Here is a 132,095-nt window from a genome sequence, read left to right on the forward strand (position 1 = left end):
TCGTTACAGCAACGGTAGCCTAATTGATTTACCGGAGTACAAATATAATTCATAAACTAAGGATGAATCACGTCAAGCTTGCTTACATTAATCCCCATCCTGACAGTGGAGATTTAATTTTGAAAAAAAAGGGGGGGGGGAGAGGATATTTCCAATTGCTTGAAAAAAAAATCAAATTATGTAAATTATTCTTAATATTATTTTAGCAGTTGATGATAGTGTGGACTAGAGCTTTTACATTACTTTTAACATATCAAACGTCACAATATTACAGACTTTGATTTTATTGGTTGATGGGTGGTTGCTTACCGTCCAGACGCTTAAATAAGGACATATATTGCATGCAGTTTGTACACTTAAACCAATCCCCATACTAGTGTAATTTCCATTACGATCGCTTTTCAATAAAAGCCGTTATACTTATCTATAGTATTTTAATTTAAACAAAATATTTACAAGTACTAAGACTACCTTAACATCAGTTCAGGCGCAATTGGCCCCAATAGGTTATGTAACTTTTCTCATTGGTGGGATCCTCTAATAAAATGCTGAAGACCTTGAAATTTGAGTCGAATATTGGGGTTGAATTAGACCAATTTTATAAGGGGAAAACTAAAATTGTTAATTGTTAATAAGCAAAAACTATTTCGCAAAGTCATCTATAAAATGCCCCGACATGGCATTATGTTAAACGATTCAAACGAGAATTAAAGCCAACGACCTGATTTATGATAACACAATAGGAACAAAAGTGTGAATTTTAAAAGGTCAGCAAAAGTAGAAACCACTAGTCGCCGGTTTGTCTTTAATTGAAGTATTCCCGATATGCTTATAACCGTTTATTTATTCAAAATATAAAAAAATGAAGGTTCCAAGCAAGCTTGCTCCATAGGATCCCTTAACAAGTTGATTGTATTTCGTGAATATTTAATTTTCTCTATTATGACGACCACTGGAATAACAAAGGATTCACGATAAGAATTTTGTCAGATAAAAAAAAACCAATTTAATTTGTTCTCTAGTGGATAGTTGTGTCATCGGCATTCATACCAAATGTTCTTATTTTATATTGATAACATAGACAACCAAAAAAACCCTCCCCCAAAAAATTAAGAAAAAATCTACATGAAACACAATATCGTACATAATCTAGCTGTCTTAAACTCGCTTGAAATTTAAATACGATGGTCGGATGTATCCGAGAATATATCTTATACGATAATCATGCAAGGTATACAATTTATCAAAAAATCACAAAACACTTTTCAGATCATCTTAAATTGATAAGAATAATAGATAGTGCAAGCGGTCCTACTATAAGGCCTGTCCATCGTTGTATTATATTATAATTCCATCAACTCTTTTATTTGTGTGTATCTACATCCACAGATAGGCAAGTATAATGTTACTTCATTCCAAATTCTCATATTTATTTAGAGTTATTAGACCACTTACAAAGTAAAGGGTAATAGAATATGAGTAAAATCATGATACGGGTGTTGTTTGAAGAAGTGCGTATTAACTTACCGTGTCTCCTGTACAAGTCGTAAGGGCTCGGATGTCACATTGATTCTTTCTTTTATAGTAACATAACCCATGACAATTTCCTATCACAGATTTGACATGATGTTTGATGCGTAAAACATCATGTTTAAATGTGTAAGGTCATTTGTTCTGTGAGAATTGAAGAAAGCAATACGAATCATTATTTAAGTTGTCAATGATAATTACATAAGATGCATTGCCTATACGAATTAGATATTTTGTTTTAAATATTTATAAAAGCGGAATATAGAAATGATATTTCGCTATTAGCAGTCAGTTTGGTTCAATTTCGTCAAAAATTCAAATATCATCGCTACTGCATTATTGGCTTGCAAGTCAATATTTCAACCTCATTCGAATCCGTATTATTGCAACCTTTAATTGGATTGATTGATCGATCGATTGGTTGGTTGATTGGTTGGTTGGTTGGTTGATTGGTTGATTGATTGATTGATTGATTGATTGATTGATCCGTAATGCACATCCTTGTTTTACTTGAGCATGATTATAACAGTGGTTTGTATCCGCCAGTGTACCTTATCCGAAGGATGAAAATTCCAAGTGTTTTATATCTACCAACAAAAATGCACTAGGTTTTTTAATCCTGGTTTAGTGTAAAATATCCAACACGCGCCGTAAGAATCTGAAGAGGGTTTTCTTAAAGGGGAAATGAAAAAAATAGTGCTTGGTATTTTTTGGAGGTATTTGAAGTGACGAAAACTTGCATAGGTGATTTATGTAAAAAATAGACGCAAAAAACTAGTGTGTTTTTGTTGTTTTTTTTTTTTTATCTAAGGAATGTTTGATTCCGCCAGTGTACCTAAACCGAAGGATGAACATTCATAGTGTTTTTTATCCACCAACAAAAACGCTGGATTAATTCAGATGAATTAAACTGGTTCCCTGAAAATTATTTTCATTTTAACCCATTCATTTATGTAAAAAACATACCAATCAACCATAAACATAAACAACGGTTTTCACACTATTTACATACAAGTCTCTAGTAAATAATGGTTGGCCGGAATAAACACACGGCGGAATGAAAGAACGCTTACAATTATAAACTTTTCTTTATTGAATTTTTAAATCTTTCCTTAATCTTAATAAATTGCAATGTTACTAAAGTCTCTCTTACGCAGACCAAATTTCATTTAGCGCAAATTCGATTAAAGAAGATATGTGCCTAGGTCAGATCCGCGTACTTACCTTGTGCACATCTTGTTTTATCGGGTTTTATCATTTAGACGAAGAAAAAAATCCGAGGATTGTTTTGAAAATGTTTGTACAGTGATAACAAAAATTTCGGCTCGTTTTTGTACAATTTTAAATTCAAATGGAAGTTACTTGTGGACTTTTGTCGAATTTAGTACAAACAAAATCAATAGAACGAGTTTTAGCACCTATTGCGTCACAGGTGAGATGTAAAACCCCGCGTGATTTAGCTAACAAAAATGTTGTGATGTGGCAGACGATTTATTTTCCCAAATGAAATGCAAAATTATGGACATCAGTCACTTCTGTTTCTTCAACCCTTTTCTCTTCTTTATCATTATTTTACATTATTAAAACTATGTCTTTCACTTTTAAGGTTTATGACCCCTTCTGTAGCCATGTGTATTATGAAATTTTCAAAATGCAATCATCTGATGCATCATATCAACTGATCAAAACAACAATGCCATAGTGAATAATAGAGATGTGCCATTTTGTACATATACCAAAGGGAAACTTTGTTCAAAACATTATTATTTATTGTTTTATTGCAATTAAGAAAAATGAAAATGGAGATTTTGTAGCAAATAAAGCCAAGATTTTTGCAGAAAATCCACAGACTTTAATTATTAATTTACAGAGATTTTTGTTATAAAATTTTAACTGGTCAGGAATAAAGGATTAACCATTAATTAACGTCTCCTCGAAGACGTTATTAAGAATTGAACGATGGACAGTCTGCGGGCTGAATGCTTCTAACTACCAGATTGGAAGATATTACTGAGAGGTTAATAATTAAAGTTCGTTGATTGGTTGGGACAATCCAAACCTAGTAAATATCTGTCAATCCCGTAGAGTATCGGATTTGTACTCTCTATTTTAGCAATTAGATTTTGCCTGGTCACCAATCATGCATATCGGTACACAGGTAATCTATAAATAGCCAAATCTCCTGTAAACACACACAAAGGCCAGTCAAGGTCATTAAACACTTCCATCATCATCAACACACACATGATTGTTTCACATTCAATCCAGTCGCTCACTGTTACGCACATTTTATACACGAAAAGCATAAGATAACTTGAACATGGTTATAATATTTAATGACGACAGAATAAATTGTTTGACAAATATGTGAAGCATTTACAACCGTGATTTGAAGGATTATTCCGTTGGACCTTATTTGATACATAACATTAAACGATATACTGCTTCATAACGTGTGTGGTAAAATTTGTTGATTGACATGCAAGGCTTTTCTGAATGAATTAATCTACAAAGCGAGAACACTTTCCACTTTCATCAGCTAAGAGAAGGCTAGCTTTTTTTGAAAAGCTATTACTTGTTGGTGGATTCAGGTATAATCAACCATTTGACATATAATGGGATATCTTTGCTTTTGATTTGAGTTTTCTACATTTTCAACAAGGAATTGGCATACAAGACATACAAATCTATTTCCTATATAAGTTAAATTATACAATAAAAGTACAATTTAACTTCAGGAAATCGATTTGTTTGTCTTGTAACACTAAAACTAGGTACAAGAAAGGCAGAAGATACAAAATGGATATTAAAACTCTAAGGTTCATCATAACCTTAGGCTAATATGGCTGTATTTACACCACACATTGAACTCTGAGTACAGACAAAACTGCATGTGCACCTTGAAAAGTTTTAAGGCATGGCAGGAACTAGAGAATTAAATTAAATTAAATTCCCACAGAAGGTGCCAAAATAAATTAAGTTTGGAAAAAATGTTTTAGATGTTCCCCTATGTAAATAATTGTAGTGAGTTGTTTTGATTAACTGGACAAAAGATACCTGCACAACAATAGGTGATTTTGATTTAAACTGTATAAATGAGTAGACTATATCAAATGAAACTCGTGTGTTGTTAATTTTATTACCTTCTGCAGGCTTTATTTCTTATACTTATGTGTGCAGCAGCAGGAAATTATCTTTTGGATACTTTAATAATAATATACATGTACATGTATATCACTAAACATTTCCAAAATGTTTGCTTTTTCAGATTTCATTGTTGATCATACTTGACCATTCAGATGGCATACAAACTGATATGGGACCATGTGCTGAAGTGGTTATGCAGGCAGCTGAACGTCTTGTGACACTAGGAAAAGAAAGAGCTAACAAGACTGCAGATGATGTAGGCTTCAAATATTTTTTACAACTTATTGCTGAAATCTACTTAACATTCTAAAGATAAGCAAACCTGAGCAAATATCTGATACTGTAAATTAAGAAATTATTGCGATTTTTGAAGAATGGACAAAAATGTGAGATCAGTTGTGATTTCAGGAAAATCTGCATACAGATATATGTATCAGATATCAGAATGTGAGTTCTTATTATTGCGATAATCATTAAGTTGCATTTTTCTCATTAATAAAAAACTCACAATAATTTCTGAATTTACAGTATCTAATGATCTGTTTATATCTAATTCTTGGTTTAATATTATATTCAGCCTGTATTTAACTTTCTGCCTCCTTTAAGGCAGCCAGCTAAAATTCTGTTGCAAAATCAAATACTTTTAAAATAATTGTTCAGGTTAATATTTGCATGTATCAGTCATTGAATTGTTGAATGTAGAATTTTTAATACCATTATTTCAAAAACAAATTTCAATCATTTTCAAAAATTTCATCAAAACCCATTGAAAAAAGATGGATTAGATACCAAGATGGCAGTCAAATAAAAACAGACAACACCACAGCCGAAAAAAAACAACAAAAAGACAAACAAAAGTCCACAAAACTAAAGATTGATGATGAACCCGATTAAAACCAAGGGACCAACTCAGTTGCTCTAAAGGGTCAGCAAGGTTTAATTTAGCAATTTGAGCTTATAGTTGTTATACATGTTTTCAATACATTTACTTATATGTTACAACAGGAGCTGAAAAGACAAATGGAAAGTGCTTGTGAGATATTAGATTTATCAAGCAGTGATTTATATATAGCATCACAGAGAGTTACAGCATCAGCCAGTAAAGAAAATAAGAGTAGAGTTATAACTGCTTCAAAGAATGTTCTTCAGGGAACAATGAAAGTAAGGTGTACTCCATAAAATATTAGTTGGTTTCGTGGTCAATGATCTTGTGTGGTTAATGATCTTGCTGGGTCAGAACGAGTTCACTTATATATGTGCTCTGTTTACACTTGCTTTAATCATCAGCTTTTGACTAGTAATTCTTATCAAACAATTTGTGAAAAATTCCTACCGGCATACCTCCCTTAATTTTATCTTAAGAAGTAGATATGTATATACATGTAAATATGTTTATTAGTGGGGCAGATTTTTCTCCCCACCTTTGCTATTCTTTGTCATTTATTCAATATGATTTTAGTTGATGTAATTTCGTATTAATTATGTATTATAATTTCATATTAATTACGAACTTTTATGTCAAATGTTTTATTTGCAAAATGTATTTTTTGCATTTTCTGATTTTGAATAAATGACATTTTTTCGTCAATTTAGTTTTTATATCATATAGCAAAACAAGCTCAGACTCTGACCTGTGTATACATTAGTATGTTTATGGTATCTGTCTGTCTGTCTTAAAAAGTGTTTTGGTAGAGTGAGTGTCTTCGTGCAGGATGTTATTACCTTGTGAACTATTATAAGCAAATTATAAGATTACATTGTTATAAAAATAAGGAGATGTGGTATGATTGCCAATGAGACAACTATCCACCAAAGTTCAAATGAAGTGGAAGTAAGCAATTATAGGCAACTGTACGGCTTTAACAAACCCATAGCGTATAGTCGGCTATAAAAGGTCCCGACATGAAAAATATGAAACGATTCAATTGAGAAAACAAACGGCCTAATTTATAACAAAACAATTTATGAAAAAAAACAAATATGACAGACATGAACCAACGACAACTACAGAACTACTGGCTCCTGACTTGGGACAGGCACATAAAAAATGTTGCAGGGTTAAACATGTTTGTGAGCACTCAACCCTCCCCCTAACCTGGGACGGTGGTGTAACAGCACAACATAACTTATGTTAACTTATTAAAAAATTCACTCAACTTTCATAAACTGAGAAAGGAATTGTAAGTATTTCAGCAAATTCATTGGTTTTTAATTAGGAATGGAAATAACATGAAGAATATGAATTATCTAAAAAAAATTACACAAAATGCAAAATACAAAAATGGAATTGGAAGACAATTTAAAAAAAAGAATTCCAGTATAACATAAATATTTTTTGCCAGCTTCACAATTAATGGAAAATAAAAAGTTATTTTTTTGTATTTATTACTTTAATATTATATGAAAGCAAAAGGATAAAAAAAAAGAATAGCTCAAGAATATATTAGCTAACTGAAGCAAAAAAAAATGAACCCTCAATAGAAAACAATTGTTGTCACTGTTCTGTAGGTGTTACTAGAAATGTAAAATACAAATGTAAAAACAACAGTTGTCTTTATTTTGTAGGTGTTACAATAAATATGACATACACATGTAAAAACTATATGTGTTACTATTTTGTAGGTGTAACAGTAAATATGAAGTACACATCATGCACATGTACAATTAATATTTGACACTATTTTGTAGGTGTTATTGGTGTCTGATGATTATGAAGTTAGAAAGATTCTGGCTGCAGCCCATACTGTCACAGAAACTGTTGGACTTCTTAGTCATGTTGATAATATGACTGATTTGTTATCTAGATTTAAGGTAATGGTATTAATAAACCAGACATATGTAACATAAATGGTTATAACCACTGTGCAACATACTTACACTTAAAAAAAAAATGGGAGATGGGGGTGGGGGGTGTGGGTAATAAAAAAATTAATTACAAATGTACACCATTTCAATTATTTATGCATTTTAATTTTCAATGCTCATTATAATGCAAATGTATAACAGTAACTTGATGTCAATTTCTGTTAACTTATATGTATAAAATTCATTTTTTTTTCAATTTGTTTTAATACAAATGTATAACCAACATGACAGTATTCATGTTACATCATGTCACATTGTAAATGCTCTATATCAGGCACTTCCCACTGTGCTGCCAAAATTCCTAAGGAGAACACTGTGTTGAAAAGGATTTTATTGAAGGTCTTGTCATAATGCTTAAAGACCACAAGAAAGCAGAAAATAGGAATCAATAAACTTAGGAATTTTGTCAAATTTACTTTCCTTATTATCTTTTAATCCATATTGTAGATACCTTGGTTTTACTTTCAGAGTTTTAAAGATACTACTTACATTCAAACATCTCAAGCAAACAAACATCTTGGTATTTCTTTCAGAGTTTCACGAATACTCTTTCACTTCTAACATCTTAAGCAAACACTGGTTTCATTTTCAGAGTTTCACAGATACTACTTCAATTCTAACATCTTTAGCAAATAAGAGACAAAAAGATCTTTGTCAAGATAGACAAAGGGAGAGAATAATTACTGCACTCAATTTATTGAAGAAATCCATTCCATCAATTAGTGTAGCTTTACAAAGTTGTATAAAATATCCTAGCAATGCTCAGGCTCATGTAAGTAGTATTACAATCTTATGTTCAGTATATTTTCAGAAATAAGCAGACCCCTGGGTCACATACTGTCAAAAAAAACTTTTATTCTAGAAATTCAGAAAATATTACGTGCATTTATTATTCACCTTATCGCTATTTGGAAATCTGCGCCGGTTGAACTTTTGACGTCATACAACAATCACTTTTCCATTGTGGCATCAGATATTTTCAATTGTGACGTCAAAATTTTACGGGAACCTTTGTGATGTCCAGTAATGGCTGACAAATAGCGATAAGGTGTATTGCGATTGTTGAACAACGGACAAAAATGTTCAATTAATTATGCGATTTCAGGAAATGGGGCGTACAAAAAATGCTATATAAATTTGAAAGGCAAATTTTTTATTTTTGCGAAACTTATCCCCTTTGGAATAATAAAAACGTGACAATAATTTCTGAATTAACAGTATTAAGAAGGTTAAATTGAAAAAATCGATCTGAATAAATATCTCTAATGAAAGATGGACAACTGGATGAATCTCTAATGAAAGATGGACAACTGGATGAATCTCTAATGAAAGAAGGACAACTGAATGAATGAATGCAAATTTCTCTCTGTTCTCACAGAAACATACAGTTATACAATTTTATTTAAATCTATATAATGGAATTATATACTCGTGACAAAAAATGAAGCATTACTTGAAAGGCTTATTAAACATATATTTTCTCTCTTTACCAACTAGTTTTCAACATTAGGTAGGTAGATAGAAAAATGTTTTGTTTTATTATTTTACCAAGAGTGAATTGAGGTTTCTATTTAAGAACTGGCTGAACAGAAAAAAGTCCTTGACCTTAAATGCTGACAAAATCTTTTGAGTAAATCCTAATTTCATGAGTCTGTCAACAAATGGCAAACCAATCTTTATATTTTAGAATTTTGTTCTTTATATTAATTTGATATCCTGAATAAGGTTCCTTTTTACTATTTTAACATTTTAACATTTGATTATAATTAAATGCTTACTTCTTGACAGGTGAGCAAGTCATATGTGATAAACCAAGTTCTGTCTGCAGTAAGAGATATTGTTGAGGCCATTGAAAACAAATTTACTGAAGAAGATTATTTAGATGTAGAGCAACCTGGCTACTTTGTTTCTAAAATTGATCAGGTATGTTTTATAAAGACATTTGATTTTCAAAATTGTCGTTGGTACCAATTTTCTTGGATAGAAGAAGAATTGTATTTTTCGTAGATACTTGATTTCGTGGAGTTGCAAAGGTTCCATACCAGCCTATAGGAAATTTATACTTCATTGAACATTTGAATTCGTTGTAAGCTTCAACCCACAAAATCCATGAAAACTGGTACCCAACAATTAATAATGAATCCACAGTAGGACACATTTGTTATCTTTCATTATTGCTATTTTACGAAATTTTTTTTTGATCTTGCTGACTGATAATTTCCTTTCTCAGCGGAGTCGAGTGATATGAAAAATTATCGCTAGAAACTAAGGGGGCACGTGGTGTTGTTAATGAAATTGACATGAAATTGACAAGTCATCATAGGTAAAATAGCAATAAACAGATTATCATTGGTCATCTCAACTTGATTGCTTTTCTCACTTTCGCCGTACCGGCTCAAGCGAGAAAATCAATCTCATTGAGATGATCAACGATAATCTATAATTATAAAAATTATATTACTGATGTAAACAAATTTCAGATATTAGAAGCACTGTCTACAGAAAACCGAGAAGATTTAGATATAGATGTAGAGAGTTGGACAGAAGGAATTATCAGACATAGTATGTTGGTGGCACATCTCTGTACAGACACATATAGAAATCTTATTATCATTAATTGTCAAAGGGTGAGTACACCTTATAATTATTAATAATGCACTGATTTTATGTTATAATATTACACATTACACGTGTGTGGCATACAAAATTATAAGCCAGGTATCTTTGATAGAGTTTTTACAACCACTGGGTTGATGCTTCTGCTGGTAGACGTTTCGTCCCTGGGGGTATCACCAGCCCAGTAGTCAGCACTTTTGTGTTGATATGTTAATCTTAATGGTATTTGGCATAACTTTTGGGAATTTTGGGTTTTAAAAGCTCTACAACTTTGTATTTGATTTGGCCTCCAAACTTTTTTTATCGGAGCTCCACTGATGAGTCTAATTTAGACGTTGTGTACACCTGCATACAAAATTATAAGCATAGTAGAATGATGAGTTTATGATTTGATATGAAATCTGAATTCTCAGTTGATGGTGAAAATGTCATGTTTATCCCAATTGAATTTTTTTTACAATAACTGAGTTTGATATTTCATAAATAGATAAAAAGGTGTTATTGTATCGACTTCATGTTTCTAATTTAAATTTTTGATTTCTTTTGAATAATCGATCATTTAATCTTAATGGGACCCCACTGCAAGGGTTAGAGTCTTTCTTATTCCTTTACACTGGACGTTAAGCAACCAACAATCAATCAATCAATCTTATTCCTTTACTGTTTCAACAAAATAAATTCATTCTTAAATTTGCATTTCTGAATAAATATGTATAGTTTTCTTTTATGTATTTTATAGATCAGTTGATATAAAAGCTAAACAATCATAATGAATATATGTTTAGTTTTCTTTTATGTAATAAGTAGATCTGTTGATATAAAAGTTAAAAAAAATTCAAAATGAATATTGTTCCTTCATAAACATATTTTCTAATTTTTTTTATGACCGGAAGAATACATGTATTTCAATATGGTATTGTAAATCAGAGACAAAATTAAACTTAAGTAAATCTTCTGTAGAAGAATATCCATGTTTTTTTCATTTATATTTGATTATAAGAAATGCCCTTGAAATCAGATTTTGATATGATAAGTATAATTATTTGTAGATTTTACAACTGAAAGGTCGTGTTTTAGCCTTGTCGCTTGCCATCAAAGAGAAAACAGATATACAGAGAATGAGGTCAGTTTATATATACATTTATAATAGAAAAACAAAGGATATGGGGTATCTATTCATGACACAAAATCAGTAAATACACAGCAAACAACACACAAAAAGCAAAGGAACAGCGCTTTTATTGCTGTTCCTCATCTCAAAGTCACTGAGGCCTTCAGCACGGAGCAAAAAAACTCTCACCTCACTGCAAGTTTTAGATGGTCCCTAGCATGGGTTTGAGCAGAATTCTTTGCAAAATAATTTGAATAAACTCTGTAAGATGTAACACCACCAAATCAGGCCTGGTCAAAAAAAGAACATACTGGAAAGTAGTACATATTTAAAACATTTGTATGTATATAATGAAATTAAAAGAAGTATCAAAAATACATTTAAAAGATATTAGCCACAGAAAGGAGAAATTAAATACAACCAAAAGATGTTTAAAGATGTTTTTGAATATTTACTGTTTTATTTGTTACTGTCTTACAACAATGCAATGAGGTTTTGCATTTCTTTTGATATAAATAGTTTAATAATTTGCAAGATGAATTGGTCCCCTGAAATGTTTCAGAAGTGATAGAGATAAGAAATGTTATGTTTCGAAGTTTCTGTCTATCATATGTCTATTGTCCTTGAAATCATTTTCAAAGTTCATTGATAAATGGTTTTTGTGGTATGGTCAGTTTATCAGATACTATATATGCAAAAAGTCAAACTATATTTGGTCTGAGGAATGATTGTAAGGTGTACATGTCTGTCTGGCAGGGTTTATCTGACCTTGATCTCATTTTCATGAATCTGTGATACCTATAGTACAATTTTTTATTTTTAAGACTTTCAAAATAAAATTCCATCATGATCCATAAAGCAGACAAGACATTTCAACATGTCCACTCTTGAATATATTATATTAATGCTAAAAATCGGCTTGCCTTATTGTGAAGGGTAATTGAATACTCTTTTACTGTCTTTCTTTAACATTATCTTTAATATAGATTACTAAATGTGCTATCAAATTTCATTATATACAGAGATGATTATGATAAGGGTTGTGAATCTTTCTTTAATATTAACTTTTAATATAGATTACTAAATGTATTATAATTTATTATCAAATTTCATTTTCTACAGAGAGGATTATGATGAGTGTTGTGAATCATTGATTGATGAGTTTTGTGAATTAGAGAAGAATGTCAACATGAGTTTACTTCACTTGATCGTTGATATATTCAAAGAAACAACAGAACCTATAGAAAGATTGATAAAGGCAGCAATGTATCCTAAACAGGTACAAAAAACAATCTGATATGTGTCCAAAATTTGTTTACAAGGATCTGAAAATGCTTCTTTCTACTTTCTGTTATAAAGAACTTTCGAGTTCATCTGGTTTTTATTGCAATGATACGCACCTTCCAAAGTTTAGAGGCAAGAATTTTTATTTGGCTGATGTAATTATGACCAGAACAGAAAGTAGAAATAGCCATTGTCAGATCCTTGTAAGCGAAGTGTGGACACAGGATCCGTATTTCACTCAGATTGGTACAAAATCATCTTACCTTTACTTTTACTTTTCTACTACATGTACGTTATGACATTTACAACTTGATTATTAATAGTGTAATGAAAAGAAATGATAGGCAAATGAAGAGTAGAAGATAACTTTTTTTTGTAATTCAATAACCTTTAAAGTGTGTGGTTTTATGGAATCTCCTTTGCTTATCTGTCCATCAGGGAAGGAAAATATTATGTTAACTTTTGAAATATTTATATATGGAATGTTGTAAAAAAATTTAGTGATTTATAGTCCTTATTTTACCTGATAAGTTAAAGATTATGTTACCATAGAATATAAATTTTTCTAATTAAAATGACTGACAGAGTTTTTAGTAACATTAACCCAAGGTGAAAAATAATCAAATCTCATCATATTAAAGAGAATTCAGATCTTTTGAGTGCAAACAGAAATTGATAAATGTCTTATTTGACAATTTCTAGTTGTTTATAATAGTATTTTAATATTGATTTAATTTAATATTTTTTGTACAACAGGATCAGTCTATAGAAGAAAATGACATTTTGATAACAGAGTTTGAAGAACATGCAGATAAAATGTGTCAAGTTGCCAGCTTTGCAGCAGCTAGCTCAACTGATGCCACACGTAAGATTAATTACTGTGGATTCATTATTATTCATGGGATACCAAATTTCGTGGAATTCATGGGTAAAAGTGAACCAGCAATTTACTGTTCAACAAAGTACAAATATTCTATAGTCTTATATACAAACTTTTGGCAAAACTTTGAATTCAAATATCCATGGTAATTAAATTTTTCCTCATTCCACAAAAATTTGTATCCATGAAAATTAATGAATTTACAATAGTTTAGTGGAAGCCATATTGAAGAATATATAAATATATTATCTATACAGAGTGGTCAACTTTTCTGTATTAATCAATTCATCATTTAAGGCAACACCACCTGCAATAAGCACATATGTATATGTTATCTTGATCGACATGGTTTACCACTAAGAGTGGCATCTTCAGGACAATTTTCTGTATTTAATATAATTACAGATTTCATTTTGCATTACAATTTCTTGTACAATCTTAATATTGTATCCATACACACTCAAATAGTTATTTTAAGAATTTTAAATTATGTATTTAGAAAGTTTACTGTTGAGTCTTAGTAATAATTGCATTTTGGAATGAGGGGCCTTGGTGGCGTTGTGGTCTAAGTAGTCAAACTACTGTATCACTAGCCAGTCAACACTGAGATTGTGAGTTTGAATCCTGCATGGGGCAGGTGTACTCGACTCCAATCTTAATTGACTAGGATTGTCAGTTTTCCTACCTAGTGTTGAAAGTGGCGATAAACACCAATCAATCAATCAATCAATCATTTTGGAATGTTCCATTTCTCCATAGGAGTATGTAACAACAAGTCTTATGTTTAAATGTTACCTACTGAGTATATGTGACCTTCTATGGGTAATTTGAATATCAATCACTTGTTCAAAAATATTTTTCAGATTCTTAACTAAAACTTTTTATATCATCTGTTTTCGTTTATGTTATTAAAAAAATTAAAGAAAATTATTAGAAATGACATTGAAATAAAAAGTTTTTTATTGTTGCAACATTGCTTCTTGGATATTTTTCACAGGAAAGTGTACATTTAAATCAACATGTGTATATTTCATGCAGTCCCTATTTTTGGTTAGACACCTATTTGATATTCTAAATTGGACAATCACATTTTGACCTTTCCATACATGGTTTTGTTTTGTTCAAATGTGTGTGAATATCTTACAGGTGTCAGAGTAATAAGAACATGTGTATGTCATCTGGAAAGATTGGATCCTGATATTGTACCAGCAGCTCTATGTATGGCCAGGGACCAGTTGGACAAGATGGCTGTCCGTCATGTCAAGCTTCTAATGAAAGAATGGTCTTTTGAGTTGAATACGTTGATGCAAATCTTGGATGAAATGACAGATCCTCAGATATTTATGGCTGTTTCTGGTCAGTAGTTTTCTTATTTATCATAAAATGGTGTAAATTTAGCTGACTATACAGTATGGGGTTTTCTCATTGTTAAAGGCTGTACAGTGACCTATAACTGCTTATATCCATGTCATTTAATTCTAGTGAATAGTTGTCTCATTGGCAATCATACCACATGTCCTTATTTATATATATATGATTTTTCAGCAACAAAACATTAACCTCTGCATACTTTTAAAATGCAAGTTTCTATTTTTGCTCTTATTGCAATAATACAACAAAAATGTGAATATTTCTGAATTTACAGTATTTGAATATCATTAGGTGTTTAAAACAATTCTTGAAAGATTGGTATTCTTGTCATTATTTTTTAAGGCCTTGTTTGTCAAGCAGTCTAGGTAGTTTGTCAGCATAGCACTTCCAAAAATACTCTTATCAGTATAGACTTTGCCACTTGTTTCAAACTTTTACAAAAAAAGGTAAGATGAACTCCAGCAACATATAAATAGTAGTTGTCAGTTAATTTTTAACAATCCAAGAACTCCAGTTTCCTATGCACATAAAATTGGCAACATGCCAAAACCTGGCATTGCACCCAAATAAAGATATATGTATATCATCTTCATTTATAAAAGCTTGCAAACTGATGTTTTTACAGCAATGGATAATTGTATACACATATATATATATATATTATCAGTAAACATTTGTTAATTCAGAGAAAAGAATAGAAGAAGACATAGGTGTATGTAGAGGATATGTAATGACCTGTGATGTAGAAGGTATTAATAGTGCAATTAAATCTCTGGTGGGTAGATCACGGCGAGTATGTCAGGTTGGAGAGAGAATTGTGGATAGCCATGATGATCCACTGTATCGTAACGGATTATTAGTTTATGTTAAAAGCCTCCATAAAGGTATGTTCATATTTGTTAAGTTATTTTTCCTTAAATAATAGAAAATTATTCTAAAGAGATACTGTAAATTAACGTATTTTCAAGGATACCTCATTTCTCGTTTAGCTCTTTCTGGCTGACTTGGACACACATTTACATATTCGGAACGATTCGTATTCACATAAATTTTCTACTGGCCAAAATAAATCACAAAAGAAAAAGTATTAAGAAATATTGACTAGTTATTACAAAAATCAATCCCCTCTGCTCTTCTGCTTTCACCCTACCTCATGATCAGTTTACTTTTACCTTGGGACAAATTTTGCAATTATTAAACTATTAAATACTTTTTTACTGTTCCTCCATTTTTCTTACTTTCTTTGCATAAGCCCTTTGGACAAGAACAATAATGCCACACAAGTATTTTAGGATGTAAGTTTTTATGAAAGCCATTTTTTATCATTTATATATTAAAGTTTTGTATTTTTTTACTTTTAATTTAATTACAGCAATAACTGGAATAAGAGCAGGATCAACCCATGTATACTCTGATGTAACCAGTAATTCTGCAGTAGAATCATTACTTAGAAGATTATCACATTTGTTAGAATGTGTAAGAAAAGTCAAAAATGGTTTGAATGCAGAGAATCAGCCAAACATACTTAGTCCAGAGAGGCGGAATCTCAGATTTGCAGGTTTTTATACTTTTGAACTTTTAAGCTCTGTGTATTTCTGATGAATAGTTTTAAATTTCACATTTTATGATAAAAAAAATTGTAGATAAGTAATCGAGAAATTTTTATACCCCCGCTTTAAAAAAGTGGGGGTATACTGTTTTACCTCTGTCTGTCCATCCGTCCATCCATCAGTCCTTCAGTCCGTCCTTCCGTCCCATGAATATTTTTCGTCGCATCTTTCTCAGGAACTACATTACAAGGATTTCTGAAATTTGGTTTCAGGGTTTATATAAGTCAGCTATACCGTGTGATGCATTTTCAGATTCATCACTCAACAACTTCCTGTTTACTGAACACTTACATATTATTACACTATTAAAATTATCCACTTGCGGCGGAAGTATCATCAGTGAGTAGTAGCTTGCAGTTTCACTTGTTTTATTTGTCAAAAGTTTGAAAATTACAATCTAGAATATTCAAAAGTTTTTGTTTGTATATAGATTTTATATATATTAATCAGGTGCAGATTCAGACAGGGGATTACCTGGTGTGGACCCTCCATAAAAAGAGGGAGAAAAAATGTATTAAATGAAAAGCTATTGCATATTTTGTGTCAAAATAAGGTCCACTTATTCCTCAAATCCTGGATCTTGGCCTGTTTTTAGAGACTATTACAAGTAATAAATGAAAAAGATGTCTTTAAACTGGACAATGATAGCAGATAGAATTATTATTTCAAAAAAATATGTTTTTAATTTAAATTTTTTTGTTAACATTACAGAAGCTGAGAAAAGAAGGAAAACCTCAAGTTCTAGTCATATTAAATTTTCATCAACTGGTGCTTTGAAATCTCTGCCACTCGACAACAGATTCCTACAGGAGGATATCTGTAGTAAAGATGACTTTCTCACACACTCATCTGTCTCTACTCTACAAAAAATAGTCCCATTACAACGAAGTGCATTACAGAAAAGTACTGAATCATTGCAATCTGTCTCATCTCAGGAATCATTTCATCAAACAAACGTCAATCCGCAGGAATCATATCAGCAGAACAGAGAGAAGTCTCTCAAATCGTATCAACACACATCAAGGTTAAAATCTAGTCAAGGTAAGGAGAAAAATGGTGGTAGAATATATTGGTACTGGAGATTTAGAAACTATTTCCATATTTGAAGAATGGAAAATAATGCGAGATTAATTATTGCGATTCCGAGTTCTTATTATTGCGATACTCACCTAGTTGCATTATTCACATTAATAAAATCATCGCAATAATTTCTGAATTTATAGTATAAGGAATCTCTACTCTTTGAGCCAAGTATTTTTATTCAATTGCAACAAATTTTACTGAAAGCAAAATATAATAGGTATGATAACTGCATGTCATTGATTGTGAAGGCATAAACTAATTGTACAAAGGAGTAGGCCCAGTAAGACCCCTTTTTGGCCCCAAAATATAGCCATACTTGCCAACCTCTGACAATGAGAAATCATGTCATGACATGACATGACATGTCAAAAAGCGTGTGAAAACGTGCGACGTAGATGCAGACTTTTTCACACTATATAAATTTGTTAATATAAAAAACAATATTCTACTGTAAACTTTTATTGGTTTCAACAGTGGTCTGTTTTACTGCTTTTAAAGCAACACCACAAGGCACATATTCTAAACAATTGCCAGTTTGGTTACATTTACTTGATAACAAGGCACACAATATATCATTGTCAAGTTCTGATCAGAATTCAGTGTACATTTCTTTATATTTGAAAATGCTCTCTCAAAGTCAGGATTGATATTTGGTTGAACTATATGTATATATAATAGCTTTATTAAGCTTTGAAAGAGTGTCATAACGATTTTTTACATCTAAAATGTCATCTTTTATCTCTGCCATTGCTCCCAACAAAATATATATGTTGCCATTGCCTGGTCAAAACCTGGAAGTTCATCAGAAGACAGCTGGTACTATGAGAACTGATCCAACAGTTCCGTGATATTTCCAACCCCTATGGCCTGTGGAAATCTGTTGGCCAGATTTGAAACTGAAAAAGAAAAATATTTTATAATTTGATTACCATTCAACATTAAATGCTTAATCAAATAGCTACATTGTAGTTCTCCTCTCACATGTATTGTTATGATTGCAGCATAGGGTTCACATAATGCATTACTCGTCCGTCGCTCATTTAAACTCTAAAACCCAAATATAATTTATAAATCTTGAAATTATCTTGGTACGTATATATACACATCGTTTTCGCTTAGCAATCAACTCTTTAGACGACAGTAGTCCTGAAAGCGACCTCTTTCTGTGGACACTTCCCCTAAGCGAATTTGAAAGAAAGAAAATCTTTCAAAATCTTAAAAACTTATTACAAACTACTTACCTTAAGGGCTTTTTCTGTTCGTCCATAAGAAAAATAATCAATGGCGTCCAAACAATTGTTTCGAAATTTTCAGTATTTATCATCAAGTAATAAAAAAAACCGAGAATCACGATATCACTAACGACCAAAAAATCAAAACAACGAAAAAGCGTGTGATTGCGTGTCAAGTGGTGAAAAGCGTGTACACCACATGTGACAAAATCCTTGCATGTAAACCATTGAAAAAGCGTGTATTACACGCGAATATCATGTCACTTGGCAACTATGAATATACATGTAGCAGTTTTACAAAATTGTTAAAATGTAAATTTTTAGCAATTTATTGGAAAGAAGAATACTTCTGTTACATAAATATGGGCTGTTTTTGACAATACAATGCACATGTATCAGGTACTAGCATCATTAAGTCATGCTAAATTCCTGAAATCTTCGAAATTTTAGCATTTTGGTTAATTTTTAGACGGTTTCCGTCTGAAATGGAAGTGGCCGCATTTGTCTTCATTCTTAATAATTATTAAATGTAAGTTGTATTTGATGATAATACATAACATATATAAAGGTTGAGAATGAACACGGATGTGGCCACTTTCATTTTTGACAAAAAACACCTGAAAAGTGACATATTATGGCATATTTGATAGACTTTCATATTTAAGCTTGAATTTGAGCGTCTTTAGTGACTAAATCAGTTCAAATCTTTCACATAAACTAATCGAATCGACTGAAGTAGACACTTTAGTGTTTAAAAAGTGTCCAAAATCTTTCATCAGATGAACCTGAATTTTGAGGCCAAAATCAGACCTTACCAGACATACTCCTTTAACATTGTTAACTAGTAGATCGATACAATCCATGTTTGTTCCTATATGTTTTATGGTCTGAAGCTTCTATTTGGCATATGCACTTTACCTCATTTTTGTCGAGCCTGCGACTTTTGTCGCAGAAAGCTCGACATAGGGATAGCGATCCGGCGGCGGCGGTGGCGGCTGGCGGCGGCGGCGTTAGCTAACTTCTTAAAAGCTTTATATTTTAGAAGATGGAAGACCTGGAGGCTTCATACTTTGTATATGGATGCCTCATGTTACGAAGTTTCCGTCAGTCAAATGTCCAATGTCCTTGACCTCATTTTCATGGTTCAGTGACTACTTGAAAAAAAAGTTCAGATTTTTTGTAATGTTAAATTCTCTCTTATTATAAGTAATAGGATAACTATATTTGGTATGTGCGCACCTTGCAAGGTCCTCATGCCCGTCAGACAGTTTTCACTTGACCTCGACCTCATTTCATGGATCATTCAACAAGGTTAAGTTTTCGTGGTCAAGTCCATATTTCAGATACTATAAGCAATAGGTCAAGTATATTCGGTGTATGGAAGGACTGTAAGGTGTACATGTCCAACTGGCAGGTGTCATCTGACCTTGACCTCATTTTCATGGTTCAGTGGTTATAGTTAAGTTTTTGTGTTTTGGTCTGTTTTTCTTATACTGTATGCAATAGGTCTACTATATTTGGTGTATGGAATGATTGTAAGGTGTACATGTCTAGCTGGCAGGTGTCATCTGACCTTGACCTCATTTTCATGGTTCAGTGGTCAAAGTTAAGTTTTTGAGTTTTGGTCTTTCTTTCTAATACTGCATGCAATAGGTCAGCTATATTTGGTGTATGGAATGATTGTAAGGTGTACATGTCTAGCTGGCAGGTGTCATCTTACCTTGACCTCATTTTCATGGTTCAGTGGTCAAAGTTAAGTTTTTGAGTTTTGGTCTTTTTTTCTAATACTATATGCAATAGTTCAACTATATTTGGTGTATGGAAATATTTTATGATCTATATGTCAGTCACGCAGGTTTTATTTGACCTTGACCTCATTTTCAAGGTTCATTGCTCAGTGTTAAGTTTTTGTGTTTTCGTCTGTTTTTCTTAAACTATAAGCAATAGGTCAACTATATTTGTTGTATGGAAGAATTGTTAGCTGTACATGCCTGCCTAGCATGGTTCATCTGACCTTGACCTCATTTTCATGGTTCATTGGTCAATGTTTAGTTTACTTGGTTAATGTTAAGTTTATGTGACAGTTGTAATAAAGCTTTATATTTAGGACTATCAACATAATATCAATGATTAGTAAAGAAGGCGAGACATTTCAGCTTGTGCACTCTTGTTAATGTTAAAAATTTTGAATCAACTTTTGTAATCAGTTGATTTCTTCTTTTACAATTTTCCTGTAGTCTTTCAAATGAATGCAATGTCCTCTTTTCATTTTATTTCTGTAGATCTGACCACTACCTCTCATATAAAAGAAAAGATAACTGATGCTGTAAATAAGGGAGATAAGCATGTTATAAAGTCTGTGAGTGGAGATTTGTTAGGATGGAGTAATCACATAGTAGATAGTGCTGAATGTCTTTTGGTACACTCTGATACTGCCAAACGAAGGTGAGTGTTTGCTTTGCCTTTTAGTCTTGTTTATGAACGATTCTGTGTTTATTTATGTGAATTGATTCCATTTAGATTTTTATTCATTGTGCCTAAGTTAGAAAGAAAATATAATGAAATATTTTACACTGGACACTAAAAGTTGCTGAAAAATACATAATTTAGATGAAATTAAACAAAAATACCAAGAAATATAAGAAAAGTCTATTTTGGAGTTTAGATTTAACATTTATCTCATTAGCCAAAATAACTGAAATTCTTACTTAAATTGTGAAGCTTCAGAATTTAAGTGATATTTATATAAAAATAAGGAGATGTGGTATAATTGCCAATGAAACAACTATACACCAAAGTTCAAATGAAGTGGATGTAAGCAGTTATAGGCAACCGTACGACCTAAATGATATTTAAAGTTTTATTTTGTTAACAGAAGTATACATTCCCTGTGTAGTGAAGTAGATGAATTAGTTGCAGACCTGACAGAGAAATTAAAATATATAGCAATGGGTGATCAAGATGATATTTCTGATATTTGTTCTTTAAGTCAACTATGGGAAGTCAAGGTAGGTCCTTAAAGATAGATAGTTTTGGTGTTCTGTGAGTAATCAATCAACCATATTAAGGACTAGGACATGTTAAAGTTATATCAATATGAACATTGCTATGTACTAGAGTGACACCCTTAGCCAACATTCTTTTAAAGGCTAGTTGACAAGATTATAGTTTTTAGGAAGACATATAATCCTTCACAAAAGCATTATTCATACTCTGAGCTGACTTCTTTTTTATTTTGCTCCCAAGTTATTAGAGAAGCAGCAAATACCAGTACCAATTTAAAAAGACTTTGGTGATTTGTAGGCCTCAGATCTAACATATGATGTCTCATAGGTGCGACAAACAGGTTACCTGGAGGTCAATAGAAAAACGATGGACAGAGTTAAGAAATGACCACATCTTAATATGGCCCTTATTTAATTTTAAAATATGTTCGAAATATTTGTAACCTTCTACCACTGCAAAATTGTCTCAAATTTTTTTGTTGATTCTGTGTAGGAAAATACCTACATGTATATAAACAGTGAACTACAGTAAATTTAATACAGAAGTAAAATGTGGACCTTATAAACATTAAGCCAATATAAGGTATAAAAAGGGAAATGTATATTTTCCATTGACTTTTGATATGTGAGTCTGAAATTATGATTTAAAACACCCAATGACCTAGGATTTTCCCAAATTTCTGAAAATTGGAATCTACAAATCATATTGTCCTCATTGCCATAGATAAAGAGATCTAAGATACAAATCCAAAATCTTTCTTATTTGTTTCTGATAGTTCACATTTGAAAGATGCAATACACAGGTTTTTCAATTAGGATTTATTGTAAAACATATGATTTCATGAAAATTTGTGTGTTTGATTATTAAAAGATATGAGACAGATAAAACACGTCAACCACTTTTGAAGGCAACATCGGTTTTATGTAACTCTCACAGTAAGGAGAAAATCAACAAAGATAGGTTTACCGACTTAAAAATCAAGCCGTCTAATCATATCGTAAATTTTATATTTATTAAGTATACAAATTGTAATAGTTCAATATTACTGCTTTACATTGAAGATTGAGAAGATAAGAGTATTTATAGATGTTACAGTGGACCAGTGGAAAGACGTTTCTGACCCTGTTTATCAGTCAACCATGTCTTCTGATCAGCGGCTAATGAAACAACAGGTAAGAACTTGTATTCATGAACAAGTTATATACTATCATGCATAGATATCAGATGCCTCAAAAAAAAATCTTAGTGGAACATTTAGGTGGGCTTCATTCCTTTAACCATCTGACCCCAATTTGTTTCCTTATATGTTCTTAAATACTATGTGCTATTTATTTGAATAACTGTAAGTTGTAATATACATATATATTTATACATATTTCAACTCTGCATAGTGTGCATGCAATATTTCTCTAAGCAAAGGTAGATAAAATGTTTATGAATTTTTAAGATTGAACTTTTTGAGAGTAGAGAAATATCATATGCACAAGACTCAGAGGTTCAGTCTAATCTCTAATGATTTTTAGAAGATAAAAATGCAAACTATGGTCTTTTCTGGTAATCTGAATAAAAATGTGTTTTAATCTGATCTAATTTTGTAGATTGATTCATTAAAACATCACACCACAAGTATATCAGAACTAATGAATCTAACAGAATGTATCGATGATAAAGATATCAGGGAAGAAAGGTGTCATCGTCTACAAGAGAATAGTAACGAGTTAGATAACATAACAGTTACCATAGTAACAACATCAGGTGTAATAAATAAATCATGTAAGTCCTAAATATTGTCGCTGCCATAGAGTTAACATTAGATAATATTACTATGGCTTGTATGTTTACCATTTTTGTTACCATAGTAACTTTATGAGTTGGAAATATTTAATCATTTAGACAATTTGCTTTATTGTTACCATAGTAACAACACTTATTGTCAGTTTTTAGTCATATACTTGTTAGTTACCAGTCATGAAATGAAAATATCAACCGCTGACATTGTACTTAAATCTTAAAAGTTGCAGTTAGAATCAGTAACATAGTATTGTTCCATTCTAAAAGCAGGAGAAAGAATATTTTCAAATATGCTATAACTCTCTAATTATAAAACTGGATGCTGCCAAAGTTTTAAAATTTTCAGCAGAGACTGAAAATGATTTTTTCAAATAGAAAGGACATGGTTTGGTTGTAATAGTTTATGAAATGAAACTTATAGATAGAGGTGCCTGCTGCACTGGAAGGTTTCAAAACAGAGCTGATAAATATAGGTGTCTGCTGCACAGAAGTTAAATCTCTTGTGACTGATCAAATCAATAAAGGTGACCTAAGTTTGGTAGATACAGGATTAGTTTTTGCCTGAAATTCAGAAATTGTAGGAAAAAACTAAAGTATTGATATTTATTGCAGTACTTTATCATGGAAGCTTAAGGTAGACGACCTTTTGATTAGAGTAAAAGGTATTATATATTCTCTTTTGGGTTAAACTTTGTAAAGTCATGAAACTACTTTACATATGTGTTAATTTAGCTTTCTTTATTGCAGCTACTCATCAAGATAAATGTCAACTGGAACAACTTTGCAGAGAATGGGCAGTGAGAATATATTGTGTTCTTGATGACCTTGAAGAATTGACCTCTAACCTTTACACTAAAGGTTGTGAAAGAAATGTGTGGCCAAATGACAGCATTCCGTTAAAAGACTCACAACTTTTTGAACATATACAACATCAGAATAGCCAGATAAGAAATCTCTTACACAGTGCATGTCTTGGGTAAGAAATGATTGATTTATGATTTAATCATGATTAATGTAAAGTTTTAAGAAGAAAAATAAAATATATAAATGTATTTTAAAATATTTGTTGAACCGATAATCTTTTCATCTGAAACTAATCTACTTTTTGTCTTTTTTGTTTATTTGAATTATAGATAATTGGTGTAATTAAATGTGGGGAAACCAGGAGAAGACCTCTATTGTAACATTGACATATGTGTAGAATTTGATGGTTATTTCCCTGATCATACCAGGAATGTCTTAACTCTTTTTAATATGCACCTTTTATTTTAAGATAATCTATTACAATGGAATAAGTTGTAAATTCATATTTCCATCTGATCAATATATCTGTATAATTAACAGATCCATGGATATTATTTTATTGTTTCAGAAATGACAATGTATCTGAGTTAGCAACATCTCTATGTTTAGATCTAGATGGATTGTATGACAGTATAAAATCCACTTCATCCAAAAAGAAAAGAGAAGGGAATAAAATAACAGTGACATACATATGTTGTAGACTTGGTCTACTTTCTTCACAATGGATTGTTAAGGTTAGTCCAAAGCATATTGATTCAGGACACCTTCAACAATGAGTAAAACCCATACCGCATAGCAAGCACAGTTTGTCAGAATACACGGTGTAAAGGGAAGCTACTCTAAAATGAATACCAATAATGGTTGCAATGGTAAAATTTACAGTAATTTTAGATAGATGTTTGAATATTTGTATGATGAGAATGTATTTAAGAAATGTTTAATAAATGAATGTAGTTAGCTGAATTTGTACTTATGAATTATAGATTCATTTTAGTTTTCAAATTTTTTCCACTAAAGAAATGTAAAGATGAAATTGAAATAATTGTTTGTATTTTCAGAGTATAAAATGTATGGATATATTACAAGAGCAAACATTAATATATACTGCTTTATTAAATAAACTGTCAGATAGTGCTATGGAAGTCAGAACAGCTAAAACAGGTATTTATCAGTATTTTGTATAGATCTCGTTTTGTTTTAAATCTCCCTGTGATGAAAACTTATATGATGGAGAGATTAAACATACCATTATTGCTATATTTATAGAAAACAACATTATTGGAAGCTACATTTTGTATATTGATCACAGGCCTTTTCAAAATTGTGTGTTGACTTTGTTTTTTTACATGAAAACCGAGCAATCTCACTATCATGAAACATTTTTGTGAATATTTCTGAGAACATATCTGTAACTGTAAGTGGCATATTAAATGTGTTCAGTGACAGAAAAAAAAAAATATGGCAAACCATAATAGGTCGAAGACCCATAGCTCTTAAATGATAGAAAGCTTTGATCATTCTGAATATTATTTCATTTTTTCGGAAATTAGTTGTTCATATTTTTCTCTGGTCATGAAATCAGATGAACAAAATACTGTAAAATAAATGGAAAAAAACATTGATAAAGAAAAGACGATTTGATGAGGTCACTTTTTGGTCCGTAGCATTTGAAAATCACAAAAAAGAAAAATGAAATAAAAGGTATCAGTCTTACAAAACACAACACTGCTTATAATTGATAATAAATTATCAGAAATAAGCAATTACAGCTGTCTTTTTTTGGTCATTTTACAATAAACAAATTATAATTTGAAAGAATTTTATATTTTTTCATATTCATAAATGTTCTTTTCATCACACTTCCTTTGAACATTATTTGCAGACGCAGAAAAACAAATGTGCATGTCAGAGTTTCAGTTGTCTCTAAGTAAATTCAGTGAAAGTTTGATGAGTTTAAGACAGAAAACTTTACAAGGTATCCAGCTGTCTACAGAACTTGACAAGCGATCAGCTGTTAGAAAGTGTTTAGATGAAGTGACTGGAATCTCTCCTCAGCTTATTGATATTGTCAAAAAATTAACTGGTAGGTGAATAACAGGAACTTTACTCGAATAAAACACATCTCTGATAAGACATATATATGTAGGTTAAAAAAGCTAAATTATTTTGATTAGTGCTATTTTCTTAAATTTAAATAGATTTTTTTGGTGATGATTTTCAATATCAAGCTACTCAACTGAGAATGGTTTTTCTCAGTTGAGTAGAGTAAGAACATTATAACATCATAAATCTATGTCATTGAAATTGCCTAAGAAAAGAGCGATACACAGATTGTTATGAGATTGTAACAGATGAAACTCCCTCTTGTTTTCTAAACCATAGATAATCTGTAGTTAATTGGCTTCAATCATATTCACTTAAGCATTTCTGTTTTTGTATCTGCAGGGTGCATCATTAAGTTTTTAAAACTTTTCCCTTTAAGCGACCATGATATTTTACTAGTCTGGTAGAGAAAACCACTTGTTTTTGGAATGACTATTGACATCATTTAGATAAAATCTTGAAAGGTTTGGGAAAAATTGAATTGTAAAAATTAGATTGAATAATGAAATTACAAGATTTTAGAACTAAGCTATTGGTTGATAGGCTGTACTTAACTGTATGTCTTTGGTTTTCAGATACAAACTACAGTATTCTAGAAGTTATGATCTGAACATTCATCCTAGTACAATCTTATGCTAACAGATAACCTACATTAGCACAAAGATAGTACTTAGATAGTGACAGACTGTCAAAACTTTCAATTTAATGTCTGCTTGTCTGATGACAGGGTATTTTATAGTCTTGGGGAGGGAAACCAACAATATATATTTTAATGTAGACATGTCAATTCATCCAAAGGGTAGTCTTCTGATACTAAATATTACTGATTTTCCTTATAAACTTGACTACAGTTATTGTTGGGACCATATAATTTTCACTTAAACACACAAAAATAAAACAAAAAAAGACAGTAGAATGTTTCATAGGAAAAAAAAAGAATTTTGTCCAAAAATTTTCTTTTTTTCTTATATCTGTAAGGCAAATTATTTTGAAAATTTTGTAAATTTCAAATGGTCAGATTCAATAAAAGTTTGAGATTTTCAAGGTTAATAAACAATAATTTTTCTGCAATTTTATGTAGGAATCAAACAATAATTTTTATTCTGGCAAAGTTTGAAAAATAAAAATGTTGTCTGAACTGTTCAGAATTTTCAACTTATTCAATAGTTTTAAACCATTTATTGACAATCAGGCTACAAATATTACCATGACATTTCAGATTAACTTCAAAATATGTTTCTACTAAACATTTTAATAGTCATGGGTATTCCTAATGAGAAAATGTGCAAAAACACACAATAGTATATGCCTACTAGTGTTTTTGACAATTTTTTATGGTACATTATGTACCCCAAAATTGGTCATATTCTATATACCATAAACTTAAAAAGCAATGGTGAATTTCAACAAGACTTGGGCAGATGATTCATGGACCACCCATACCCTTTCAATGGTGTAAATTAATATAAGAAAAATTAAAGGAGAGGAAGATTTTGTGGTTACCAAGGCCAACCCCTTTAAGAAATTTCTAAACTACAATTATGGACACAAAATCATTTCATCCTGTGCAGGTTTTCATTTCTCTGAAATATCGCCAAAAATTTTCCCCATCGTATGCTGCCATGCCCCTGTCGAGTCTGGGATCAATACTGATTCAGTTTAGAGGTCCATAATTGCTTAAGAATACAGAATATAAACATATTTTTACCCCAAAATACCTCTCTAAATAAATTTGTGTCTGATACCTTAATAGTTTTCCTTAAATAGCTAGGTCTCATATGTATGGTCCATCAAAATTTGATCATCAACCGAATCGAACTCTGTTTTGCCATTATTCTTTTAGTTGGCTGTACATGTAGAAATGAAAAAATACAAAAAATAGTGAATTTGAAGATATTGTCAGGGCTAATTGTGATGATGGTTTATAGATTAAAAGATAAATGATTGAAGCTAGATTTGGTTTCTTTCCATGTTTTCTTCTTTTATTTTTTACTTGCCCATTCAAAAGGTAACATGAGGTAACGATACCCAAATTGCCCATATTTTGACAGTTATTTCACCTACGTTTATTTAAGAGACTCAAAAGTTTTCATTCTGTGTTTATTTTGTAGATGAATCCTTATGGCGGGTCTGTTCTGGGCCATAGAACAACCTTTTATCGTGGAACCCTGATATAAAGAAATAGAATATATTTGTTAAAACAAGTAGTCAAAATATTTCAAATACTGTGTTTTACTTGTTCTTATATTTGTTGCAGAAGATGGTGATTTATCAACTACAATGGAGGAATTCACTAAGCAAAAGTTTTCATGGGCAGCTAAAGTTCGTCAGCTTCTTGTGTGTATACAACAGATGAAAGATTTAAAGCCTGGATTAGTTCAAAGTAATAATCATAATCTAAATTAGCTCTAGCGCCTTGTATGGTAGTCGCAAATTCAGACATGAAGTTCTTTATGTTCAAATAACAATTTTCTTATAAAAAAATAAAATTATAAATAAACACAAACAGTACAACAGAAGTAGTGTTCTCTCCCACAAATTTCATATTTAGCATCCTGGTTAACAGGGAACTTTGAATCTATAGCTATAAAGTATAGGCATTTCATCCCACAACCTATAAGAAAATCATTTCAGATAGCATTACATTCAATGAATGTAACATCACATTATCAGAAGTGATTTTGTGATTTTAACTCATTACTCTTTCATGTCATAAAGAAAATAGTAAAATTTATAATAAAATTAATATATAACTTTATAGTACATTTTTGGTCTAGCATATCTTACAACCAAATTTCTTTATGAAATATAGTGTTATATTTTAGAAAATCAATTTTTTTATGAACACAGCAGTAAATAATTTTAGGGTAAAATAAAGAGAAATTTTAATACACATGAAGGAAATGTCATATTTAGCTTTTTTATACCCTTTTTTGAAGACTTTCTCTTACATTTTGCAGATTTGAATAAAGTTTTAGGTGTGAAAACATCTGAAGATATAACACTTGCTGAGACAATGGACCCATCAGTCCAACCAGTGGAGGAGAATGACAACAGACAAGAAGGATTTAAAACAGTACATGAAGAACTTCTCTGTGTTACAAGGTTTATATTGTCAATCATTTTTAGATTTCCCAATTTCTGTCTAAATAAAACTATATCCATCAACTTATTGTATCATGGCTGTGGAAATGTAGACATTGCTAGCTTACATTATCAAATGTTAAACTTTTGGATAAAAGAATAAATATAACAGATGTCATTGAATCACCAAGGTAAGCCAACAACACAATTTGGCCAAAAATTCTCGACAGACTACATTTAATATATTGTCTATTAATCTAACCTGTGTAACAGTATTATGACTTTGCAAAAAATTTAGGTTATAAAGAATATGGACACCAATATTACATCTATTAAGCTAAATATAACCTTTGCTTCCATGTCTATACAAGTGAGGCCAAAATGTAGGTAAGAATTAGTTCAAAACCAGCTCTTGGGCACAAGTTAGCAATGGGTTTTGCCTGCTTGCTTATATAACATACGAATTGCATATTCAAGAATAACATTGACAATAATTAACAAGTTATCTACATATCAATATAAGGGATTGCAAATTGTAAATATGTTATTTTACAGAAAAATAATGTTGAAAAGATATTTGGTTTAGTATTGATGACTATAATATTATTGTTCATCCAGAAAAATATCCCAAAGAAGACTTGATGACTATTATGATTAGAACTCTGCTTTACTGAGTAAAATGAAATATTACACTTTCTATTTTTTTTTCAGTGAAAAACAGAATATGGCAGTTGGTCAATTTTCTAAAGTAGGAAGGAAAAAGAAGGCATCTGATTCTCCATATAAACCTAATGCTTCTGTTCTAGTAAGTTATAGAATACTTATACCATTTCACATAATTGTATAACAAGTAAACAATAACGGTCCTTCCAGTTTTATCTTTTTCTATATTTGGAGAAATGACAAGCATGGCCAACAAGACAGAAATCTCAAAATAATCAATTATAAGAGACATGGCTTGGTAATATTTGTTGCATAAACAACAGAAAACTTGGTTGTTTAGCTTTTAAAGCCCCACATAAAAGCAGAGGGTATTCTGAACCTCTTTCCAGTTTATTACATTTCTATCACATTTTTTCTCAGCAAATACTAGTCATAGCTTCTTAATATGTGACTCCATTCTTCATTTGGTAATGAAATAACACATATTCGGGTCCTTCCATATTCTACTTCCTGTTTGCAAAAAAAATTATATTTTTAAAATATGCACATATATGAAATTTTCATCAAACTAAGTAAAACAAAAACATTGGGCTGAGGTATAATAAGTGAATAATAGATGACAGTACATCTTGTTTGAAAATCCTTTGTATTTTTTGGATTCAACAGAAATCATTAAAACTCTTGATGATAGAATTGTCTCATTTCTTGATAGTATGTTTTATGAAATCTTTCCAATTGCTAAGCGAGAACAATTTGCAATGCACTATATGACTGGTTATTTAAATAAAGATCTATTGCTTTGGCAGGCAGCATCTAAATACCTACAGTCCGAGGCAGAGAAATGGGAAGATGATTGCAATCCTATTGTCAAGGTAGCCAAGGAGATGTCCTCACAGCTTAATAAGATGACAGGCTATATCAAAGGTGAAGGTCAGATTCAAGTAAGTAATCTTTATAATGTGTTTATAAGAATGGATATGGAGTGGATGTGCCATAAAATAAGAGAGGAAACTAAACATCTAAGAAGCAGTTCTTTTATTTCTATTCTTCATCTATATATTTGGCTGTAAGGTTTTAGAATTCAGAAGTATAACACCACAAATTGTACTGCCATATTAAGGGGTGTGAGGCATATAAGGGGGACTTGATATTTTTTTTAAATCTGAAATGATAATGAAATTTCCTTAATCCTTGTCTTTGTCCTGCCTGCAATAAAAGTTACAGAATGTGACACATAAGGATTACAACCCTACGGAGGCAGCAACGGTATTAAACTATTCGTAGAGCTTTACATTTTAGGGGGAGTCTCCTGGATGCTTCATACCTTGTATACATAAGTGTTATGCTAAGAAGTTTTGGTCTGTCTGTCCGTTGTCCTTGAAGACCTTGTTTTCATGGTTCAGTGACTGCATCAAAAACTGTATGGTTATTTTTTCGTTTGAATTTCTCAATTGTAAGGAGTAATAGGATAGCTATATCTGGTATATGGGATCCTTGCAAGGTCTACATGTCCTTCATTCAAGGTTCACCTGATGTCGACCTTATTTCATGGATGTTTTTGTGGTCAAGTATGTATAAGCAGTAGGTCAACTATATTTGGTGTATGGAGAGATTGTAAGGTGTACATGTCTGTCTGGCAGGTTTCATCTGATCTTTACCTCATTTTCATTGTTCATTGGTCAATGTTCTGTTTTTGTGTTTTAGTCCATTTCTCAGATACTTTAAGCAATAGATTAAGTATATTTGGTGTATGGAATGATTGCAAGGTATACATGTCTGACTGGCAGAGTTCATCTTACCTTGGCCTCATTTTCATGTTTCATTGGTCAATGCTAAAGTTTTCATGGTAAAGTCTGTTTCTCACGTACTATAAGCATTAGGCAACAATATTTGGTGAAAATTGATTGATTGATTGGTGTTATTTGGTGTATAAAATGATTGTATGGTTGCATGTCTGTCTTCCAGGTTGGTCTGACCTTGGCCTCATTTTTACGGTTCAAAAGTCAGCATTATGTTTTCATGGTTAAGCCTGTTTCTCAGATACTTTTAAGCAATAGTTTAACTTTATGTGGTGTATATAATGATTAGAAGGTGTACATGTCTGCCTGGCAGTGTTCATCTGACCTTGACTTCATTTTCATGATTCATTGGTCAAAGTTAAGTTTTTTGGTAAGGTCTGTTTCTCAGACACTATATTAAAGCAATAGGTTTACTATATTTTGTGTACAGAATAATTGTAAGGCATACATGTATGATAACATTCATTAAAGTGTACATTTCAGATATAAGCCAGCTGAATGTTTTGTGAAAAAAATAGTAATGAATTGTTTTAAAATCTGTGAGTTTGGTATTTTCTATGACAGAATAGACTTGACATTTATAGTCCATCATTTATTGTCCTACAATAAATCAGATATCATCTTTGTATAGTGAGTAGGAAATTTGAATAATGATTTCACACTCAGTCTAGAGGAAAGAAAATACATTGCGAACAAATAATTGCTCATTGTTGAAGGCCTTACGGTGACCTATAGTTGCTAAAGCCTACATCATTTGGTCTCTTGTGGAGAGTTGAGTCATTGGCAATCATACCACATCTTCTTATTTTAAATAAACTGAAAATCAATAACAATAAATTTTAGAATTGAATTTAGTAAGGTTGTTTTATATTAGGAAATCATATAAGTACCAGTATAGCTAGTTCTTAGTGGGAAGTTTTATGATCTAAAGAAACTCTATCGTTCAGTTAAATGAAATCAATAAAAAATGTTACTTCAAAAAAATAGTTTTTCTCTTAATAGTGTTTGTGAAAAAAAGTTCATGACTGATTGTAGTTAAGTTAACATCTGAAACATAATTAAATTCCCTAAAAAAGTTGTAATGTTATTCATTTCAAAAACAAGGTAAAAATTTTAAATACTTTATTATAAAAAAAAACATACAAAAATATATATCTCAGAATATTTACATGTGTGTCATAGTGCCTTTATGTTTTTGTAATAAGTTTGTCAGCAAGCTCAGCAAAAATAAACTTCAAAGCATCGTCAGGTTCTTCCATTTTGTCATCAGATATAGAATACTGCATGTACTTCATTATATGTAGCAGATTTGTATGAAGTCTTTGTAATGTTTTTATATCTATATCCTTCAGAAAATTAAGTATTCCTTTATCAGTGTGAGCTATATCCACAGGTATTGATACAGTAAATTTTGAAAAATCAAAATATTTTGAAAATGCATATTGTAAAGAGTGGTTTCCAAATATTACTGGTATACAACCACTCATGATTGAATCGTAAAATGATTTTCTGGTGGGTGAATCTCCTGGTGGCTGTAAACAGAATACTGCACGGTGCATCCACAAAACTAAATTTTTTTCTGTTTCCTCATCACATTGCGCTACTTCAAAGAAAACCATCTTGGTTGGCAAACTTTGATTTTTGTATTCTCCATATGATAAATTTGTTTTATGCATAAATTGTTCCATGATTTTACATCTCAAATCATTTGTGCAAATTATTCCAGCGGGTAAGAATATGAACACATCTCTATGATCTAAGCTTGGAATCGGTAGTGAATTGTTAGTGATATTTCCTGGTACCCAGTGCATAAAAGAAGGGTATGGAATAACATTAATGGACTGGGCAGCAGTTTTCATGAATAAATTATTTGAAGGGATTTCTTCCCTTTCTATGGATAGAAATGTCATATTTTGTGCAATATTGTACTGTAGATATGGGCAAAACTCGGAACACATTTCTCTGTGAATTTTACTAATTGTGGAAAAGTGGGGTTTTCCTTCTATGAAATATTTTTGAGAAAGCAGAAATTCTGTTAAGTTCATTATTAATTGGTCGCTTAAACTTGTGAAATAATAATTGTTGTAAAAAATACAGTGTGTACCAACATAGGCAGGAACATAGAAAATGTCAGCTGAATCAGGATTTAATGTTCTGTACGAACTTTTTAATAACTTTTGATGAATGATAACTTCGAGAGCAAACTGATCTGTGTTTCGAACTGAAATCTCATTATTTTCTCCTATGGTGAGTAGTTCATCTCCCATGCCATTATTTCTCAGTGACATACAGTTCCGTAATCCATAGTTTTGAACTGCATAATTGACAATGTCCACATTCATGGAAGATGGTAGGTCATAAATATAGAATTTGAATTGCTTGGATAGAATATCATCTAGATTTGTTGATATGTACAGGTCATCCAGTAGAGTGGTCGGTTCTCTGGAAAAAAATAGTTAATAAATTATTTCATATTATAATGATCCCAAGGATATACTTCTCCCTCAATGGGTAAAATATGTCATATATTTTTGAGCAAGTGTTATTATATGACATGGAATTATTTTATCTCCATAGGTTGTTATATTTTCAGATAATTTTCATCCATTCTTCATCCATCATTTTGATTTGATAACTTTTAGGCTACACTGGGAAAATAGAAAACGTGGAAGATTGAAGACAAACAAAATTTTGTAGATATTAGTTTTGTACCTAGGTTCTGAATCAAGTTTCCTATGTCATCCAGTATTCTTATGCCAATAAAGCTTCATAAAACTCTCCGCAATTTTGCCTTTTAACTATCACCTGGTCACATATTTTTTTTAAATATTGTACTGCAGTGTAAGGAAATATAAGATTTGAATTTTAAATGGTGGAGAAAATGTATTTATTGTAAAGTAGTTGGATTATTTTATAATTTTAAAGACTGATTAAACATTAGCATTTTATATTCATAATAATTTTTTATGTTACAGTAAATTTGTAAATATTTAAGAGATTTTGTAAAATCACTTGCAGTTTGAGTGATTTTGTCAAATCCTTAAGATTGTTAGAAATTTTATAAAATGACTAAATAGTGCTAGAGGTTTTGTAAAATCACAAACCAAATTCATATATCAAAAATGTAGTTTGTCAAATAAATTGAAATAAAGAAAAACATGCTTAAACTATTTTTAACAGACATAACTGGTTAGAGTTATTTTACAGTGATTATGAATAAGAGGCATGTGTACAGATATAAAGATTGTGAATTACCATACTTATTTTTGGATGATAAAAGTTGGATGACATCTATTGTTACATAATTCCCCCTGCCTGCCGTTAGGCCCATACATAATTGTTTACAGTTATTAATCTTCTAGAGCATTAGCATTAAACAAAAAAATTAGTCCAATAGCAATAGAAGAAAATTTAACTTCTTGAAAAAGAGATATGATACATGTAAATAAATTTGTTCTCTTTTGCTGCTCTTTATCTTAAATTCACATTTAAGATTTCAACATGGATTAAAATTTTTTGACACCTCATTCAAGTTCAGGATGGTCCTTAGCACTTATTTGAATGAAATTCTTGCCTCAGTACCCATATTTACCTATATCATGATATCATAGAGATCTATTACTATATCTTATATGATTTGACAAGGTTTGTCTCATTCTCTGGTATTAAATACAATTTTGGGATAGCAAGTCCAAAAAAAATTTTTTTTTTTTAAAGGAGTATGCCCTTTTTTGGCCCCAAAATCGCTCAAACTGCAAGTGATTTTTTTTCTAAAGGAGTATACCCTTTTTTGGCACCAAAATATAGCATTTCAAAAATTTGTTAAAAATGTAAACGTTTAGCTATTTATTGGATAGATGAATACTTTTGTTACATAAATATGGGCTTGTTTTTGACATTACACTGCACATGCATCAGGTACTAGCATCACTAATTCAAGCAAAATTACTGAAATCTTCACAATTTTAGCATTTGTTCTAATTTTAGACGGTTTTTGTCTAAAATGGAAGTGGTCGCACTTGTGTTCAGTCTTAATATTTAAATATATGTTGTATTTGATGATGATACATAACATATATAAAGGTTGAGACTGAACATGTATGCGGCCACTTCCAATTTAGACAAAAAAACAATCTGAAAAGGGACGTTTTGTGGCATATTTGATAGATTTTTCATATTTAAGCTTGAATTTAGGCGTCTTTATTGACCAAATTAGTTCAAGTCTTTTTCATAAACTAATTGAATCGAATGAAGAAGACACTTTTAAAAAGTGTTTAAAAAATGTCAAAAATTTTTCATCAGATGTACTTCAAATTTAAGGCCAAAATAAGCCCTTAACAGACCTTCTTCTTTCCTGAATTAAAACAGAATCTGTAAAATTAAAGCTTCTAAAATATTTCCTGATTATCTGAAATCTCTAGTCAAAATCAGGGATTTTACAAATTCACTAATGAATTCTGTGATCATACAAAACTCCTGAGATTTCAGGTATTTTACAAAATCACTTATTGTACAAATTAATTGTAACATAAATCTGAGGATTTCTTCATACAGCTTATACATGGAATAATTGTATAGTGCAAAAAATATAGATATAAAAATCGTAGAAAACTAAATAGAATTATTCAATATAATAGTTAAATTTTTTTTATTTATAAGTATTTGTTAAACGGAATATATATTTCTAGCTAAAAACTTTATATAATCTTTAATTTTAAAAAAACCCTCTTTTTTCCAGAATTTTGAATAATAAATAATGAATAAATAAAATAAATAAACATAACATTTTACACAAATAGTAACAATAGAGTGTACTCACGATAAAACATTTAGTATTAGAACAATAAACACTCCAAGAACTAATTTAATCATGTCTGTATTGCAGAAAAATTAAGTTTAGAATGCCATAACTATTTCTTATTCTTCTTTATCAAGTTATTTGTAAAGGTTTTACTTAACCTTGGTTGGTTCACACTTAGTATTCATATATTTATTCATATTCATTTACAAGGCATTAAGCAATTTATAATAAAACAAGGATTGGTTAAATTAAGTAGAAAATAACAATTGTTTATGAAGCAAAAAATCCATTGATGACATGGTGTGCAGTTTTTATAGAATTTATGTACATATGTTCAGTTTTATTTGTGATGGAACAGCTTGGATTTCATTAAACTGTAGTTATAGTAAACAGATTAGTATTAAATAAGGTTCAATGACTTCAGGTAACTTATATAATATTGTCTGGGTCTATCTTTAGGACAGGAAGAAAGAATCTTGTAAACAATGATGTTGTCTTTCTTCATTTACATTTGTTATTTTTTTATTGTTTTAATTTTTAAAGGGGAGGGCAGGTATCCTACAGATGCTATATTACTTAAACCAAATTTTGTTCCCCAGTAATTGAAAAGTTTTATAAATCCATCAGCATCCTTGTGATGTTTACAACAATGTTGGAATGTTTTTTGTAAGTATTTTCACATTTTTATGCCCCACCTAGGGGCATTATGTTTTTCGGACTGTGCGTCCGTTTGTCCCTTCGTCTGTCCGTCCATCCGTCTGTCTGTCCCGCTTTAGGTTAAAGTTTCTGGTCAAGGTAGTTTTTGATGAAGTTGAAGTCCAATCAACTTGAAACTTAGTACACATGTTCCCTATGATATGATCTTTCTAATTTTTATGCCAAATTAGAGTTTTTACCCCAATTTCACGTTCCACTGAACATAGAAAATGATAGTGCGAGTGGGTCATCAGTGTACTATGGACACATTCTTGTTTTTGCTGATACAACATTTTATTTCTGTAGGTCTTTTAGAAAGATTGTGATGGAATTCAAACATTTTTGGGGTCAGATTGTTGCTTATTTAAACTTTTATCAAAGACTAAAGGTACCATAGAATTACTGTGTTTATCTAATATGTCATGCTTATCACATTATCCATTGATATCACAGTGAATAGTTTTTGGGAAGCTAGATTTCTATTACCTTTTTAAAGGTTTCTTTAGGTTAGAGTTTGATTTGGGACTTGTAAAACTTGTTGTCTTGTGAAACTTCATCCATCTTATTAGAAGTACACCATAGATAACTTTGGCTTTTAAAGGGTTACTGAGCTTACATGGGCAGATCCAGGATTTTTGAAAGAGGGCATAATTCCTGAAATTATATATATATAACCCAGCAGAGCGAAAACATTTTGGATGATTTTATGCCCCAAAAAATTATTTTTTTCGTCCAAAGTCTCCTCGCCTGAATCCACCACTGCCTTATGAAAACATACCTTTGGTAAACCCTTAAAAATAGATTTCCCTTGTACCAGAAAATGATAAAATGTTGGAGAAATATCCTTGAAGTGGAATAGTTTTGTTAAAATTATTAATTCAATAAATTTTTTCAATAGGAACCTAAAATCAAGATAAGTACAATTCCACTACAGCCTTCAACAATGAGCTAAACCCATACCCAATAATAACATATATAACTTCTCAGGATAGCAAAATATGAAATAAAACAACAGAAAAAATAAACGAACTGATTCATGCTTAAAACATTAAAAGAAAATCAAATACGACAGACAGCAACCAAACCAATGACAGCTTCTAGACTACATGCTTCTGTTTTGGGACCGGCACATAAAGAATGTGGTAGGGATTAAAAACATTTGTGCCCACACAACTCTCCCCTATCCTGTAAAGTCTATCCTAGAACTTAACAGAAAAAGTTTTCCTTTTTTAAATCTTTTCCTTCACTACTTATATTGAATGGGAAATATACTTAACAAAAATTAAAAATACATCAGATGTTTTTATATTTTCATACTCACTTAAAAACAGTTGATCCTCGCATTAAGTAAATTTGTAATACAATTTTTATATAACATTATACATCAAGTATGTGCTTGCACTCAGTTGCACCTCTTTCAATATGCATTTAGGGATAAAATCATAACAGTCAAGTATGCACTTTCATATCACATTGTTTAATCATAAATCAAAATGTTTTAAAAAGAAGAATTTAATGTTGTGCCAGCTAGCCAACTGGAGGTAAGTACAAACAAATCCTTGTGGTGACCATCAATAATTCAAGATGGCTGTTTTAACCATAATAGAAACTTGTGTCTTGAATTGACAGAGGCTATAGGAAATTGGAATATAAAAATAAATAATCTTGCCCAAGACAGTATTAAACTGAATATTCTGCAACTCAAAATACCGGTTTAGGAAAAAGTTGTGTACTACAGTGATAATAATATTTAGCACAGCAAAGCCGTTGAAAAAAAATTAACATGGGTAACAGATGGAATTTGATATTCAATCTCCCAAAAATCAAATGGTTTCCCCCTTACTTTATTCAAATTAAGCCTAAACTACAAAATTAATTGATTTACTACAAAAATGACAAAACAAATTTAATTTTTCGTTTTGTCATTTTTGTAGTAAATCAATTAATTGTATGACTAAAATTTTGGTTTCTGTGACTTCTATAGACTATGTCTACCTATTTTGATTTTTTATTCAAAATGATTGATTCTTTCTTTTTTCAATTATTTTACATGTACAGTTTCTGCTTTTTTTCTCAAAAGATGAATACTTAGTCATTTGCATTTTTTGAGTTAAATCGATTAATTGACTATAAAAATTGGATTGTCTTTTAAAACATTTTTAAAAAAAAAAGCCAAAAGACAACTCATACGGAATAAACTGCTTCTGCACATCTCAATGAGTGTTAATACTCAGGTATTTCATAAGGATCCTCCCATAATCTCTTATTTACAGGGTGAGTGACAAGTTCACACCTGGTGTCATATATAATCTTGCATTAATTCTGATTACTTCTAGGAAAAAGTAAATAATCAGATTAAAGCTACAAAGGAAGAAAGCATCTTTGTTTGTATTTTATAGTAATTTTATGATTTTTATTTGTGACTTAAGATGTAATTACTTGGGAACAGATTTTTCACATCAGGGTTGAATAAAAAATTTGGCCTTTGTTTAACCTTTTCATAGAAAAATAACATTTCAGGCATAGTTGGAATGACTTAAACTGTATGACCACGTCAGTGCTTTAAAAAGACAATTTCACAAAAAAATTTCAGGCAGATGGTATTGGATTCAAATTAACCCTAAAATTGAATGATCCAATTTTTTTTCTAGTTTTGAGATCTAAATACCAGTAGTTCATTTCCTTTATACTATAAACCCAAATATATTAGTATTATATTCTGCTGCTCTACAATGGCTACCTCATGAGTGGGAGAGTTGATGACAGGGAGGAACTAGTTTATTCTGGTTAACTTTTTACATGTTATACAGGCATAAAATGACAGTTAATACAGTAGAAGGAAAAAACACTTAGTAATAAATTGACCATTTGACTTATATATACAGACAAATAAGGGCATATATACTCTATGGCAAGCAATTATTTGGTTTGTCCTTTGGAATGGTTACTGCTTAAAGCAAATATCCAGTTTGAAATTAGATAATTTTCCCTAAAATCTGGCAAAACTCCACATTATCAATCACTTTTATGATGTCACTTGTATTTAAGACTATATATATAAAACTTTAATGTACCATTGCTTAAAAGCATATTTCAGAACGGTAATGTCCAATATTTCTATATTAATTTATTTTTTATTATTACAGGACCGAATAAACTCTTTGACTTCTTCTTCCCTTTCATATTAGTCATTTTAGAAATGGATTGCCAATTTAAAAAGGTGTTATTTTGATTAAAAGTAAAATTTTCAAATCATGAGTTGATATTCAAAAGTATGATGGTTTTGGCTTTGTTTATCTTGTCTGGACTAACAAACTATTCAAAATTAACTTCAACGTTGTAAGATTCTCAAAATTGAATGAAATTTTGAACATCTTTAGACACATTCAGTAGCTGAAAGTTTAATAATGTTGCACTGTAATGCAGTAACCAAAAGACTTTTGGATTATGTAGGTATGACTTCATTTCTTGTGCACTGTAATCTATGATACTCCTTAATATTTCATGCTAGGTAAATGTGCTTAAATAAAAGCTTATATCATTTGATGAATAGTCTGTCACAACCATATTTCTGTTTCGTGGTCAACTATACTAAAATTAAATAATTTTATTTTTTTTTGCAGACACATGAAGAACTAGTAAAAACAGCAAGATCTGTAGCAGAGAATGGCAGAAAGATGATGAAGTTTGCAGAAATCCTCTCACAGCACTGTGTTGACAAAAGGTTTGTTTTGTACAGATCACAGTTAAAATTAGGTGAAAATTTCCAGAATCTTGTTAGGATATTATACATTTTAAGAAATGTTACGGTGTATAATATTTTTCTTTTCTCTTTTTCCTTAATTTTTATCACCCTCTCCTTCCAATTTTTTTTCTCACAAAGCAAATGCGACCAAACTAGGCATAAATGTTCATTTTTAGATAAAAGTTAAATATTGTGATTAGTAACATGATTTTTATGGTAGATCTTTGATAGTCTAGTCTCAATTTTCACAATTTTGTTTAACTCTATAAGATTAAGAGGATCCAGATTAATTCCCTTTTGTTCATTTTTCTAAGACAGTTCTGCTTTCAAATAATGAGTTTTTGATTCATATTTTTCCACATCATACAACCCTTTTGGAGTGACTAAAATATTTACTGATAATTTATTTTCTTGGCAACCAATTTTTGTAGATAGAGGAAAATGTGCAGTTTTCTTGAAAATTTGATTTTGTGGTTTTGCCAAAGTCTGCATATAGAAAATTAACTTAAAATCTTTTATAGTTATTATCACTTTGTTAAACGGTGGCAGATTATGGTGTCAGTTTTCAAATAGTGAGACAGTTGAATAGAATGCCTCCATAAAGCTGCATGTGTTTTTTCAGTAAAAGTCAGTTGACTTGATGTATTTGGAAAAAACAACCAACTTTTAAAATACTCTTTTATTAATTTATTCTAGGTTTGCTAGGGATTTGATTTTTTATGCCAACCAAATACCAACAGTCAGTACACAGCTGAGTATCATAGCCAATGTCCATCAAGGTTCATCAGGAGATGGTGATGTATGTATATATTGAAGAAGGGTTGTTTGTTATGGATTTTAAGAGACAGGATTGCAAAATTTTTAGCTTTCTTTCAGATGATTTCTTGTAAAAAATCAAGTATTCATTGCTATTTTTTTAATGTTTTGGCTTTGATAAAATTTTGGTACAAAACTTGATTCTGTGGATTGGTTGAGTGGAAAAAAACACAAATTCAATTGCGACATTAAAGATTGAAATTAAAGTGATAGCTTAATAGGGTTTGTAATTCAGATATGTTTGAATAATCATTAAGTGTGAAAATGAGTGTCTAAATTTAGAATATTTGACCTGTTTACTCTATGCTACTGGAATTTAGTATACATATATACTAATGGTGATTTAAGGCTTGTTGTATGGTACAAGTAGTGCTCCCAGTTTATTACCTTGTTGTAACATCTGGAGTTTAAATTTTTAACTGTATGCTGTTGTGTTGCTGTCAAACTTTTTTTATCATATTTCATTCAAAAGCAGCTTGAAATATATGTTGATAATTGAACTTAATGTTATAGTAATAAAAAAACTAATATCATAAAATTTTATAGATTCCATCAGATGAGGAAGTGATTATTGTGTACAAGCAAAAGGTAGAAATGTGTGAAAATCTTCTTGTTTTTAAGGATTTTTTCTATTTTTGTGCAAGTCTAAATTTGCTTTAGATATCCTATTCAAATCTAAAGTTTTAGAATGTAAGTGGACAAAGCCAGAAAGTTTTGAATAAATGCTTTTGTCCTTTATTAGATGTGAGTTTTGCGACAGAGTTTAGAATTACAGTGCTAGATTATTACTGTCTATTTGATCACATTTTGAGATTTGCTGTATCACTGTTTGCAGTGCTTTTGTGCACCTATTTAGTATTTCTATATATAAAATGTAGATACACATTATGATTAACACTCTAATACCAATTAAATGTGCAGGTAAAATACAAACAGTACCCTAATGTTAACCTATAGATGTTTTTTTAGGGTATTTTGTGTAAATGTGATCCTGTCTCATTGACATTTAAGCTATGTCTTTTTTCATTTTTTTCAAGCTTATCTTGAGATTTCTAGTCCTGATTAATTGATTCATTCTCTCCTTCATGCAATATGGATTTTTGAAAGAAAGTACATAGACATAATAAGCATACAATGGGATTGGAAATAGTTCAACATCAAAACCAGATTCTAGAATTAATGATTGATATGATCATATTTTGAATAAGTGTTTATAATAGACATGATCCACTTTTGAATAAGTGCTAATGATTGACATGATTCACTTTTGAATATATGCTAATGATATACATGATCCGGTTTTGAATAAGTGTTAATGAAAGACATTGTCCACTTTTGAATAAATGTTAATGAAAAACATAATTCACTTTTAAATAAGTGTTAATGATAGACATGATTCACATTTTAATAAGTGTTAATGATAGATATGATCCAATTTTAGATAAATGTTAATGATAGACATAATCCACTTTTGAATAAGTGTTAATGATAGACATGATATTTTCTGTATAAGTGTTAATGATAGACATGATCCACTTTTGAATATATGCTAGTGATATATATGATCCGGTTTTGAATAAGTGTTAATGAAAGACATTGTCCACTTTTGAATAAATGTAAATAAAAAACATGATTCACTTTTGAATAAGTGTTAATGATAGACATGATCCACTTTTGAATAATTGTTAATGATTAACATGATGTTTTCTGTATAAGTGTTAATAATAGACATGATCCACTTTTGAAAATATGCTAGTGATATACATGATCCGGTTTTGAATAAGTGTTAATGATAGACATTGTCCAGTTTTGAATAATTGTCAATGAAAAACATGATTCACTTTTGAATAAGTGTTAATGATTGACATGATCCACCTTTGAATAAGTGCTAATAATAGACATGATCCACTTTTGAATAAGTGTAAAAAAAATAGACATGATGTTTTTTTTGTATAAGTGCTAATGATAGACATGATACCACTTTTGAATATATGCTAATGATATACATGATCCAGTTTTGAATAAGTGTTAATGATAGACATAATCCACTTTTGAATAAGTGTTAAAAATAGACATGATGCACTTTTGAATATATGCTAATGATATACATGATCCGGTTTTGAATAAGTGTTAATGATAGACATGATCCACTTTTGAATAATTGTTAATAATAGACATGATGCACTTTTGAATATATGCTAATGATATACATGATCCGGTTTTGAATAAGTGTTAATGATAGACATGATCCACTTTTGAATATATTCTTATGATAGACATGATCCACTTTTGAATATATGCTAATGATATACATAATCCACTTTTGAATAACTGCTAATAATAGACATGATCCACATTTGAATAAGTGTTAATAATAGACATGATGTTTTTTGTATAAGTGCTAATGATAGACATGATTCACTTTTGAATATGTGCTAATGATAGACATGATCCACCTTTGAATAAATGTTAATGATAGACATGATTCACTTTTGAATAAGAGTTAATGATAAGCAGGATGCTTTTTGAATACATGCTAATGATAGACATGATCCACTTTTGAATAAGTGTTAATTGATAGACATGATTTGCATTTAAATAAGTGTTAATGATAGATATGATCCAATTTTAGATAAATGTTAATGATTGACATAATCCACTTTTGAATAAGTGTTTATGATTGACATGAACCCCTTTTGAATAATACACATGATCCACTTTTGAATAAGTGTTAATGATAGACATGATGTTTTCTGTATTAGTGTTAATGATAGACATGATCCACTTTTGAAAATATGCTAATGATATACATGATCCGGTTTTGAATAAGTGTTAATGAAAGACATTGTCCACTTTTGAATAAATGTTAATGAAAAACATAATTCACTTTTAAATAAGTGTTAATGATAGACATGATTCACATTTTAATAAGTGTTAATGATAGATATGATCCAATTTTAGATAAATGTTAATGATAGACATAATCCACTTTTGAATAAGTGTTAATGATAGACATGATGTTTTCTGTATAAGTGTTAATGATAGACATGATCCACTTTTGAATATATGCTAGTGATATACATGATCCGGTTTTGAATAAGTGTTAATGATAGACATTGTCCAGTTTTGAATTATTGTTAATGAAAAACATGATTCACTTTTGAATAAGTGTTAATGATTGACATGATCCACCTTTGAATAAGTGCTAATAATAGACATGATCCACTTTTGAATAAGTGTAAAAAATATAGACATGATGTTTTTTGTATAAGTGCTAATGATAGACATGATACCAGTTCTGAATATATGCTAATGATATACATGATCCAGTTTTGAATAAGTGTTAATGATAGACATAATCCATTTTTTAATAAGTGTTAAAAATAGACATGATGCACTTTTGAATATATGCTAATGATATACATGATCCTGTTTTGAATAAGTGTTAATGATAGACATGATCCACTTTTGAATAATTGTTAATAATAGACATGATGCACTTTTGAATATATGCTAATGATATACATGATCCGGTTTTGATTAAGTGTTAATGATAGACATGATCCACTTTTGAATATATTCTAATGATAGACATGATCCACTTTTGAATATATGCTAATGATAGACATGATCCACTTTTGAATAAGTGTTAATGATACACATGATCCACTTTTGAATAACTGCTAATAATAGACATGATCCACTTTTGAATAAGTGTTAATAATAGACATTATGTTTTTTGTATAAGTGCTAATGATAGACATGATGCACTTTTGAATATATGATAATGAAATACATGATCTAGTTTTGAATAAGTGTTATTGATAGACATGATCCACTTTTGAATAAGTGTTAATAATAGACATGATGCACTTTTGAATATATGCTAATGATATACATGATCCGGTTTTGAATAAGTGTTAATGATTGACATGATCCACTTTTGAATATATGCTTATGATAGACATGATCCACTTTTGAATAAGTGCTAATGATAGACATGCTAGTGCGTTAATATCCATACATCTATATATCATACAAGCAGATACCTTTCAGAATTTTTTCATTAACTAGAAATTTTACTTTTTACAAATGTTAGGTACTTCTAATTAGGTATGTACACCGAGAATTTTGGTTTATAGATATTGCTATTGAGCATGCTGGTAAAAAAGCAAATATACATATTAGTTGCAAGCATAGTTTTGGTTTCATGCTTTCAAGTTGTGATTCATTGTCTGAATTTATGTCATTGTTAAAGTGTGAAAGGAGTTGGTTCACTAACTCATAATTTTGGCCCTAAAAATCAGAATTTTTTAAACTGCAATAATGTTGTGAAAGTTTGATATATATTTGGGATGGTGTTGCATTTAAGCTGAATATTCATTTTAAAAAATGTTAGGTTTGACTCCTTTCCATCATTGAATTTGAAGAAATTACATTTGTTGCTTTAGAAGTTGATCAAATCTCACAAATATGCAAATAATGTTATGGTATCTATCTACCATTTCAGAGCACTTGATTTCAACCCAGGCTTTAGTAACATTCATATTGCTTATCATGTGGACTTTTATATGTTTTTTCATTATGTATTCTTGTGTTTGCCCAATTTTGGAGCCTCAGAGGACGAGTGGTTTAAGAAGTCAAACTTCTGTATCACTAGCCTGTCAAAACTGAGGTGGTGAGTTGAGTTCGAATCCTGCATGTGCCAGGTGCACTAGACTCCAATCTTAATTGACTAGGATTGTTAGTTTTCCTACTGAAGGTCGTTGGTTCTCTCAAGGCACTCCGGCTTCCCCCACCAATAAAAACTGACAGCCACGAAATTAGCACAATAGTGCTAAAAGGGGTATTAAACACCAATCAATCAATCAATTTTCCCAATTTTAAGCTGCATCAAAATGCTTTAAAACAGAAAGACACATATTTTTGTTTAAGCAGTTTTATTTCTCAAAACATTGGTCTCATCCTTTAATAAAAGTTGTTTTTAAAGAATACAAATTACCAACAGACATTATTACGTCTAAACACATTTTTTTAGTATGTATAATGCGAACTAATTCAATCCTTAGATGTTCAATGTTCTTACAGTTTTTATAGGAGTAAAACTGTAACTTATGTTTTATGTTATGGACAAGTTAAAATTTCTCTCATAAAAATATAGTCCTAATTATTGAAACATAAGATTTTTCTTTCATTTTAGGTGACTAAAATTTTGACAGAGAATGCAGAAAATTTGATGAAGATAGTTTTGCAGACCATGAAAGCAGCAGAGGCTGTATGTGTAAAAGTATGTATGATGTAAACACTTAATGTATTAATGAATGGATAACTTAAAAGATGAAAGGTTAAGTGCTTTTAAAAATGGTTTAACCCTGCCACATGTTAGTGAACCTGTTCCAAGTCAGGAACCTCATCAGTGGTATTTGGAATTTACATTAACTGGTATCATGGATGTAGTTGCCTTTTCTTCTGTCACTAGACTTTTCTTGACTGCCACACAGAAATTGAATTAAAAACAATCAAATTCACTAAATTTTCTCTTTTGAGAAAAACAGCAATGTTTTGTTTTAATTTACTGGCATAGAAAATGAAAGACGAAGAGGATTTAGTTTTAAGAAACAAAGTGAAAACAATGTAGTCACTGGTATATATAAAAATATATATATACTTATATACCATAGACACATGTCTGTTTTTGTGTTGTTGGGTTGCTGTTTCATTGATGTATATTCCAAATCTCTTTTTGTCCATATCTGACAAAAAATGTTATGAAAACTTATTGTTTTCATGTATTCAAAAAGTGTTGTTGAAAAAAAAATGAGATATCAATCAAATTCCTTTACATGTGAGATCACATTACCATGATAGAAAATATTACCTCAAAGTGCCATTTAATGATTTGCCTATGATTAAATAAGTACAAACTGTTTAATCATTGATTTATTTGTATTATGCCTTTGATATAAGAAGATTTGAGCTGTAAAAGTTTTGAAACTTGTGTTACAACTGCATTATGTTTAACGTAAATCTGTATAATGTTTATTGAATAAAACATAAATGAAAGTACATATGAAAAAATCAATTAGCACAGTCACGTCATAGGAGGCAAATTATATCCTGAAATTTGTATAAAGATTGTCATATATTAAAAATCAGGTACAAAAGCAATATTATTAAAATACAATCTTAATTTGCTGCCACCAAACTTAATATTTTATTTTAATAAGATTGATACAAAAGACACCAGTAAACATAGAGAATTCAAGCAATTTAAAACTTTATGTTTTCTCATTTTAATAAGTGCACTTTAGTGTACTGGTTCAAGTTTTTAAATAGAAATGTTTACCTCACAAACTTTTTTATATAGACTTACAAGTTACTGTGGAATCATTATTATTCCTTGGATACTGTAAATTCAGAAATTATTGCATGCATTAATTATGGCGATTATTTAAGAATGGACATAAATGCGAGATTAGTTATTGCGATTTCTGGAAAATATGCATACAGATATATGTATCAGATATCAGAATGCAAGTTCTTATTATTGTGATACTCACCCAGTAGCATTATATGCAATAATAAAAACCTCGCAATAATTTCTGAAATTACAGGACCAATTTTCATTGATTTCATGGGTATACATGTAGTTGAAACATGGATTTGAATGTTCAAAGAAGAACAAATTTTCTATAAACTTGTATGAAAACTTTGGCAAAGCCATGAAGCCAGATATTTTCTAATATACATTTTTTCCTCAATCCACAAAAATTGGTATCCACAAAAATAAATGAAGCCACTGTAACTTCATACTAAGTCTTTTATTTTAGGGTTTAAAGGCTCCTGAGGATTCAAGTAACAGTGATGCCACCAGTGCCATTGTCCTAGCCACTCAGTGGCAGAGACGACTTATTCGACAGAGACAGAGAGAAATTGTTGATGCTGACAGAGACGGTCTTGGCTTACGCCGAATTGAAGAGCACAGGCCACCAAAATTAACACAAATATTTAAAACCGATTCTGTGTGATTATACAGTCTTATTTAATGCTGATATTTTAGATTTGATTCTATCCTTGCTGATTGGCTGCTACATGTATTTGTATTAACCTGAAAATGACCTGTCTTTAAAAATAAGTTTTTTAAACTGCAACAAAAGTTTCCTTTACCTTTAAAATAAACAAAAACTTTGTTGCTAAATAATTTTTCTGCTTCAGTTTCTAGAAATAAATTTTTAAGAGAGTTTGTCCTGGTAAATGATGTTAAACTTTCCAGACATTCAGAATAAATGAACTTTTTATTCTTTATATGACTTTTTAACAGTGTTAAAAATTACAGACTTCATGTAAAAAAGACAGTAATACATGCTTTTTATAAATAATAATGTGCATTTGGTGTGGCCATAATGAATAATGGTTGAGGATTTCAGCAAAAAGATGATTTTTAAAGAGATAGACCTTGAAAAATCAGGATCATTACAATTCTGTTACCTTTAAAAATTCTGCAACTTTTGTGCAGACTTTATTCTGAATATTATGTGAGCTACTTTACAGAAACATGAAAACTGAAGGATATGTAATAATTAATACATTTAGAAAATTGCAGCCCATTTTTTTCCGATTAGTCATACTTTTATTACGTGCCATATCTATAAGGCATTCATATAATGCTTTTGTAAAGACAATGGAACTTGATTCCTTTTGGATTATCTCCCATATATCAGAAAAATCTAAACTGAAAAATAACTCTTTATGCATACATTTATACAGCAGCTAGAATATTTCTTGCTGTCTTTATCTACCAAATATAGTAACAAAGGGATATTTCATGCAATGTTGATTTGTATCACTTTTCTGTATAATTTTGACTTGTCATTTATTTATAAGGATGGGTAGCTTTAACACTAATTGCTGATAATTAGGCATTTCCCAAAGTCATATTTATCATCTGTTTTAACGTTATTTTATGTAAAAATGCATTCTGCTGGCTTATTTTTTGCATTTAGTAGATCTGCTTTGATGTTATATGGGCTTCAATCATTGATAGTTGATGGTAGTACAATATACATGATATACATTAGTTTATTTAATTCATATTGTTATTTTTACAAGAACATTTTACCATATTGGTTGTAATATAAATGAGTATTTACTCAAAATATTTCCCAATTGTTTTATTTATTTTATTGTAGTCAGCCTTTGTTGTGAACATTTTTACACATGTACAAAGAGTTTACAATATTGTATAATGCATTTTATGATTTTATGTAACATTCAAATAATTGTGCAATATGCCGTGTATCTAAAGAGGCAGAGGACATTTTAGCAAAAAATTCATAACTGCTAGTGAACATTTTGAGTGCCAACATTACAGCTAGTTTTAGCTCCAAATTAATACATTCATTTATATTTTCAATAGCCCATTTTAGAGAAAATTTAACAACAATTCCTAAATTGGTGGGGTTTACCATGAAATTAAAATGTGGTTGAAGCAAATCAAAGAAAGGATAGTGCAATATGTGATGGATCGACAAAACATCAAAAGACCAAGAAATCCAACATGATAAAAAGAGAAGGACCAGTTCTTACTTTAATTATATGGTCAATATTTCAGAAAGAACATATTTAGATCCTATTATGTGCAATCACTGGAATACAAACATTAGAACATTTTTTGTCTCGGCTGCGATGAACAGGGATTACTATCCGGCGCTGGCAGCAGTGTAAATTATTTGTATAAAGCTTTAAATTCCAGAAGGTAGAAGAACTGGATGCTTTATACTTTGTATGCAGATACCTTATGTTACAAAGTTTCCGTCTGTCATATGTCCATTGTCCTTTACCTCATTTTCATGGTTCAGCAACTGCTTGAAAACAAATTAAGACTTTTTTGTCATGTAAATTTCTCACTTATAATGAGTGAGAGGATAACTATATTTGGTATATGGGTTCCTTGCAACGTCTTCATGTCCGTTAGACAGGGTTCACCTGACCTCGACCTCATTTCATGGATCACTGATCAAGGTTAAAGTCATGTGATAAGGTCCGTTTCTCAGATACTATAAGAAGTAGGTCATCTAAATGTGATTTAGGAAATCATTGTAAGGGGTACATGTCTGACTGGTAGGTTTCATCTGACCTTGACGTCATTTTCATGGTTCATTGGTCAAGTTTTTGTGTTTTGGTCTGATTTTCAAGTACTATAAGCAATAGGTCAACTATATTTGGTGTATGAAATGATTGTAAAGTGTACATGTCCGTTTGACAGGAATTATCTGACCATAACCTCATTGTCATAGATCTTTAAAAATGTTAAGTTTATTTGATTCTTGTAGTAAAACGTTTATCTTTAGGACTTTCAACATAAGATCAATGGTCAGTAAAGCAGGCAAGACACTTTTCAGCGTGTGCACTCTGTATTATTTATTGAGATAAGAAATAGATGACTTAGAAGACATCATTAATTTTATTATATAAAGTATTTAGACTACTTAAGTAGTGTTTATTGAATAAGACATTTTAATGTTGTGCTGTTTTGAAATTAATAACTTGTCATTCTACTATCAGATATTGTAAATCAAGAAAAACATGGAATGGTTTTCTTTCACTAAAATGGACTTTGACAGGTTTAGATTTTACTGAAATGATTAAAAATCTTGCACTAAAAAGGGTTTTACTTTGTGCTAGGTGGTTTTTTGGCTCAATTCTCCTACCAATTGACTAAAATGTCCTTTGACGATTGATCTAAACTTTAATGTTTGATCTATAGGTTGTCACATAGTTTGAAAGTGAAAATTAATCTTATATTCTTCATACTAATAAAAATAGATTTGATGGATATGTCAATGAGAAATCCACCAAACAAAACAAAAAACCAAAAATGATATTTATTTGAGAGTATTGTAAAGTTTTAGTGAAAACTACATCAAATATTAAAAAAGAGCAAAGAATTATTTTTTATATGCATTTTTACTTATAATTTTGTGGTATTTATGATTTTAATGAACAGTTGTGTTTTTCTTTAAAAAAAAAAGTTTATACAAAATATCGGTAAAGGAAATTTGTGTAATAAGATCTTATAAAAAAAAACAACTGATAATCATCTAGAATTTAGAATATGACAGTTGTTTTCCATTCGTTCTGTTGGTTGATATATTCAGGCATTTAATTTTGTCAGATTTTATGGACTTCCCCCATTTGAACTTAGTTAATACTTTTTTAATGTTGCTTGGAAATGCCAAAATGCATACATAGAGATAAATGTTTTTAAGAATTGATATTGTCACTTTTTGTTTAGATCAAAACTAATTACTGGTATATATTTAATATTTCTGAAGAAGATTACCAATACTATGAGCAGTATTACTCTGAATAAAGAGTATAACTATATAAAATATTTGACAGAATATATCTCATATTACAAGAAGGGTGTAGTTTAAACTGTTCTGCACTGAATTTCAAAATTGGCACTTCAGAGGAGAGCAATTGTTTTAAATTATTGACATCATTTGGTTTTAGTAATAAAAGAATGTTTTTCACATATTATTTCTTATATCTAGTTTACTAGTAACTAGTTTATACTGAGGATTCAATTATTTTCGGGAGTACCAATTTTTGTGGATTGATGAAACATTGTATTTTGTGGATATTTGATTTTGTGGTTTTGCAAAAGACATTAATACAAGCCTATAGAAAATTTGTACTTCGTTGAACTTTTAAATTTCTGGATCACCAATAGCTACAAAATCCACAAGAATTGATTTCCAAAAATAACAATGAATCCAGAGTTATATATTTTTGTGAGGAGGAATATTAAGCATTTTGTAGTAACCTTATTTTAACCTTGAATTAAATAATTTATTACTAATCATCATGCATATCATATTTCTGTTAATTTAGGTGCTAATCCAGTTGATTTATAATTGATATATAATTTTTTTTATTATTTACACGAAACTTGTTGCATTTAACTATATTTCCTATATATACATGTACTTTATTAATACAAGAATTTCACAAGTACAAATTAGTTTGAATTATTAAATATGAATAACAAAAAGATGGGGAGTATATACATTAATGAGAGAGAACAACCCAACAAGACAATAAAAACAGAAAGACTTCAAGAAGTAAAGAGGTCAACATATGGTCTTCAACTTGACCCTTTATCAAACAATAAATCATCCCATGTCAAGACAAGTTGCTATGGAAACAATGCTTTTTATAATTTCTATAGGCAATGTTTTTTAAACATATAAATCCTCAATTCAGAATGCTGAATATTTTCATTTTATGTATTCCACTGTGTTTGGTACAAATTTGAACTATGGAAATCTTGAAATTTCATGATTTTTTTAGGATTTCTTTATGACCTTTTTAACTGATTTCAAGGTACCCCTAATATTTTTTATTAGAATAAGATATATAATTTATCACAGCATTTTTTTTTTGCTCAATTTTGCCCATATTTTTGAATTTTATTGGAATAATGACATTTAAGAACACACAAAGAATTGATATTTTTCAATTTTGCCTGGTTTTCCCATAGAACCTCTTTTAAAAAATAACAGAAACTACAAAAAGATATGTTATTTACGTCTATTTCCTAAATAGGACAAAAACATTAAAACATAAAACAGGAAAACATTCTAGGCTCCTGTCATTTAATGTGTGCATAAGCATTTGGTGGGGTTTAAAAAAATTGAATCAGATGTCCCCCTTTTTTATCTGAATCATTGAAAGAAAAAAGATGTAGAGAATAAATTTAGATAAGAATAAGTTCATTAATATTCATAGAATCATTATGATAGATTTAGATAAGAATAAGTTCATTAATATTCATAGAATCATTATGACAGATTTAGATAAGAATAAGTTCATTAATATTCATAGAATCATTATAATAGATTTAGATAAGAATAAGTTCATTAATATTCATAGAATCTTTATAACATAGGACAAAACACTGTATTTGTTTTGATTTCTAAAAGATACCTAAACTGCCTTGATGGTCTAGTGGTAGTGTGCTTGTCACGAGTGCAAGGAGGTCATGGTTTTGAACCCTCGATTAGTCAAACCAAGACTTGAAAATAGGTATTTGTTGCTCACAGTAACCATATAACAACTATGCATCCTTACATACTCTTGATATATTGGCTGCAGTACTTCTGTTTGGATTTCATACAGCATAAGAAAGAACTTTAAAAAAACTAATTTTTACAATGCCCAAGACAGATTTTTTACAGAATTTTAATAAGGAAAGAAAAATTATCTAGAATTTAGTTGTGTTCAAATTCAGATGAAGAAGCAAAAGGCCTCTGTTATTATACCCCATGCAACAAAGATGTGTAGGGTATAATGTTTTTGACCTGTCTTGTCTATTCCTTAGTCCATCAGTCCTGTTCTTATCATTGCAACTCTTCTTCATTGAAACCACACTACAGAATTTCATGAAACTTTGTAAATAATAAGGACATACTATGTAGATGTGCATATCGACAGGAAATTATGATTTAATTTTTGTTTCTAGGAGTTATGCCTCTTTGAACTTAGAAATTTATTGCAACAGTTTGTCATTGCAACTCCTCTGAAACCACTCATGAATCTTTGTAGTTAATGGGATGACGGGCTGCACAGGCAGCAATATGATTGTACAAGGAGAAAGCCCAACCCAGGAGGCCTGGGACAGGAACTGGAATCTCATGGATCCAAAAAAGACCATTAAGATTGTCGCATGGAATGTGAGAACTATGTTCCAGGTCTCAAAAACTACACAAGTCATAAGAGAGATGGGAAGGTACAGACTAGGAATATTAGGTATCAGTGAATGCAGGTGGACAGAGTTAGAAAAAATTATCACACAGGGTCATACCATCATATACCCCGGCAGAAATGACAACCAACATACAGAAGGAGTGGCAATCATTATGAATAAGGAATGTACAAAGAGCTTGATAGAATGGGAACATATAAACGAGCGATTGATCAGAGCTTGCTTTAATTCCAGCTATGCCAAGACAACAATTATTCAGTGCTACTCGCCTACAAACGATGCGGAAGAAGAAATTAAAGATGCTTATTATGAAGCTCTTCAGGCTCAGATTAGCAAAATACCACAACATAATGTTCTTCTTATTATAGGAGACCAAGATGCAAAGGTTGGGAAAGTAAATACAGAAAATGAAAGAGCGATGGGAAAAGAAGGTCATGGCGTAATGAATGAGAATGGAGAGAGACTGGCAAATATGTGTTCAAATAATGGATTAGTAATTGGAGGAACCCTATTTAACCATAAAGATATACACAAAATTACCTGGAATTCTCCAAACAACAGGGATAAAAATCAGATAGGTCTCACTAATTAGCGACAAGAAGAATTTTAGCGACAAGAAGCGACAAAAAGCGTCAAGAAGCAACAAGAAGAAAAATATTAGCGACAAGAAGAAACAAATTAGCGACAAGAAAGTTTATTTACTATTAAAACAATAGATTATAGGAAATAAGTTATCTGATTTTATTAAGGATCCATAAAATATAGAGAAAATTTAAAATTTTTAAAAAAAATTAAAAATTACCCCCCTTTTTTTCCAAACATTCATGTATACATTTTGTTGCTTTTTTTATTAATAATGTAAATATTTGAACCTTTTATCCTGTTAAGACAGAAAAATTTGTGTCATGTATTTATATATATGTATTGCCCTTTTGAGTCTGAAATAAAAAATTTGGTTTGAATCTTTAAGTTAGATACAATACACCAACCATGCCGACTCTACATGAATATTGATTCATTCATCTATACACTATTCTGTAAACTGAAGGTACATTATCTTAAGCATATCCTTGATAATGAAAAAAAAACCAAAGTTTATTCTCTTGTTTCTCGTATATTAAAAAAAAGACAATTATACTATGCTTCAAAATTTATTTATTTAGAATAATTGATATTTAATTTTTTTACGCTAAATAAGTTTTCTTGTAATTAAATTATACTTCTTGTCGCTAAATTATTCTTCTTGTCGCTAATTTGTTTCTTCTTGTCGCTTCTTGCCGCTTCTTGACGCTTCTTATCGCTTCTTGACGCTTCTTGTCGCTAATTAGTGAGACCCAATCAGATTGATCATATTATCATAAATGGCAAATGGAGACGATCATTAATCGATACCCGAGCATTTAGAGGAGCAGATGTGAACAGCGACCATCATTTAGTTATAGCTAAACTCCAACTGAAGCTGAAAAAGGTACCAGACAATAACAAACCTGGGAGAAAGATCATCAATGTCAACCGTCTGAAAGAACCTGAAATCAAACAAAAGTTTGTCATTAAACTCAGGAACAGATTTAAAGTATTAGAGGATCTTGATCAAACTGAAGACAGTTCCATAGAAAAGAAATGGGAAAACATCAAAGAGGTGTATCTAAAGACAGGTGAAAAGATCATTGGCTTCCGTAAGAGCAGCAATAAACAATGGTTAACATCAGATACATGGAAAGCAATCAATGACTCAAGAGCAAAACTCAAAGAAAAGGTCAAAAGAACACAGAAAGAATATGCAGAGAAAGATAATGAGGTAAAGAAAAGAGCTAGAAAAGATAAAAGGAACCATTTGGAAGAACGAGCTGAAGAAGCAGAGAAAGCTGCCGCAAGAGGTGATATAAGTACAGTCTACAAGATCACAAAAGAACTATGTGGACAATCCAAACAACCACCTCCAGTTAAAGACAAAAAAGGAAACATCATTACAACTGAAAAGGAACAGGCTGCACATTGGGTAGAACACTTCAAGGCTGTTTTGAATAGACCAGAGCCAATAAATGAATTTCAGGGAGCACCCCAACTTGAAGGTCTAGATATATGCACTGACCCACCATCTAGAGAAGAAATAACAAAGGCAATTAAATCCATGAAATCAGGAAAGGCAGCAGGCATAGCCGGACTTCAAGCTGAACTACTGAAAGCTGATATCAACACAGCAACAGTCATACTAAATGGTCTCTTCAAAGACGTATGGGAAGAAAATAAAGTCACTGAAGACTGGGCAAAAGGTCTTGTCATAAAACTACCGAGGAAAGGTGATCTTGGGAATTGTGACAACTGGAGAGGGATAACATTACTCTCAATCCCAAGTAAATTGTTTTGCAGAATACTGTTAAACAGGATAGACTCCGAACTGGATGACAGGTTGAGACAGGAACAAGCTGGGTTCAGAAAAGGGAAATGATGCATTGATCATATCTTTGCTCTTAAGAACATCATTGAGCAGTGTATAGAATGGAAGACACCTCTATATATCAGCTTTATCTATTTCAAGAAAGCATTCGACAGTTTACACAGAGAGACTCTTTCGACAATCCTTATATCATATGGAGTACCACACAAGATTGTAACACTGTTAAAATGCTGTTATACCAACTTTGAATGTGCTGTGATACTTAACAACAAGGAATCTGACTGGTTTGAAGTCAAATCTGGAGTACGACAGGGCTGCATCATCTCACCCATCTTATTCCTTGTTGCCATTGACTGGGTGATGAGGAAAACCACCAGTGACAAAAAAAGAAGCATCAGATGGTCAATGTTTACAACCCTAGAGGACCTTGTCTTTGCTGATGATATAGCAATCCTGTCATCAAAACGAGACAATATGCAGGAAAAGACAAATCGGCTCAGCCATTTTGCAAGCCAAATTGGACTAGAATTGAACGCAAAAAAAGACTCAAGAAATGCGACTTAACACAACATCAAACTTCAGACTAAAAGCTGAGGGCACAGAAATCCAACAGGTAGATAAATTTACTTATCTAGGAACTGTGGTTAGTACAGATCGATCCAACACAAAAAGACATTAAAAGTAGGCTAGCCAAGGCGATCTGCATTTCAAAGACTACGACCCATTTGGAGGTCCAAACAATACAACAGGAAAACAAAGATAAGGCTATATAACAGTACTGTTAAATCTGTCCTTCTGTATGGAAGTGAATGCTGGAGAGTAACAAAAACAGATATGAGATCGCTCTCAAGTTTCCACCACAATTGTCTGAGGCGAATTTGTAAAATCTTCTGGTCAAACCGTATTTCAAATGAACATCTCCTTGAAATGACTAAGTCCACATGTATCCTCAAAGAAATACAACAGAGGCGCTTCAGATGGCTATGGTATGTTCTCAGGATGCCTGTATCCAATATAACCAGGATAGCTCTTAGATGGACACCCCAGGGGAAGAGACCAAGAAGAAGACCCAAAACCACCTGGCGTCGAACGATTGAAGCAGAACTGAAGAAGCTTGACATGACCTGGGGAGAAGCTGAAACAAAGGCTAAATACAGAACTGGATGGTGAAATCTTGTGGCGACCTTATGTTCCGCCAGGAGGGAAGAGGATAGGTAGGTAGGTTGTAGTTAATGAGGACGTAATATGTAGCTGTGCATATCCACAAGAAATTTTTATCAGTTTTGTAGGAGTTATGAGTCTTTGAACTTAGGAATCTGGTGAGATTTGACAATGTGGAGGCATGAGATATGTGAGTGTGCTGACAAAGGTTCTTTCATTGTTACCGGTATATTGAAATTAAATAAATTTAGTATATATCAAGTGATATCCAATTCTCATGTGTCATAAAACCTATAATTACATAATGCTTACCTTTTGTTATGGAATCATTTGGTAATTGATCAGGATCTTTCAAAATATGAGTTGTAAGGTGTAAGCAAATTTGTATTGCCAGGAAGTCAATCTTGTATGATGACACTTAGGTATTTTGACAAAGTCCAAATCTGGCTAATATTATCGGGATGTCAGCAAGGAAAAGTGAGTACCTCATTTGTGTAATCAACTCCTACTGTTTTCAACCCGGATAGCTGAAATTTCACAGGAAGATTACACATATGTTGAAGTTGTGCACCAGCTATTATGGCAACTTAAAAATCTCTTTTCAGCAAAATTCATGAAAGAGAGTACAAGTTTTGTGTAGATAACTTCTACAGTTTTCAGCCCAGATCACCAAAACTTCACAATAAGATTGCACATATTTTGAAGTTGTGCACCTGCTATTATGGAATTGTTTAATGAGTTTCTCATATTTCTATGCTTTAGAACTTTCAAAATATTTGAATGTTCAGTACATTAAAGAGCATTCTCCATTGTTTAAGATTATTATGCGCAACTCCGCCATTTGAATCTTTGATATATTTTTCTTAGAACTATTTAGCCTGTTTTTTTCCATCAGTCAAATAAAAAAAGGAGGAATACTTTCACACGACATCACACAAAACTTGTTTTTTTCCTGATTTCTGAGATGTCCTTCAGTCTGAAGATCAGTCTTTTGAAAGGGAGGTAAAAATGAGGAGAAAAAAGATTCAATTTTTGTCGAGCCTGCGACTTTTGTCGCAGAAAACTCGACATAGGGATAGTGATCCGGCGGCGGCGGTGGCGTTAACTAACTTCTTAAAAGCTTAATATTTCAGAAGGTAGAAGACCTGGATGCTTCATACTTTGTATATAGATGCCTTATGTTATGAAGTTTCCGTCTGTCATATGTCCATGGTCCTTGACATGGTTCAATGACTACTTGATAAAAAAGTTCAGATTTTTTTTTAATGTTTATTTCTCTCTTATTATGAGTAATAGGATAACAATATTTTGTATGTGCGTGCCTTGCAAGGTCCTTATGCCTGTCAGACAGTTTTCATCTGACCTCGACCTCATTTCATGGATCAGTGAACAAGGTTAAGTTTTCGTGGTCAAGTCCATATATTAGATACTATAAGCAATAGGTCTACTATATTTGGTGTATGGAATGATTGTAAGGTGTACGTGTCCAACTGGCAGGTGTCATCTGTCCTTGACCTCATTTTCATGGTTTAGTGGTTTAAGTTAAGTTTTTGTGTTTTGGTCTTTTTTTCTAATACTATGTGCAATAAGTCAACTATATTTGGTGTATGGAAATATTTTACGATGTACATGTCAGTCTGGCAGATTTTATTTGACCTTGACCTCATTTTCACGGTTCATTGCTCAGTGTTAAGTTTTTGTCGAGCCTGTGACTTTTGTCGCAGAAAGCTCGACATAGGGATAGTGATCCGGCGGCGGCGGCGGCGTTAGCTAACTTCTGAAAAGCTTTATATTTTAGAAGGTAGAAGATCTGGATGTTTCATACTTTGTATATGGATGCCTCATGTTACGAAGTTTCCGTCAGTCACATGTCCAATGTCCTTGACCTCATTTTCATGGTTCAGTGACTACTTGAAAAAAAAGTTAAGATTTTTTGTAATGTTAAATTCTGTCTTATTATAAGTAATAGGATAACTATATTTGGTATGTGCGTACCTTGCAAGGTCCTCATGCCCGTCAGACAGTTTTCACTTGACCTCGACCTCATTTCATGGATCAGTGAACAATGTTAAGTTTTGGTGGTCAAGTCCATATTTCAGATACTATAAGCAATAGGTCTAGTATATTCGGTGTATGGAAGGACTGTAAGGTGTACATGTCCAACTGGCAGGTGTCATCTGACCTTGACCTCATTTTCATGGTTCAGTGGTTATAGTTAAGTTTTTGTGTTTTGGTTTGTTTTTCTTATACTGTATGCAATAGGTCTACTATATTTGGTGTATGGAATGATTGTAAGGTGTACATGTCCAACTGGCAGGTGTCATCTGACCTTGACCTCATTTTCATGGTTCAGTGGTTATAGTTAAGTTTTTGTGTTTTGGTCTGTTTTTCTTATACTGTATGCAATAGGTCTACTATATTTGGTGTATGGAATGATTGTAAGGTGTACATGTCTAGCTGGCAGGTGTCATCTGACCTTGACCTCATTTTCATGGTTCAGTGGTCAAAGTTAAGTTTTTGAGTTTTGGTCTTTTTTTCTAATACTATATATGCAATAGTTCAACTATATTTGGTGTATGGAAATATTTTATGATCTATATGTCAGTCACGCAGGTTTTATTTGACCTTGACCTTATTTTCAAGGTTCATTGCTCGTGTTAAGTTTTTGTGTTTTGGTCTGTTTTTCTTAAACTATAAGCAATAGGTCAACTTTATTTGTTGTATGGAAGATTTGTTAGCTGTACATGCCTGCCTTGCATGGTTTATCTGACCTTGACCTCATTTTCATGGTTCATTGGTCAATGTTTAGTTTACTTGGTTAATGTTAAGTTTATGTGGCAGTTGTAATAAACTTTATATTTAGGACTATCAACATAATATCAATGATTAGTAAAGAAGGCGAGACATTTCAGCGTGTGCACTCTTATTGTGTTTTGGTCTGTTTTTCTTAAACTATAACCAATAGGTCAACTATGTTTGGTGTATGGAATGATTGTATGGTGTATATGTCTGTCTGGCAGGTATCATCTGACCTTGACCTCATTTTCATGGTTCATTGGTCAATGTTAAGTTTTCATGGTTAAGTTTGTTTCTTAGATACTACAAACAATAGGTCAACTATATTTAGTGTATGGAATGATTGTAAGGTGTATATGTCTGTCTGGCAGGTATCATCTGACCTTGACCTCATTTTCATTGTTCATAGGTCGATGTTAAGTTTGTTTCTTAGATACTATAAACAATAGGTCAACTATATATTAAATGCATAGATTGATTGTAAGGTGTATATGTCTGTCTGGCATGGTTCATCTGATCTTGACCTCATTTTCATGGTACATTGGTCAATGTTGTTTTCCAGATTAAGTTTGTTTCTTAGAAACTATAAGCAATAGGTCAACTAAATTTGGTGTATCGAATGATTGTAAGGTGTACATATATTACTGGTTTAGTTAATCTGACCTTAATCTCATTTTCTTGGATAATGTTAAGTTTATGTGATACTTGTAGTAAAGCTTTATATTTGTTGTTTTAGGTAATCAGTTCATGTTTACTTGAATTCTTTCAAACATTGTTTATTAAAAATGCAGAAAGTAATATATTAAAAGTACCATAAAAATTTAACAGGAAAAAGATTTAATGGTTAACGTCCCACTAATAAGAAAGACCTACTCTACCTAAGTTTGAAAAGTTGACAACTAACTGTCTATCCATCCTTCCATCTTTCCATCTGTTTGCCTTCAGTCTTTCCGTCCATCCTTCCCATTTTCGTTTCCACACCCTTACTTTAGTTTGCCTCATGCAATTTTTATGAAACTCGTACACAGTACTGAGAACCAAAACTCGCAGACAGGGTTAAATATAGGCAGAGAGTCACTTACCATTCTAGGGTTATGTCCATTTTTAACTTGGAAATTTGCAAATTTTGTCCATTTCTGCACTCTTACTACTCAAGTTTTCCTCATCAAAATTTTATGAAACTCATACACAATTCTAAGAACCAAATCTAGCAGACAGAGTTTAAATTTGGTAGTGAGTCACTCAGTGTTCTAGAGTTATGCCCATTCATAACTTGGAAAATTGCAAAAAATTTTCGTTTCCGCGCTCTTACTTAAGTTTGTCTCATCAAAATTTAATGGAACTCATACACAATGCTAAGAACCACAACATGCAGACAGAGTTCGAATTTTGGTTGTGAGTCATTTACCGTTCTAGAGTTGTGCCCCTTATTAATTTGGAAAATTGCAAAGCTTGAGCGGGAGCATTCATATCCTCAGACACATTCTTCTTATATTAGACAAGGCAACAGTCTGGTATTGGAACGAATCAAGTGTTTGGAACAAAAGTATAAGATGCAAATTCCACCAAGTACTCAAGTGTCTCTGCAATTTTCATTGAAATCCAGTCACTGGTGTTCCGTGTAAGAGAGGTTACAGATACAAAATTGGGATTGAATAAAGAATGGACAAATGATCACTTCCCGTATATACCATCTGCTTCACTAATCACAGGATAAAAAGACATCTGTTTTGTTGATCTTGTAATGCTGATCATTTATTCTGTTTAATTTTCTCTCTATCTTCTTTAATTTTTGCTCAAAACACAAAAGAGAGTAAAATAAATAGGGAATGTGTCCATGGGACACAGATGATGCCCACGCTTGCATATCATATAAAGTTATAAAGGGACATCACTGTAGAACGGTAAAAGTGACGCTACCCAAAATTGAACTTCATCTGAGTTTTGTGGTAATAAGCATTGCGTATAAGTTTCATAACATTTGGTTGAGGAAAACTTAAGTGAGAGAACGGAAACGAAAAATTCAGCAATTTTTCCATTTGTCAAAGGGCATGACTCTAGAACGGTTAAAGTGACACAACCAAAATTCAATCTTGATCTGTGCTTTGTGGTAATAAGCATTGTGTATAAGTGTCATAACATTTGGTTGAGGTAAACTAAAGTAAGAGAACGGAAACAAAAAATTCAGCAATTTTTCCATTTGTAAAGGGGCATAACTTTAGAACGATTAAAGAGACACCAACAAAATTCAAACTTGATCTGTGTTTTGTGGTAATAAGCATAGTGTATAAATTTCATAACATTTGGTTGAGGTAAACTAAAGTTAGAGAACGGAAACCAGCTCTGGGATGTACGGACGGACAGATGGACGGACATAAAGACAGACAAGGGTTAGCTTAATGCCCCCTCCACTATGGCGGGGGCATAAAAATCCTCATTTAAGGGCAATCACTTCTATACAGAGTGACAGTCTACTAACTATACCAGCGAAATTTGAGTTGTTAGGGAATCGTGCCTTGCTGATCATTTTTGTGATTTAAAGTGTCTATTTATATATTATAATTTTTATAATATAAGGCAAAACGCAAAAAAAAAGGTTAATAAACTGTTAACACAGAGATATGTCTCGCCTATTTGTTATTTTGATAATGCATATGTTGAAATTAAAATAGCAATACTTTAACATGTAAGTTATGCAAATATTTAAAGTCAATGAACCATGACTGAAGGTACAGGGCTAAACAATATCCATGGAAATCAGATGTGCCAATGCTAATACAACTGCATACCAAATACCATTGACTTTTCATGTGTCGTTCTCTTCAAACAAACCTAAACACAAACATTAACTTGTAAACTATGCAAAAGTTTCAAAGTCAATAAACCATAATGAAGAGGTGGGGTTATATAATCTCAGTGGAAATGAAACTTGCAATTACCAATACTTTTGCATACCAAATATCAATGACTTAAGCTTAATGGTTCATCTTAAAACTGACCTAATCATAAACTAATACATGAAAACTAAGCAAAAATTTAAAAGTCAATAGACCATGACAGAGGGGACCTGGCCAAATAATCTCCATGGAAATGAGATAATCCAATGCTTATACAACTGTATACAAAATATCATTGACCTACTACTAGTGGTTCACCAGAAACTGACCTAATCACAAACTAATACATGAAAACTATGCAAAAATGTCAAAGTCAATAGACCATGACAGAGGGGGTGTGGCCAAATAATCTCCATGGAAATGAGATATGCCAATGCTTATACAACTGCATACCAAATATCATTGACCTACCACTAGTGGTTCCGCAGAAACTGACCTAGTCACAAACTAATACATGTAAACTAAGCAAAGTTTCAAAGTCAATAAACCATGACTGAGGGGGCAGGGCCAAATAATCTCCATGGTAATGAGATGTGCCAATGCTTATACAACTGCATACCAAATATCATTGACCTACCACTAGTGGTTCACCATAAACTGACCTAGTCACAAACTAATACATGTAAACTAAGCAAAGTTTCAAAGTCAATAAACCATGACTGAGGGGGCAGGGCCAAATAATCTCCATGGTAATGAGATGTGCCAATGCTTATACAACTGCATACCAAATATCATTGACCTACCACTAGTGGTTCACCATGAACTAGACCTAATCACAAACTAATACATTGTTGACGCCGCCGACGCCGGAAACAGCATACCTATGTCTCGCTTTTTGACTCCGTCAAGGCGAGACAAAAATCATCATTAAAGGGCAATAACTCCAATACGGACTCGTTGGATGATTTCCTCCATATTGTCTTTATTGTAGATCTTTGTCTTGCTGATCATATTTGCTTATTTAATTTTCAATCCATCTATTTTAATTTTTAAGATATAAGGCAAAAACAAAAAAAAATGATAAAAATCGTCATCAAAGGGCTATAACTCTCATAAAGAGTCGACTGAAGATGTCAGCCATGTAGACTTATTTGTAGAACTTGTCCTGCTGATCATTTTTGCATTTAAGATTTCTCTCTATCTATTATAGTTTTCAAGATAAAAGGCTAAAATGAAAAAAAATGGTAAAATTTGTCATTTAAGGGTGATAACTCCTATAAGAAGTTGACTGACAGTTTTGATGTATATGACAATTGGTAGAGCTCAACATTCTGAACATTTTTGCCCTTGTTAGATTTTCTCTATTTATAATGGTTTTCAAAATAATAGACAAAATTTGCGTTTGACCCTATGTTCTATTTTTAGCCATGTCCACCATCTTGGTTGGCAGGTTAGGTCATCGGACACATTTTTTAAACAAGATACCCCAACAATGATTGTGGTCAAGTTTGGTTAAGTTCGGACCAGTAGTTTCAGAGAAGAAGATTTTTGTAAAAGTTAACAGACGATGGAAAACGGTGTCAACGCCAAATGATGAGAAAAGCTCACTTGGCCCTAAAAATCAATCAATCATATTATATGCTCTTATCTCTTCTTTTGAAAACAGGTTGGAATATAACCCCTAAAATCCACTTAGACCATTGTTTTTAGCAACGAAATATTGTGTTAAGGATATATCAATCAAAACTAAAGTAACTGTGAAATACCAGTGTTTCAACAGATAGAAAACAGTGGCAACACATCCTAAATCTGTTAAAAAAGAGAAACTCATGAATCATACTAAAATGTTTATTTGTATATTACACTCCAGCAACTCTCATCTAATGTAACAAGATGACATAATAACAATGAAATTATGAGAAATGTAGATCAACTTCTACATTAAAGCTGATAATGATATTCATCTTCATTTATAACTTAAATAATATAAATAAATCAGAATGTGTACAGGACATTTTGGAATTCTTTTTAAAAATCTTACTATTGTTCAAAAGGGACAGCTATCAGAAGAAAAATCATTGATCATTTTACGGTGACTTTTTTTTAATGCTATTGCAGCCACCAATTAGTGTTGCTATTAAGATGATACAGTAACCAATTAATTGGAATTATCATTTAAGTAAATCATTTGAATTTTCAGAACAAATGTAATTGAAATTAGATATTTGAAGAAAAAAAATTTAAGATGTAAAAATTTTGCAGTTATCTGATAAAATAGAAAAGACAAATCTGTTTGATAAAATATGGATTTCCTAAATAAATCTGTTATCCATATCATTTATTGTAAATGTCGATATTTTCATGATTTCAATGCCTAAAATTTTGTCTTTGGGTTAAATTTGCACTGCATATCAACATAATTGCATTTTATAACCCATTTTGTGGGTATTTTTACACTCATTTTACGTGATCATGAAATAAACAAAATTAAACTTAGAGGGAAAATATCCAAGTATACTGTACTGTGTCAACTACTGTAAATTCAGAAATTAATGTGTGCATTAATCATTGCAAATCCAGTACTTCAGCAAAAAAAAAAATTCAAATAAATGCAATTGCAAATATATTATGATGCAAAATTTCTACTGAAACTATGAATGCAAGTTTTTATTATTGCAAACTTTATACTGCTGCATTTTTCCCATCAATGAAATTATAGCAATAGTATTTAATTATGTTCTGATGATCAAATAAGAAATTCAAAGCTGCAGACATTTTGTAAAAATAAATTTATATCTCAGATTTGATAGACATAGTTAGAAAACAAATCAAAACTTGATGAATGAATAAATGAAAATATATAATACTTTTTGTGTGAACCAGTCACCCTGTTAGCTAACATAATCAATGACATGAAAAGAATTATCAAATTCATACAATAAAATGCCATTTAAACTCTTTCACCATGATATAAAATGATTTCTATTGTTTCACCATTCAGTAAAATCCCTTAGTATACATTATTTTAGTGGACAGAGTTTGAATTCAAAGTGTACAAAAAAATGTATACAAATGGTTAACAACAACATATTACCACAGAAAACAGAGGTCATCTTTATGTAGGGAATTGTTAATAGAGTTTTAAATGATACTATTAAAAACAAAGTTATTAATTTGATATTTCAAGAAATTAATGGTTAATACCTAGAACATTATATAGGACGCTTTTATATACAATTTTGATCTAAATGAAACATGATGAAAAGGGGGGTTGGGGAATCAATCAATATTATCATATATACCGACATCTTGCATTGTTAGATAATAAGTTTCAAAGAGTTATAAAAACAATTGCACTAAACCATTATATACATATAAATATAATATCTCTTCAAATATATTTAACAACCATTATGACATTAGAAAACTGGTCTATAGTTTGAATGGTAAGATTAATGAAAGCTAATATCATTAAAATGCATTAATATATGAGCTGTGTTGGATAGAAATTGACCTTATGCAAGTGCACATTACACATGTACATGTATAAGAAAATTAAAATACGAAATCAAAAATGGATTTTGGTCTTTTTTGTAGGGTTCTTAAAATAACTCAACTTTCAAACAGTCACAAACTTTCCGTAGAGATTTTTCAACTCGAAATACGTTAACAGATGTATTGATATAAATTTGCATAAGGTCGATTTCTATCTGATGCAGCTCCTATGTATTAGTACTGAAGAAATGGACCTTGTTATTCAATTATTAAAGCTTATTGAAAACTACAACAAACACGTCAGTACAAAATACAATTCTCAAATTGGACTTTTTTCTAACAGGTTTTTAGTTTTATTTTTTCCATTTTAAATCTTTCAAGTTCTGATTTTGTTTTTTCAGATACAATTGTTGACTACTGTCCATTTGAATTTAAGAACAGAATGATCTCTTTTGCATTATTTAATTAAGATATTATTGTGGGCAATTGTTGATCCTCAAAAAGAAAAAAAAAACAGAGATAAAAGTAATGGGATTACTGAGAATGCTCCATCATATATTAAAAGAATTGAAAATGTGGTTTCTACTTAATGAAATGCTTTATTGCATCACTTTCCTTACATTACTAAAAAAATGCAAAAAAAAATCTGAATTCACAGTATTCTAATAAAACATGTAAAATTGGAACCATGATAATGTATTATGAATGTTACCATAGACCAGTATATATTAAAGAAATTTAATTTCTTTTCAATTCAACAATATTTACCTTTAAAATGCATTACTTTCATTTATATGTATGTACAATACAGCACTTGTCAAAGATAAAACAATAAATGAGCACCATTCAAAGGGGGATAACTCAAAATAAATACATTACAAGAAATAAAAAGAATGTATAAAAAGTCCTGAGATTGAAAGGGGAAAATTAGTGAAAACAAAATAATGATGACTAAAAGAAGACTGGAGAAAACAAATACAGAAAGCATTGAGGGTTATTAGCAAAATGATTTTTTTTTCATAAAATTTGATCAAATTGAATTAGTGTGATAATTTTCTGATTTTCTTACAACTTTATTTCAAATATCATAACAAAGTAATGCATATTCAAGAAGAAATGACAATATCAAAATTTTATCTATGCAATATTTTAATGTAATATTGCCAGCAATATTACAATATTCTACTACATTAATCTAGTTTGGCTTTCCAATAAGTAGCACCTCCAAAAATGTTCTTTTTTCTACTTCACAGTGTACACTTCATTGATTTTTACCTCTTAATCATTGACTCAATTATTTTTGGCTAACATTTTTCTGACATTTTTAACTCATATAAGCTTTGGAAAAAATATGCCAAAATAAATGATTTATGGACCTTAGTAAATATCTTAGTTTATTATATACTTAGTAGTAAATACAGATAAATTTTATGTGTAATACAATCATTGGCAAGCATGCTGTATCAGCCACCCGTGATGATATCGATATCAGCACGGTTGCAAAGGCTTTATCACACCTTTAATCTGTTTGACGTCACGTCATCGATTGCAGTCACTGTTGCAAAGGCTTTATCAAACCCCTAATCTGTATGACGTCATGTCAAACCTATAATCTGTATGACGTCATTTCAAACCTCCTTATCTGTATGACGTCATGTCACATAAAAACATCTACGTGAGGTTTATGTATATAATAAAGTGTATATGATATGGCTTTTTCAATATCACACACCGTATCAACCCTCAACCAATATAATCCTTCGAGCAAAGCTCTCATGATTATATTGGTGTTTCGGGTTGATACAGATGTGATATTGAAAAAGCCATATGATATTCTCTATTTACAAATAATTCTTAAATTAAGTTATAATCACAGATAGAAGGAAAGGAAGTCAACACTACCTACTGAACCAAATTTAATGGTTCTGTCCTTTTAAAGAATAAAAAATAATACTTTTAACAATGTTTCATGTTTTATATATTCTTATGACATCAAAAATGGTCTGTCGACAGATAGGACATAAAGCTCCTTTTTCCTTTACATGTATGGCACATTCGAAACACATACACACATGTCCACATTTATATAACACAGAATTAACTTCCCTTTCATAACAAACTGTACATTCACTTGTCTCATTTTCTGGGATTGATTTTTCTGTGGGCGATGTCGGTGTCGAAATGGAATGGGATTTAGGAGGAACAGGGGGAGACGATTTGGACGAAACATAAACCCCAGATGGCACACTAATACTCCGTACCATGGATGCTGCATGTTGTTCCTGCAGTTGCTGTTGTAGTAAGCCAACTTGAGAATTAGCGATGTTTTGTGTGGTAGGTTGAACTTGTCTCTCTGTACGTGGCAGAGCTACACTAAGTGGTCCCTGGGTTAGGTACGAGGTTGAACGTGGTCGAGGCGGCACTGGTGGCTGATGAGGTGCTACACCTGAAAAACATACAAAATATATATCAAACTTAATGTTTAATTTGGTGACAAGATTAAATTGCATTCACATTTGTAAGCAATAAGCATAGTATATAAAGAACAAGTACAAATGTATCAGCAATGTTGTATAATTCTAGCCGACCAACAATATAATGTCTTGTATTTGAGCTTTGAAACTTCAGTGGCAGATAGAGGAGATAAATCACATGGAAATGATCTGATTTGCCTGTAAATCTAAAATCTTTTCTACAAATAATATTTATTTCAAACATAATTCATCTTAACTCAACATCAATAAAAATCCACATGAATATGTTTAATTCTATCTAAAATGTAGCTACAATTGCTTACATCCACTTCATTTAAACTCTGGTGGATAGTTATCTCATTGGCAATCATACCACATCTCCTAATTTTTATTCTATTGCATGTAGATGTTGTAACACATTAAAATTCAATCAATTTAAAATTGTTTTAATATTCTCTTGGTATTCACTACTACTGATAAATGTCAGTTTTCTACTTTTTAAGCTTTGAGTTATCCTGATAATACAAAAACAGTTATAATGCTGACTCAACAGTTTGTTCTGCCTTTCATTTCACCCTCTATATCAGCAGAATGGTGTTCAATGTAATTCCTAGGGAATGAATTCATAGAAACTATGGTATTCTTCTGTTTTAAGTAATGTATGCATGTACAGTTCCACTGTACCTATTGCAATGTACTATTGCCTAATGTATTGAGTAGTCATAAAATTATGTTAATTTCAAATGAAACTACCTTCCAACAGACTGACACTTCAAGTTTATCTAGATTGCAACTTATATGTTGCTTTATATTCATTTACTACCAGTAGACTCCAATATACTGTCCAAGTACAAGAATCACTTGACCTTTTGTTAAATATTTCTCATTAAACATGAACCTTGAGATATCCAAAGAGATAAATTATACTATGTGAAATCACAGAAATCTTGCCACAGCCTTTCAATGGAAACTAGAGGCTCCAAGGAGCCTGTGTCGCTCACCTGATATTTTTGTTTACAATTGATGCATGAAATATTGCAACCATTATACTTTTGCTTTAGTTTCAGAGATATAAGCCAAAAACTGCATTTTACCCCTATGTTCTATTTTTAGCCATGTCGGCCATGTTGGTTGGCAGGCTGGGTGATCGTACACATCTTTTAAACTAGATACCCCAATGATGATTGTGGCCAAGTTTGGTTAAATTTGGCCCAATAGTTTCAGAGGAGAAGATTTTTGTAAAAGTTAATGGACAACAACCACGACGGACGACGGACGCCAAGTGATGAGAAAAGCTCACTTGGCCTTTTAGGCCAGGTGAGCTAAAAAGGGAAACTGGTGCATAAAACCAATCTGCCATAGATATCAAAGTTATGGGGTCCTGTTGCTCTGGCTTTTGTTCTTTTGCTTTTTTTTTTATTTCTGTGATGTTTAAACCGGTAACAGTCTTGTCTATGTTGTGTGTTGTGTATTGTTGTTTGTCTTTTCTTGGTTTTTTGTTTTTTTTGCCATGGCATTGTCAGTTTGTTTTCGACTTACGAGTTTGAATGTCCCTTGGTATCTTTCGCCTCTATTCTATGAAAAACTTGATTATGATATCTTGGGGAATCGATGAGCTAAAAGATAACTTTGTTCCATGCCTAAACTTTTGTTTATGTGCATATACCAAGAAGTAGCAAAATATAGACCAACAGATGTTGGTGAAAAATTTACTGAGGAACTGCAATGAACTTAACTTAAAAATATTAATTTGTTCATACACAGAGCTTCCTGTTTTGTTCAAATAAAGATATGTATTTTGAGAAATATGTAGTGATCGTAAGTGACCTATTGTTGTTAACAGCTACATCATTTGGTATCTGGTGGAGAGTTGTCTCATTGGCAATCATACCACATCTCCTCATTTTCATAAAGTTAACACCTGTAAACTTTTTCTTTTCATAAACATTACAGTACTTCTAAATATTCAGCATATAAACTTACCTAAACATCTCATTTTTTGTATGTTTCCATAAATGTCAAAAAATATCCACAATGGTAATGTTCTATCTACGTGCATTAAAGTTGCCACTTTACTGTTGTTTCTGGAATATCGGACTTCTCCTGAAAACACATTCAAAATGATAAAACATCACAACCATTTCATATATTTCAAGATAGAAATAGCTGCATACAAATTTCTATGCCAATCAATTGTATCTCTCATCTGGTATGTACTCCTTTGTAACTGAGTCAGTTTTTCTATACAATAAAAGGGGGCCAATATAGTTTCAAATGGAGAATCACAACACATCAACTTGTGGTCCAAATTAGCTATGTTACTGTAGAGAAATGGAATGATTTTGTTCTTTTACTTCCTTGTTTATCTATATCAATACTACTGAGTAACAATGGTACATGGTGACGGACATATTTTGGAGACTAGACACCCTAGATATGATTCAATTTAAAAGGACTCAATGTTTTAAGTAATAATGTTTAATGTATGTATAAAATGCATTGTGAGTTAGTCTCATGAATATTAAATTCATCTTCATAATTTTATATCAGTAAAATGTTTTGAGCTTGCCTTCAGCATTTCTTAATACAGTATTTTTTTAATATTGTTTTACTTGTATCTGTGTTATTGTAAAGATATTATAGAGTTCAGGGTTTTTCTAAACTGTCTTTTTTGTATATGTCATCATTCATGATTCAAATCAAAAGGAGAGACAAGGTGAAGGCAATATAGACCCACTATAAGAGTGGGGGTATAAAAATAAAATAAGCAACATATCATATGTGGAGCAGGATCTGCCTACCCTTCTGGACCACCTGAGATCACCCACCATTTTTTAGTGGGGTTCGTGTTGTTCAGTCATTAGTTTTCTATGTTGTGTTTTATATAATTTTTTTTTCTTTTCTTTTCTTTATGCCATAGCGTTGTCAGTTTATTTCAGACTTATGAGTTAGATTATCCCTTTGATATCTTTCACCTCTCTCTTATATCAAAGAAAAACTTCCAGGTTCAATCTAACAGTGGTCATCTAAATTTCCTTTCATTTCTCCTCCATAATGCAGGTGTATATAACAAAACTAAGAAACTGACTCCAACTGTTTATGAAAACCCTACTAAAGGAGACAGTGAATGAACATTCGTGTAATTGTGCTCATCATGCTGTCTATGAAATCAATCTAATCACTTCATAAAATATGTAGACATGGGTGTAGCCTGAAAGGTATTTAACACCAACCATAGCTATATATATATTCTTTCCTTTGTTTGTATTGATGACAAATATCCAATTTACATCAATAATTCAGTTATAAAAGAATGGATTCTGTATGATAATTTCTCTACTAATGGAAAGAATTGATAATTGGTTTTTTTTCTTGAGCCAACTATACGGCCAGTATTTTGTTGTTGAATGGTTTGAATTCAGTAATTTCTACAGAGTAATACCAACCATCATTAGTTAAATGAAAACACAACTCGTCTCCTATTTCTGGTGACCGATATACATCTTTATTTACAACCCAATATTCCATTCTATCTAACAATAAGTCAGCATCATCTGGTAGTTCTGATTGTGACACAGAATCGGGTGAACACGTAGTAAAGCCCACTGCTAGACCACCAACATACGATCTATCTATTCCTAGTACTTGCAGCACTACTTTTTCACCACATTTTAATGGTCTCGATGAAAAAACATAACCATTGCAAAATTCTTCAGGTGCACGATAAGCTATTGTCCGACTAGGATCAATGATCTGTATGTTTTTCCCTTGAAGTTTATGCCATTGCATTAAAGAGAATCTAGTCATTGTATAGTATTTGATTGGCAAACTGTTTGACTGAATGACAGTGGTTGACGGTACTGTTTCTGATGTCATTGCTGTCATCTGTGATGTAATAGCCGATATTTCAGAAGGCATTGACACAGAAGGACGATTTAACATGTTGTTCAATAAAGGAGCCTCTGAAAAATAAAGAACAAGCACTGTTAATGTGTTGCAAGAAAGCAGACAGCAAGTTTTGCATATTTTTTTCATAAATATAATACAGAAATCATTACCATATACTGTGGATTCATTTATTATTCGTGGGATACCAATTTTCATTGATTTAGTGGTTAAATTACGGTAAACCAAGAATATAAATGTTCAACGAAGTATAAATTTTCTATGATGGCATATTTGGCAAACTAAGTTAAAGTTAAACTGTTTAGCATCCAACCGCCTGCTAGCCGTACTTCACCAATTTTATAACTGGAGTTTTACTTCGGAAAAGGCAGTTAAAAAGTAGATTTAAAATTTTTTTAAGCCTCATGTGAATATGTGCTCAATAGACATGGGTTCTAAAATTCCAAACTGAATAATAGCTTCTACTGCTATAATCTAAGAGTGTTCACAGTTGAAGGAATTCCATTGTAATTTGTTTTCAATTTAGAACATAAAAAATAATTGGATTAGTTTTTTTCTTTATTATTTTCATAAACAAGGCAATCTCAATAACAAGATAATAAATGCACTCTGAACAACATGTGCATAGCATTTCATCTAATGCACCTAAATCCAACAAATATGAACTATACAATATATACATGATATACTGCTCTAGCTTTTTATTCAGCAACATATTTTTCAACATCCCTTAATTTTGTCCCATTTTAAACCTACCCATGTACGTGTATAGTTACATACTGTCAGATTCAATGTTTTCAAGGAAATATCATATATCACTGTAACTGATGAATGTGGTCAGATTCACATGATCAGGGGGATTTTTTTTTCCAAATGGAGTATTTATAAATATTCACGATCATGATGTCTATATCACTAATAATAAGACATGTCTACCCTACAGGTATACGTACAGTTACAGTAGAACAAGGATGTGCTGTGGTCATTACAATTATCTCTTTATTTGTCTTATTTTTAGGAGGGAAGATAAAAAGTACCCTGGTGACAGGCAGGATTATTATATTTTAAAATAGTCTGAAAGATTTCTGGGAAAAATATTCATACTACTAAGACAGTGTTTGAGCAAAAAAAAACTTTTGTCGTAAGATAGTATGGTTAATGCAAAAGGATAGATTTCAATAAATTAAGGAGGGGAGTCTTTCAGCAGTCTCAACAGAATAAGACTCAAAAAAACTATTTCTGGAATAATGTTTTGGTACCTAGGGCAATTATTTTTTTAGGGTCAGCGATAAAAAATAGGGTTGGTTAGAAGGCAAGGAACTAGATATAAATAGTGGCATATCTAAAGATAAATAATACAAAGAACCTTTGTAAGTCGCAAGGAAAATCTTAAACCTAATGAACAGAAATCTGCATTTAGTCCTACTGAGAACTATATCTTTCCTGATAACGACTTAAAAAAACACCATCGGTTTAATTGAATTCTAAATTCAAATTTTATGAAAATTCACCTAGATAATGATTGATAGGTGTAACCTTTTATTCTTAGTACATTGCATCAAAACAACTTGATAATTTCTCTTTTCAAAACAATTTTATAAATGTTCTTGTACATAAGAAATAATCATCAAATCACTAGACAGATAAAACAATCTATGTAATAAGTAACAGAACATAGCTGGGATTGTTGAGGGTACCGATACATTCCTTCTATAAAACTGATGTGTAAACGGAATACTTATTTTTTAGTACAGCAAGGTCAAGTCCAAATTTTTACCATCCTGATTTACTTTGGAACAAGTATTTTGCCTCAAATTACTCTAATTTGAATATTTTACTTAAGAATTGAATGCTTCTTTTTGTCATTTTATTGGGGTGTAAAAGCGTTTACTAAAGGTCTGAAGTACATTTTGTGTGAAGAGCAGAAGTGCTTCACACTAAAAATGTGTGCATGATCAACGTTTTTATAATCCTATAAATTACAAAAAAAGGCATTCAATTCTTATAATTACATTTTTATGCTCCAACTATGAAATTATGAGTTATAGCAATTTTTTCGTTTGTTTTCCTATGCATTCTTGTGAACTTGTCATGCCATGCATGTGCTGTCATGAATGTTGTATTTGATATTGTAATGGCTCACTATTGCTTTCATCCAAACTCAAAAGTGCTGAGTCTAGTGAAAGATACATGTAATGTAACTATTCATCTATAATGGTTTTTATAAGAACAATATTAGGTATCAACACCAAAATTTTAAAAGAGTATTCATATAAATTGTAAAACAGAACAAAAACTAAAATGGAAGAAAAAACAGGGAAATATTTTTTTTTATTCAGTCATGCTTTTAATTTGACTAAAATATGCAACCCATCTAATGATTAACTGTTTTACAAATTTAAAAATATAAAACTCCATGTGTTTAAAACTCAAGCCATTAAAAAGTGCCCTTGTTCTTGGGAAAGATAAATACCTAGACTTTTGTCTCAACTATCCCACAGGTAAAGGATGGAATCAACTATTGTCAATCCAAAAAACACAGACATTCATATGTTTTAACAAAATACAAACCATAAAAAATAAAATGCTTCACTGAGCTCAGCTGGATACGACCGCAGAGGTCGAACCATGAACAGTTGGGGCAAAAATGGACACAATATTCGCACTTGAGACAGGTCTGAATTTGGAATGTAATTAAATATTTGACACATAATAGGTTCCTGACACCGAATAACTGTAGTCAAAGAAATTAGAATTGGTTATATGATTTGAATTTATATTCAATTTTTTGCTTTTGTGCAATACACTATGCTGTTGCGCTCCCCCCCCCACAACAAACAAACAAAAAAATTACCCCCCTTTTTTTTTGCTTATGTGAAATACACTATGCTGTTGCGTACTGACCCCCCCCCCCCCCTCTCCTTTTCCAAAAAAATTAAATTCTTTCCCTCAAGATATGGTCATAATCTCAATTCAAATTTCCAATGGCGTTTGCAACCATAATTACCAATTTAAATACATCATAAAAGTCTTAAAATAGAAAATGACATACATAATCATTGCTAAAATTAATATTCCTTTAATAGTAACTTCTAAGAATAAATTGACAGCTAATCACCTCAAAACAATACAAAACTTCTTTATACATAATTTAAAAGCAGTGTAAGGGAGGTAATCCAAACATACACAACATTGTACTTTAAATGTGTTTGGATATCCTCCCTTACACTGCTTTTAAATTGTCCATTAACCAGGAAACCTTTGTTTTTTCCCCCTTTTTTGCCCCTGATTCCTAAACGGTTTGAGCCATAACCCCCCATAGTCAATCCTAACCATCCCTTTGTGGTATGGAAACTTGTGGTATAATTTCAGAGATATTCATACACCGTTCCACAAGTTATTGTCTGGAAACTAGAAAAATGCTTATTTGAGCCCTTTTTTGGCCCCTAATTCCTAAACTATTAGGACCATAACCCCCAAAATCAATCCCAACCTTCTTTTTGTGGTTATAAACCTTGTGTTTAAATTTCATAGATTTCTATTTACTTATACTAAAAGTTATTTTCTGGAAAGCAAATGTCTTCGGACGACAACAACGACGTGATACCAATATACGGCCGCAAACTTTTTTGCGGTCGTATAAAAATCGAAATTTATTCTTAATTCATGAAAAAAAGACAAACACTACACAAAATATGTTATTTGATGTCGAAATTATCTGATAAAGTTATTATCTTTTTCAAAGACTCTTTTTTCTAAAGAACTTCACTGATTTATTTACACATTTTCAAGAAATCCAGCATCTGTAGCCTCACTTCCACTTCAGATTATGAAAACATAATGGTGAAGATATTTACCACATAAACAGGAACACATCTTATCGCTCAAGTACTTCATCATAAAAAAAATTGTCTACATCGTCTGCCACAGATTCAATAGGTTATGTACATGTATTTATTATTTATACTTGTAACACTGCAGGAAAAAGTCAGTACTGCCAAAAAATTAATTCAGGTATGCTAAAACGATGTTTTAAACTAAGTTGGGAAAAGGAATCTCTAAATTATCACAGTGTGTAACATTCTGAAATATCAAGTGAACTAAACTCAAAGAGTTACATAATAATTTTTTTTCAGAATATTTTAGATATCATATACCCTCTTTTGATAATTTTACAGTTATTGAAAAATTGCATCTCATTTTTCCTAGTAATGATTATAATGTCAGTAAGTGCTGCATTAAAGGCATAACATGATAGTAAAATGTACAAAGATTAGATGTTCATTTCATTATAAATAATTTATAATATTTTTTGTATAACATTTTGCATTATCATTATCTATTATGTACCTATATCATTATATGGGCATTGATATAGATAGCTGCCTGTAAATGTGTACCTCCTTAGTCAAAATTTAGTCCCTCCCCATGATCAACTCTCCCATTCATGATGGGCAGAACACTTTATATGATAAACTTATAGCCAATATAAAAGAAAATTGTGTTCTTTTATTATTTCTTTACTACTTGTCTTGAAAAAAACAGGTATTTATTTTTATCAATAGTACCGCTTAAATCGACGCTAGGGGCCATCTTGACCTCGTTGTAGTGTATGAATGATTCGTTCATTGCTGAAGACACTACATCAACTGTCAAGATGAAGAACAGGAATAAAAGCCCTGTTCATTGATCATTTTCTATGTTTTCTATGTATTGTGTGCTATTTTGTCCCATGTACATTTACTCCATATCCTTTCATTTTCTATATATGATACATGTAATATTAATTAATAAATTTTCTGTTCAATGTTTGAATACAATTCAGATATTGGATTTTATATAAAAATCTTTGACTTTAACTTTTACTTCATGTGTCTCTGTTCAAGATAGAATTAAATAAATGTGGAAAGTGTCCACATGTGGACACAGATGATGCCCCCGCTTGCATATCATATAGTTATAAAGGGACATAACTGAAGAACGGTAAAAGTGACTCTACCCAAATTTGAACTTGATTTGAGTTTTGTGGTAATAAGCATTGTGCGTAAGTCTCATAACATTTGGTTGAGGCTAACTTAAGTAGAGAACAGAAACTAAAAATTCAGCAATTTTTCTATTTGTAAACACGCATAACTCTAGAACGGTTGTGTATAAGTTTTATAACATTTGGTTGAGACAAACTAAAAAATTCAGCAATTTTTATGTTTATAAAGGGACATAACTCAAGAATGGTAAAAGTGTCGCCACCAAATTTTGTACTTAATCTGTATTATGTAGTAATAAGCATTGTGTATATATAAGTTTCATAACATTTGGTTGAGACAAACTAAAGTTAGAAAACAAACAAAAAATTTGTACTTGATCTGAGTTTTGTGGTAATGAATATTGTGTATAGGTTTCATAATGTTTGGTTGGGGCAAACTTAAGTTACAGAATGGAAACTAAAAATTTTGCAATCTTTCGATTTATAAAGGGGCATAACTCAATAATGGTTAAAGTGACACTACCCAAATTCAACTTGATCTGTGTTTTATCAGTGGAAGTCAAAATTAAACATTGCATTGTATAAAGCATTGATTGTAGTTGATTCAACTATAATCATGGACAAAGGAAGATAACTCCAATTTTAAAAATTACTTGATATTTAGAAGAAAATAAAAATTTTGCAATTTTCCATTTATAAAGGGGCATAACTCTAGAACAGTTAAGGCGACGCCACCAAAATTCAAACTTGATCTGTGTCTTGTGGTAATAAGCATTGTGTATAAGTTTCATAACACTTGGTTGAGGCAAACTTAAGTTAGAGAACGGAATCTTAAAATTTTGCAATTTTTCCATTTATAAAGGGTCATAACTCTAGAAAGCTTAAAGTGACGCCATCCGTATAACATAAACATCTTTTTTTAGCTATCTACATGTCTTTCGTTTGATATTTTGATATACATGTATCATGTATGTATCTGATTTGAGGAAATTTATTACAAATGTAAACTGTATGTTTAAATCCCCATGAGGCAGACAGAAATGTTATTTTTTGCTTATAAATATATATGTAATAATAATGTTCCCAATAATTCAATTACTGAGGTATAACCAATTATATGTGTGCTTCTTGGCTGGAAGATAATGGCATTGTAATAAATGCAGTTAGAACATTTAATTATTAGTCTCTATACCCCTAGGACAATTCTCTACATACCCAGCCAATTGCAATAATAATTAATGTCTGTCAGACATTAGCAGAAGTCAGGTAAAATGTACTGATGCTAAACTGTCTGACGGCAAATATTACATATACAAGATAACAATATGTAGGTTATAGACACATCATTCTGACACAAAGCTCAGACATGTCTTTCCTGCACGCTTAGCAGAGAAACAGCAAATACCAATTTTAAAATCTTTCGTTTGAACCTGCCTTTAATTCAACCCACCATGTTTCATGCTCAATGCATTTGACCTCAGAATGCTCAGGTAATGCAAATAATCTTATGATGTAAAGAAAGTCTAGTAACATGGGACTCCATTCAAGTGGAACATTCAAACAAATGGACCTACCTTTAATCATTAAATTTGCCTAGTTTATTATTACGATTTAACATTATATATTTTTTGTTATATAGAAAACTCTTTAGCTTTTTATAATTACATAACAGTTATAACTGTCTGGTTGTGACAAAACAGTCTTTAAAGGTACACGAGTGCTGCAAAACAACTTTGGGTAGGGGGGAGGGTGTGTCAGGAGGTTCCAATGGGTAAGCAGTGTGACATCAATCGTGTCACTAAAAAAATATGATGTTAAGTTATGATAAGGGATATGGCATCACAATACATTTTAATAAATTCCATCTTTTAAGTTTTGAAGGAAGCCAATTTTAAAGCTAAATTTCTTACTGGATATGACGGATAAATGTTGACAAAATCTCAAAAGTTACATCCAAATAGTAGAATCTGATATAATATATCATGATCATGACACAGAACCTTAAAATTCATGTTGATGTGGGGGTGGCAATGTGATATATATGTATGCTTTAGACCAAGGATTTGTATAGTAAGACTAATTATACAAATCCATGTTTACAGGGATTCAAATCTACTCCAAAAAATTAATAAGGATGTAAGACTATTGTTTTTTGATAGATTTGCTTTCAATCTTATGGATTGGACGATCATCAATTTTCTGTGTCTATCTTATATGTTTCAAGTGGTTATTTCCTAAGGTCACCAGATATGCAATATTTAATGTACTTTATATAATTATGAAGATCATTTATATGTATATATGTTTAATATAACGTTGTTTTCAATTTAGACTTGTTTAATATTATCTACATTTACCTACAGTAAATTTTTATTTTCATCTGACAAGAGAATTTGGGTTACCATGTTTAAATGACACCTGTCAATACAGTTTACCTGACTTTTCAATTTCATAATTACAAAATATTAAATATTCATAAAATACCCTAAACATGTATGTGCCAGGAAATTCTCGAGCAATCATAACTTACAATTTAAATTTAAAGCAGTAACTTCAAAATTATGTGTACTTGCTACCTATATTAATAATTTGTGTATTTCTATGTAAAGTAATAACTAAAACTATTTCACAACTTTGTTTATGAACCTTCAGCTACCTGATCAATTGATTTTCAATCTTTCTTTTGTAAAATTTCACCTGAGATTAGTTAAATATAATCATACCTGACCCCTTCTTCTTTTTCTTTTTCAAAAACATCCCTGAATTCTTAAAAGAATCCCTTAAAAACTATATTAATCCCTGAACAAAAAAGGAAGTGAACATGTACATTTGTACTATTACAGTACAACACAAAATATCTGAACTTTTTGTTAGATAATCTATTTCAATTCATAAGGAAGTCAAAGAAATTTATATAAGATTTTTTCCACCTACAATCAATTTCATATTTATTTTAATAATACAAATTATTCCTCCATTTATTTATGACTTTGAATTTTTAAAAAGACATTTAATTGAAAATTTCAGGTGGTCATGTTAATTCTTTTTTTATTACAAAAATATATATATTGCTTTTTTTAGCATAAAAAAATATGAATACATATACATTTTTGTACTTTATTTATCATGTTTATAAGTCATGTAAGTAGTATATTACTCTTTTGATACAAACATTACTTATTTGCTTAATAAACAATAATATGGTAAGAAAACCACCCATGCATGCATATCATATAGCATGACAGAGTGATAAATAAATCAATAATGACATTCAGGTGATCAATATAGGTTTAACTGTTAACCTGAGATCAGGTGTATGTAAAATATATCATTGATGACATCAAACACAAATAAATACATGTCATAGTAAAATGGGATTTTGTATACTTGCATCTGTTTGGGTCATAATAAAATTGGATTTTTATCTACTTGCATGTGGCATGTGTGTTTGGGAGTTTAATAGTAATATTGTATTTATATATAACTACTTAGTAACAAAAGTTCAATATTTTCTTTTCATGTGGTTTCAACTGACATTTTACATAACTTTCTTATGTAAACAGATTATAATTTAGAACAACATGAACATATACCATATATAAATCATTAAATCTTTGTTTTAAGATAATACCATTTTGACCATAAGACAAAAACCAAACAGAAATTAACTACAAAATGCAAAGAAGAAAATACATTTTGAAAATTTCTAATTGGCAGAATCAAAAATTAAATCAGTCCACTTAATAAAACAATGCAGTGCAAAACTTGTGAGTGGTTTTATAGCTATAAAGTGTAAGCAAATTCTGTAAAATAGCTTAATTATAAAAAAAACTATTGTTTGACTCATACATGAAGAAAAATCATATAGAGTACAACCGTTGCCCAAAAAAGATTTTTCTTTTATTCACTTGTAACAATTTATTTGAGTGTACTAAACATAAGATGCTTTCGTTTCCTTATACAATTATTTCCTCCTTGAAGCAAAGCAGTGCAAGATTAGGATGCATCTGAGGAAAGTTTGATAAGAGATGTTTTTTCCACTACATCATTTGTACATTTATGTAAGATATTACTGGTACTTTAATTTTGTTTCAATCTTTTCATCAAATTTTTTAGACAACAGCAGATCAAATACTTTGAGCTTGCTTTCAGTAATTGTAAATATTTTCTGATACAGTATTATTTTGTATTGTTTAATCAGAGTTTAAGATTTATGATAGAGATTTTATAAAGTTTTAAAATGCTTTTTCTTTTCAAAACTGATATATATTCTTTCTTTTTTTGTTATTCCACTGATCAAGATTAAGCTTTGACTGACAGGACAAAAATTATAAATCTGGTAGAGAATAAGATGTTCTTAAAACAGTAGTCACAGTTTTACAACTGAAGTTTACTTAAAACAGTAGTCACAGTTTTTCAACTGAAGTTTACTTATTATTTATTTGAATTGATCTTACCATGGTAAATTATGTAAATGAACTGGCCCTTAAAATTAAAACTGACATTATACTAATAGATTACTATACGGAAGGAGTTTTGCTCATTGTTGAAGGCCATATGGTGACCTATAGTTTTTGTTTACATCTATGTCATTTGGTCTCTGGATAATAGTTGTCTCATAGGCAATACTACCACATCTTCTCTTTTTTAGAATACAGTGTATTGCCGTCAGCAATAATAAACTGTTGACACAGAGATATGTCTTGCCTGTTTGTAATTTAGGTATTGAATCCAAAAGGCAATATTTAAACATGTAAACTATGAAAAACATTACAGTCAATGAATCATGACTAATGTGCAGGACCAAAAAATCTCGATGGAAATGAGAAATGCCAATGCTTATAAAACTGTATACCAAATACCATTGACTTATCATATGATTTGCCCTTTACACTAACCAAAGCACCAACTTTAAGCTGTAAACAATGTAAAAGTTTCAAAGTCAATAAACCATGATGAGGGGATGGGGCCATATACATGGAGAAGAGACTTGCAAATGCTATACAACTGCATACTGAACATCATTGACCTAACATATGTGGTTCCTCTTAAACTGATCTAATCATAAACTTTAACATGTGAACTATGCAAAACATTCAAAGTAAATAGACCATCACTGAGGGGGCAGAGACAAATAACCTCCATGGAAATGAGATGTGCCAATGTTAATTCATCTACATAACAAACACCACTGACCTACCACTACTGGTCCCCCTTAAACTGACCTAATCACATACATGTAAACTATTCAAAAGTTTGAAAGTCAATAGACCATAACCTGAGGAGGCGAGGCCAAATAATCTCCATGGAAACGAGATGTGCCAATGCTAACACAACTATATACCAAATTTCATTGACCTACCATTAGTGGTTCCCCATAAACAGACCTAATCACAAACTAATACTTGTTAAAGTAAACAAAAATCAAGTCAATGGACCATGACTGAGGGGGAGGGGCCAAATAATCTCCATGGAAATTAGATGTGCCAATGCTAATACAACTGCATAACAAATATCATTGATCTACCATTAGTGGTTCCCAACAAACTGACCTAATCACAAACTAATATATTGTGGACGCTGCAACCGTCAACGCCGCTGTCGAAAACAGCATACCTAAGTCTTGCTTTTTGACTCCGTCAAGGCGAGACAAAAATATTCAGAAACAATGACCATTTCTACCTTCCTATTAAGTTTTCTATGCCAATGTTTGTTGATTTATAGCGACATATTTTAACTCACCTAGTTTAACAAATTCAATTTCAATTGTATTGCCATAGATATCCATCAATGCCCAGAGAGGAGTATTTGTAGCTACACCAGTGAAGAATAGTCCAATATCCTCTCCATTAATACCAAACATAACATCACCATTTCGGTTGTACCAGAAATGCAACACATTGTTTATTGCAGCATATCTTTCGCCTAAAGCTTTAGCCCAATTACCAGGTTTATTTGTCATGTCAGGACAGGCATATCTCGGAAGGTCTGGACCCTGTGTACTTCCTGGGTCCAGACTTGTAAATCCAAACCGCAGCACTCCACTCCAACTGCTTGATGTCTGGACAAATTTAAGATAAACCCTTTCATTTATAGCTATTGGACGATTACTAAAGCATATAGATTTACAGAAACTATCTGCTCTGCGAGCTCTTGCTTTGTCATGGCTTAAAGCAACATTGTCACCATGGATATCATGAAATTGTATTGGCCAATCAGTGTTCACTCCTGTTAAATCAGCACTAAATCCTGAAATGAATGACAACATAATGTAAATAAATGCACTACAAATCTTTAACTCCTGTACATTTCTTAACTTTTGATATGGTAGCTTAATCTGAACATTATCTAAAAATATGGCTTGAAACCTCATATGGAAAAAATTGAACAGTTGAGTTTTAACTTCCCTGTACAAATGATTAAAATGTGATGACTGCATGTATGTATCTTATCTTTGAATGCATCCTTACATCAAGTTATATGATTGTCACGAGTATATAGGTCAAATAGTATCTGTAAAATGCACTCAAATGTAAAACTTATAAATTACTGACATGTTAAATATGGTAAGACTGCTCTTCTTTTAAATTACCTCCTTTAACCTTACATCAATATATATGATTGCAGGTCACTTAGTATTGAAGATTAACATTAGACCTACAAAAGTAATCAAAGTAACTGAAGCATAAAATATAGGTCAGAGTACCTTACTTTTCCAGAGAATGCTCCTATACTATCAAAGACTCATTCTTTGACCATGTTTTATGAAAAAGAGCATACAATGTTTTGGCTGTCATTCTACCCAGGATGGTAATGCCATAAAGGTCTCTTTATACTGAGAACTGAACAATAAATATTAGATATATACCTGCTATTACCATACATTGCCAGTCTTTCCAAGATACATATATGACCACCTAAGTATATTGCTGCATGATTATTAGTTTTTAAGAAACAGCTGCAGACTAGGATGAGTACTCAGATATAGAAGCTGGGGGAGGGGTGCTCAAATAGTCTTTCTCACAAACAAAACATACAGCTGTATGAATGGGATATTGTTAATTATGTGTTGTCCCTTTAAAATCCAGTATGTACTTTAATTACTGACTGATTGTTACCTGCCTCATACCAATTGTATATTCATAATACAAACAAGCAAAAAATGCACCAGTTACCAACAAGGGATGGGCAATAAGATTACCGTTAGTTTGTTTCTTATGCATTGAGCTTTGAATAGAGATTTTCACTTCTAAAAAACTGGATTTGCTTTTAATTGTTTGTTGTTTGCATATTCAGGTCAAGAACAATTCAAAAATCAATACAACAGGAAGGTTTTGAAAAGTGGGTTGATTTATCTTATCTAATGAGACTTGATAAAAAAAAAACAAAAAAACAAACACAAAATATTTAAAAAAAATAATTTTTAAATTAAATTTCGTACACGTTTATTAACTTTCCTAATCTGTCTAAAGTATCAATTTTATGGTTATGCAATATTCATAAAAACTTAAGGGTCAGAGTTGAAAATTAGGTCCTAATTTAGGTTCTGTCAGGAAACCCAAAACACACATGTTTGGCCTTAGTATAAATTGAACCTGTACTGGTAAAGAAAAATCAACTATCCTTAGTAATGTTCTCTGCTTTCATAAAGTAAACAATGAAATACAAAGATGTATAGCTTGCACTTTAAAAGTAATTTAACTTTTTTAATTGAATGTGTTTAAAAGCATAAACATGAACTTAAGTACAACATGTTAGTTGGTTAATGTTTATCAACAGACTTAAAATAACCGCAAATACAGAGAAAGTAAGTGCAGTAAACTATATTTCATTTCTTTGCATGTAATGCAGTCACATAAATAAGTTAAATGTATGTAAAATCCTTGCATTTGGCATGAAAAATATACAAACAAAAAAATTATATCTTTAAAACATATGGTTAATTTTCATGTCTTCACCAGGAGGAATATGTATACTTCTGCCTGACCCAGTCAGTATAGATCTAATGCAGGAAAAAGTAAGGTCAAATGTAACATTACTTGCTTAGCCAGTCAATTTCCATAATCAACAGCGTATTTCAAAAATTGGAAGAAAGCATTTCAGAGCCTGCTTCGTCAGTTATGCAGAGTTCTGCAAGAAGTTATAAGATTGCCAAAGTTGACCTAAGTCTAGGACTTATACCTATATGATCTTTATAGTATACAAAACACTGATTCTTTGAATAGTTTCTTTTGATAGGACATAGGCTGTAAGTTTTGAACATCACACCTTCCACTTACAACCTTTTGGAATATTGGGTCCTAAATGCTCTTCAACTTCGTACTTTATTTGGCCTTTTTGAGTTTTTTTATTGGAGCCTCTCTGATGAGACTTTATAGACAAAATGCTGGTCTGGTGTAAATTTGTTCATAGTTAGGTATCTATGAAGAGTTTATCTATTTTATGACTAAAGCCTATGACTGTGTCTTGTCATAATCCAGTACAATACAATAAAGTCAACTTATTACTATTTTGGAACCAGTCCATGGCTTGTGTTAATTACTATGTACCTGATGATGTGATTGGCCATGTACAATAATGTAAGATCTCCATCATTATGTACAGATGTTATTAGTCTACTGTCAAAACATACAGAATGACAGATCATCTGCTGAATTTCTTTTGTTTGTAATCATAACATCCTTATTGTACTATCCTAATCATTATGATGTGTAATCACTGCACCTCAAACACCTCTAAGTTCAAGGATGATGACTTATTACTTGTGACAGAGTTAATTCCCTTTATCATTATAATTATTACACCTTGAGTGTTCACCCATATGAGTTGATAAATACATGAGCTTTTAGAACTTCCGATTTACAAATAAATGGGGAATGTGTCCATGGGACACAGATGATGCCCCCGCTTGCATATCATATAAATTTATAAAGGGACATAACTGAAGAACAGTAAAGGTGACACTACCCCACTTTGTACTTGATCTGATTTTTGTGGTAATAAGTATTGTGTATAAGTTTCATAACATTTGGTTGAGGCAAACTTAAGTTAGAGAACAGAAACGAAAAAATTCAGTAATTTTTCCATTTGTAATTGTAAAGGGGCATAACTCTAGAACAGTAAAAGTGACAACACCAAAATTCAAATTTGATCTGTATTTTGTGGTAATAAGCATTGTGTATAAGTTTCATAACATTTGGTTGAGGCTAACTTAGTAAGAGAACGAAAACGCAAAATTTAGCAATTTTTCCATTTGTAAAGGGGCATAACTCTAGAAAGGTTAAAGTGACACAACCAAAATTCAAACTTGATCTGTATTTTGTGGTAATAAGCATTGTGTTTAAGTTTCAGAACATTTGGTTGAGGTAAACTAAAGTTAGAGAACGGAATTGAAAAATTCAGTAATTTTTCCATTTGTAAAAGGGCATAACTCTAGAACGGTTAAAGTGATGCTACCAAAATTCAAACTTGATCTGTGTTTTGTGGTAATAAGCATTGTGTATAAGTTTCATAACATTTGGTTGAGACAAACTAAAGTTAGAGAACAGAAACCAACTTTGGGACGTACAGACAAGGGTAAAACTTAATGCCCCCTCCGCTACGGCGGGGGCATAAAAATTGAGTTCATTCAACATATTGAAATATTTGCAGTATAGGTAAACAGGAAATAGGTGTTCAACAGACCCAAAAAATGCTCACAAATCATCACTATCAAGCTGCTGACCAAATATGAGGTCATTATGTTCAAAAGTACCTGAGAAATGCATGACCGAAATAATTGTTGAAATATAAAACAGACTGACAGACGAACAGACAGAAAATGTAAATGCAATATAGCCCCACTATATATATTCACACATAATATATGTTTTCAAGATTATGCATCCTTCAGAAATGGATATTTCAATTGGTTGAAATTACCTCAGCAACTACAGTGCCATGTAAATATATATACCTTGAGTCTGATACACAACTAGTGATGCAGATGTAATTTTTTATTATTAAATATGTGTACCAGGGGGATTCTAAAAGAATAGTCTGGCAAATAAACTAATCCTTTCTTTTCAATTGATTGGAATGTTAATGTGTTTAGTACACCATTAATTGACCTTGCAAATAGATGTGTTCTGTAGAAATGGGCTAATTATTCCAGTTTGTAGAAGATGTTTTGGTTCTATACAGAAAGATAAGTTATCAGGTCATAGAAACAGATGGTCTTATCATACATAGAGGTGCAGCTACAGAGTCTGATCAATATCTTACACTCAGTAGGCTGACAACCAATTAGTTTGCCCTTGTGCTAACCCCTCAAACACTTCTTTTGAGCTTCACACGAAGTTACACCTGGCTAAAAGGATCGGGACTGAAAATAAGCGGGACTGAAAATAAGCGGAAGGAATCAGAGAGAAATGATTCCAAATTATTTGTCGTCTGTCTTATTTCCATTTAAATAATTGTCTGCCTTATTTTCATTTAAATTATTTCGGTAGAAGCAAATGACAAAATAAAAGTTTTGAGGAATCTGAGTGTTAGTAAATCTTCCATGAGAGTGAGTCACTAAAAATACAAGGATATAAATGCACAATTTTAAACCCAACTTTCAGTTAACTTTGGACTTAAGAAACAAATACAAACATAGATAATCTAAATCCTTTTATGGTGTCCAACATTCAAAATATCTCTGTCACATTTCTACATATAAAATTATCTTTAATGATGTCCAACATTCAAAACAAATCTCAGAGTGTTACAAAATTTACAAAAATTTTCAACATTGTAGTTTTGCACAGATATCTTGCTTTGATGCAAATTTTAAATCAAACTAATAAACAGGTGAAGTTCATAAAGTTAGATTAAGAGGCTTAAAGTATTTTACTTCAATTTCCATAAATATATTGCAAGCACTTTTGACTTTGGGGAAGATAACCTAAAGAAATAAATTTAAATAAATGGAGACACAGATAATGCCCCCGCTTGCATATAATGTTATAAAGGGACATATCTAGAGAACTGTAAAAGTGATGCCACCCAAATTAGAACTTGGTCTGTGTTTCATAGTAATTAGCATTGTGTATAAGTTTCATAACATTTGATTGAGGCAAACTGAAGTTAGAGAACGGAAACCAATTTTGGGACGTACAGACAGACAAGGTAAGAGGCGGGGGCATAAAAACTGTAGGACTACCGGTATTGTAATTTTTTTCTTTCAGACCTGCTGGTAAAATGGAACAACTCTGGTAACTGTCATGCTTGGTAGGACTACTTCAGTGGTTTACATTTATAAAAGACATGTTGAGAAAAGAAACACAGCTACATGAAGGGACAGATGCTTTGGAAAACAGGTTATACAATGCTTAATACATGTACTTGCCAGTTTTGTTCATAGACTATTATCAATTTAGGGACCATTTATTTAATTCTGATTCAGTTGGGAAAAAAAATTTAAGGCACATTCTCTTACAGGAGCAGGGGAACTTGTGAGGCAAAGGCACCTATATCATCTGTTTTTGCCTCTATCTGTCTGTCCAGTCAAACAAGGGTCAGCATGATAAGACTGCAACACACTGACATCTGTCTTGCTCAATTTTATCAAGATGGAGAAGATACAATATCACTGAACATTTCAAGAAACAAAATCTGTCAGCACAAAATAAATGTACTAATCTACAGCAAATGAGATGGTGTGTCTGTAAAACAAGGATTTCCTGTACTCAAGGAAATATAAAAAAAAAATCTGAACCATTAAAGTTGATCTATTTGCAAAATTTACCACAAGGAAAACAAGAATGAATTGACTAAATGTTGATATATCATCATAATTGATTGATTGTTGGTTACTTAATGTCTAGTGGCAAATATTTCATGCATGTTCAGGACAAAACAAATTAACAATCAATACAATATATAGGTCCTGTCACAGAGGCCATCCAGGATGAATGTTGGGGAAATTTGGACTGCCACTAGAAAATGAGCAAGGCTTCTTAATGTGCAGAGAGCATGGCACTCTCTCCACAAGAGGCACTAGAGATAAGTCATCATAGGCTTCTGATATAAATGTTTTAGATTAACCTACTTTGTCTTAGTCACTCAAGCATAAAAAATATTTATGTTGACTCAAATTTTACAACCTAATTGTATTGTGATGAATGCTAGTGGTTAATTTTCACCATTATCAACAATTTACACAAATCTTCATTTGGATATTTCACACTAGTAACTTTATTTAATTTGATCAAGCCTAATAAATATTGACCAGATTGTAATATTGATGTATTTTACTGTTTATTGGGAATTTTCTTTTTAAATATTAATTGATATATTATGATCACATGATATCATGTTTGTATGCCATCATAAATATGACATTAGTAAAAATTGTAAATATTGAAAGGGCTTGTCTTTATTCAACATGATATCTTGTACAAAGTTTGTTTGATTTAGTAAAGCTGAAGGAGCTACCATTTGATTTTTATGGGGGCTAGGATGAAAAATTTTGTCCTGCATTTATTTTTAGTTGTAATCTCTGTCCTTCTTTTTTATTTTTCACTCTATTCGGTCCTGCCTTTTTTTTATTAGTTTATCCTGACTTTTTTTACATAAATTGTCATCCTGCCTTTTTTTTTGCCAAGTTGCTCATCCTCCTTCTTTTTTTTTATGCAAAACTCCTGTCCTGCCTTTTTTTTCCAAATTGTATCCTAGTCCCCCCATAAAAATCAAATGGTAGCTCCTTAAGGACCCCACTGGTAATAGGAGGAAACACTTTCATGGGTTATCCTTGGAAGGATATCAACTTGAGAGTGCATTAAGCATTGCTGTATTTGTTTTATTTCATATTTTTTTAACTAAAGTTTGTTTTTAAACTGTGCGTACAGTGACCTATAGCTGTCAACTTCTATGTCATTTGGTCTCTGGTAGAGAGTTGTCTCATTGGCAATTATACCACATCTTCTAATTTCTATATTGTATACAGTTGATAACTTGATATTGAATCCTAAATGAATTTTACCTTTTTATCTTTACCTTAAGCAAACTTAAGTTATCAAAAAATTGACTTGAATTGATTATTTGTCAGATAAGATATAATAGATATATTCCAAGAGTAATATTAATAAAGAAATACATTCTCACAAATATTACATAACATTCAACCAAAAGAATAGAGAATGAAAACGGGACATGTGTCAAATAGACAGCAACCCGACCAGCAAGAAAATGTGCACCCTGAGGTGGGCTTCAGCTGGCCTCTAAATAAATAATACTAGTTCAGCACAACGGACACAACACTAAACTCTGAAACATACAAATAAACCAAAATCAAAAAAACTAACAACACTAATAAATGAACAAAATATTTTTTAAATTCACACGACTTACATGACTTACCAAAACTCAGTTCAAAAGATGTCTAAGTTTGATGTAAGAATAAGTAACAGAAGAAACTAAGCAAAATGACAATGCTACCTGTAAACATAAATTAACCAAATCATCATTGAGTCTGTAAAACTTTCAAAGGACTTACTTCAACTTTACCATTTGCAAAAGCTGCCTTGTAATCATGATAGGAAACACATGCCTTTGAACATTATATCAACTGGGAAATATATACTCCATATGCAGGCACTCCTGGAATGTTGCTACACAGAAAAAGAAAGTTCACAATGAGAAAATTGAAATCATCTCTTTTGCCATAAAAGTTTAGTTCTCAACTGATCCTCATTGACAATTTCTAGATATGAGTTTAGATATGATGCAGACTGAACTGAACCTGTGGTAGCCTGTATTTCAAGTTCATTTGGGATAGATGCAGTCAACAAAGACACCAAACTTTGAATTAGTCAGGGAAAGAATATCTCCGATATAGTTGAAAGCTTCTTATCATTTTTCTTGAGAAGCTCATGTAAGAAGTATGCCTTATAAAAATAAAGGAATAAGCCAGCAAGCTGAGTGGCACAATTGGTTCCCATAGGAATGCTTAATGTCTGTTGTCTAGTAAAAAAATAGAATGTGGAAGTTATAGATATGTGATAGGGCCAGACAGCCCCATCAAATGTCTGACAGAAAGAGTACAATCTTATAGTACCCTTTAACTTCTCAAGTACAGAACTTTGTAATATGAAATACACAGCAAGGGGTAAATGATCATCCATCATAATTTATGGCATTCAGTATTTCGTGACAATTCTACTAGACATCTAAAGTCTGTGGATAAACAATGATGTCGTCTTATTCAATCATTTGGGCAAATTCAAATGCAATTGCAAACATGGCAAGGGAAAGCAGACATGAAGTGTATTGTAACAGGTGAAATCCACCTTTGGACATTAAGCAAGAGGACTGGTTACTTTTTTCATCATAAAATAATTCTCGTTTCACTGAAATATTGAACGTTTTGAAAGGGAGCTTGACTTTCCTTTCTTTCAGATATTCCTTGCTTACATAGTTTGTGCTTGGGGAAAGCAAACAATAGTTATAATCAGACATCTAAAATGTCTGGATTTTTTTAATGCCTATGAGGTCTCACAAATCCACAACAGTTAAAATACACCAGATACACATTTTTTGTTCCATCAAATGTGAAAAATGCAATAAAATTGCCAAATAGTTAAATATACACTACTTTGCTATACACAAAAGAACAAAATAAAAATGTTTAAAAACAGTTTTCTTACAAAAAGGGCAATCACAATTTTTCTTATAAATTATACTGAAAACCTTTCCTCAACAATTTTACATATATAATAAAATTATGCTAAACTCCTAAACTATAGAACCTCATCTTAAACTTAACAAAAATTTACATACTATTGCGTCTGTCAACTAATCCTCGTCTGTGAAAAAGCATGCCCTCAAAAGCATGAAAAAGTTCTGGTAAAGAACCACGTTTTCTGAGTTTACGACTTTTACTCAAATCAAACATAACACTTTCCATCGTACAAATTCCCATGTCTTATGAACTAATACAGCATCACATTTCCCCTCCCTGGGATACATTTAACTGCCATTTCTTCCATCTTCTATCTTGTCCTGGGGTTAAAGGTTACAACAGCTGGTGTGATAGGGAAAATCTCAAATGGTATTTGATCATATGATAAAATCCATCATCTTGCCAATTTTTATTAGTTCACACATTCATGCATCAAGATGTTTTGTTGATTTTTAAGGGGTAACCTTCAGGGGAAACCTAAATTTGAAATTTTTTTTGAAAATACAGTTCTCTGTTTTGAAAATTTCTTTAATAAAAATATACTGTAAGACATAGTTTGGAGTACATTTCTTAACTGTATAAATTAGATTTACATACATGTATAAAGTCTATAGACATAAAGATTTATAATTTTCCTTTCTTATTTAATTAACAAGTTAAATGCAAATAAATTCAGATTCCAAGGATGGGAGAATAAAAACAACAATAACTAGTATAAAATTTAACAAATTGGAAATAATAGTGGGTTTTTTTTCATGTAAGAAACTGCATTACATAAAAAAAACCAATTAAGACTCAATATCTACTGCAAAAAAGTTACATGAAAAAGAAGATAATTTTAATTTCTTTGACCTCTTTAGCCACATAAGTCAAATGCCCACTATATAAATGTTCAAAAACATTTCCCCCCTTTCCAACATTAATTCAAATCTCTCAAGAGAGTAATCAGCCTGTTGATACCTTCCCCACTGACAAAATAAAGAAATCATACTATCTAAGTCGGCATCTACAGCAGTTTTAGTGATAAAAAGTTTGTATATTTCTTGTTGCCCATAGCAACAGATTTGAGGCTCAATAGTTTTACAGTATAATTAGCTGACATAACTAGAAATGATCTCTGATGCACAGTTAAATGGTTTTCTCTTAATTCTTTCAATATGCTTTAAAATGATACAGCAAGTTATATCTAAAGTACGTCAAAAGTGGTGCTGAATTTTACAGCTTTCATGTGTTTATAAGTAGTTTTTCAATTAACAATTATAATTACCACTGAATAAAAGTTCTTTGCTGGTTTTCAAAAGAACCTTGTATCAATTGGCAACTTTTCAATGTCTTATGTAAAAAAACTGCTGGCAAAATATCTCTTGGTTACTGTCAGCATATATTTATGACATTTGTTGAAGCATTGATGGAGGACTTAAAATTAACTGGTATATAGTTATTAATGTACAATTTGCTTTCTAATTTTATTTCTATTTGAGATTTTTTTTTAAAGTTTTTTAAAGACAACCGATGAATGCAATCTTCCATTCAACTTATCTGGCATATTGATAATAAAATTTATAGCGATTTATAACAGGAGTTTTTTAATTACTTTTGCACAAGTAAAAGTACACCAACTACAATTGAAGCTATACTTTTTTTTATTTATTACAGCCTATATTCTCATTAAAAAATCAAACTAGTGTACAATTGCCTACACTTAACCACTTCTGTTAAATTCTTGTTTCTACCTGTACTTATATTTAGGCCAAATAAAATATATGCGTGTTTCCTGCCTCCCAACCATCCCTGCCTCAGACCCCCCAAACCTCATTTTTTTCTTGCATTTGCGCAAAAATTGTCTGAATTGGTCAGAAAATAAAGAATAAAGCACATCTCAAACATTTGATTTTCAACAGTTCTTGTTCAGCTACCAGACTAAAGTTTTTTTTTTTCATTCTCTTTATACCAGTTAGCTATATGAAATATATTAATAAAAGAGGAAATAAATATTATAGTTATTCAACCTAAATTAACATGTGTAGGTGTCTTAGCAATATGAAACACATTTGGAGATGTGGTCTAAATGTCAAACACTGAATCAGGCAATTACCAAATCAAAATGATGTATCTAGCTTTCTTACACCCCAGTTCTATTGTTATACTTCATAGTTTCTATTTCTGAAACAAGTGTAAATTGAATAGATCTATTGTAACGAAGAACAATGGATTTTGACCACAGGGTGTGACGAGTGGGGTTTCTGGAAACCCCTGCTTCTATATCCCGAAAACACAGTCCATTGTTATTCATAACAATAGAAATTTATTATTTTTTTTAAATAGCATGAACAAAAGAAATTACTCATAGTGTTCACTACAAGTTGTTTCAAGATATAAAAAAAAAAAACACATTTTAGGAAATTCAATTTAAATTTCCTGAAATGTGTTTTTTTTTTTAAATTGTTTCGCTATTTGAAATTCAAATAGCGAAAAAAGTATTAAGCATCTATTTTGAATAAAAAAAAATCCTTTAAATACTCCTCTGCTTGAAGGTAAAACTTTTGATCCCCAGCCGTGGATTCAGCCACTTTTAAAAGGGGGGGGGGGGGGGGGGGGTCCCAACCCAGGATAAAAAGGGGGGTTCCAACCATGTTTCCCCATTCAAATGCATTGATAGTCACTGATCCCGGTCATATGTCTCTATTCTTAAGCATTTATCTTTAAAAAAACGGTGATTCTAACTCACGTACCTCCACCCCTGGATTGCCCCACAAAAAAGGGAGTTCCTAAATATTCAATCTGTATTTTTGTATGTTGAGTATTACCGGTCCTCGGATTTCTAATCCAGACACACCTATCCTCAGTATGTCCGAATATGAATGTTTGTTTATTCTTGAAAATAGGTGGGGGGGGGGTTATAAAACCGTAACATATAAAATACATTTATTATTACCTTCATTAAACTGATATAGGTAAGTACTTTGGGTTATTATATTGCCTTTATCTTTAGTCTCTTCTACCAAATCCAACGCTTGACTCAAAAAGGTCTTATACCCGTTCATATTGACAACTGCATATAAGGAGCATTTTTTTTTTTTGTAATAAGAATGCACGAAACGGTCAACCTTGACCTGCTGATTCATATTAGCACAAAGATTTATAACGGAAATATGCAAAACAGCATCTTTGACATTTGTAAAATCTACTCACTTGTCAAAGTTTGAACGAAGATAGCCAAAGTAAGGTTACTAGTGGGGTTTCATGTAAAAAAAATCTTATAAATCATGGTTTGATATTGTAAATAAATAAGCTATCCATTCTTTTTCCTTTAGTAATTAATGTTAAGAAATATAGGGTTTAGCACGGGGTGTAAGTTAGTTATACACCTCGGGATACGGCGTGTCTGGATAAGAAACCCCGACGGCCGGAGGCCGGAGGGGTTTCTTATCCAGACACACCTATCCCTCGGTGTATAACTATTACTTCTCTCCTAAAATGTTCAGTAAATATTAATGCTCATTTGGTACTGATTTGGAATATACCCTGTTCTGAAATTTACCTGTATCCTAGTTAAAAAGTAAAAAAATAAAACATAAAATAAATTCCCTACCTATGTTAGCACAGATTTTCCCCCTTATATGGCCACCATGTTTCCTTTAACTGAAAATTGTGTTTAGCAGCAAGTTGTTGAAGAATTCATAGCTAGCAATTATACAAATTGTTATGCTATTGTCCTTCGCTGACATATTAACTGTGCAGTGTCATATATATATGTTAATTTAACACATGTACAATGCTTATGCAGGTGAAAATGAAACTGCTAATTTGGATTTCTTAGGAGCAGGTTTTTTGACTGGCGCTTATGTTTTTACATTGTTTCTTTTTCTTAATTTTTAAGCTTTAAAATGTTGGGTTTATTTGACCAAAAAAACCCTGTTATAATCAGTAGTAAAATTGGATTCATCTGATTATTTAAGATATGGTCAATTCTGGGTCATGTACAATGATGTAAAGAAGATTTTACACACACATGTGCAATTCCTCATTTGATTTTTTTTTAAAATAACCATTAGCCAGAACAGTTGGTCACAATGGAATTCTGTATAATTTTGTAATACATTATATGTATGAGAGTTGGTCATTCATTGAATTCAATGAAGGCTGGATAAAAGGGACATGTAAATAGACATATTACAGTAAAATGCTAAAGTTAAATATAGTAATGGTAATTAGGGATTAAAAATGTTCTTGAAAAATAAACATTGTAAATCTTTTTAAACGCATATCTATATAAACTTTTATAATAATTGCTAAAAAGGAAAGGGGTGTACATTATGAATAGAAGATGTAGATAAGACAGTAACCAAATTACAAAATTACCACATCTAGACAAGCTAGAGGGAACCATACAATTTTCAAGATGCCTTGTACAAGTCATGTTATGTAATAATTATAAAGGTTGAAATTGTATATTACCTGTATATATATGATATAATGAATGCTTGGCACAGGCCTTTTATAAGAGGCAGTACCTTTGAGGACCGGATACTGTAAGCCTTTTCATGCTAGTTCTTCACTGTACTTAAAACCATTTTTATTGAGGAATTTCTATGTAAGGTATTCATTGAACATAAGGAATGGAAAAGTACTTCCTGCAGCACTGAGCAGTCTTCAGATTTAACCACATGCTCTATCAATATAACCAAGCCAGTACAAATGTTGTCAGGCTAGTAAAAGTTTCCTAAAAAGACCCCTTAAATGTTCTATAAATTCACTGACAAGATTTGAGGGACGACTGCCTACAATGAGTACTATACCAGTTCAAATGAAAAATAATGAAACACTGAAGGCAATACAAAAAGCTCTTACAGTAAGTTCAATGCAACAATTACAAGATGTAAAACTATTTCCAAAAAAAAATTTATACATATATATATATATATATACTGAATATCATCATTCACCTGAGTTTTTTACTAACTACAAATTTCATGTACAATCCTTTCTGTACACTTTTTAAAATAAAATGCTTCGCTGGGGCGCAGCTTGATACGACCGCAGAGGTCGAACCCTGAACAGTTGGGGCAAGTATGGACACAACATTCAAGCTTGATACAGCTCTGAATTTGGATTGTTATTAAATATTTGACACAGCATAGGTTTCTGACACAGAAAGAATGTGGTCTAAGAACTTGATTTTTTTTAATTACCTATTATGGTCCAATGTCCAAAATCAAAATACATGGTTAGATTCAGCATATCAAAGAACCCCATATATTCAATTTTTGTTGAAATCAAATAAAGTTTAATTTTGGACCCCAACTTTGACAAACTTGAAAACTGGGCCCATAATCAAAAATCTAAACACGTTTAGATTCAGCATATCAAAGAACCCCAAGAATTCAATTTTTGCTAAAATCAAACTAAGTTTAATTTTGGACCCTTTGGACCTTAATGTAGACCAATTTAAAAAAGGGGACTTAAAATTAAAAAACCTAAATACACGGTTAGATTTGGAATATCAAAGAACCCCAATAATTCAATTTTTGATGAAATCAAACAAAGTTTTATTTTGGACCCGTTTGACCTCAATATGAACCAATTTGATAGCGGGGCCCACAAATAAAAAATCTAAATTCATGGTTAGATTCAGCATATCAAAGAACCCCATATATTCAATTTTTGTTGAAATCAAAAAAAGTTTAATTTTGGACCCCAACTTTGACAAACTTGAAAACTGGGCCCATAATCAAAAATCTAAACACATGTTTAGATTCAGCATATCAAAGAACCCCAAGAATTCAATTTTTGTTAAAATCAAACTAAGTTTAATTTTGGACCCTTTGGACCTCAATGAAGACCAATTTAAAAAAGGGACCCAAATTAAAAATCTAAAAACACAATTAGATTTGGCATATCAAAGAACCCCAATAATTCAATTTTTGATGAAATCAAACAAAGTTTAATTTTGGACCCTTTTGACCTCAATATGAACCAATTTGATAGCGGGGCCCACAAATAAAAAATCTAAATACATGGTTAGATTCAGCATATCAAAGAACCTCATATATTCAATTTTTGTTGAAATCAAACAAAGTTTAATTTTGGACCCCAATTTGGTCCAACTTGAAAACTGGGCCCATAATCAAAAATCACAATTAGATTTGGCATATCAAAGAACCCCAATAATTCAATTTTTGATGAAATCAAACAAAGTTTAATTTTGGACCCTTTTGACCTCAATATGAACCAATTTGATAGCGGGGCCCACAAATAAAAAATCTAAATACATGTTTAGATTCAGCATATCAAAGAACCCCATATATTCAATTTTTGTTGAAATCAAACAAAGTTTAAATACTGGACCCTATCTTGGACCAACTTGAAAACTGGGCCCATAATCAAAAATCTAAACACATGTTTAGATTCAGCATATCAAAGAACCCCAAGAATTCAATTTTTGTTAAAATCAAACTAAGTTTAATTTTAGACCCTTTGGACCTTAATGTAGACCAATTTAAAAAACAGGACCCAAAATTAAAAATCTTAATACACGGTTAGATTTGGAATATCAAAGAACCCCAATAATTCAATTTTAGTTGAAATCAAACAAAGTTTAATTTTGGACCCTTTTGACCTCAATATGAACCAATTTGATAACGGGGTCCACAAATAAAAATCTAAATACATGGTTAGATTCAGCATATCAAAGAACCCCATATATTCAATTTTTGTTGAAATCAAACAAAGTTTAATTTTGGACCCCAATTTGGACCAACTTGAAAACTGGGTCAAAAATCAAAAATCTAAATACATGTTTAGATTCAGCATATCAAAGAACCTCATCTATTCAATTTTTGCTAAAATCAAACAAAGTTTAATTTTGGACCCTTTGGACCTTAATGTAGACCAATTTGAAAACTGGACCCAAAATTAAAAATCTAAATACACTGTTAGATTCGGCAAAACAAATAAATAAATGTGATCAAAGATTTTACAAATCTAATGCGCCATACTATGCAATTAAAGATTACTTCTTGAAATTTTTCAATATTTGAAATTTGAAAAATAAATAATATTTGAAGAATAATTCTTTTTAATTTCTGAAATCTGAAATGAGAAAAAATTAACCCCCTACAATTTCTTTTTATCCCCCCCCCCCCTCCTTTTTTCCCCCAAAAAAATTCTTTCCCTCAAGATATGGTCATAATCTCAATTCAAATTTCCAATGGAGTTGGCAACCATAATTACCCATTTAAATTTACCATAGTGCTAACTTAACCTATTTTATAATAGAATTAAAAATATAGTGTCAAATCTTTCATATGGATTTTTTTGTAAAAAAAAAAGATGCAACATTTGCAGATATTTTTACTGGTCTTCCTTTATAAATATGCATTTCTTTAAACATAATTTAAAAGCAGTGTAAGGGAAGTAACCAAAACGTTGTATTTGGATTACCTCCCTTACACTGTTTTAAATTATCTTTATTGTTCATTAACCATTACTTTATACATAATTTAAAAGCAGTGTAAGGGAGATAATTTCAATGATGTATTTGATTTATCTCCCTTACACTGCTTTAAATTATGTTTTGTAATAAAGTATTTGTCCATTAACCAGGACAACCTTGTTTTTCCCCCTTTTTTGCCCCTAATTCATAAACGGTTTGAGCCATAACCCCCCCAAAGCAAATCCTAACCATCCCTTTGTGGTATGGAAACTTGTAGTATAATTTCAGAGAGATCCATACACCGTTCCACAGGTATTGTCTGGAAACTAGAAAATGCTTATTTTTGGCCCCTTTTTGGCCCCTAATTCCTTAACTGTTGGTACCATAACCCCCAAAATCAATCCCAACCTTCCTTTTGTGGTATTTAACCTTATGGTCAAATTTCAAAAAGATCCATTCACTTAAACTAAAGTTAGAGTGCGAAAACCAATGTGTCTTCGGACGACGACGCCGGACGTCATACCAATATACGACCACAAAATTTTTTTGCGGTCGTATAAAAAACCTTGAATTTTATGGTAAAAACTTAAACAAATCTGAATTTAAATGTTGATCATGCCCAATGTAAGAAACTTAGTTCAGACTGAATTTCGTTGTCCACATAATTTTGTTTCATTGGTGCTGGCCTTATATTCTTGATGATTATATACCAAATAAAGTCATTCATTCTTGATGTATACAAGTTAAATCAAATTTATATTTCATATGAATAGATTTTATAATAGAATTTAATATAAAAGTTGTGCTATAATTTTTGGGAAACAGTGCTATTTGAAATCCTGGGGAGAACACACGAGATTACGTTTTTTTTTTTATTTGGGCCTCCTTAATATTTGGCCTCAAGCACAAGTATTACTTATGAAATTTTATTTGTTGAAGTTGGTCATCAGAATCTATACTTTATTTGTTATTTCAATGCAGTAACAAATATGATGAAATAAAAAAAGAGATATCAGGTTTAGCTAAAACTGTATCTATATCATAAAAGCCTTGTCCATGTCAGCCAACTTTACACAACATTATGTTAACTATTACATTAAAGTATTTCTAAACAAATGTTGTATTCAAAGAAGGAGTTGTTGGAGATCTCCTTTAGAATATTAAAAGGGAAATACATGTGACTTAAAACTATTCAATTTTGTAGAACTTATCCCAGCAGAATTGTGTTACTTGCCTGAAGCATAAACAATGTAAACTTTTGTCTTATGCTGTGTTGTTACACCCCTGTCCCAGGTTAGGGGAGGGTTAAGCACTCACAAGCATGAAAACTTGCCACATTCGGTCCCAAGCTTGTTATTCTGCCAGTGGTTGTTGTTGGTTCATGTCTATCATATTTTTCATGGAGCATCATGTCATATGGTTTTATTATTTCTACCATATGAAATGCGTAAAGTGCAAAAAACTTTTTGTTTAAAAAAAAATTATAAAACGATACTTGAGGCAGTCCCAATATTCAGTCTTGAAATGATTGCAACTATTACTTTTTTTAGAATGTATTATTTTGATTTGTATATAATATCTATTTACAACATGCACTCTGTAACTTTTTTACATGTTCTAATGGTACATGTACACTGAACTATCATGACTATACAATTGTGAACTGACTATGTGTTAATATGTTGTATGTTTGCTTTTTTCTCTTATTATTATTTTTTTATTTGTATTGTATATGAGGACCTCAGGGAAGATTAGTAATTGTAACTAACTGTGTTTACCCTCTTTAAATAAATAATTTATTATTATTATTATTATTATTATTATTATTATTATTATTTGAATAGTTTTACATTTTGTCATGTCAGGGCTTTTTAAAGCATGCAAGGCAGTATGGGTTTTGCTCATTGTTGAAGCTGTACAGTGACTTATAGTTGCTTACATCCATGTCATTGGACTATGGTGGATAGTTGTCTCATTGGCAATGATACAACATCTCCTAATTTTTATTTTGTTTCCTTCGTCTATATCCATGTATATCTTATTACATTTTATTTTCAGTTTATATTCAATTTATAATTATATAAGTTCTTTTATAATTATTGAAATTTTTAAAAATTTTAAAATCTAAAAAATCGATGAAGACCAACCCTTGATACTTTATTATCTAGAAACATAGAGCATGATGTCCTATCAGCTAATGGTTTATTGATTAATTGTTGTTTAACGATACTTTCAGCCCTATTGGCTATTTTGTGACGGTCAGTTTTTATTGGTGGAGGAAGTTGAAGTGCCCGGAGAGAACCACAACCTTTGGATGGAAAACCTGACAATCCTAGTTAATTAAGATTGGAGTCGAAAGCACTGGCCATGTGCAGGATTAGAACTGACTACCTCAGTGTTGACAGGCTAGTGATGTAGTAGATGGACTACTTAGACCACTTGGCCACCAAAGTCCCCTATCAGCTAATGATATAACACTGTTTTTGACATTATTTCCAAGCTTTACATCCTGGAGTCTTATCCAATATTGTTAACTCCCAAGTTCACCCTGTACTCCAACGTAAGTAGTATTTGATTTTACAGAAATAAGGGGGGTATTTTCTCCATGACTAGTTTGTCTATTTCTTCTGACAAAACTCTCATTTGTTCATTCTTAAATTTATCAGCTGGAAAACTTTCCCCAATTTCTAAGCCATATATATGTAATGAGAATGTTTTAACTGTATGATGGAAAACATACATAAGGGATGAAACTTTTGGTTAAGAGGATGCAAAAGCTTTACATAATTTTAAGTATGCCTTTAAGCCCTTTTATGGAGGTTTTGTTTAGCATAGGAATTGGTACCTGAAGCTGAAAAGCTGACACCTAAAAAATGATACCTTTTTACACTTTTTTTGTTCACATCATTATTTTTAAAATATATATTCTTTAAATCTATCGGACTTGTTAAAGATATGAAACTTTAGTTTTTTTTCAATATTTATACCTAGCTCCCAATCTTATGCAAACTTAAAAATGAGAATGGAAACAGTGAATGTGTCAAAAGGACAACAACCCGACCAAAGAGCAGAAAATAGCCCAAGGCCACCAAAGGGTCTTCAACACAGCGAGAAAATCCTGCACACAGAGGCGGGCATCAGCTGGCCCCAATACAAAAATGTGTACTAGTTCATAGAAAATGGACATCACACTAAACTCTGAAACATATAAATAAACAGAAATTAAAAAAGCATACAAGACTAACAATGGCCAGAGGTTCCTGACTTGGGACAATGACAAAAATGAGGCGGGTTAAACATGTTTTGTGAGATCTCAACCCTCCCCCTATACCTCTAGCAAATGTAGAATAAACAACATACAGCATTTTATACATTTTTGTAGTTTATTGGTACAGTTTTGTGATTTACTTGTTGTTTACACCTGCATACATGTAGTTAAGACAATTAATGTAGGAGCTATCAAGTGATACTAGGTCACATGATGAATCTAATTGATCAGGTACATTGTGTAGATTACTTATACACAAATTAAATAGCAGAGGATTTAGATTATCACCTTGTCTAACTTTAATAGTAGATTTAAAGAATGCTGTGATATTCTGTTTTTTCGATTTTTATGCATACATCAGTATGATCATGTACATGTACCTGTATATTTTTGTACACAGATTTTATTATACTCAAAAATTTGGAGCCAACCCTATTTATTTTTAGGTATAGAATAAATTCATGTGAAGTACAGAGTCAAACTTACATTTGAAGTCCATAAAACATGTATATAATTCTTTTTATCCATTTTTTATACATTCATTAATGAGTGTATTCAAAACAAATCTGTAGTCTGTTGCATGACAGTCACTGCCAATCTGCTATATACAAATAAAATTATTCAAATATAGGTATTCAGTCCACTGTCAAGTATCTTATTGACAATTTACTAATTTTTCACTTACAGGGATTCTCCTTTAATAAGACATGTTAGAGGGATCAAATATTGACTTTTTTTTATACATTGGTGTTATGTACAATAACATGTAACCTGATGACAACAATTTAGGATACACCCTGAAAAAAACCTCATTAAACACTTTCAATAAACTTATACAAAGGATGGTTTGACTACATTCAATAACAGCAGATAGATTATTTTACTAAAACCACATCTAAGCGGTGTCATTTTTAGGACTTTAAATATCTGCAATAATGGCCTCTTTCATAATTTCATAATCAAGCTCATTACAAAATTTTCCTTCTCTAGATCATCTAGTTTAAATTTCTGTTTTAATATATGATTTCTTAAGACCTAGCTTTTTTCATGATTGCTTATACCGTCAAAAGAGTTGAATCTGACATGACTATAAATTTGCTTTTCTTGGTATTGAATCTATCTTATCTTTAAGTTTATCAATATATTTCCAATAATCTATAGGGTTACTTTTGTGTAAGCTATCTGTTTTTTTTTCAAAAAGTTTTCAAATATGATATTCATTATTCTCTTACAAGTTTTTCTAGTACATTGTGTTGTTTATGTTTTTAACATACAGGTTTTTCTAATACATTAATTGTGTTATGTTTTATTGCGAACCCAATGAAAGTTTTCCACAGTGCCATCTCTATCTTGACCAGGTATTTAAACTTTTGCAAGTTCACCTGTCCTATTGAATGAATACAATAGTTATTTTTCTCTGTGTAGTTTATTCACTGGGACCTTTAAATTTCTTCTAAGAGAAATCTATCATTCATTGATTAAATTACCTGTGTAAAAAAAAATTCTTATATATAGACAAAAATACTTTTTTATACTCATTAATTGCGTGTGCTGATGTATTTTTTCAATATTAATAATATATTTACATTCAGTTTAATATAAACATTGATTCAATCATAAAAAGTTGATTTCTAACAAAAGTTTTATCAATGTTCCTATTGAAATTTGATTTTTTTTTGTTTAGTTATAGAATACATTTAAGAAGATCTTAATTTGAAACATCATTATTTTCAAGTTCTTATTCATGTCAAACAAATTTTTTTTTAAAAGGAACAATGTTGAAAGTTTTTATGATTGAATCAATGTTTATATTAAACTGAATGAAAATATATTATTAATATTGAATAACTACATCATCACACACAGTTAATGAGTATAAAAACAGTATTTTTGTCTATATATAAGAAATTTTTTTTACTCAAGTAATTTAATCAATGAGTGATAGATTTCTCTTAGAAGAAATTTAAAGGTCCCAGAGAATAAACTACACAGAGAACAATAGCTATTGTATCTATTCAATAGGACAGGTGAACATGCAAAAGTTTAAATACCTGGTCAAGATAGAGATGACACTGTGGAAAACTTTCATTGGGTTCGCAATAAAAATCATAAAAATTACCCTCTTAAAAATGGATCTGTATATTTGTTCTGTAGATAAATGTATTTACTTTTGTTATCAAATTCCATTTTTTTATTCTTTCTTTAAGTTGTAGTCAAAACGATGGTTTATCATTTTCTTAAATGGCTTTACTATTCCTCTTTGTCCTCAATGAAATATCAACTTTTTTAAAACACAGAATGTTAGTCTCTTACTAGTTCTTCAATGTTGTGTGAATCACACATATTAAGATTTAATATCATTTTCCCTCATTTCTGGTGAATTTAATGTCTCTCAATATTTATTAAATGAGAATCCTCTGACCAAGTACACAATGTATTTATATCATGTATATGGCATTCGTAAATTTATGCAAGCTGAGTTCAATCTAAAAAGTATATAAACTCATCATAGAAACCACGCTTAAAATGTTGAATATGCCATACACAAGTTTCATCTAAAAAAGACTCAAACATCAATGTTCTACAATAAAAAATATTAAAAGGCAAAATAAAGTATGAAGTTGAAGAGCATGGAGGACCCAAAATTCTGAAAAAAGGGTATGACAAGCCTCCATTTCAACTTCTACATGTAACATTATTTTATTAGTACATTGAACTGATAAATATGCCACTTTAGGGTGCACATGTAAATAATTTTAAAAGAAATCGAGTAATTTGTGTTGCATAATTTTTATGACTACATACAGAGAAGTTGAGAAAAATACTGGATGACAGTCTAGTTCTAATGTAGGTGGGTCCTGAAACATTCAAGTGTACAGGAACTGGTGGTGGCACTCTTTCCAACAACTGGAGACAAGATCATGCAACTGGACAATGAGGGGGTTGTGTCTTGTGACCGCTTAAATTTTCCCACCAAAAAAAAAATAGAAATAAAGATACATAAACTATTACCTTTCCCAGAATGGTTTGAATTGTGGTTTCCCATACTGTTTGACACCGAACTGAGCTAAGCAGCTCTTCTAGTTTCTGAAAGACACATAAATATAAACGTTTGGCACTGTGGTGACAGATTGCAGGAAGTTCCAATATGGTATGCCGCCTAAGACAATGACATATATTTAGATATTGGAGTTCTTAAGTGTTTTATTCGTTTGATCATTTATTTATATCAGATCCTGATCAGGTTAATTTTGATCAGCCTTTTCAAGTTGGCGAAAAAACAGTATCTAAATGTATTTCATTATTGTTTACATTTAATTATTTGATGTTGTAAGGGGCATTTTAACCTATTACCGAAAAATTGGCCATAGAAAGATTTCTCATTGCCTTTAAAGGAAAAGACAAGATATTCATTTAAATCCTTAATTTGCAGGTAGTTTTGAAAGTTCAAAGAAATAAAAATTGATTTCAGATAAAAAATTCGTTAAGTTCAAACGTTGTCACCAACCAGGAACATATATATTGACGGGACTTGACACTACCTGAATGTAGTAGATTTTATCGTCGTGCCATAGTTAATAAAGATACGATACAGAAACGGACATGTGTTAAAAACGGACTCGCTATTATCCTAATAATTTCTGATGTTATCAATAAAATGTCATTCAAACTAGTTTTACAGTGATGCTAGTGTATCAAACTTGTATTCTGTCACTTCAAATTTGTTAAAATCGAAAGCATTTCATCACAGAATTGTGCAGAATGCCAACCAGGTAATAAAAAAATGGCGGCCATTGCCGCGATGATTTACAAATTCCCAAACTATTATAAAACACTTCACATCAAATAAATCAAACTTATTTTGGTAATTTTATATGACAAAATATATCTACTAAATGATAAAACTTGTATTTATTTACAAGTAGAGTTATGTGGTTTATTTGTTGAGCAGTTCTGATAGTTTTTCAGTCAGACGCTACCAAAATCCGTAAATCTCGGGAAGTCTCGGGGAGTCCGAGATTTTATCAATTTTATACTGAAAAGCGTATCAGATTCATTTCCCGTTAGATATACTGTTCCCAGCACCAACTTAAAATAAGAATAAAACTAAACTGCTGAAGCATAAATTTCCCTTATTTTAAGTATACAAGTGTACATAATTGAGGATCAGTGTATAAAATTACCTGTAACAATGTGGCACTGACACATATGTGCAAAAGACCTGTTCGTGATACACCCTCCAAATTGTCCCCTACCCAACGTGTTGCAAAATGCAAGGGATATAGAAATCCCAAGTGCATGTCTGTGTGTCTGTCTGCTGGTCATGTATTGTTCTCACATGTACAATTCTTGCTAGATTTTGATTAAACTTATATCAGAGATTATATCAGCAATGTGACTTACGAGTTCAAAAATCAGTGCTAATCACCTTTTTTTTAAAAGAGTTATGCCCCTTGGAAATATAAATTGTATGAAAAATTGCATTGTAAGCTCTCTCATTTGTAAAATTCTTGCCAGATTTTTTTGAAACTTATATCAGAGGTGTATATCAGCAATACCTTGGCCTAGTTTGAAAATCAGTGCTGATCATCAACTATTTTGAAAAGTGCCATTGGTATGCCCCTTGGAAATATTAATTATATGGAAAATTGCATTGCAAGGGCTTTCACCCTTAATTTCTTATAGATATTTATGAAACGTTTTTTAAACCAAAAAATATTTTTTAAGTTATTCCCTTGAACAAATAAAATATGTGCAAGGTGGAGGACATTGGAACTCTGTACTTTTGTTTAAGAGGAGATGATTACCCTTTTCCTTTTCTTTTGCCTCATCCATTAACATTCATAATATTTATGAGGATATGAATGGCCTTTATCGTCAAGTGTCAGATGCCCCCTATTCACTAAACACATCACTGTAAAAGTAAACAGATAAAAAAATGATTATCGCTAATGTTTCCATTAATCCTCATATTGGGTACCCCATTCACTACCTCATTTGTCTAAAGAATTAACATTAATTCTGAAATAGAACTAAATTCGACCTGTATGTACATACAGGGCACCCTTGACTATAATTAAGGGATCATCAGGCTGTCTCACCAAATATCAATCCTTTATAGACACAATCAATGTATGTTATCTATATCAATACTATAGAAAAAAATATTGAATTGAATTGGAATTTATGACAATAAGAGATGAGTCTCAATTACAGTAGGAAAGTTTATTCTTAAGTGTAGACTATAAGACTGGTAATCCAAAATCTTTCCATTTTATTTTATTTATTTTTTTTGCTGTACTTCTGCATACAGTCAACATGATCAGGGGTAATACTTCTCCAAGGAAAATTTGTTTTTTGGTAAAAGTAACTAATTTTTGAGGTAGAGTTATCTCCCTTAGATATTTTTTTAACCTAAATTGATAACTTGTTATTTGCGTAATTTAAGTAAAAGTTATTACCCTTTTATAATATGCACCAATTTCTTCTTAAGTCAACCAAATTTAACTTGTTAAACTGACCACTAGACTTTAGAAAAAAATGTTTTCTGAAGAATTTTGAATTTTTAAGCCTTGGATAATTCATCACTATAATCTAGTTTGGTTCATTCTCAGACTTGCTTTTACCACATTTTTGAATTTGGTTAGTCAAATAAGAAAATCAATCAGTTTCACCTCCCAACAGGACAACATGCAACCAAGGGGAAATAACTCCAACTCAAATAAGTCATATACCGTATTCAAAACTATAATAAAGAAAGTCACATTTTTCTTTTTGTCTTGGTCTTCTCTTGATTACATTACTGTAACTCAGTGTTTAATTTTCTGTCTTCAATAGCTGTCTTTACTATTCATGAAAGTAAAAAAATGTACAACTCAAGAGACAATGAAAATCTACTTTGTCTGTTATTTTCATATATAATATCTATTTTAAATCTTCCAGGGAATAATTTTTAAGGACATTGCACAGTTTTTGACATCTGAGTGTAGTAGAGTTCTTTGCAAAGTTCTTTTGATACAAAATCGAACACTGCATGGTTTCAAAATATCATTCACAGTTCAGTAAAAATATTTGAAGTATTATTTGACTTCCCTGAATTTGAGAATTTAAGGGGTAATTAAAAAATAACTACTTGTATAAATAAATTTTTGCAGTAATGTGAGGGAGATTGTTTAAAACAGTAGTCATTAGAAAGAAAATTTAATCTGACAAATGTACTTATTCAAGTAAGTATTGCTTAAATCTTCAAGTGTATAAAAAATTTAAATAAGTATTACCCCTGTAGCATATCTGATACACAGATTTTTCAGGATTTTCTGAAAATATCTTAAGAAGCTTATAAGTTACTAAAAATTAATATACATCATTACAAAAAAGGATATAACAAGTGTGAACAATTTTTATAAATTTTCTTCATGAAATTGACATTTAACACGTTCAACATATTAGAAAATGCTGATTGTGTGGGAGAACTTGAGAAGGAGGGTATTAACCTTAGTTTTTTAATGTTGCTGAATAAGACAGCTTCCATTATTGTTTGGATGTAAGTTTAATACTGTACTTTATATAAAATGTGATTGAAAAGCTCATTTCTAATTATTTGTAATTTTATAAATATTTTAGGATATTAGCATATAACAGCAATCATGTATTCTGATTTTACTATTTTAATTGATTGATTGTTGGTTTAAGGCTACTTTCAGCACTTGTGGCAATATTGTGGTGAACAGTTTTTATTGATGGAGGAAGCTGGAGTACCCAGAGAAAACCACCGACTTTCAACCGGAAAACTGGCAGTCCTAGTCAATTTAGATTGTATATGAATGCACCTGCCACCAGTGGTTTTTAATTTGTTTTAATGTTTTGCAGTAAATGTTTTTGTATTGTCAATTAACTTAATGTTGGAATTGTTTACCTTGCAGGATTATCCCCCCTTTTTTAAGAGGATGGATTATTCATTGTGGTTTGTGACCATCAGTACAGTATTACTTGTGGTATATATTATTGTCCAGCTACTGAAGGGAAAATGCAACAGTACAGCATCATTAGAAGGGAAAACAATAATAGTTACTGGAGCCAACACAGGTCAGCATTAGATAAAAAAAATATTACAGATTTTACTCTAGGCATATTTTTATTATCAAAGTTTTAATAAAAAAAATTTCAAATGTAATAACCAGTGAAGGTACAATATTTAGCAGTCAACATGCTTCTATATTTAAGGTGCACACTTACATGTAATATGTCACCTTTTTGGAAAATTTTGGAAAGAAAAAAAAAAATTTTTAGGGTACCAAAGTTTGTTCTTTTATGAAGCTTTTACTCACTATTACTTAAAAAGATATTTTTGTTTGATTGATTAAAATTTGATAAAATTTGAATTGTTATGACTATTAAAACTGCTTATTTTATCTATTGTTATCATATATCTTGCATAAACTGAATAAAAACATGTTTAAAGTATCATGTGTGTCTTTTCTAACAAAATAATGTTTTGAAATTTAGGTATAGGATATGAAACAGCCCTAAGTTTTGCCAGACGTAAAGGTCGTGTGATTCTTGCATGTAGAAGCAAAGAAAGGGCAGAGGCAGCTTGTAAAACAATTAAAGAAACCTCAGGCAACCAAAATGTACTTGTGAAGATTATAGATCTCAGTATAATGGCATCGGTAAGAAAGTTTGCTGAAGATTTTATAAAAGAAGAGAAAAGATTGGACATTCTGGTAAACAATGCAGCAGTTTCAGGCAAGAGTCATTATTTACACTTATATTTTTTTCAGAAATAACCAAAAAAAAGGAAAACATCTAAAACTTTCAAAATTTTGTTTTTATCAAAATGACTTACACTTAATCCTCTTCATGAATTGATACACATAAGTCCAACACCATCAAATGAATTAGTCAACTAGATTTGATAGTTTCACTGAATTTTTTTAAATTTAGATATAAAACAAACAACATAAAAATATCTTTTTTTTTCAACAAAATGAAATATCTGCTTGGTTAGATTGTTTCTTTTATCTAGATATAAAAAAAAAGATCTGTCAGAACAAAGCAAAATACAGATATTTATTGCATTGTCTCAACTCTTTCATTTCAATTTTTCTTCCTTAAAATAAAAATAAAACAGACTGTATATAGTCTTATCAATGGCAAGTCAGTACTTCGTAATAAATGACTTATACAATGTATTGATCAGTTGTCTTGGTATGGTTATATATACTGATAAGAAGAGAAATGAGATATATCTTAATGAGAAAGCAATCCAACATTAAGCATCATACAAAAATATAAATTAAAACATATAGACCACAGTATAGACATTTACAATGATCTAGCACATACTCGTTATAGTATTAAACTTCTTAAAAAAATAGCTCTCTTTTAACATTGAAAATATGAAACACAAGTAAGGGAATGTAGCCATATGCTTTATATCTTGTAGGGTTACATTTAAAAAGTTTTAGTATGTCTGTAATGCGCATGAAAAACTAGCAGAAAACTATGAAAAATTCAATAAAAGAAGAAGTTGGACAAAATTCTCATGTTGATTCATATGCTCTTGAAAATATAATTGAAAGTAAAACAGCTCTTTTATGAGTGCCATTCTCAATCTGTATAATTATATCAGTAAGAGTACTTCTTATTGTTTAAAATCTATTTAAAGATATTGATAAAATCACAGCTCAAACACAGTAATTTAGACTTCTCTTAATATAAACAGGCATGAAGAAAACCATGACAGAAGAAGGTTTGGAATATAGTTATGCAACAAACTATCTTGGGCCATTCTTATTGACTAACTTGTTATTAGGTAAGATTATTATAGGGACACCAATATGTATGTAAGAGTCAAATCTATGTCCAGCCTCAGATCTGTGATCTTACCTCAAATTAGTGTCCTGTGACTTCATAACACTAAAACCTGTTGCCCTTTATCCAGCATTAGTTCTGTGTCCCATGATGTCATGGTACTCAAATCTGTGGACCTTTATCCATCCTCAAAGTGTGTCCTATCCTAAGATCTGTGTTCCATGATATCATCACACTCAAAGCTGTGGCCCTTTGTCCAACCTCAAATATCTGCCATTTCCTCAGATCTGTGTCCCATGTGTCATGATTCTCAAATTTGTAGCCCTTTGTCCAGCATCAAATATGTGTCCTTTCCTCAGATCTGTGTCTTGTGATGTCATGATATAGAATAGATGTACCAATTTTGTAGATAAAGTTTGTGGTTAGCTGACCCCTTAGTCATGGTACATTGACCTTGGAACTTTTACATGTTAAAAAAGTTTCAACATTAGAATTAAACTATCAAATTTCACACAGATGAGACCTATCTAAGTTAGTTTCAACAAATTATTGTGTTTAAAAAAATAAGTTTTTTCTAACTTAAGCGGAGGTTTTGCAAGGGAAATCTCGAATTTTGGAAAGTTTCATGAGAGGTGATCTACCATTCAAACTAACACATTGCTTTGTTACAACATTTCATTTGTAAACATAGAAAATTATTTAACATCATAATTTAAGCATTAAAACAAATTGAGTTACAGTCAACCAATAAATCTGTAGTGTATGAAAACAATGTATCTGGTTTAATGGAAGAAAAAGTTTCTTCCATTGATCTTTTATCAAGGATGAGAATACTTTTTAACATTTTAAAAAATTCTTGATTATTTTTTATGTCAATGATGTTTGGATGTTGTGAATTTCATTACAGAGGAAACAGTTTTTTAGAAAAATCTAAGATTCAAGATCTGGTTATCTCCCTTTCATTTAAGAAATTCTTTTATCTTTTGCTTGTTCTTCTCAGCAAGGAAATGACATTGATAAAAGATTTCCTTATGTTCAGTTTGATTTCCTGATTTTTTTCTTTTATTAGTTTCATGTCCATTTACTTAATTTCTTTTCATTTTTATATATATTTTAAAAAATATCAGAAATACTGTAAGAACTTGTTAGATGAACTTTGATCATGTGCAAAATATATTAGCCAAACTTACATTTATTTTGCATTTCTCTGTTGTACTCAAATTATGAATTACCTCCCTTTTTTAAATTTTGCAATAGTTGGTATATGACTAAAAAAAAAAGTCTAAATGCTCTTGATACTTAGATTTAGTTCAATCTGTCAGTTTTTGGTTAAAGTAGTTTTTGGAGAAGTTGAAGTCCAATCAACTTGAAACTTAGTACACATGTTCCCTATGATATGATCTTTCTAATTTTAATGCCAAATTAGAGTTTTGACCCCAATTTCAAGGTCCACTGAACATAGAAAATGATAGTGCGAGTTGGGCATCCGTGTACTATGGACACATTCTTGTACTTATTTATTACATAAATAGTTTTCATTGCATTTGTTCTTGTTATTGCCTTTTAGATTTAATGAAAAAGACTCCAAACAGTAGAATAGTGAATGTTTCTTCTATAGTGAATATGTTTGGGAATGTCAGCTTTGATACTTTAAATGGGGAAAAGTACAGCATTGCTGGAACGTACTATGATACTAAGCTGTTAAATATAATGTTTACCAAAGAGCTAGCAAGAAAATTACAAGGAACCAGTAAGTAATTATTTATCTCTCAAAGTTTTGTTCAATATGAATTGTTAATATCTGACACTTGAACAAACCAGTTTTATGAAGAATATACTTATCCATTTATATTTTTATTGCCTGTAAGTGCATTTACAAAATAAAGAGTTGTATTTTCAAAACGGCAGACACCTGTTTTTCATTCTTGTCAGTTTACTAAATCATTCAAGGGAATGAATTTCTATTATCATAGGTGTCAGACTCAATTTTCATTGAGTGACCTCCCTTGTCAGAAAATTTTCAATAGGGAGATATACCATTGAGTCTATCGTATGTTGTTTTTGTAATATATAGATTCTACCACTTTAGACAGCTAAATTTTCAAATTTAAAATATGAGGCTTGTCAAAAGTATTTATACCATTATAAAATGTTTCAATCAAAATTAACTTGAATCCAATCATTAATTTTGAATTAAATACCTGAAACATAACATTGTGTAGTTTGTGCACTTTGTAAACAGATAATGATTTGTCAGATTTTACATACATATATATAGTTAAGGAAAAACATTAGAATTTTTACATCATTAGAATTAATTTAATTATCCTATCAAATTTCAGGTGTGACAACATCGTGTCTTCATCCTGGATCAGTTCGTACAGAACTTCTTAGAAACATACCTGTGTATGTAAGAATACCATTTCAAATTATGGGACTTCTCTTTTTCAAGGTAAATAGAGTGTAGAAATATTATCATTAAGTTTAAACATACCAGATTGATTGCTATTGAGCATTTGTCTTGATTAATAAATGAAATGGAATTCATCGCACATCTTTATTTTACAGCATTATGATGTTTTGAATCTGTGTTTTATTTTTATTTTTTTTTGTTTTGTTTTTTTATTGGGAGGAGAGGGGTGCCATCATGAATTATCTGAGCTCGAAGTTTGGAAACCAAATGATGTATAGATATATGAGGGCTTAAAAAGGTAGCCAAAAACTGTTTGAAGTTAATATTGTTTCTATAATACAGAAATTACCCAAATTTATAAAATGGGAGATTAAGTAAATTGTATGTGCACAATAAATCATGCAACTGATTGACACCAATCTTAATTGACCGGAATTGCCAGTTTCCTATTGAAGGTTGATGGTTTCCTATGGGCACTCAGGCTTCCTCCACCAATAAAAACTTGCATCCATGAAATAGCCAATACATTGTAGTACCGAAAGTGGTGTTAAACACCCAATATCATGGAACTGATTAATCATTGACCTCATTAGTAAAATATCAAACTTTAAGAATAAAGAACCATAACTTTTTAACACTGAATATACATTTGTGTTTGATGGTTCATGGCATTTTGTAAAAAAAACTTTAAAAAAATAAACTGTATTTTTTTTTGTCAGAGAAATAACAAATCACTATTTTAGATAGGGAAAAAGGTAAACAACTTTTGTATAAATCTGATGTAAAATCTAACGGAATTTATCATATCTTTTATTAATGTTAATACATAGTTTAAAAGTATCAAAATATTCTATATGACAATGTTACAGTATATAGCCTGTATAGTACGCAGTTGTGTATAACACGCACCCACAAGCTGTTTTATAAGTTATTCCTTAAGTCTCAAGAATAAAACGGCTAAGCTCAAATCTGTACTAAAGCCAATACACAAACAGCCAGTTAATAACACTGAAGTGGGAATTGTTATTTAAAGTAGTACATCTCATACTTAAAACAGACTACAGTGACATGTACTTGTGAATGTTTACTACAGTGACTACAGGGACATGTACTTGGGAATGTTTACTTCAGTGACATTTACAAGCAAATGTTTACTTCAGTGACATGTTCTTGTGAATGTTTACTACAGTGACATGTACTTGTGAATGTTTACCTCAGTGACATTTACAAGTGAATGTTTACTTCAATGACATGTTCTTGTGAATGATTACCACAGTGACATGTACTTGTGAATGTTTACTTCAGTGACATTCTTGTGAATGTTTACTTCAGTGACATGTACTTGTTAATGGTTACTACTGTGACATGTACTTGCCAATGTTTACTACAGTGACATTTACTTGTAAATGTTTAATTCAGTGACATGTACTTGGGAATTTTTACTTCAGTGGCTTGACCTGTGAATGTTTATGACAGTGACATGTTCTTGTGAATGCTTACAACAGTGACATGTACTTGTGAATGTCTACTTCAGTGACATGAACTTGTAATGTTCAATTCAATTACATGTACATTTGTACTTGTGAATGTTTATTTCAGTGACATGTACTTGTGAATGTTTATTTCAATGACATGTACTTGTGAATGATTATTTCAATGACATGTACTTGTGAATGTTTACTTCAGTGACATGTACTTGTGAATGTTTACTTGTCATCTTCCTTGCATGCTTTTAATCAACATTACTTCTGTATCAATATTATCACTGATTGATGTATTTACAGACTTGTGAAGAAGGTGCCCAGACTACTATATATTGTGCTATCAGTGAGGATCTAAAGGGTGTGTCAGGACATTATTATATGGATTGTAAGGACTATGAACGCACTATATACATAAGTAAACAAGCTTATGATGAAGGTTTGTGTAAAAAGATATGGGAAGTCTCTGAGAGGTTAACTGAATCAAAATAATAGCAGAACAGTAACTTTGTATACAAAAATTGTAATATTGCTCAATGTAACATTCAAATCAAAATGTTTGAATCAGGTTGTGAAATTTACAAAAATCAAATGTGCCTTTGTCTTACTTTATTTATTAAAAAAGGCTAGATCTTGCCATAAATTGTGGATGATTGGCCATCATTGATAGCTATGGTGCCCTCTAGATGTTTATTTTGGTCTTTTTTTGTTGTTGGTTTGCTGTCTTATTAATATTTAATCATGTGATGGAACAGGACTAAACAATTTAGGAAGAATCAGAATTTAAAATTGTTTTCTGCATAAAGAATTTGCAAACCATGTAAAATAATTATAAAGTAAAGTAGATCAGAGATACAAGAATTATAGAAATGGCAGACTATTTTTAGTCCATCGTCTGCAAAGAAATTGTTATAATTTTATCAGGGCTTCCAAAATGGTTGTAATGTCAGACTTGACCGTTAAGTTATATTTTTTACTTGTTCTGCCAAGCCTGAAACGGACTTATAATGTGGGTTTGTTATTTTAACATCATTCAGAAAATATGAGTTTTTTTGCGATCTTTTTGACCTGACTTTTTGCCTTAAGCAACCACACATTTCCAGTCATAAAAGTGACATGATGAATAAGTACTATAAAAACAAAACCCACTTTGTCTGACAGTTAAATTTACTTGTTCAGGCGGCAGGTTACTATTTTGTACTGGACATTGATCGGTCAATTTAAAGTTATTTCCTTAAATTTCAGCGGTTTGCAGCTAATTAATTCTGTCAAAAAGATTTAAATTATCAGAAATATGTATATAAATATAATTTGATGAAAAATTTTAAAAGATAGTAATAAAGGTTTTAAGCAAAAAATTGTCAGAACCATGTTGTTTAAACTAGTACACATGTGTGCATATGCGCAGGTATGAGATTTTATTATGCATCTGAATATTTTTAAAATGCAAAATTATCATTGATACCTTTATCTAAAGTAAATTTTGAGTATTTTCTTGAAGAAATGACTTGGAAAGAGCTACATGTACTTAATCTCTATTGTGACTTGCCTGTCCTACACGGGTTACGAATCCGTCTCTGGTACATGTTTTACCATTGTTAAGTCAGCATCCGGTATAAGGAAAATGTACTTTTTAAAAACTAAAGTAAAGTTTTTGACAGCGTAATTATGCTCAAATAAAGAGTGAAAGACAGATATAAGTACACTGATGTTGCACACTTCGTATGATGTACTGTCAATTTATCAGTTTTCGTCAGAACACCGAATTTAGATCAAAAGTCAAGTTTGATATCGTTTTAATCACAGAAATCTGAAATTTTATTATTAAACGTGAAAAATTGTTCAAATATGAAAGAACACAGAGATGAGCTTGGCTAAATGTGAAAAATCGGTCAAATATGAAAGAACAGAGAGATGAGCTCTTTCATATTTGACCAATTTTTCATGTTTAATTGATAAAATTTCAGATTCCTGAGTTTTAATGTAAATCATTGTTTATATAATGCTCAACTGATTACCATGATTGCCTTTTGTTACTAAGTCTTAAGGGATTAAATTAGGAATAACACAAAAAATATCCGGCAGGCTCAAATATTTTTTGGAAGCCCTGAATTTTATACATAGTTACTGCAGCAATGGACAAATTGACTATATTTGATGACGAGAAAGACAGACGTACAATAAGAGCCATTATTTGGTCTGCCGTTGGTATTGAAAATTTTGTATAATTACTCAAGCCTTTCAAAATTATGTTTATTTTATTGATAAATGAATAGGTTGATGTAATCTGGACACTAAGGTGCAGAAAAGTCACATGTAACATCACTATGATGTTATAAACATGTTGAAATTTACATATTTGGCCTTAAATGGCTTTTTTACACTTATTTTTTGTGCAAATTAAAAAATGAAAGCCAAGGCCTTACCCAGAAAGATATTTTACTCACATCAAAATTGTACCTAAATATTACTAACAAGATCTGAAAATGAGGCTATGTTGGCAGTTTTTGCATTTTTGCATTAAATACGGAAATAAAATTGGAAGCCATAAAATCTGAATATATGATAAGTTTATGATACTTTTGATTTTTCTTTCTCAAAATCAAGGGTCCAAATAACTGACCTTATTGTAACTTCTCCATTGGCATGTTTGGGGTAAAAGTTTATTATTCAATTCAGTCATTATTGATTAACTAGGTAGAACATATTTTTTTGTGAAAAAGCATGATACCAAAGTATTATATTTTGTACACATCAGCATTTGACAATATCTAGTCTACATATTTACAACTTTTAATGATAAATAATTTATTTCTAGTCAGTGCCTTTAAAATATTTTTTAAGTATTGAGATACAAATTGTTTATATTCATATACATTGTATTTTTTTCTAATTTATATTTTGAAATGATATATAAAAAGTTTATATTTATATTTAAAGATAGCTTGTGAAAAATAATTGTGATATACATGAAGAAATCCATTGTTAAACCTTCATTGTTACCTATACTTCTGTTTTTTTTCCAGTCATTAGATAATTTTTATAAAGACAGAATTTTGATTTAAATTTCAACATTTATACTTTTCACCCAACATTTATTATTTTATTTGTCAGTTGATGTAAAAACAGCATTCTTGCCCAGATTGTCAAAGAATATATTGGTTTTTATCTTAGCTTGCCAAATACCCATATGAGCTTTTGCCATCACTTGGTGTTCATTTTCTGTCGTCATTTTTTTTCCTTCCAAAACTATCAAACCAGAGTTAAAAAAATATAATGCGATTGAATTCTTAGAGAATTGAGATTTAAGTTTGTAAACTTTATTCTATTCCATCAACAAGCATGGCTATCAGGGTAAAAAAAATAGAACATAATGGTAAAATGCAGGCAGGTATTGTCTAATATTTAAAAAATCAATGTAGATAAAGAAAATCTAATAGAGCAAAAACAATTATAATGTAGAGATCTACCTCCTTTCCATTTGAACTAAAATGATCAGACAGCTGTTTATAATAGTTGGTATGGTCCCATTAATCAATGGATGTTAAAGAGCCATCCGTCATCATCACCCCATTGATCAATTAGTGGATACTTAGTAGGGTTGTTTGTATTTGTAACCATACTGGTCATTTTGATTAGACAATATTTACGGGAATTTTTATTCTTGGTCCATTTTTTGGACTTTTGTACCACTTCATTTTGAAGATTTCATATGCAAAATATGGCCTTAACACACCTACTGCAAATTATTTTAGTAAATAGTTCTGTAGCTTTTCCAGGGTTACCTTTTAGACTATAATAAATCTCTTTGATACTTATTTTGAATTTGATATTACTTTAAACAGTATTATGTCATCTTAATGTGTGAACATGAAATCCATGACAAATGAATCTAGATTTTGTTTTAAAAGATTTTAAGTGTTGACTCTTTTGTAAAGAGATTATATCTATTGGCTCTTTTGTAAAGATATTTTATATATTGGCTTTTTTGTATAGAGATTTTAATAACTATTGGCTCTTTGAAGTGTTTCAAGCCTCAATGAATTATTTGAAATCATTGTTATTATATGTTAACTGTGATTTTGTGCTAGCTTTAACTTTTTAGTTTTAATTTTTATGATTTATTATGATTATAATATTAATTTTGTTTATCTAATATGTTGTTTTATATATATATGAATTATTATATTATATTTTTGCTGTTTTAGAGCATTTGTTAGGTTTATACAGATGCATTCCATTTAAGCTGATTCAGCAGTTATTTCTGTAGGTTGTTCCTTAGATGACAGGGTATATACCATTTTCACTATTAAACTTTACAATACAGATGAAAATGAATGTCATGAATCATGAAAATATTGTATATTTAATCAAAAGAATTATGAAATTTTAGATAGTTAGACTTCTATGAGATGGTTTATCTTCAATTCTAAGAAATGCCACATTTGAATTATTTAAAATAAAAAAGATTGCACTTTTCAATTTTATATTGTTTTGACAGAGAAATATAATGCAAGTGATCAGCATCTCCATGCATTTGATGGCCATAAGATTTACTGTAAATTTAGAAATTATTGCGTGCATTTATTACTGCAATTTTTTAAGAATGGACAAGAATGTGAGAATAATTATTGCGATTTCAGGAAAATCTGCATACAAGTGCAGTTATTCACCTTAATTAATAAAAACCTCATAATATTTTTTTAATTTACAGTATTGAATCAGCATACATCTCTCTCATTATTTTCAAACTAATTTTTTTCTGTACTGACATATAATTTATTTTTTTTCACATTTTTAGAATTTTTCCAGATATGATTTAAGAGGCTTGAAATATGTTTCTTTTAAAATAAAGATTTTATGTCAGATTAGTGAAAGTCAAAAATTGACAATCAAGATACTGAAAATTCAATCAAGTCACAGAACAAAGGATTGTGTTGGTATGGTTAATACTGTGGATTTCTTATTATTTGTGAAATGTCAATCTTCGTAAATTTCTTGGGTATAGGTGAATGACAGATTTAAAAGTTCATTGACGTACAAGTTTTCTATAGGCTTGTTTGTAGCATTTGGCAAAACCACGAAATCAAATATTCATGTAAATACAATGTTTCCTCAATCCACGAAAATTGGGACCCATGAAAATAAAAGAATCAACAGTCGTCCTTTTGTTCTTTTTTTGTTTAGATAGTACGTATATGATGTTATAAAACATGAAAATCTAATAGAATTTTGATAGGGTATTGAAGCTTTTATTTAAATATTTTTTTGCTTTAAAAAATAGAAGATTTTTAATGGTCCTTCACCATTATCAGTGGAATTTTAAGTGCTGTGTGATATCACCAAATTTAGCTTAATTACCAATATATTGCATTATATGTCTCTGGTTCTGGTTAGATCACCTTGTTGCCAAAATTAAAAACAGAGGATGAAATTAATTTGCTTTAAATAATGGAATGATAAAGTGATCATTATGTATAACATGAACATAAAAAAATTTATCACTCATTCCTAAATTTTTGTTGTTGTTGTAACTTCCTCATATCAATATTTTAAGAAGAAAATTAAGATATATGCAACCATTTTTTTATTGAAAAAAGGTCATGACACATAATCTCCCCCTCTTAGTAGAGGTGGATAAAGGGAAATCTCCCGCTATGAAGCCCCAAAAAGTTGGCAGGTATTCCATCTGTACAGAAAATTATTTTGTGATTGTGCACTATTGAAAAATTTTGGATATTGACAAAAAGTTATAATTTACCATTCCAGTTTGAAAAGTGATTTTTTTTAAAAGTTTTGTTTACAATGTTATATCCATCTCTTCTGACTTGTGAATATATGTGATTTCTTTGGCATGACATTAAGATTAAGCATATGGTTGATGATGTTTTTATATACTATCATAGAAATATATCTAGTCTATTGAATATTGTAAATTTAAAATAAAATCTCTTATATGGCCTTGTTTTACTATTGCAAACCTTTCCACATGATCATGATCAACATAAACATGTAATTTGGAAACGGGAAATATGTAGATTTTCATGGATTTACAGATAAGACCTTATATTATTTTACATTCAAAGATACAGCTGATCAACCAACATGGCTTTGAGTACTACTGTCAACGTATATTTGTTCCACCTATCAGAAGTTCCCCTGGAAACTTTGGACTTTGGTATAAATAATGTCATAATATCTGTTCCTGTTGGAACAAATATTCTATACCCTTTATTCCGTAAGGAACAAATACTGTAATATTTGTTCCAAAGGAAATAATATTACAGAATATTTCTTCAACTTGGAACTTATATTATGAAGGAACTTCTATTTCGTGACACTACAAATGCAGCAAAGAGCTAAACCACGAAAAAAATCACCAATGGAGACTGACATTAACAATTTGCAAATTATCTTGATGACTTATCTACAATTTCATCAAGATTGATGGAACTTTATATGTAGGATAGACCATTCCTTAAAACCTGACCTTGACCTCATATTTATGTTCCAGTGGTCGGTTAGTTTTTGTCATACAATAAGGTCTGTTCCTAAGGAACTATAGTTATTATACATTAGATCAGTATCATGTTAACTATTTTATTCGTGTTTAATTTGTTCCTTCCTTTTTATTACTTGAAGCTTTAACTTGACAATCATTTAAAAATATTGACCTGCCATGAGGTAACTTATGTACCATTATTATTTAGTAGGTCACATATGTTTCTTAACATGACAGAAAAGAAATTAAAACAAAAAAAATCATTTCATTTAAAAAAACTGAGCAAAAGTTTGTTTGCACATGTTCATGAGCAAGTCTTCCAAACAAAACAACATCATTTTTGGTTCAGTGAAGCTTTGATAAAATAAAATAAATAGGTGAAGAAGCCTACCACCATATTCCTGCAAATATTTGACTCTGTAAAAATGTATAAATGAAGAACGTTTCTAACAATATCTTCCCAATTGAATGTTTTCTTTAGATACTCAATAACTAATATACAGGAATACTTTATTGAAGCTGTAAATATAAAGAAATTTTTTACAGCAAAGGTGCAATAAAATAGTATAATTTGTGAAAAAAACGAACAATGCTTGAAAAGTTCACAATATTTGGTATGTTGATTGGTTGCTAGGAGCATAAATCCATTTGACTTATGTCTTATGGCCTTGCCCTCAATGTCCTGCTTCAGTGGTCAGGTTGAGTTCTCAATATTTGACATGTGTTTGTTTGAAAGGAGTGCTATGACTAACCTAAATTTCATGCACCAGTGATCATGTTAATTTGTCAAGAAAAGGTATGTTCTTCATCTAAAACAACTGGACTTAGCAGAACCAAAATGATCCACAATTATCATATATTAATCTAAGTAAATAACTGTTGCTTCTTATTTATATCAATTGATGCAGCTACAAAGCTACAAGTACTATAAATACAGCATCGAGGTAAAATATGACAATTTGGAGTTTTTCTTTTTTAATGCGTTAAAAGTTAAAGTAAGCAAGAAATAGGTATGATGATGTTATTAACAAATTGCATTGCATGTCACCTCAATATTGTATTTCCACATCTACCTGTGCATACATAGGAGGAGATGCTTACCTGTCAATACACCCAGTCTCACCCCTTTTGGAGTTCATGCGATTCCTCAGTTTTTGTTTGTTTATAACTTCATTTGTCTTCTCAATTGATTTATGAGATTTGAATATCGCTGAACTACAGGTGCTTTAATTTACCTAGGATGACAAAACATATATATGGATATCAGCTCATGATGATACTTTGTCGTTGTACCCTGTTTGTGTCTGACATGAGTATGCACAATGAACTTTTGGTTTGGTGAAGTTTTCAGGATTTGATCTGTTTCTCAGTAACAATATTAATAAAGGCAACAGTAGTATACCGCTGTTCAAAAGTCATAAATCGATTGAGAGAAAACAAATCCGGGTAACAAACTAAAACCGAGGAAACGCATCAACTATAAGAGGATAACAACGGAACAACAGAAACATTGAAGTGCAACAAAAACAAACGCCAAAAAATATAGAAACGAACTTTTTGAGATCAACTGCCATATTCCTGACTTCGTACAGGACATTTTAAGAAAAAATGGTGGGTTGAACCTGGTTTTATGGCTAGCCAAACCTCCCACCTATATGGCAATGTTAAAAAATATCGCTAAAATGACAACACTATGTGACAGGAACAAACAAACGCAAGAACATTCAGAACAGAAAAACGCACAAATAAATAATATAATAATCGTTACAACATGTATATCGCAGAATAACAACGAACATCTTCCAATAACGACAGCACAAGACAAAACAAACAGTGACGTATTTTTGTGACGAATATATAATCTTGAAATTCATACAATTATTTTCACAATACTAGTCCAAACAATTATCATGATTATGATGGTACTGAAAGGCTATTTTAGATAAATGCTGTGACGACGTCATGTTAATTTGGACTAACACAATACTTTTTCCATGGAAAATGGAAATTAACTCGACTATACTGACAAATAAGACATATGTGAAATGTACCAAAAATACAGAATTCAAACCACAAACGATAAGACATAACACAATATCAAATCTAACACACAACAGAAACATCATAACTAAATACATGAATGTTGGATGTATTAATACCGAGACACGTCGTATAGCAATGCAAATTAACACTCGGCAAAACAGTCATATTCGGGAATAGGTCACGTTCGATACTTAGCTGACAGACGACATAGATGTTAAACTACAATCTAAGACGTAGTAAAAATGTCGTTATTAAGTTTAGACACAGACACATCGTATAGATCAACCAATTCATGATGGTGTCCATAAAATTTATGGAGTGTCATTTTTAATCTTTCCTCCTCACAACTCTGTTGGAGCAGTTTCTGCGTAAGGAGCACACTCCTGTATATGAAGTCCGTATAGTGTGAAAATGCACGAGCATAACGTATCAATTGAGATATGTAAACAACATACGACGGAGCAGAGGGTATGTTACTGCTGAGAAATGGGAAATTGATAATTGTGAAGTTGAAATCATCCCGATTGTCATTGATTTTAGTGTGAAGTCGTCCATCTGTGTCAATATTGAGGAAAAAATCAAGTTATGAAGCAGTCCTTCTAGTATCAGTAATATCCTTAATTTCAAGTTCACTGGGATATATGAGATGCAAGTACTGACTGAAATATGGGTTATTCAGCGATAAGGCATCATCAATATATCTGAAAGTAAAATTAAAGAATTTTGCAAGGTGCTTTTTCTTTTTGTCTTTTAGAAGGTTCTGAATATTTCTGCTTCATACGAGTACAAAAACAAGTCGGCTAGAAGGGATGCACAATTAGTACCCATTGGAAAACAGACTGTCTGTTGAAATATCAATCCTCCAAACTCAACAAATATATTGTCGATTAAAAAGTCCAGCATTTTGATAATATCATCTTCAGTGTATTTTCTGATAAAATCAGTGTGGTTCTTCACAAAATAAGAATTACTATAACCCAAAACAAGAAATTTATATCTACGATTCCCATTTTTATAGAAAAAGCTCTGTTTAATGAGATGGTGGAGTCGATCTTTCAATTGAGCGTGGGGAATAGTAGTGTAAATATGTGTATTTGGAATGTAGAATAGTTGAGAGGAGTATATGTTGTTCTGACATGTCATGTTGCCATGACCTCAATTTCACACTTCAATAGTCAGGTTAAAATGAGGGAGAAGATACTACGTTTGGGCAATAAAAACCACAAGTGGAAGAAAAACGGACAATACAATGGCAAAAAGGAAACACGACAAAAAGACAAACAACAATCCTCAAAGCGCTACACAGAGCCAAAGAATAAGCAAAATAAACCCAACCAAAAACAGAGGTACACTTAGAAGGGTTTCAGTTCCTGTTAAGTTTTCAGTACTTTGTTCTTCAGAAAGTATGATACATGATAGTTATTTGGTGTGTAGATTTCTTTGGGGAGTATATGTCAGTTATGACATTAACCTCATTTTCACACTCGATTAGTCAAGTTATGTTTTCATTATTAAGGTACACACCACAGGTGACAGGTCAACAATATTTGGTATGTAGATTGGTTGTGATGTTGCCTTGAACCCATTTTGATGCAAGTAAATGTTTCTCAAGTATGTAAGAATTGAAAATGATACGGTAACAATTATTTATTTGAATACATTGAAAGAGCTTAGAAGTTCTTTTTCACCAGTTATTTTTCATTGAAATTTTGGTGAGATCGGTTTCAAATGTTGCAACAGGCAAGAGTCGCTCGACATGTTACAGAAGGAATTGAAAAATATGGCCGTATTTACACTACAAATTGTAGAATGAGTAAAGACAAACATGTGCACTTAGAAAAGATTTAAGGCATTGCAGGAACTAGATAAATGAACTTTAAACGTATTTCAAGTTTCAGAAAATTTTAGACTTAATAATGGATGTTCATGTTTCTTTTTTTTCATCCCCACTGAAGGTGCCAAAATAATATAAGTTTAGAAAAAGCTTGGTACGTCCCTTCAAGGTCATGTAATAATTGGAAAGAAATTGTATTGACTGAAATGGGCAATATACAGATAGATGGTTGCACAAGAATTATTGTTATAGGTAATTTTAAACAGCGTAACTGAGTAGGTCGAATCACATGAAGTTAACGTGTTTGTTTATTTTACCATCTTCTGCAGGCTTGGAAAAACAGGAGTTTACAATTCAGGAAAGTTCTTATTTTTCTGAACAATAAAGTGCATTTAAATTTTAGTAATCTAGTTCCTGCCATGTCTGAAAACTTTTCAAGGTGTACAGGTTTGTCTGTACTCAGAGTAAACTTTGTGGTGTAAACACAAACATCCTTCTGATGAACCACCTTAACTCTTGAATGTATAATGCGTAGTTGCAGAGTTACGAAATTGATTTTAACAGAAAATATAAGACATTATCCCTTTGTTTTATAATCTTGCACTAAAATTAAGGTTGCAACACTGTAAGACTATGTTGAGCTTTAGTGGTTTTTGGTGTCATCTTAGGTGCTTTTGGTTTTTATGCTTCAAACGTTTTATTTTTTTTATTTTTTTGGTTTTCCGAACTTTTTCCGTCTAGAGCGTACCTTATGTGTGGTTATAAAAATCTTGTCTTCATCAAAAATGTGGTGCACACTGAATAACCCGCGTAGCGTGTTATTTAAAAGTGTGCACCATATTTTTTTATGGTTATTTCGAATAGAGTGAAAAAATATTACAGTCATTCCTTATAATTTAATTTTAAATTCCACTTTTAAGGAGTAAATCATGAAAAAACGTTGATAACGTCACGGTATCATGACAAAATTATGTCTATGAGCTGATAGGCAAAAAATTTTCAGCCAATCAGAAGACGTGTTACATCCAACATTGAATTATTGTTTATTAACGTTAATCCAGGCAAAGCCCTCGAAAGCAGCATAACTAGCATTCTTGTTCAAGTTTTTTCGTGTAAATTTTTTGTATTATTTTGTAAGTGTTGTTTCGATTTGCTGTGTTTAATGATATCTTTTAGCTTGTTACTTTTGTTTTCCTCTGAGCTTTCCCGGATGAAGGAAAGTTTTCTTCATATAAGAGGAAGGGCAAAATTCTCCATTAATGTATTTCACATCATAGCAATTTAAAAAAACTTTTTGAATCTTTAAATTCACAATATAGCAGCTTTCAGTGTATATAGTGTATACTTTCAGTTTTGTTTTAAACAACATAATAGTGTATTTCTGGATATTTAACAAAATTATAAACGTCTGGATATAGAACAATTAAATTGCATGTAAAAAATTTGATGGATTTTGACAAATATTGAGTTCTTTTCCAACAAACTGATATGAACATTTTTAAACAAAACACTGTTCTATTTGAAGTAGAGCCTTGGATTTTCTGACAGATACACATTGATTCATATTGTTTGAATGTATTCGTTGAAAAGTTTTACAAACTCATGCAACTTGCTATAACGTTTTCAAAATTGCTTTTAATATATATAACATTGTGTCGCGCTTGAATAATTTCTTTTCTATGTTTAAGATATATAAATGTAAAATTGTTAAACAAAAATTAAAAAAAATAATATCTAGACTCTGCAAAATTCAAAATCTGGTCCGTTTCAACAGCTTTTAAATTTTAATCGTGTGAGTGAAACAAATACAGGGGAAGTAGTAGGTCCTTCTATATGTAATTTGCCTATATTACCCCTTTTATCTCAATAAAGTATTTATAGAAAAAGTAGATCCAACATCCAAACAAAAAGTCTTGTATCTTGTATTACACTACTGGATAGCTAATCATCAAACTCTTGGCGGTTTTGCACAAAGAGTTGAACTGTGAAGCTGTATTGTAAAAAATAACACAGTTTGTTTTTATTTTCCTCTTGCTGATATTGTAAGTTACAGTACATATTCTTATGTTTTCTGACCTTTTCCTGACTAGTTTTCTGGTGCCAACACGACTTTCATGTATATATTTGTTCTTTTGAAAAATGTTGTTTGTGCTGTATTTAGACCCCTCTACCAAGAAATTTGCTTTGCATGCACACGTATAAAAATTGCGGTTTTTATCCAACGCAATCATAGGTTTGAACGTTGTTTTCAATTAAGTCTTGTTTTATATATATATATATATATATATATATATATATATATATATATATATATGGTAAACTGTATCGTACACAAAAACCAGGTTATTTGCAATGCATTATGCGGAATGACTTAACTTAGCCAGTTCTAGATGAATCCTAGTTAACATAGGAAAGAAATATAGGACTAATTTCGTCAGCATTAAATTTGAAAAAGCATTGTCTATAAAGTTATTAAGCACCTGAAAATAACACTATATACATTATATGCGTCCGTGGTGTTTTTCTGGATTACCATCAATAAGAACGCTCAATCTTATTCAACAATCACTGATTAAATTTATAAATGATTAATGATTATCCAATATGTCATTTTTGCAAAGAGTGAGGGCCGATTTCCCTGAATTTATTTCACACCATGACAATTTTCAAAAAGTCTTAATCTTCATTAAATTCATAGTCTCACAGCTTCATGAGTGTACTTTAAGGTTCTAACAATATTATAGCGGAATTAGAATATGTAATATAAGACTGAATGTCTAAAGAAGACTACAATTTTGGGTAGATTGAGTATGTTCTGCTAGAAATAAATTTTGCAACAAAAACCAAATTCTACTGAAAACAAATCGATTTTTTTTCAGATACAAAATAACCATGGTTCGGCTTATTATGTAAGATTTAATAAAAACTTGAATAATTTGTGATTTGTGATTTAACAATACATTTTGATTGCATGAATTTGTGTGATATTAAAATGGTTAAATCATTAATGACATGAGTTAGATTCTTTCATATGTAATTCTAGTAGAGTTTAACACCCGTCGGATTTGACACTGTGTGTGAATGAATTTCAGTGAAAATTGACATCACTCCATTTGAGTATGTATCCAAACATAGATAAAAGGCCATGCAAAAATAAAACCAAAACAAAACTACTGTCGGAATTAAACTGTTGTTTTATCCTTTTAGAAATAAACTGATTCGTTTGAGCAGTGACTTTCACTAGGTATATTTTCTTTTACCGAGGTTTTTGTTTTACTTCCAAATCATTGCCTTGAAACAAATATTTAGACAGTTTAAGGCAAAGTAATGCTTTTTTTATGACATGTTCACATGTATTTGCACTATTAGCAACATTTGTTTGCACTTAAAATTTATCTTCTCCAGGTAAATGTATAGTTTTTTGTGAAGAAAGTTTTATAAAATAGGCAGGATATTTTCACTTTGTGCTTATTTCAACCTTATGCCAATCTAGCCGGAAACGAATGCCCTGAAAAAAACCCAATAAACTTCTTAAATAAAAGAACATATTCCTGACTTTCACAAAAAAAAAAAAAAAAAAAATTAAAATAATGTAGGTCAAACAAATGTATAAGAAAAAATAATTTTTTATCTAAAAAATCATTAACGTTAACTAAATTTTGGGACAAACTGATTTGTTGTCAGTTTTTGAAAGAAACCGCTCTGCAAAAAAACTGCTGTTTTGTGTATCAAAAAGATTTGATGTTGTAAATAAGTAAACTGAAGAATATCGTAACTGCCTTTTTTGGTGCTCTATAAAACAAAATTTAATAAGGTTTTATAAGGCATTTATGGAAATTTTGAATTTAAAGGGAGATACATTATTATTGCCACAAGTATTCAGTTACCAAATCTTTTATTTTTCAGTTGTTTGGATAGTCACCACAATCTATTGTCCTCAAAATTATCATTTACATGAGGTGTTTTCAATGAAAACATATGAGATATATGTTTATTAGGCCAAAAATCCAGGAAATATTACGAAATAACTTATATGTCAGAAAATGGCTTGTTTATTACTGTTACTCATCTTAAAAGTCACTACAAAATTGATCGTTCGTTGCTCGACAAATCTTTACAATAATAACAATTTTAAAAACAGAAAGACAACCATAGGGGATACTCGTGATCTTTCCTGGAAAATGTGACAAAGTAAGTATTATGATTTTAGCTTTTTTAGCTGGTACAAATTTTCTGTTTTTTTTATACTACATAAAGAACATGTATGGAGTGTATGCGAGTAATACACTTCCAAACGATCAAATAAATAGAATAACCAAATTTTATTTGATTAAAACTACAGGGACAATTTATGCCTAATTTCACATTTTTATCTAAATAATAAAAAAAATCAAGATTTTACATTTTGGTGTAAAGCGTTCCTTTGCCACAATTCCTATAAATATGACGACTTATTAGGCTATAAACGTTTACAAGATAGAGAATTGATGGCGTATAAAAGCCTTCTACTACTATATTTGGTCACGTGTTAGTACTTTGTCTTGGTAGATCTTTATCAAAGGATATTATGACATGAAAGGTCACAAAATAACGTTTTCCCTGAAAACGCAACATTTTGGCTTTTACAAATGAGCAACTGACAACCACAGAAAAAGAACTGAGATCATGGCTTTCTGCATGAAAATTATTGTTTAAGCACTTATTATAAAAGAAGATTCTAATACAGAGTATATATCTCCCAGTT

At 31.0% G+C, this 132,095-nt stretch overlaps 3 protein-coding genes across 5 annotated transcripts; 2 read left to right on the plus strand and 1 right to left on the minus strand.

The window, feature by feature from the left end:
* Positions 1-2,805: 2,805 nt before the first annotated feature.
* On the plus strand, positions 2,806-52,079 carry LOC127735312 (uncharacterized). Of its 2 annotated transcripts, XM_052245456.1 has the most exons (31): positions 2,806-2,962; positions 4,799-4,933; positions 5,683-5,838; positions 7,366-7,488; positions 8,135-8,314; positions 9,331-9,465; positions 10,023-10,169; positions 11,208-11,281; positions 12,392-12,548; positions 13,310-13,418; positions 14,580-14,789; positions 15,491-15,688; positions 16,177-16,362; positions 17,126-17,455; positions 21,012-21,174; positions 21,605-21,737; positions 22,797-22,907; positions 23,334-23,508; positions 24,274-24,502; positions 24,899-25,064; positions 25,389-25,491; positions 26,213-26,413; positions 28,691-28,816; positions 29,394-29,538; positions 30,229-30,322; positions 30,987-31,121; positions 41,100-41,200; positions 41,918-42,020; positions 42,584-42,625; positions 47,238-47,324; positions 48,868-52,079. In XM_052245456.1, the coding sequence occupies exons 1-31, from the start codon at positions 2,882-2,884 to the stop codon at positions 49,063-49,065; spliced, it is 4,533 nt and encodes a 1,510-aa protein (XP_052101416.1). In that variant the 5' UTR covers positions 2,806-2,881; the 3' UTR covers positions 49,066-52,079. The 2 variants fall into 2 exon arrangements, with proteins under 2 accessions (XP_052101416.1, XP_052101417.1); XM_052245457.1 differs by lacking the exon at positions 42,584-42,625.
* Positions 52,080-69,268: 17,189 nt separating this feature from the next.
* On the minus strand, positions 69,269-107,411 carry LOC127735313 (protein neuralized-like). 2 transcript variants are annotated; one of them, XM_052245458.1, is made up of 5 exons: positions 93,660-94,002; positions 84,600-85,106; positions 73,414-73,929; positions 71,951-72,070; positions 69,269-69,939 (listed from the first exon to the last, which is right to left on the minus strand). In XM_052245458.1, the coding sequence occupies exons 1-5, from the start codon at positions 93,799-93,801 to the stop codon at positions 69,461-69,463; spliced, it is 1,764 nt and encodes a 587-aa protein (XP_052101418.1). In that variant the 5' UTR covers positions 93,802-94,002; the 3' UTR covers positions 69,269-69,460. The 2 variants fall into 2 exon arrangements, with proteins under 2 accessions (XP_052101418.1, XP_052101419.1); XM_052245459.1 differs by lacking the exon at positions 93,660-94,002 and adding an exon at positions 107,277-107,411 and having other exon boundaries at positions 69,270-69,939.
* A 193-nt stretch (positions 107,412-107,604) lies between these two features.
* On the plus strand, positions 107,605-118,127 carry LOC127735314 (retinol dehydrogenase 11-like). Its single transcript, XM_052245460.1, has 7 exons — positions 107,605-107,697; positions 111,188-111,350; positions 111,771-112,010; positions 112,990-113,079; positions 114,646-114,828; positions 115,421-115,530; positions 117,276-118,127. The coding sequence occupies exons 2-7, from the start codon at positions 111,212-111,214 to the stop codon at positions 117,462-117,464; spliced, it is 951 nt and encodes a 316-aa protein (XP_052101420.1). The 5' UTR covers positions 107,605-107,697; positions 111,188-111,211; the 3' UTR covers positions 117,465-118,127.
* The last annotated feature ends 13,968 nt before the right edge of the window (positions 118,128-132,095 follow it).

The sequence above is a fragment of the Mytilus californianus genome, unplaced genomic scaffold (assembly GCF_021869535.1).
Source record: "Mytilus californianus isolate M0D057914Y unplaced genomic scaffold, xbMytCali1.0.p SCAF_3, whole genome shotgun sequence".
In the NCBI taxonomy this organism is placed as follows: Eukaryota; Metazoa; Mollusca; class Bivalvia; order Mytilida; family Mytilidae; genus Mytilus; species Mytilus californianus.

Coding starts and splice junctions, on each gene's coding strand:
- LOC127735312 (XM_052245456.1), top strand. CDS start 2,882: ATGGAAGTTACTTGTGGACTTTTGTCGAATTTAGTACAAACAAAATCA. Junction 25,492..26,212: donor AGTCAGAACAGCTAAAACAG/GTATTTATCAGT, acceptor CATTATTTGCAG/ACGCAGAAAAACAAATGTGC. Junction 31,122..41,099: donor AAGGTGAAGGTCAGATTCAA/GTAAGTAATCTT, acceptor TTTTTTTTGCAG/ACACATGAAGAACTAGTAAA.
- LOC127735313 (XM_052245458.1), bottom strand. CDS start 93,801: ATGGGAATTTGTACGATGGAAAGTGTTATGTTTGATTTGAGTAAAAGT. Junction 85,107..93,659: donor ATTAGTTGACAGACGCAATA/GTATGTAAATTT, acceptor CATTCATTTCAG/GATTTAGTGCTGATTTAACA. Junction 73,930..84,599: donor AATTGAATTTGTTAAACTAG/GTGAGTTAAAAT, acceptor TTTATTTTTCAG/AGGCTCCTTTATTGAACAAC.
- LOC127735314 (XM_052245460.1), top strand. CDS start 111,212: ATGGATTATTCATTGTGGTTTGTGACCATCAGTACAGTATTACTTGTG. Junction 111,351..111,770: donor AGTTACTGGAGCCAACACAG/GTCAGCATTAGA, acceptor TTTGAAATTTAG/GTATAGGATATGAAACAGCC. Junction 112,011..112,989: donor AAACAATGCAGCAGTTTCAG/GCAAGAGTCATT, acceptor TAATATAAACAG/GCATGAAGAAAACCATGACA.